This window comes from Cydia pomonella, chromosome 25 (assembly GCF_033807575.1).
Source record: "Cydia pomonella isolate Wapato2018A chromosome 25, ilCydPomo1, whole genome shotgun sequence".
NCBI classification, from domain to species: Eukaryota; Metazoa; Arthropoda; class Insecta; order Lepidoptera; family Tortricidae; genus Cydia; species Cydia pomonella.
In genome coordinates this window covers 4,447,642-4,591,820 of record NC_084727.1, presented here as the reverse complement: position 1 = coordinate 4,591,820, position 144,179 = coordinate 4,447,642, and the positions used below count along the sequence as shown (strand labels likewise).

The 144,179-nt window shown below is 41.0% G+C and overlaps 5 protein-coding genes and 1 long non-coding RNA gene across 6 annotated transcripts in view; 3 read left to right on the top strand and 3 right to left on the bottom strand.

The window, feature by feature from the left end:
- The first annotated feature begins 32,078 nt into the window (after positions 1–32,078).
- LOC133531286 (putative HTLV-1-related endogenous sequence) lies at positions 32,079–32,849 on the top strand. Its single transcript, XM_061869418.1, has one exon. The coding sequence runs from the start codon at positions 32,079–32,081 to the stop codon at positions 32,847–32,849; it is 771 nt and encodes a 256-aa protein (XP_061725402.1).
- An 8,134-nt stretch (positions 32,850–40,983) lies between these two features.
- On the bottom strand, positions 40,984–61,532 carry LOC133531268 (uncharacterized). The gene is made up of 4 exons (XR_009801514.1): positions 61,356–61,532; positions 60,458–60,590; positions 50,864–50,938; positions 40,984–43,090 (listed from the first exon to the last, which is right to left on the bottom strand). It is a non-coding gene; the product is annotated as an uncharacterized LOC133531268 (long non-coding RNA).
- An 18-nt stretch (positions 61,533–61,550) lies between these two features.
- Positions 61,551–97,591, top strand: LOC133531285 (uncharacterized). The gene is made up of 14 exons (XM_061869417.1): positions 61,551–62,148; positions 62,983–63,162; positions 65,236–65,351; positions 67,608–67,726; positions 69,562–69,728; positions 78,958–79,194; positions 83,351–83,470; positions 84,681–84,839; positions 84,999–85,292; positions 85,452–85,745; positions 86,488–86,598; positions 86,744–86,863; positions 88,746–88,868; positions 93,437–97,591. Exons 1-14 carry the CDS (start codon positions 61,933–61,935, stop codon positions 93,518–93,520), a joined length of 2,340 nt encoding a protein of 779 aa, XP_061725401.1. The 5' UTR covers positions 61,551–61,932; the 3' UTR covers positions 93,521–97,591.
- Positions 97,592–101,479: 3,888 nt separating this feature from the next.
- Positions 101,480–113,184, bottom strand: LOC133531262 (E3 ubiquitin-protein ligase rnf8-A-like). Its single transcript, XM_061869393.1, has 10 exons — positions 112,940–113,184; positions 111,044–111,604; positions 109,396–109,587; positions 108,934–109,095; positions 107,994–108,163; positions 106,839–106,951; positions 106,255–106,291; positions 104,400–104,683; positions 103,822–103,928; positions 101,480–103,034 (listed from the first exon to the last, which is right to left on the bottom strand). Exons 1-10 carry the CDS (start codon positions 113,027–113,029, stop codon positions 102,546–102,548), a joined length of 2,205 nt encoding a protein of 734 aa, XP_061725377.1. The 5' UTR covers positions 113,030–113,184; the 3' UTR covers positions 101,480–102,545.
- Positions 113,185–116,104: 2,920 nt separating this feature from the next.
- On the bottom strand, positions 116,105–138,004 carry LOC133531261 (ATP synthase subunit beta, mitochondrial-like). The gene is made up of 15 exons (XM_061869392.1): positions 137,821–138,004; positions 135,061–135,233; positions 130,904–131,047; positions 129,023–129,869; positions 128,629–128,706; positions 127,729–127,911; positions 127,180–127,317; positions 126,389–126,486; positions 125,265–125,363; positions 121,519–121,677; positions 120,200–120,322; positions 119,738–119,950; positions 118,906–119,025; positions 118,022–118,093; positions 116,105–116,930 (listed from the first exon to the last, which is right to left on the bottom strand). The coding sequence occupies exons 1-15, from the start codon at positions 137,870–137,872 to the stop codon at positions 116,826–116,828; spliced, it is 2,604 nt and encodes an 867-aa protein (XP_061725376.1). The 5' UTR covers positions 137,873–138,004; the 3' UTR covers positions 116,105–116,825.
- A 5,939-nt stretch (positions 138,005–143,943) lies between these two features.
- The window catches only part of LOC133531267 (hepatic leukemia factor-like), a 21,079-nt gene continuing 20,843 nt past the window's right edge, over positions 143,944–144,179 (top strand). Inside the window, exon 1 of the mRNA XM_061869397.1 lies at positions 143,944–144,179. This exon is cut by the window's right edge and continues 210 nt beyond it. The gene's annotated coding sequence lies outside the window, so the exon portion shown is untranslated.

Genomic DNA, 144,179 nt, shown 5'->3' with positions numbered 1-144,179 from the left:
CGGCAGGTCCGGCTGGTTACCTTGATCGGGGACTTGCTGCGCGGCGGATTCCAGCTCACGTTGGCTTTGTTCCAACCACTTTTCCACTTCACCCTGTTTGTCAGCGTGCAGATCATCATGTGGACTGTAGTTATCTTGTTCCTCATCCGTCAGGTTAGCTAAATCAGCTTCAAGTTTCTTGTCGATGAGGGCCATTTGGATACGCGCTTTTTCTTGAGCCGCTTCTAGTTCCAGCTGTTTTCGTCGAGCCAGCACAGACGATGATGACGACTTGGGCTTTGCCCCCGTTAGCGAAGCGGGCGTATGTTGCACCGGGCGATGCTCCGATTTTACGCTGCTACCCGATAATTGAACCGCGGGGACAATAATCTTCGTTTCGTCATTGTTCTGAGTATTATTTTCCTTAGTTGGCTGAGAAGGTACTTGTAGCTGAAGTTGTCTATCCTCTTCTGCTTTTCTCTCGCGTTCTTTGCGCGTTGTACTGCGAGTATTCACCATCTTCGCAGGCGGAGTACGGAACATAAATCCGGTCGAAGTGACCACTGTTGACGCTGTAGGTGTTTCACAATACAAACTCGAAATACGGATTACGAAAAACAGTTTAATTTCTAAAGTTACAGACACCACGTGAATTTTATATGAGAGCGATATGTACGTGTGTCGCGCGCGGATAGACAAGCCGACTGACGCGTGGTCAAAAAACAAATCCGTTGGAACCTTGTCGCTGCGTCACACGTATATATATATGTACCTTCAAATTTCAGCTTAAAACTAACATTGTACAGATTATGAGAGTACCACCATATTAAAACAAATTAAAATAAAGAGAAAAACCCATTTTGAACACGTCGCTAACACCCTATATACACCTAATAGCCTACCTTGATGCTAAATTTCAAGTTTCTAGGTCATCTGGAAGTGGGTTAGGTTTTTGATCTATACCAAAGTATGTTTCTTTTTAAATTGAATTTTTAATAATTTTCTGTGTTCAGATTTTCCCCTTATGTACACCTAATAGCCTACCTTGTTGCCAAATATCAAGTTTCTAGATCATCTGGAAGTGGGTTAGATTTTTGACCTGTATCAGTATATGATTTTTTTTAATACAATTTTTAATAATTTTCTCCCCCTATATACACCTAATAGCCTACCTTGATGCCAAATTTCAAGTTTCTAGGTCATCTGGAAGTGGGTTAGATTTTTGACCTATATCAATATATGATTTTTTTTTTTTCAATCGAATTTTAAATAAATTTCTATTTTCAGATTTTTTTCCTTATGTACACCTAATAGCCTACCATGTTGCCAAATATCAAGTTTGTAGGTCATCTAGAAGTGGGTTAGGTTATTGACCTATATCAATATATGATTTATTTTCAATCGAATTTTAAATAATTTTCTATTTTTAGATATTTTCCCCTATGTACACCGAATAGCCTACCTTGTTGCCAAATATCAAGTTTCTAGGTCATCTGGAAGTGGGTTAAATTTTTGACCTATATCAATTTATGATTTTTTTTCAATGGTATTTTCAATAAATTTCTATTTTCAGATTTTTTCCCTTATGTACACCTAATAGCCTACCGTGTTGCCAAATATCAAGTTTCTAGGTCATCTGGTCATCAAATTTCATGTGTGTAGGTTAAATAGGTTTCAAGTTGTGAAGGGGTCAAAAGTAGCTTGAAATGGTTCGTGTAATATTACACACGGTTGCGTATACACACAACCGTGGAACACCTGGGAACCTATATATATATATTTAGCTGTGGTTCTTAGCTATGTTTGATAAAAATCGATCCAGCAGTTTGAAGAGTATCAGCACTTTTCCAAAATGATTATATGATAAATTGATAAACCTAGACTGCTGTTATTTAGTTTTCTTCTTCTGGCGTTGTCCTGGATTGTTGCCTGAGTTTTGAACGATTTCTATTTATTAAATCTGAAAGAGGTTTAACTTAGGAAAGGGTACAACCAAACAAAAAAATAACATATAGTCTGAATTGTATATTTTTATAACTGAAACAAGTAACAGTTACGTGCAACACTTAAGGAATACAAATTACAAGTACCTAATACTTAAGACTAACCTAAAAAAATTAGCGGGGCGGAGCGTGCGGCGTGCATGTTAAACAAATGCAAACATAATATAGGAGCGGCCGCAGTGCACGCTGCTCAAATTACTTGTGAGCGCGACGCCACGCTGCACGCCCCGCCGAACGCTCCGCTTTGAACGTCCACTTAGACCGTACACTAAAAAAACATTTCCAACAAAATCTGCTGGGTTTTGTGTTTTGTGGCTGTGAATGGGAGGCCTCCTTTTTGGGCGTCCCGAAACACCGACATGTTTTTTTTATTTTGGTAGCGCGGGCTAACGCAACGCACGGGCGCTGCTAGGCAGTGTAGGGTGTGTCATAAACCTATCTGTCTTGAACTAATGTGGAGTGTAGTGTGCTGTCAGCTACTCGGTGCGAGTGTTCCAGACCCTGTCGAAGGCCTTCGCCACGTCCAGGAAAATCGCTCCGGTCTTATGCTCGACGATCCTGTGGACCTGGTGTACACAGGAGTGTTTGGATCGGGATCCAAACTGCAATGTTAGGCCCCGGCGGCGGAGCCGGGTCCGATTATGAGCGTCAATTGTCGTGTCGTTGTTGATGTCAATTCTTGTCCAACTGTGCTAGTCTCGGTTATGTAATCTGTCGTGTCGTTAAAACGTCTTTAGGGCGTCGGACTTCTTTGCCCTTTTTTTGTTTGCGTTAGCCCGCGCCCGTCGGCTGGCTTACGGCCATGTTGGATGGGGCGGAACCTGCGTTGTCCGTCTGGGAGTGGGCGGGTCTATGTGCGGTTGCCATTACATTTCCGTCTTCTACGGGAGGTTGGGTCAAGTTGGTCGATGGGGAGAAATAGGTGGGTCGGGTTTTGGGTAGGTGGTGTAGTTAATTGATTGTATGACTGGTGGGTTGGGGTGGTGGGGGGCGCTATCAAAGTAGTGACGGTAGGCATTTCGAAGGAACTGATAGACGGCGGGAAGTCGGCTTTGGGGGATTCGCACTCGAGTCACAGCGTTCGGACGTATTCGTAACTCGCTAATTCAATATTTATTTGTGGAAATAAATTATTGAATATCGCGGCCCGGCTTTTTGCCGGAGGGGATCGCGTTTCATCAGAACCATCGTCGTCGGTGTGCCCTCACCGCATCTCTCGAACCCGGTCCCGCTAAAACGGACGCCCCGGGCTAGGGAATGCGGGGACTGGCTTAGCCGGCGGCGACTAGCGTCGCGCGACCCCGAGGAGCCACCTCCGGATGGAGGGAAAGGAGAAGAAACATGTGGGTAGGCCGAGATCTTGCTCTCGCGGCCTACCCACCTCAAGATCAAGATCGACATCGAGGCGGGGGGCGCCATCGCCCCCGCCAGGGGAGGAAGTGGGTAGCTGGGAGGACGGTTTTCTCCCGCTACCCCCCGGTTTCACCCCTGGTTCCATCGCACATACGTCGGAAATCCCGATTTAGGCGGCCAAAAGTCAACTTTCTAAAAGTAGGCTTATCGCAAAACTAATTGGCTCTCGAAAAACACCACACTATCACGGATTTAATCCCACCCCATTACTACCCCTATCAGTTTCGCAGGTCATATACGAGGCTCTCGAAACTCGGTCATCACACTCGTTGCACACGCAGTTCATAGCACTCTTATCAGAAGCAAACATTTCTAAGTCATTATTTATTTTTGTGGAGTTTTTTTGTGAGTGAAAGTGATGGATATCAAAAATACAGGTAAGGTTCTTTAAGGTGGTTCGACTAGGTTACCCAAAGCTTAAACCTCACTAGATGGCGCCACAATTGCAAATTTTGAGTTTTAATTTTTTTGTGGAGTAGTCTTGGTATTTCTATACTGTAAATTATGTTTAGCGCACTCTTTAAATAAATATTGAACTATTACAACAAACATTGAACACTTCATTGTACAAAAACTACCCCTTAATGTCGACAGAATGTTTCTTGACTCTATTTCTAAGTATCACTCACACATTCAAACAGTCGTACTGGGATCCTTGTAGTAGACAATTTGGCACAGCGTGAGTAGGCTTCAATAGCGTTGCGGTATGTACGTGGAAATACATGCAAGAGGATGTGGGTTCGAGACTCATTAAATTTTTTTTTGTTATCAGTATTATCAAGTACCTATTATTAATAAATTATTTTATGAGAAATATGAGCGTTTTCCATAAAAATATTAAAAATCTGATTCTCACACATCATGATATTTTTGGGTTCTTCCAACTCAGAATCACTAGCATAATCAATCCTCGTGCTAAAAAAACCCGAAACTTTGTATTGAAATTTTAGTTTTACATTGAAATTTCTTTCACACTAAAATGTGACGTAATGGTATGGATATTTTAGGATATCTTTTTTTAATGCTAGGGTGGAGAAGATTCTAAGTAGAATGAACCTAAGAAAGTCCAAATTTGTAAGTCAGATTTTCCGGTATTTTTTTCAAAAAAAAACTCTGTTTTGTTCTAAAATTAAAGCAATCCCTTACTGCCCAGCCTTTAAAAAAGTAGGTACTATTTTACAGTAGAATTAAAACATTTTTTTTACGATACATTTAATTAAATTACAGTGAGTTACAAAATTGCATGGCCTTCTATTTATAACCATTATAAAAAGAAATGAGATATTTACCATGTTTATTTATATTATTGATTTCCCGATATTTTGACACAACTAGAAGTTTCACACAATGCCTAGAGATAGAAAATTATTTATTTATTTTATTTATTGTCAATTTCATTCAACGGATCACATCATATCCAATATATGTGTTTATGTATTTCATTGCTTTCTACCTAGTTGGTTATTAAATTCTGTTACTGCAATATTCTTTATCTACATAAAATATACCAACGAAATATTAATAAAGTATATATTAAAATGAAGTACACAAAATCAGGAATTACGTACGACAATATCATTCAAAATCGCCTCCTCTGGCTTTGACACAGGCCCTCAAACGACGAGGCCAGTCATCAATAGCGGCACGCACGATTGTCATGTCTAATTCCGTCACTGTCTTAACTATGGCCCGCTTGAGGGAGTTAAGATTTGTGTGGGGTTTAGCACAGGCTTTCTCCTCAATAACCTGCTATATGGCATAATCCAGGGGGTTAAGGTCCGGGCTGGAGGACGGCCAGTCTTCGTGGGCAATAAAGTCAATTTTGTTTCTTCGAAACCAGGCTTGAGTTGTTTTTGCCTTATGTGCAGGAGCTGAGTCCTGTTCAAAGATCCATGGCTGGTTTTGAAATAGGGTGTGGCTTAAGGGCTTCACTATTGGTTCGAGAACGGTTTCCAGTTTCCGGTTTTCACACCTTTTTCACAGAAATGAATCTGTGTTAGCCCTGAGTATGACACACCCAAAATCATGTTTGGCGGGTGCCCACATTTGTGCAACGCAATAGGGTTGTTTCCATCTACAAATCTTAGGGCATAATTGTATCCCAAAAGATTATTTTGGATTATAAGAACATGTTAAACTACTTTTAGGGGACCTGTAATGACCATATTTTTTAAATATTGAATTTAAAATATCTTTTGGCACACGTCACGTGACCAAACTCGAAACGTCATTGAAGATTCTGATGACGTCACAACTCTCGGATTGACACTGTTGACAGTTAGGCGATTAACAACAAATGACAAATATCAGTTGACAGTTCGTATCTTCTACGTGTGTATGTAGTTATGTGTCAAACCATAAACTGTGACGTCACACAATTTTTAAAGAGCGTTTTGGGCGCGAAAGCATCTGTCAAAATATATTTTGTTAATTTAACATATTTAAAGCCGTTTTTAGTATAAAAGCTGAATTTTAAGGCAACTTTTAGTTAATATAGAAAGTAATACAAGCGTTTCAAAAAATTAGAATACGATTCTCTTTTAGGCCCCAATTCATTATAGATACGACGAGATAAGCGTTATGTGTGGTATATAATTATAGCTCACAAATCCACCACATTATGTCATTTTTTATTTTTTCGGTAGCATTTGTTTTAACGGAAATAAAGAGGTTGCAAATCGAGTAACAGAACTTCAGAACAGATATCATTTGATATTTACCAGTCGCTTTTCGGTGAAGGAAAACATCGTGAGGAAACTGGACTAATCCCAACAAGGCTTAGTTTTACCCTCTGGGTTGGAAGGTCAGATGGCAGTGGCTTTCGTAAAAACTAGTGCCTACGCCAAATCTTGGGATTAGTTGTCAAAGCGGACCCCAAGCTCCATTGAGCCGTGGCAATATGCTGGGACAACGCTAGGAAGAAAGAAAGAAATCGAGTAACAGAACTTAGTAACCAACTAGGTATAATAGTTATGATGTAAATGTCCATATCATGTTGTAGTCATATATGTATTAGCCAACTAATTATTCAAGATCAATACACTTAGCTCCCTTAGGTATTCGCCTAAGTACAATCTCGGGCAAAATTGAGTTTTATAAAAGTGAACTAGTTTCTAGGTCATATTTTCTATGAATTGGTCATTTTTGTAGACTCCAATTACAGTTACACTTTTCCTGCTTTTTCGCGGACCAGAATATCGATGATTTTTGTAACTTGATTTAGATTTTTTCAATCCAAAAACACATAAAATCACAATTCAGAACATGCGGCAGCGTTGTTTTCTATCAAGTACCTCAAGCACCAGGGCGGCTACCGGGAAAATCGAAATTCGTCAATTTCGGGCATTTTTCTCTGTTACTCTAATTACGTCTTAGTGAGAGTAAAAGTGAAAGATCCCCGCAATTTGCGAATTTAGGTTTTCGCGGTAGGCCCCCAGGTCCTGTCAAGTTTCAGCAGTGTTGCCAGGTGAGCGGAAGAGAATTATCGTACTTGAGTGTCAATATTATTGTACCGTTGAAAAAAATATCGTACGCCAATCAAAAAGGCAGCCCCTAAAAATGTCTTGCAAAATAAGCTTAAACTTCCAATTAATAATAAAAAAAAGATAATTTTCGTCTAAATTGCGCAAAAAATCTGTTTATGTTTGTGTATTTTTGGGATAGACTCAAACGGTATACAGGAAATAGTGACATTTTAAACTTTAAACTTACACCAAGGAGCCGAACACCCAAAAGATACTAATTTTAGCCTATTTCTGAGAGAAAGTGTCATAATTTTGCTTCAAATTACTAGACTTTTAAGGTGGCATCATCCAAGGGCTGAAATTATAGTACTTTAGTGTACGATAATGCTCTTTGGAACATTACGTCATACCGGGGCCCAAATTATCGTACATGTACGACAATTATCGTACGCCTGGTCACACTGAGTGTCAGTGTCGACAGAGTCAGCTAAAAACGCGCCAAACATCGCAACGTCGCGCCGATGCATGGAGTGGCAACGCCGCAATGTGTTTGTACACGACATTTGTCACACACACATGAGTAAATTTATAAAAATATAACGTTGATTATTGCATGATTTCTGTATGAAACAAAGTTTTTTTTATTAATTTAGCGCAAATGAATATTCGAAAGTAGGTAGATGCGCAACTATTTATGTAATAATATTGTGTAATTAATTAATAAATAGCGATTGTTTTTTGTATGAAAATCGAACCACCTTAATCTATTTTGAATTATAAATATTTATTTAATGATACATATATAACCCACTAAACATTACCCTTTTCGTAATTAAAATTTTGAGTATTTTTTGTATTCAATAGTGAATATACTATACTTCCGAGCTCGTCCGAGTATTTTTTTTAATGGCATTCTATAAAAAAAGTCTTTATTTATATATCCTGAAAAAATTGGGGAGCACTTTTGAGCACTTTTTAAAATATCGAGTTTCAAAAAAAAATCACGATATAACAAATTATTACGTTGTTTTTTTCAATACTGTTAAAATGGCTTTTCTGTTGTTATAGGTTCAGCAAATACCTCGGGTGTAAAAGTTGTGACTCGAAAATATCTGTTTGACAAGATGAATGAACCAAAATTCCAGTCAATAACAGAAAAATTTGACTTCTTGGAAAATTATCTCCTTATATGCTCAAGTGACGCAGACAAAGAAAAACAGGCTATGAAGCATAGATTTTCACATTTTAAATCAGAATTTAAAAAGAAATGGACTAAATCACGTCGTATAGTGGAAAAATTTCTGACAACTAATGGATCTTGGTTGGAGGGAACATTTGAAATATCGATTAAAACTCATTGCAGGCGCGGTCGGCCGTCCAAATCGTTCAGTGAATCTAGTGAAAGAACAAAACACAGGAAAACTGATAACTTGCTCCACTGTAAATAAAGAAGTTATAGATCTAAAGTTAATAAAGCGGATTCGAATGAAACAGATCGCCTTACTCGGCAACAAGCACTGACTTAGCAGTACGAGAAAGAAAATTCGCGTTAAATCATTTCTGCAAGAAACTATGCAGCTATTGATTTCTGCTGAGCCACATATAGCGAGAGCTGCCGCAGCGCAGAGCGAGGAATGCTTCCAAAGCAATAAAGATGATTTTTCTTTAAGATACGATGATGATTAATATTGTTTTGTATGAACCTTTGTATACACATAAACGTAATAGTATTAGATGCGAACCTATGTGTACTTCTATGACTTTCTGTAATGTGTTACTTGTATACCTAAATATATATAGTAGATATTATATTATTTACATATAATGGAAGATAATAAAATATATCAATACCCAACTTAACATTGTATTATTCATAAATATATAAAATATTTAAGCTAAGAGGAGCCCTACAATGTGAAAAAAACTGAAATAACTGAAAAATGGCCATAATATAAATAATAATATAATATTAATTATATAAAACTACATTTTCTTACATCAAAATCGTGTTTAAAATGCAAAAATGTAATAAAATATTTTTGGCCGCCTAAATCGTCATTTTCGACCTATGTGCATCGCAGGCAGCGAAGATTGCGATTCCGCTGAGGACACCGCCGGCGACGCCCCCGCCTCCCGCACCGAGCCACAGATGCCCATACCCGCACCCGCGGGTACACTGGATGAAGTGGACTTGGCAGCAATAGGACTGCTGCCCACCCCCACGACGCGGCCGTTCTCGCCCGTGTCGCCCGCCGAAGCCGAGAGGTCCCCGATGGAGCTGCTGCAATCAGACATGATTGTGGTGGCCCATATGATGGGGACGAACATGGCGTCGGCGAGTCTGAAGGCGTGGATGGCCGCCTATGTCCGTATCTCCTCCCACATGATGGGGATACCTACAGAGCTGCAGCCCGAGGACTCCTCCTTCCTGGAGTTCCTTCGAGCGCACCCGGCCCTATTGTGGCCCCAGAAGAGGCCACGAGAGAGCCCCCAAGAGACACAAACAACAAAGAGGCCATGCTTCAAAGCAACCCCAACAAGAGACCCCAGGCTGCGCCGCCGTTCCAGGTCAGCGGACGGAGGGCCAGCCCAATCAACAGCCCCAGCCTAGGCTAGATGCGGGCTCAAGGGGGTGGTGCTCAGGAACCTGGACGCCGCCCCGACCGCCACCACATCGCAGGCAGGGACCGCCCTGAAAACACCAGCGATCACAGAAGCACCAGGCCCTCCACAGAAGGCCCCAACTGCACCCGCAGCCCCATCGCACACCCCCGCTGCCCTCCCGCAAGAGGGACCGAAGCCCCAATGCCCGGACCCCGGCAGGAGACAGACCCAGAAGCCGGACCCCACACCACCGGGGCCCCAACAAGAACCCGGACGGAAAACACAGGACGCGGGAGATCAGGGGCAGAAGGGCCCGCTCGCTCTAGCAGAACCCGAACTGCCTCCGCCAATCCCCGCACCGACAGCACCACAGGACACATCGACACCTACGATCTCATATGCTGCCACGGCATCCAAGCCCACCCATCAGGAACCCAAGGATGCCAAGACAGCAAGCCAACCCGCGCCGCCTCAGGTCCCGAAGAAGACAAAGTACCCCAGCATCGTGGCGCCGGTGCTGCCAAACTGGACCAAGGTGGTCGCGCAGATAGCTCAAGAGCTGGGACGAGCAGTAAACGCCAAGTCGGTGGGACGAGGCGTTCGATTCGAGCTCACGGAAGAGAAAGAATACCGAACAGTGTTCCGCCACCTGTCAGCCCTAGGGGACCAGGTGGAATGGCACCATTACAACCCAGATTCGGAGAAGAAAATGAAGGTGGCGCTCCGGGGCCTGCCCTCCGACACTCCGATTGAAGAAATAAAAGAAGCATTTCAAAAGCTTGGCTTCCCGGTTGAGTACGCCAAGCAAATCAACGCGAGGGGGGGCAAGCCTGGCTGCGTGTACTTCATACAGCTGGAGGGCCCCCCGCGAGACTACACTGCTATATACAGGATCAGCGAGCTCCTGTATATCAACTCCATTAAGACAGAAGCATGTAGGGGCAAAGTCTGGACCCCCGCAGTGCCACAACTGCCAAGTGTTCAGGCACCACTCAAAGGGGTGTCACCGCCCCCAGAAATGTGTCCGTTGCGCAGGCCCCCACCCGGCGAAGAAATGCCGAAGGCCTAAGGAGGAGCCCTGCACGTACGCCAACTGCGCAGGGCCTCACCCGGCCAATTACAGAAGATGCCCAGTCTATGTGCGAGAGGCCCGCAACTGGAGGGCGGGCACGAACGCACATACGACATCAACGAGGAAAGCGGGCCCGGTGACCAAGGCCACTGTCTCCAAACCGACGGTGGAAGAGTCGGCGCCAGCCTCCTTGATGGCGCCGGCCAACGCCCCCACTCCAAGGGGCGCAACAGGAGGAGACAAGCCTGTGGCCACCTCTAAAAAGGCCAAAAAGAAGAAAAAGAAGACGAAGACCAAGACTGCACCCAGCACTCATGGCCCCCTCCCAGCCTCAGCACCATCGCAGGCAACGGGGGGTGAAGGTCTGGCAGCCATGATTGCTGCCCTCTTAAAAGCAGCTGCAACCCAGGGCCCAGAGGCGGTCCAACGGGCGCTAAAGAAGACACTACCCCAGCCCAACGTTCAACCGTAAGCTGCGGGTGGTGTTCTGGAATGCGCAATCGCTGGCCAGCAAGGAAGCCCTGCTCCGCCACTTCCTCCGCGAGCAGAATATAGGCATATTGCTGGTCTGCGAAACGTTCCTAAAGAAGGACCTGAAGATGGGGGGCTACGTTGTGTACCAGCGGAACGAGACAAACCAGCAGGGACACCCGTTCCGAGGAGTAGCCGTGATAGTCCGTCGCACGCAACATCATCCATCAGCCTGTCGACTTCGTGCCCTATGGCTCCTTCACGGCGCTCGGAGTTGACATCAGAGTGGGAGATGGAGACCTCCGGCTCGACTCCCTCTATAGACCTCTATCAAGCAGTATAGCGAGACTCAGAGCGGACGTGCGTGCACTATTCCGGTCCCCAGGGCCGACCATCGTGGCAGGAGACTGGAATGCCAAGCACACGGCCTGGAACTCAACCAGAATTGACGCAGCCGGCAGGACACTGTATGCAGAAGCCCTCGACGCAAACCTAGATGTCATAGGCCCGGACGAACCCACACACTACGCAGACCGACGGCCAGGGGACCTGTGACATCATAGACTTCATAGTGCACAAGGAGGCAAATATGAACTTGCACATGGAGGTGATGCCGGACCTGCCCTCGGATCACCGCCCAGTGCTGCTGACCCTTGAAGCCGTCCCATACTCAGTCCCAAGGAGGAAAGCGAGGAAGAAAACCAATTGGGAGGTCTTCGCAACTCCTACTCCATGAACTTACCTCAGATCACCGACCGGTCGTGGTAGCACTGGGACCAGACCCTAATTTCACCGGCCCTCCAAAAACCATTACAGACTGGGTTAAAGTAAATAAAGAACTAGATAATGAGAACTGCCCCTTGTACAACATAGGAAAAGAGGGATTATCTAGCACACTACATATCGACGCCGCAATCGACTCTCTCACCAGCGGCCTCAATAACATCATTATGGACTGCTCCAGTCAAGTACCTTCTGACGATGATCACCGCTGGCGTCTTCCCGAGCATCTAGTTGAGTTGGTGAGGGAGAAAAACGCAGCAGTCAGAGCATATGACGCTTACCCCTCCCCAGATAACAAAAACAGGCTCAATAAACTAATCAAAAATCTAAAACGTAAGATTTCCTTTTGGCGCAACAACTGATGGTCCAACACCTTAAAAGAAATAGCTCCTAGCCACCAAGCTTTCTGGAAAATCACAAGAGCACTAAAAACCGACAACCTAACATCTATGCCACCTTTAAACAGAGGTAATGGCCTACCACCTGCTTTTGAAGACCTCGAAAAAGCCGAATGCCTAGCAGACAGTCTGGAGGCCCAATGTTCCCCAAGCCTACAACCCACCGATACAGAAAATGAAAAAATGGTTACCGAATATGTCACAGAATAGCAATCCGACCCATTAGATTCAACTCCTCTTCTTCCCATAACACTCACAGAACTTAAAGATCAAATCAAGAAACTCAAACTCAAAAAAGCCCCTGGTTCAGATGGCCTCCCAAATAGAATTACCAAATCCCTCCCAGACCAAATCCTTTCAGTATTGCTGTTAATATTCAACACCTCGCTGTTACTCTGCCACTTCCCAGCATGCTGGAAAGAGGCGGATGTCATCGGCATTCCAAAACCTGGTAAACCTCGTTTCGACCCAACAAGCTATCGTCCCATCAGCCTGCAGCAGGGATTGGACCCTAGGCAAAACTATACGAAAGACTCATCTGAGCCCCGCCTTCAAAAACATCTATCGGAACATAGGGTGATTATCCCTGAGCAATTTGGTTTCAGGGCAGAACACTCTTGTGCAAACCAAATCCATAGACTTGTGGAATATATTGTTCTGGATGACCGGCTGGGGCCGCAGTCACAGCCCCCGCTACACCCAAGGCCGGCCCGACGCCCCCGGCCACGGAGACACCCGCGAGCTACGCCACCATAACGGCAGCCCCTACCACGGACACCACTATTATCAGCACCGCCGGAGCCCTCCCGGCTCCGCCTGCGCAGGAGACTGCCAAAGAAAAGGAAAAGAAGCAAAGATACCCGGCGATTATCGTCGACGTCATCCCGAACTGGCCCCGGGTACTCGCCGACATCGCCGCCAAGTTGGGCCGATCACCACAAACGGCCCCTTGCCGCGGCGGGGTCCGGTACAACCCGGAGGGACCGGATGAATATAGAACCATTGTCAACCACCTGGAGGAGTTGGAGAAAAAGGGCGTCCACCTAGAGTGGAATCAATATCAACTCTACGCTGATCGGCGGATGAAAGTGGCCCTGAGGGGGCTACCGACAGACACGCCGGTCGAGGAAATCAAGAGGGCCTTTATTGCTCTCGGCCACCCCGTGGAGTACGTGCGCCAAATTAACGCAAGAGGGGGCAGATCTGGGTGCACCTACTTCGTGGAGCTACCTGGACCAGCATCGGAGCACTCGAACATATACTCCATAAAAGAGTTGCTCCACCTAGAAACAGCCCGAGTGGAGGCATGGCGCGGCAGAAAGGGGCCCGTGCAGTGCCACCGCTGCCAGGGCTTCGGCTATCACTCCAAAGGATGCCACCGCCCGGAGAGATGCGTGCGATGTGCGCAAGATCACCCTGCAAGCAAATACAAGCGCTCGCGCGATGACCCCGCGACTTGCTCGAACTGCACCGGCCCGCACCCCGCAAACCACCGTCGATGCCCAGTATACCTCAGAGAGCTGAGGAAGTACAGAAGAGGGAGAGCCGGCACAACGGCACTTACCGTGCCCACGCGCCGTGGCCCTGATACCCGAGCTTCCACTGCGGCCAACATAGTCGCAGAAACAGCGGGGAGCTCGTTAATGGCTCCCGCCAACGCACCAACCCACAAAGGTGCCACACCCGCTGTAGACGCCACAAATAAGAAGAAAAAGAAAAAGAAAAAGAAGAAGAAGAAGGCAGCGGCCCGCTGCACCCGCACCCACCCCCACTGACACCAATAAGCCCACGCCGAAGATACCCACCACAACCACCCCAACGCCGGACCTAACTGCCATGGTGGCGCAGTTACTCCAGGTCACCCAGGCGCTGGCAGCATCAGGCCGTCCTCTTCAACCCTGAGGTGTTGAGGATCGTCTACTGGAACGCCAAATCGCTGACCGGCAAACCACTTCCTCGTGGAGCAGGACGTACACGTCATGCTGATCAGCGAAACGTTCCAGAAAGCGCCCATGATGAGCGGCTACGCGGTATACCAGGAGGACAGGGTCAACCAATTTGAACCAATTGGGCGCCGCGTACCGAGGACTCGCCATCTTAATAAGAAGAGATGTCATTCACCAGCCCGTCGACACCAAGTCCCTCGACTCCCTGGACGCTCTGGGGGTCGACCTACAGGTGTCCGGGCACGACCTGCGCCTCTACGCGATATACAGGCCAGCCGGGCAGACGCACCCTAACCTTAGACGGGATGTAGAAGAGCTGCTGAACGCCCCCTGCCCCACCATCTTGGCAGGGGATTGGAACGCGAAACACCCGTCATGGAGAGCTACCAGAACAAATGACGCCGGCCGCGTCCTGTACCGGCTGGGAATCGACGGCAACATTGATATCGCTGGCCCCGACGAGCCGACCCACTACACAGGACGGAGGGTCCAGCGATAAAATTGACTTTGCAATATACACCGGGGTGAACGAGACAATGACCCAAGAAGCGATGCCGGACCTGCCATCCGACCACCGCCCCGTCCTGCTCACCCTGACGTCCGCACCAACCCTAGTCCTGCGGAGGGCGAAGAGGCGCTATGATTGGGAGACCTTCACAGCGGCCCTGGAGGAACAACCGCCCATGGCGCCACTCGCCACGCCGCAAGACGTAGAGGAAGCCGCCAAGACAATAACAAGCTCCATCACTGACGCTCTAAACGCCTGCGCTCACACCATCGCGCCCAGCCAGAGGCAGAGTCCCCTGCCGGCCGCGATCAAGGCACTCATCGAGCGCAAGCGTCAGCTACGCAGACTCTGGCAGAGAACGAGATGTCCTACAACAAAATCCCAACCTGACGGAGAGGGTACGCACAGCCCTTTGTGCCCACGCCGCCAGAAGTTAGGATGACCACATCGCGTCCATAGGCGATGAGGTGCCCTCTATTCATCGCTTATGTCGACAGCTGGGACATACCAAGAAGAGCACCCAACCGTTGTTCGATGAATGCAATCGCCCCGTCTACAAGGCCGCAGACAGCAGAAATGTTCGCGGAGCATCTGTAGGCACAGTTCCGCCCGAATCCCACTCAAGACGCGACCCACACCCACACAGTTGAGCACTACGTTCTGGAGCAGCTATAGCGACGGCCGGACCCAGCCGAGGACCCAGTCGTGTTTAGCCCCGGCCAAGTTCAGAAAATACTGTCAAGATGCAATCCGAAGAAAGCCCCGGGCCCGGACTCGATCCCGAACATGGCGCTTCGCCACCTACCGCGGCGCACCATTGCGGGGGTGGCGCGCATGTTGAACGGGATCATGCGCACGGGGCACTTCCCAGAAATATGGAAACTTGGCCGGGTCATCATGAGTCCGAAGTCCGAGGGCGACAAGAAGAAACATGTGGGTAGATCTGGATCTCGCGGTCAACCCTCAACATCGAGATCGACATCAAGGAGGCGGCAACCATCACCGCTGCCGCCGAGGGAGGGGGAGAGTAGTTGGGGATCAGGTTTTCTCCCGCTACCCCCCGGATACGACCTCGGTTCCATCGAAGGCAGCGAGATCAACTTCAGCGACGAGAACACCGCCGGCGACGCCCCCGCCTCCCGCCCCGCCTCACCCGCACCCGCAGGGCACGCGGAGCAAGAAGAAGAAGATCCCCAGCCGGAAGAAGCCGACAAACTACTCCCACAATCTTTAGAGCGCCAAAGAGGCCACGAGAGAGCCCCGAAGACCAAAAGCAGGAAACCAAGAAGAGGCCCTGCATAAAGGAAACTCCTCCCCCGAGAGATCCCAGGCTGCGCCGCCGCCGCCGCTCCCGTTCGGCGGAAAGCAACACCGCCATGCATCAAGCTCCAGGCTCCAGCCAGCCTCACTACACCACCCCCAGGAGGGCCCCGTCGCAGACATCCACGTTGGCGCACTGCGGCCTCAAGGGAGTGGTCATGAGGAGACTAGATGTTACCTCTTATCGCCCCTCACAGCTAGAGGGGCCATCTGCCCCCGCACCCCCGGCGGCCCCACCAGCAGCACCCCCCTCCGAGGCGGACCAATACAATCCCACAGAGCTGAGGCCCCCCTTGCAGGAGGCCACCTACCATGCCCCCCCCGCCCCAGAGGAAGATGAAGAACAAACTACGACACAAGGACTCTTACAACGAGAAGAGCCCCGAAAACAGGGCACAGCCGACACAACTCCGGCGCCCAAGCAGAAAATCAAGCCCCCGGCAGCGGAGGCCATCAAGGAGGCACCCCCGACGGAGCCCTCCAAACACCAGAGGCCCACCCAAAGGAGGGCCCCCCCCACCGGCTCCCCCAGAAAAGGAGCCACAAGCTACACAAGGGTCCCAGCCAACACGGGAGCCCACTCAGGCGCAGGTCCCCCCGCCCAAACAGCCACAAGCACAGGGGAAATCATATGCAGCCAAAGCAGCAGCGCCCTCACAGGACGGGAGTGCGCCCGTGAAAACGAAGCAACAGTAGCCACCCCAGCCGGGGAAGGAGAGGTACCCCGACATAGTGGTACCAGTGTTCCCGAACTGGCTGAAGGAAGTTGCAGCCATAAAAGAGAAGCTGGGAAGAGCGGCATCCAGTAAACCTTCGGGGAGAGGGATTATCTTCGAGCCAGCTTCTGCAGAGGAGTACAGGGTGATCTACGATCACCTGGAGAGCCTGGGCACGACCGTGGAGTGGCACGTCTACCAGCTAAGAAGAGATCGTCAAATGAAGGTGGCACTGCGCGGGCTGCCTTCAGACACCCCATTTGAAGAGATCAAAGCTGCGTGCATTGAGCACTATTCGCCAATAAACTGTCCTCAGTTTGGCGAAAAAATATGTATACCTGCCACTTAAGTTTTCTCTTGAAATAAATAATTAAATAATAATATACACAAGGGTTTTTTACCGACTAGTTTTGCCGTTTTTTAAACCTAATTAATTTTGCATAATATATTTATTATTTTAGTTATCACTTTTTCAAAACCACTAATATTTACTGAGCTATATCTAATATTTACCACGAATAATTAAAAATGGGACAATATTCACCACAATTATGAATAAGGACTGAAAATTAGCGATAAAGTTAGTAACCCTCAAAAATTCTATACATTTGACATTTTGAAACACTAGCGCCCCTAGCGACGAAATTAAACGTTATCTTTTATAGCAGTTACTTTACGATAGCAAAGAGAATATGAAATGGAGGTGGATTTTCAAAGAAAATTTTGTATCCACAGTAAATTTACTGCCATCTCTCTACACATGTCTGGAACTTTTAGAAAGCCATTTGACTTTGATCCTTATTCTTTCACTGATATGTGTTAAATACTAAAAAGTGGCGCCATCTTACCGGGCATAGGGCGGCCATATAATCAGGGGCGGCACGGCATCGGCAGTCTATATGATGGTTGCTGAGAAAAGGGCGCATACAAGACTGTAAATACGTTAGTCCGCCACTGTAGTCATTTCGATAACCTAGTCATTTTGACAATGTAGTCATTTCAGTAATCTAGACATTGTGTTTTTTTATACTGTAGACATTTTGACACTGAATATATTGAATTTGTCATTTTCAATAATTGGACTTCCTGCCCGCGTAGCAAACGTGCATATCATTCACGCTCCATGGCGAACGAAACGCAACTGTCACAGTCGCACTAATATGGAAGAGTGATAGAGAGAGATGACTACGTTACGCTACGGAGCGTTAACGGTTGTAACGTTGGCTACGCGGCCTGGTACCATGGATATTTTGATATTCTAGAGACAGATGGACCTAAAAAAAGGGAATGAGAAAAAGCTCGTTTCAGAATAGGTGATATGAAAATGTGAATGATTTGTGACGTTTCCGTGACGTGTGTGCAGCTGCAGACTGTTGAAGCGTAGGTGAATACAGTTACGTGCTGCGCCGACTTGCCGAGACGCTCGAGCATGCTAGCGCGAGCTGCCTATCGCTGCACAGGCAGGCTCCGGCCGCCCGCCAATTGCGACTTGAATACAACTGAAACAATACAATAAATGGTAGAAGATCCCTCAGGCAGAAATATTTTTGTATGCTAACGACACCGCCACGCCATCGTCTTCACTGGTACTTCATGGGAAGATATTGACATTTGGCTTAAAAACAATATTCTTACATTAAATACCACTAAAACGGTGTATTCCCATCCGTGGCCGGCGGGGACAAATGGAAATGGAAGTGCTGAGATGAGGCCATTTCGTAGCAATTTATACTATGTTTTTGTTATATTATGTAATTTGTCTTGTTTGTGTTTATTACGAATAATATAATTCTATTCTATTATAATCCTTCCCATCTGTGACCACCTCGGTTTCTTCCGTCTTTTTTATTATACAAATGTCGATTTTGATACTTGTTATAATTATATTGAACAGTTAAAATTCCAATTGGCTACGTGATTTTTTTTTCGTAAATAATGTCAATCGATCTTGATTTTCTTGAGGATCAAATGTCGATATATGGACTCATGACATTTAAGCAACACAAAGGTCAGATGTGAGAGTTAAAGTCTTACGCTCGCACTCGACGATTGAAACGCCTCTAACAAAATGATATTGTAATGTGACGTCACATTACATTAGTCTGCCCTACATGTATGGAAGATCGAGAAAATTGCTATTTTAACCCCGAAATATTGCGTTTATGTATATAGTTGTTTTTAAATTTATTTTACAATAACTGTAAGGAATCTGAAACTGTAAAGTACCTTTTTCTTTATAAAAGTATAAAAAAGTAAGTAAGTAAAATAAGTTTATTTTAAATTCTGTACTATCTCATGCATTTATTAATTAATAATTACCTACCGATGTTTTGAAGTCCCTGTACGCGTGACACACAAGAAGATGCCTAACACCGTCCCTGTTTCGATCTGTAATTTACTATGTATTCTTTGGAACTAAAGGTCTGTTTGTTATCACTTAAGCTCATATATATTAATATGTGACTGTTTGTTTCCTAAATAAATTAAAAAAAAAAATTAAGACTGGAGAGCTTTGTATTTTTCATTATATCCATGTCTTTTTAAATTCCACTTTTTTATAATGGATGGCTTTTTTTCTACCCATTTAGCTAATTTTTGTTATAATAATCAACATGTGTCAAGTACCCAATTCGTGAAATACATAATTTGTCAGGGGGCGGGCACAGATGACAGATGGGAATACACCCACTAAACTAAATTCTGTAACTATGTACCTGTAAGTAAGTAAGTAAGAATTTCTGTATTTCTTTATTTTTCTGTAAGTCATGTAAGAATTCTGTAATTATGTACCTATACAGCAACACACAACCTGGTAATGGCTTTATCATTAAAATACATAGCTGCTGTAAAAATGTACTGTGGTGCCAAGAGCTATCCCGGATCCACAAGGCCACAGTAGAGATCCTTATACACAATATAGGTTAATCAAAAGACTTTCGCTTTTACACGAGATAATTCAAAAGGGTCTAGCAAGCTAAGCTAAGAAGATTGGCCCCCGCAAGGGATTTGGTTGTAATTTGAGGTGCAGTAGTGTGGCAGGTCCTAAGAACACTGTATGCGTAATATCAGCCTTCGATCTTCTTTTGTTTCAGACTTATCCACGAAAATGTCAAAAAATCAAGGTAATTTTTAAACTGTTATTGCAGCTAAACCAAGCAAGCGAGAGCAACCAAATAAATTCAGAATTAAGGAGCATAAAATGGGGTTCATAATGCATATTTTTACAGACATTCATTTCCTTGAACTTAGATGAAAAAAATAATGTAATTAATTTGTGCTCCAATTTTTTGCCACTTTTCGCGGAGACACAACTAGGTATCAAAAAAATTACGTGATAAGCCACATTTGTTAACTACGTATCCATTTAAAATCATTTTGAAAAATCATGGTGCGTCTTAAACAAATCGTCAAATTACAACCAAATCCCTTGCGGGGGCCAATCATCTTAGCTTAGCTTGCTAGACCCTTTGTACGGAACCCTCGGTGCGCGTGTAAAACGAATTCGCACTTGACCGGTTGTTTTAAGGTGTAATTACTTCATTCTATTTGTCTGTGCAAATCGTGTGACCTGTTCAAAATTTGTACGGAACCCTCGGTGCGCGTGTAAAACGAATTCGCACTTGACCGGTTGTTTTAAGGTGCAATTACTTCATTCTATTTGTCTGTGCAAATCGTGTGACCTGTTGGTAATCTTGTAAAGGAAGAAATAATCTGTAGGTATACTAGACTTGGTATATATGTAAATGAAAAAAAAAAACAGGTTTTACAAAAAAATTTTTATTAGAAATACACAACTGGTTTTACATAACATACTGAATATTCACATAGACCTTAAAAGTTCACTATAATTAGTCTTAAATTAATTAATATCTAAAGTCATACAAAAAAGTTTAACAATATTTATAAACGTAAATCATCACACAGTATTCTTTTTAAGTGCTCAGTACCCCTAGTGTAAACTTATTCGATAGCGAAACGTGACGAACGCGTTTGCATAGTCTTATTTAGTATAGGATTTAAAAACAGCGCGCCAAGCGGGATGGTTTGGAACTCAAAATCCCATATAAAATGAGAGTTAACGCCAACGCGTACGTCACGTCTCGCTATCGAATAAATTTACACTAGGGGTACAGTTCTATAGATAGAGAGTTCACTTTTACAATTCAATTCATTTATTTGCCTCATAATACGTCTTACAAGATGTTACAGTAATTTGTAGTTATTGTACCAGTATCAGTCAAATTTTCGACATGCAAATATTAAACTATACACATTTTTACATTATACAAATATTACATTACGAGTTATGTCAACATACAATGTTACATCAAAAACTGAAATAATTACAATGTCATAGTCATAGAAAGAAATATAATAACAATTGATGTTTTGTTTAATAAGTTACATGTCAAATGTAGTGGTAGTGTAGTGGTACAGAGAGTTCGTTCATACTTTTGAGAGCTTGCAGGATTTAACAATCGGAGTCGCCTTTAAAAGTTTACCCCTCTGTCGAAAATCTAGGCCAATGGTCATATGTATTGTATGGAGTGAAGTTTATCGGACGTGACTATTTGTACGTTAAGTAAAAATAGCCATACATTTGACGTGCCCCTCCCCCGCAAAAATCCGCATATTTCGTTGGAATTTTTTAAACGCGGTATTTGTCGCATGAAGGTATCAAGAGTTTGATTCCTTCATGGATCGGACTCACTGTCAAACAGTACGGACGCTTCATTAGTAATCGCGAATTCAGAAATTATTTTATTAAAAATTGTAGGTACACGACGGATAAATAATTAGCATAGGTTTAAATAGCTATATATAGAAATGTACACGACGGATAGATAATTAATATAGGTTTAAATAGCTATATATAGAACATGTAAATAGAGATATCTTAAGTTAAGTTTTATGTACGAAATAAAGAGTTTATCGTTTTGTTTTTTATTGAACAGAATAGGGCAAGATTTGGGCCGCAAGACCCACGACGCAGATCTTTCCCTTATATGAGAAATATAGGAATCCTATTAGAATAATCATAGGATAAGTTAAGTAGATTCCTATTAGAATAAGGTTAATTAAATAAGTAAGAAACGTGTAAATAGTTTGAAAAGTTTAATAAAATCACCTGAGGGGGCGGGGCCAGAGAGGTGCTGCGGGGGACGAGGCGTTTAAATATAGGCCTAATAAAAGGCGTGCGCGTCGCCGTACCGAGCTTCCTCCAAAACTGAAGCACCAGCCGCCACACCAGCCACAGCGGCAGGCGGACAGGACTTGGCAGCAATGATAACTGCCCTACTGCAAGCAGCAGCAGCCCAGGGACCACAAGCGGTCACCAAAGCACTACAGAGCGCACTACCCTCGGTTAACGTTCAACCGTAAACTAAGGATAGTTTACTGGAATGCGCAATCGCTGACCAGCAAGGAAGCCCTGCTCCGTCACTTCCTCCGGGAGCAGGATGTGGACATACTGCTGGTCAGCGAAACATTCGCCAAGAGAGACCTGAGACCAGATGGGGGGCTATGTGGTCTACCAGCGGAACGAAACAAACCAGCAGGGATACCCGTTCCGCGGAGATCCATCATCCACCAGCCTGTCGACTTCGTGCCCTACGACTCCTTCACGGCGCTCGGCGTCGACATCCGGGTGGCAGATGGCGACCTCTGGCTGTACGCGATTTACCGACCACCAGCAAACCGCACGACGAACCTGAAGGCAGACCTGCGTGCCTTGTTCCAGCACCCGACGCCGACCATCCTGGCGGGTGACTGGAACACAAAGCACGTGGCCTGGAACGCCTCCAGGATAGACCAGCCTGGAAGAGTGATCTACAGCGCAGCAGTGGACTACAATTTCGACATATCAAGACCTGAAGAGCCCACACACTATGACGATGCAGGTCCTGCGACATCATCGACTTTGTAGTCCACAAGGAAGTGACATCGGCCATGGCCCAGGAGGTTCTCCCCGACCTCCCATCAGACCACAGGCCGATCCTATTATCCTTGGATACGTCACCAAGCTCCGCCCCGAAGAGGAGGACGAGGCGGAAGACGGACTGGGAGGCCTTCTCGGCGTTCCTGGAGAACCCTCTCATAGGACCAGTTTCGACGGCCGAGGAGGTAGAAGCAGCAGCGACAGCCATCACCAATAGCATCCAGGCGGCACTAGAAACATCTTCACGCATCATCCCCGCGGGTGAGAGGTACAAACCCCTCCCAACACACCCGCTGCCCAACCCTGAAGACGGAGCTCAACCGGCTCGTGGAGCGCGTCAAGGAAGAGCTCAAGAACCATAGAGCGCAGGAGTGGCACGCCCACATACCCAGCATTGACGGCACACTGCCCTTAATCCACCGTCTCTGCTGGCAGCTTGGGCAAACCGCAGAGTCAATCAGGCCATTATTTGATGAAGGAGGGGCCCTTCACTACAAAGCCGAGGAGCGCGCGGAACTGTTCGCAGACAGCCTGGAGCGACAGTTCCAACCAAACCCCTCTCTTAACGAGGACCACACAGTGGAGGTGGAGCAACATTTGGAGAGATACTTCCAGCAGCAGCCGAACGAGGAAGAGGAGAAGGTCTTCTTCTCGCCCGGCCAAGTAAAGAAGACACTACAAAGAAGCAACCCCATGAAAGCCCCGGGCGCCCGCTGCCCAGAAGGACCCGCCGGAAAAGAAGGGGACTGCAGCCGCAGCCCCCTCGCACACCCCCACTGCCTCCCTACCAGAGGGGCCGAAGCCACAGCGCCCGGTCCCCGGCAGGATACACACCCAGAAGTCGGGCCCCACGTAGCGCTCTGCCTTCGAAAGGCGGCACCAGCAGCCGAGACCGAAACTACCGGAGCCCCAATCGGAGCACCAAATACACCCAGGCCCCTCATCAGAGGAACCAGCCCCAAGTCCGCCCCAGATTCCATCCCAAGCGGACCCGCCAACCCCAGCAGACAAACCTAGTCAAGAGCCCCATACCAGCCAGGGGCCGACGCAACAAACAGCAGATCCGCACCCTTCCTACGCCGCTAAGGTTGCCTCGGTAGACACAGCCAAGGCAACCAAAAAGCAGAAGAAGCCACAGCCAACACAGCAAACTCAGCCGCGCAAAACCAAGTACCCGCACATCGGGCGTCATCGTGGCGTCGGTGCTCCCTCAGGTACAAGGTCACCCAGTATATCGCCAAGGAGTTGGGAAAGACAGCGAACTCCAAGACGCAGAGAAGAGGAGTTCGCTTCGAGCCCGACTCCGAGGAAGACTACAGATGTGTCTACAACCATCTAAAAAAAATTAGAAAACTCCGAAGTCCCCCTAGAGTGGCACGTCTATCAACTAGATGGGGATAAGCGCATGAAGGTGGCGCTGCGCGGGATCCCCTCCGACACCCCTCTAGAGGAGATAAAGAAAGCGTGCGAGGAGCTCGGTTACCCAGTCGAGCACGCCAAGCAAATCAACGCAAGAGGAGGGAAACTGGGCTGTGTACTTTATCCAGCTGGCCGGCCCCCCAAAAGATTACACGAATTTCTACCGGGTTACAGAGCTCCTATTCATGAACTCGGTGCAAATAGAGGCAATCAGAAATGATGGCCAGATGTGGGCTCAAGGGGGCGGTGCTAAGAAGTCTAAACGTCTCCCCGACCTCCACACCGCATGCGGGGTCCCCCCGCCCCCGCTAGCGAGCACAGAATCAACGGGCCTTGCCCAGAAGGACCCGCCGCAGAAGAAAGAGACTGCAGCCGCAGTCCCCTTGCACACCTCCATTGCCTCCCTGCCAGAGGGGCCGAAGCCTCAGCGCCCGGACACTAGCAGGAGGCAAACACAGAAGCCGGGCCCCACACCATCGGGGCCCCAGCACGAACACAAGCTGTGGAGAAACAGGGGCAGAAGGGCCTGCCTGAACGTGCAGAGCCCGTCCTGCCCCCGACGACTACCACAACGGAGACACCAACGGCCACGACTTCATATGCTGCCACGGCATCCAAGCCCGCACAACAGAAGCCTAAGGATACCAAGGCAACAAAGCAACCTGCACCACCCCAGGCCCCAAATATCCCAGCATCGTGGCGCCGGTGCTGCCCAATTGGACCAGGGTGGTAGAACAAATAGGCACAGAACTGGGACGAGCAGTTAACGCCAAGCCGGTGGGGCCAGGCATGCGGTTCGAGCCCAAAGAAGAGACAGAGTACTGCACAGTGGCACCATTACGAACTGGATTCGGAGAGTTCTGACACCCCGATCAAAGAGGCATGCAAGGAGCTCGGCTTCCCGGTAGAGCATGCCAAGCAGATTAACGCAAGGGGGGGGGGGGGAGGGGCAAACCAAGCTGCGTGTACTTCCTACAGCTGGAGGGCCCTCGCGAGACCACACCGTCATCTACAGGGTCAGCGAGCTCCTGTACATGAACTCAAGTCAAGATGGAAGCTTGGAGGAAATGACGGCTAATAGACCTCCCCACTGATCGGTGGGGAGCGACCCGCCACAGCCGAAAGGCGGAAGCGGCCACCCATAACTCTCCCTTCCAGGGAGGTATCGAATGACATCCATCCATTTCCTTCAGGTACGCGACCACGCAGCGGAGAGCTGGGAGTCATATCGCCTCCATAGACGGTGATGTCCACCGTCTATGCCGCCAACTCAAGATCCCGAACGCGGCGCTAAGTCACCTGCCACTGCGCGCTATAGTTGCGGTGACTCGCCTGTTCAATGGGGTCATGCGCTCGGGACACTACCCGACAGCCTGGAAACTTGGTAGGGTGATCATGCTACCCAAACCAGGCAAGGACAGAGGAAGACCGGAGGGAAGAGGACGCGTTTGAAAAATAAATCAAAATTTAAAAATTATAAATCATATACGATCAAGTCGCCTTGCCGCCCTCAGTCCGGCCTCGAGATGACCGGGGACGCCTGGATGGCAATATTCGAGAAACTGGACAGCTGCACTCTCGGTCCTCTCGAGGCGTACTCTGGGGTGCGCCAACAGAAGAGACAGCGGGACAGCCCGCCGGCACAGGAGAACGCGTACCCGCACAAAACCCGCCGACAGATACCAACCCCCCCGCCGCCGCGGGCCGGGTGGGTAGTTCGGAAAGCGGGTTTTTGCAACTACCGACGCCAAAAACACACCAACCCGAGCCTGAAAACGACGAAGAACTCGCCGATGTCACCGACGCCCTTGCTCCAGACTCTGCCGACGGCTCCCCAAAGAAGTTTCAGACGGATAAAGCAAACTTCGGACGCACCTTCTTTTCGCTCCCGCGGGAAGCCCTAGACCGACTTTCCCCTCGCGAGCAACTGTATCGTGACCGTATCCTGGTTGCCCACCTGGGGCATTTCGGTTACATATCTCCCTGCATGGAGGCGTGGATGGCGGCCTATATCAGGCTGCAGGGGCACACCTTAGGAGAAGAAGAGGAGCTGCTCCCTGAAGACATCCCGTTCCTGCGCTTCCTCGAGGATCATCCGGCAGTCCTTCAACCATCGGCAGTGAAAAGGAAGCCGGAGTGCAGCCCGCCCGCCAAGCAGGTCCCAAAAAGAGCCTGCCTTAACATCTCGCCGCCAACGGACCCGCGTCTCCGACCACGACCATTAGCCGCCCAGCAGCCTGAACCAGGCCCTTCTAAGGGCCCCCATAGCGACCCCGCACGCTCCGAAGTCTCCAAGCTTGGACACACAGACCCTGCGCCAATACCCGCGGGACCCAGCACCTCTAACAGCTACGCAACCGCCGCAGCCCTCCCCTCGGGCCCTGCAACTGCGAGCTCCGAAACCGTCGGCAGCTAGGCTGCTAAAAAAAAATATAGATACCACTGAAAAAATACAGCACCCAAAAAAAACAATAATAGCACTAAAAAGAGCAATAGTGTCACGCAGCCTTGCAACGACGATGACGAGGGTAAAAAAAAAGCAAAGTACCCCGCCATCGTCGCTGAAACTCTACCGAATTGGCCAACGGTTTTGGAGAACATCGCATCGGAGCTCGGAGAGTCGCCTTTCTCCACGCCGAAGGGGGAAGGCGTTCTATTCGAGCCTCGCACCGAGGCGGAATATCGCCTCGTGATACGACATCTCACTAAATTGGAGGACGAGGCGGTAGCAGCAATACAAGAAGCGAAAAAAAAAGGGGAGACCACGGACGTCATCAAGCCGCTTTTCAACATTTACGGGCTGGATGACAAGAAGCGGCTGAAGGTGGCCGTCAGGGGCCTCCCCGAGAAGACTTCAATCACAAACCTCATGGACGCCTTGGAGAAGCTCGGACACCCGGTAGAATATGCAAAGCAGATCAACGCGAGAGCGGGCCACCCGGGCTGCATATACTTTGTGCAGCTGGCGGGGACCGCTCGTGACCACACGGGCATCTACGGGGTGACGGAGCTTCTCCACATGAAGAAAGTCAAGGTGGAAGCGTGGCGCGGAAAGAAGGGGCCCGTGCAATGCCATCGCTGCCAAGGCTTCCGACACTCATCACACGGATGCCACCGGGAACTCGCCTGCGTCCGCTGCGCAGAACCACACTGGGCCAGCCAATGCACGAGACCCCGTGAAGAGAAGGCCACCTGCAAGAACTGTACCTGCGAAAACAGCCAAGCAGTGTTCAAGCTGGAAATGACGAACAATGGAGCCGGGAGATCTGCCATCTCGGTCTCAGTCCCTAACCGCCCAGGCCCCACAACCAACGCTACGGTCCCAAAGCCCACGGTGGAAGAGTCGGCGCCAGCAACCCTGATGGCGCCGGCCAACCCCCCCGCCCAAAGGGGGTAGCCAGACCGCGGCAGGTGAAGGAGTCCGGCCCGAACACCAACAACGCCGCCAAAAATAACAAAAAGAAGAAGAAAACGGCCACCACCTCAACAACCGCAGCTCCAGCCCCCGCTGCTCAAAATCCAGCCTCAGCTCCAGCCACTAACATCGCGCCCCCCGCCACGCAAGACCTTGCAGCTCTCGTAGCGCAGCTCGCTGCAGTGGCCCAAGCGCTCACCGCCGCCCTACACCCGCAGCCTAAAATTCAATAGGTTGCGTGTTGTATACTGGAACGCGCAGGGGCTACGCTCAAAGATAGGGCAGCTCCGGCAGTTCCTCATGGCGCAGGATGTCGACGTGATGTTGATATCCGAGACACTCCTGCGCGCCAACTCCAGATTGAAGATCCCCGGATACATCATCTACCGAAAGGAGGAGCTGCAGCAAAACGGCACAGCATACCGGGGCCTCGCTGTAATGTGGCAAATATCCACTTTTAGTGTTTAACAGTAACTTGATAGTTTACTGCGACATAATGCGTATTGCTTGCCATGCACTAACCAACGTATGTATAAAATAGGTTGCTTATCGAATAAAGCAGGTTTATATACCGGTCACCCGACTTATCACTACCCTCTCTACGGGCCCCTCCATAAGGACATCCTTTTTATATTTCATGGCGACCCTGCCAAACTCGTACCAGTGAAGAATCTTCTACGCAGTCAGAACCAATCATCATCATCATCAAGAACAAATCAATCAAGCAAAACCCAAGAAGACCAAGCTTGTAACACCTCTCGCGCATGTAACACCTCTGGAGTTGCAGGCGTCCATAGGCTGCGGTGACTGCTAACCATCAGGCGGGCCGTATGCTTGTTTGCCACCGTCGTGGTATAAAAGTCGTCGGCAAGCGGCGCCGCTCCGCCGCTCCCGGCCGCGACCGCAGCGCAGCGTCGTCGGACCCGGCGAACAAGAACCCGCCAATGGACACCACTCAGCTCACTTCATACGCTAATTTCAAGGTAAAGTACATAACAATCCTGAAAAAACTATAAAGGACCCGGCGAACAAGAACCCGCCAATGGACACCACTTCATACGCTAATTTCAAGGTAAAGTACATAACAATCCTGAAAAAACTATAAAGGACCCGGCGAACAAGAACCCGCCAATGGACACCACTTCATACGCTAATTTCAAGGTAAAGTACATAACAATCCTGAAAAAACTATAAAGGACCCGGCGAACAAGAACCCGCCAATGGACACCACTTCATACGCTAATTTCAAGGTAAAGTACATAACAATCCTGAAAAAACTATAAAGGACCCGGCGAAAAAGAACCCGCCAATGGACACCACTTCATACGCTAATTTCAAGGTAAAGTACATAACAATCCTGAAAAAACTATAAAGGACCCGGCGAACAAGAACCCGCCAATGGACACCACTCAGTTCACTTCATACGCTAATTTCAAGGTAAAGTACATAACAATCCTGAAAAAACTATAAAGGACCCGGCGAACAAGAACCCGCCAATGGACACCACTTCATACGCTAATTTCAAGGTAAAGTACATAACAATCCTGAAAAAACTATAAAGGACCCGGCGAACAAGAACCCGCCAATGGACACCACTCAGCTCACTTCATACGCTAATTTCAAGGTAAAGTACATAACAATCCTGAAAAAACTATAAAGGACCCGGCGAACAAGAACCCGCCAATGGACACCACTTCATACGCTAATTTCAAGGTAAAGTACATAACAATCCTGAAAAAACTATAAAGGACCCGGCGAACAAGAACCCGCCAATGGACACCACTTCATACGCTAATTTCAAGGTAAAGTACATAACAATCCTGAAAAAACTATAAAGGACCCGGCGAACAAGAACCCGCCAATGGACACCACTTCATACGCTAATTTCAAGGTAAAGTACATAACAATCCTGAAAAAACTATAAAGGACCCGGCGAACAAGAACCCGCCAATGGACACCACTTCATACGCTAATTTCAAGGTAAAGTACATAACAATCCTGAAAAAACTATAAAGGACCCGGCGAACAAGAACCCGCCAATGGACACCACTTCATACGCTAATTTCAAGGTAAAGTACATAACAATCCTGAAAAAACTATAAAGGACCCGGCGAAAAAGAACCCGCCAATGGACACCACTTCATACGCTAATTTCAAGGTAAAGTACATAACAATCCTGAAAAAACTATAAAGGACCCGGCGAACAAGAACCCGCCAATGGACACCACTTCATACGCTAATTTCAAGGTAAAGTACATAACAATCCTGAAAAAACTATAAACTATATTGTCGCATATAGCTCGTAAGTTAATCAGTGTATAAATTTTAGTTTTACGTTCTGTTTTTTACATTTTATTTTTATAAATTATTTTCGTGTCTCATTTGTCTTTACGTGTAATTTACCTACTGTGTTAGATATATAAGCTTTTACAAATGCCTAGGTTAAGTATAAAATGTCCTAATACCTAAATATGTAATAGCGTAAGCTGATTGGCTAATAAACGAATAGTACACTCTGCATCTAACACCGACGTGACAAATGGGCGTGGCCCGCCTATAAATTAACGCTAGGTCAGGGATCACACACAGAGCTGCAAGCTGGGAAGCACACATTGACAGCATAACTGATCGTGATCACGTTCCGTCCATCCACAGGTTATGCAGACAACTCAGCACGGCGCCCGAACCAATTCGGCCCCTACTGGACGACACGGACGGGTACCTGAAGTACGCGGCCAAGGACAGAGCGGAAATACTCGCTCGCAGCCTTGAGCAACAATTCAGGCCCAATCCCGACACCGACCCGCAGCACACAGCGGACATCGTTCAGCACGTACGAGATTATCTCAGCGTGCCTGTTCAGACACACGATGATCCACTGTACTTCTCTCCTTCACAGGTCCAGGCGTCCATCAAACGCCACTGCAACCCGAGGAAGGCGCCGGGCCCCGACGAGATCCAAACATGGCGCTCCGCCACCTGCCGCTAAACACCTTAGCGGCGGTGGCGCGCCTGTTCAACGGGATCCTGCGATCGGGGCACTTCCCCGACATCTGGAAGACCGGGCGGGTCATCGTCCTTCCCAAGCCAGGGAAGGACAGAAAAGACCCGAAGAACTACCGGCCAATCACGTTGCTATGCAACCTCTCCAAGGTGTTTGAGAGGATGCTGCTCCGGCACCTCTCACCACACATCACTCCCAGGCCGGAGCAATTTGGCTCAGGTCTCAACACTCCACGACGCTGCAGCTCACCCGTGTCCTACACCACATGGGCACGGCGCTCAACAAGAAGGAGTACACAGTCGCGGTTCTCCTAGACATGGAGAAAGCTTTTGACCGAGTCTGGCACGATGGTCTAATCATCTGGCATCGTGAGAGTCATCGCATCCTTCCTGGCAGACCGCCGCTTCCACGTACAAGTGGAAAGCGCGGTGTCACAGGAACGCCGCATCCAGGCTGGCGTCCTGCAGGGGAGCTGCCTGTCGCCCGCATGCTATGCGTGCTATACCGACGACATTCCTGTCGTTGGGCAAGCGCAGCTAGCCCTCTTCGCAGAAGACGCCGCCTACTTTGCGACATCTTTTAAGATGCCGCACGCTGTCACCAAGATACAGCCGACGCTTGACGCCCTTCCTGACTGGCTCTCCAAATGGAGGCTATCAGTCAATGTGGGCAAAACGCAAGCGCTCATCACAGGGCAAGCCACCGCCCTGCCCAATCCCCCTTCTCTTTTAGGTCAGCCGCTCACATGGTCGCCCGCAGTGAAATACCTGGGGGTGACCATAGACAGGAGGCTCAACATGGACCGGCACGCCGCAGACACAGTTCGAAGAGCGAAAGTCGCTCGCATGTGTCTGCGCCCGGTCTTCTGCAGTAAGCTTCCTGTACGGACCAAGCTTGGTCTGTACAAAGCTTACGTACGATCAAGACTTACCTATGCTTCACCTGCCTGGTACTCTTTCTGTTCCAGGTCAAACAAGGAGAAGATGAGGCGCCAGGAGACCCTCACACTGAGGACCATCCTCAAGTGCCCGCGGTACGTCAGCAACGCAGCCCTCACCGAGACACTGAAGTGGCGCGGCCTGGAGGAGTTCGTCGAGCGTCTCGCGCGGGTCATGTTTGACCGCGCGGACAACGCCGGCCTGGACCATCTTCGGGACATCGCGCCGCATCACAACACCAGACCTCCGGAGAGGTGGGCTCGGGACTTGCCCCGAGCCCTTCTACACCAGCAGTAGCTAACTAGCACTGCTCACCACACCACACTCGGATCCAGCACGCCACACACGCCAGCTAAGCTGCCGGTCGCCTTCTCCGCGGCTCCATAACCTGGCCCCGCTCAAACGGTATCACCAGGTTAGGGGCCGTGGGGTTGGATAACGATCGGTAGCGAAGAGCTGGCCTACACCAGCTACCCACACCGTCCCCAAAACGACGGCCATAAGACCACCCCACCAGTCGGTGGGGAAGCGACCCGCGACAGCCGCCGCAGCCGTGAGGCGGTAGCGGCCCCTCATACCCCCCTGACGGGGGGTATCGACAGATTACTCACTCACATCACACACAGCACACAGATCACAGAAACAGACACAGATTCGATTGTGGTGGCCCATATGATGGGGACGAACATGGCGTCGGCGAGCCTGAAGGCATGGATGGCCGCATTCGTCCGTATCTCCTCCCACATGATGGGGATACCCACAGAGCTGCAGCCCGAGAACGCCTCCTTCCTGGAGTTTCTTCGAGAGCACCCGGCTCTATTGAGGCCCCCGAAGAGGCCACGAGAGAGCCCCCAAGAAACGCAAGCTACAAAGAGGCCGTGCTTCAAATCAACACCAACCAGAGACCCCAGGCTGCGCCGCCGTTCCAAGTCAGCGGACGGAGGGCCAGCCCAACCAACAGCCCCAGCCCACGCCCAACCTCCCACGGCCGCCGCCCCCTGGAGGCCCCTGTCACCGTCAGATCCGATGGCTAGATGTGGGCTCAAGGGGGTGGTGCTCAGGAACTTGGACATCGCCCCGACCGCCACCACATCGCAGGCACCGCAGGACCGCCCTGGAAACACCAGCGAGTACAGAAACACCGGGCCCTCCGCCAAAGGCCCCAACCAAAAAGAAAGGGACAGCACCCGCAGCCCCCGCTCACACCCCTGCTGCCCTCCCGCAAGAGGGACCGAAGCCTCAACGCCCGGACCCCGGCAGGAGACAGACACAGAAGCCGGGCCCCACACCACCGGGGCCCCAACAAGAACCCGGACGAGACGTACAGGTCACGGGAGAACAGAGGCAGAAGGGCCCGCTCGCTCCAGTAGAGCCCGAACAGCCTCCGCCAACCCCCGCACCGACAGCCCCACAGGATACACGGACACCAATGACCTCATATGCTGCCACGGCATCTAAGCCCACCCATCAGAAACCCAAGGATGCCATGTCAGCAAGCCAACCCGCGCCGCCCCAGGTCCCGAAGAAGCCCAAGTACCCCAGCATCGTGGCGCCGGTGCTGCCAAACTGGACCAAGGTGGTTGCGGAAATAGCGCAAGAGCTGGGACGAGCAGTGAACGCCAAGTCGGTGGGACGAGGCGTTCGTTTCGATCCCACGGGAGAGGAAGAGTACCAGATAGTGTTCCGCCACCTGACTGCCCTAGGGGACCAGGTGGAATGGCACCACTATAACACAGACTCGGAAAAGAAAATGAAGGTGGCGCTCCGGGGCCTGCCCTCCGACACTCCGATCGACGAAATCAAAGAAGCATTCCAAAAGCTTGGCTTCCCGGTGGACCACGCCAAGCAGATCAACGCGAGGGGGGGCAAGCCTGGCTGTGTCTACTTCATACAGCTGGAGGGCCCCCCGCGAGACTACACTGCCATATACAGGGTCAGCGAGCTCCTGTACATAAACTCGATCAAGACAGAAGCATGGAGAGGCAAGTGTGGACCCCCGCAGTGCCACAACTGCCAGGGGTCCAGACACCACTCAAAGGGATGCCATCGTCCCCAGAAATGTGTCCGATGCGCGGGCCCCCACCCCGCGAAGAAATGTCCAAGGCCCAAAGATGAGCCCTGCACGTGCGCCAACTGTACAGGGCCCCATCCGGCCAACCACAGAAGATGCCCAGTGTATGTGCGAGAGGCCCGCAACTGGAGGGCGAGCACGAACGCACATACAACAGCAACGAAGAAAGCGGGCCCGGTGACCAAGGCCACTGTCCCCAAATCGACGGTGGAAGAGTCGGCGCCAGCCTCCTTGATGGCGCCGGCCAACGCCCCCACCTCAAGGGGCGCAGCAGGAGACAAGCCTGAGGCCACCACCAAAAAGGCAAAGAAGAAGAAGAAGAAGACGAAGACCAAGACTGCACCTAGCACTCATGCCCCCCCCCCCCAGCCTCAACACCATCGCAGGCAACGGGGGGGGTGAAGGTCTGGCAGCCATGAATGCTGCCCTCCTAAAAGCAGCAGCAACCCAGGGCCCAGAGGCGGTCCAACGGGCGCTAAAGAAGACACTACCCCAGCCTAACGTTCAACCGTAAGCTGCGGGTAGTGTTCTGGAACGCGCAATCGCTGGCCAGCAAGGAAGACCTGCTCCGCCACTTCCTCCGCGAGCAGAATATTGACATATTGCTGGTCAGCGAAACTTACCTAAAGAAGGACCTGAAGATGGGGGGCTACGTTGTGTACCAGCGGAACGAGATAAACCAGCAGGGACACCCGTTCCGTGGAGTAGCCGTGTTGGTCCATCGCAGCATTATCCACCAGCCCGTCGACTTCGTGCCCTACGACTCCTTCACGGCGCTCGGAGTTGACATCAGAGTGGGAAATGGAGACCTCCGGCTCTACTCCCTCTATAGATCCCCATCAAACAGCATATCGAGACTCAGAGCGGACGTACGTGCACTATTCCGGTCTCCAGGGCCGACCATCGTGGCAGGAGACTGGAACGCAAAGCACACGTCCTGGAACTCAACTAGAATCGACGCAGCCGGCAGGACACTGTACACAGAAGCCCTCGACGCAAATCTAGATGTCACAGGCCCGGAAGAACCCACACATTACGCAGACGGCCAGGGGACATGTGACATCATAGATTTCATGGTACACAAGGAGGTAAACATGAACTTGCACATGGAGGTGATGCCGGACCTGCCCTCAGATCACCGCCCAGTGCTGCTGACCCTTGAAGCCGTCCCATATTCAGTCCCAAGGAGGAAAGAGAGGAAGAAAACCAACTGGGAGGTCTTCGCGAGTACCCTGACAAACCCTCAGATAGGCCCAGTTTCCACGGCTGGGGAAGTCGATGTAGCAGCCATCACCAACAACATCCAGCTGGCGCTAGACACATCATCGCGCACCATCCCCGCTGGAGAGAGGTGCAGACCCCTCCCAGCGGCGATTACGGCACTAATAAAGCAGAAACGACAGCTGAGACGTAGATGGCAGCACACGCGCTGCCCGACAATGAAAACAGAGCTCAACGACCTGGTGGAGCGGGTCAAGTCGGAGCTCAGGAACCACGCGGCAGCAGATTGGGAGGCCCACATTGCCGGCATAGGCGAAGATGTGCCCTCCATACATCGCCTGTGCAGGCAGTTGGGGCAAACCAAAGACGCAGTCAGGCCATTAGTGGACGAGCAGGGACGCCCACATTACAAGGCCGAAGAACGAGCTGAGATGTTCGCGGATCACCTCCAGCGAGTGTTTCAGCCCAACCCCACAGAAGACACAACCCATGAAGAGGAAGTGAAGGAGCACCTGACAAGGTACTTCGAGCAGCAGCCGAGCGCGGAAGAGGACCCGGTCTTCTTCACACCCGGCCAAGTTAGACGTGCATTAAAGAGGACAAACCCGAAGAAGGCCCCAGGCGCAGACATGATCCCGAACACGGCGCTACGCCACTTGCCACAGCACACCATAGTGGCAGTGACTCGGCTGTACAATGGGATCATGCGCTCGGGCCACTTCCCAGAGACCTGGAAACTTGGCCGGGTCATAATGCTACCAAAACCAGGGAAGGACAGGAGAAGGCCGGAAAGCTACCGGCCCATCACACTGCTCAGTACCTTGTCAAAAGTCTTCGAGAGGCTCCTGCTCGAGAGACTTCGACCACATATAGTGCCGAGACCAGAGCAGTTCGGATTCCGGTCCGAACACTCAACTACACTTCAACTCACAAGAGTCCTCTCCTTCATGGTGGTTTGTTGGTGGATACCTAACGGTGACAATCCAAACCACGAACGGGGCACTATAGCCCAGTCCCAACATAGTGCTAACTGTATTGTCTTGTGCTTACCCTGTGTTAATTTACAGGTCAACCCGCCGACGCCATGTTCATACAGAGGACGCCTCCCAAGGCGGCAAAGGCCACAACGGAGGAGAATGCAGCCACAGCGACGACTTCGTCACGGGTGATAAAGCTTCCGGACACTGGCCTGCTCCTGCTCGCCGATACCGAGGACGAACCGGATAGTAAAGGGCCAAAGCGTTTGCCGGCGCGTGGAAGTTACACGGGGTCAACCATGTCAAACAGTGACTCGGAAGAGCACATTGACGTCGTAGACTCCGTGGAAAGTCCTAGCGAAGGCACAAACGCGGAGGACCAATGCGATTCTGGGACACCCGAGGACGGGGAGCCGGAGCAGACAGCAGTCGATGAGAGTCTAGCACGTGGCGATTTTTCGTGTCTCGACTTGTCCCGTGGTGACTCATCGCCACTAGACTTGTCGCGGCCTGACCAATCGCCACGTGGTAGTAAATCACCACGTGCCGAAAGTCCGTCCCAACCGGCCGGCAACCTCACCACGCAGGCCGCAACGTCGCCGCAAGTCGCCCTGCCGCCCTCAGCCCGGCCTCGAGATGACGGGGGCTCCGCTCAAACGGTATCACCAGGATAGGGGCCGTGGGGTTGGATAACGATCGGTAGCGAAGAGCTGGCATACACCAGCGACACACACCGTCCCCAAAATGACGGCCAACTGACCACCCCACCAGTCGGTGGGGAAGCGACCCGCGACAGCCGCCGCAGCCGAGAGGCGGTAGCGGCCCCTCATATCACTCAAGCAAGCGCTAGGTCAGGCCACATTCATTCTTTTAGGTCAGCCGCTCACATGGTCGCCCTCAGTGAAATACCTGGAGGTGACCATAGACAGGAGGCTCAACATGGATCGGCGCACCACAGACACAGTTCGAAGAGCGAAAATCGCTCGCATGTGCCTGCGCCCGGTCTTCTGCAGTAAGCTTCCTGTACGGACCAAGCTTGGTCTGTACAAAGCTTACGTACGCTCAAGACTAACATATGCTTCACCTGCCTGGTATCCTTTCTGTTCCAGGTCAAACAAGGAGAAGATGAGGCGCCAGGAGACCCTCACACTGCGGACCATCCTCAAGTGCCCGCGGTACGTCAGCAACGCAGCCCTCACCGAGACACTGAAGTGGCGCGGCCTGGAGGAGTTCGTCGAGCATCTCGAACGAAAGAAGAAAGAAACAAGAACGCGCTGAGCCTAGAAGTACGCTTCGGCTCAAACCTTTACCCCTATCCATACCATACCCCACCATACCGGCTTGCCGGTCGGACCGTGCTGTGTTGTAGGTTTTTCCTCCACTCACGTGTCCTGGCAACTTTCGTTGCATGTGTCACACGGTGATACCAACACACTGCTTTCGAACGCTCTAGGCCTTGCACTTAGCCATTGCGGGAGATTCAGTGGACCGAGGGATCCACGCTTAGGGGCACTGACGTTGCGCTCTGTGATGTCAGCGCATAGGCGTTAGGCAGGTAAATTGTATATAGTTAGGGACCCCGCGTGTGAACAGGAAGAAAGAAGAGGATGTCGGACACAGGAAGATCTCTACGTCCGCGCACACGTCCGGGCGCGTCTGCCCCCGCGCCAACCCCGACCCCGTCGCCAGGTGAGACTACCTCCGGCGGGACAAATACGTGGAGCAAAGGCACCAGCGACAACCAGAAAACTAGTGGAGATAGGGAATCAGTGCGTAACTCGGAAAACGAATTAGAAGATACGGTTATACCCCGCAGTAGGTCGAGTACGCTAGTCAACAAAGACGCCGTAGTCGCACCGCCGCCGCCGCGCGCGCCGTCCGTTCGCGCATCGAACGTAGACCGCGAATCGGTAATTAGGGATCGCGATAGTCAGATATCCGTGTTAATGGCCGAGCTGGAGGTCCATAAAGCCGCTCTAGCCGTCGCCCAGACGAAGTCCGAAACTGCCAAAGTACGGCTGCAGATTGCGCAAATGGAGGCGCAGTCTGACGGCGGCAGTGTCGTAGCTGACGACTCTGAGCGACAAACTAGAAACTGGGTAGGACGACATGCTAGACCACAACACGAGATCGCGAACGACGATAAATTCCCTCTACCGAAAGGGACCGCGCCGCCCGCCGCCGTCGACCCGCCTAGCCGACCACAACCGCGATTTTACGAGGTACCGCATAGTAATTACGCGCCGATCTTTCATAAACCGCCCGAGTTACCCGCGTTTTCAGGCGATATAACCGAATGGATCGCTTTTAGAGCGGAGTTTCAAGACTCCGCCCCCATGTTTAGTGCCGTCAACAACGTGAGTCGGATTAGACGCGCACTCAAAGGGGAGGCTTGGACAGCCGTAAAATCAATCATGTATACAGTTCAGGACCCGTACGAAATTATGGAGGCACTAGAACGGCAATTCGGCGTCCCGAAAGAGATAGTGCTCACCGAGTTGCATAACGTAAAGCGTATGCAGCGATTGGCCGAGGACAACGGCAATATACCTTCTTTCGCTGCGCATATCGCTAACGCCGTCGCTACCATCAAATCGTTACGGCAAGATAAATACTTACACGCGCCTGAACTGGTAAATAAAATCGTGGATAAATTAAATCTGATAGTGCGTTACGAATGGGCAAAGTATAGGCAATCTTAGTCGCGTTGTCGGAGTTCTTGAGCGAGACTAGTGTTGCGTCCAAACGCGTAAACCGAAATAGGCCGTCAGCTAAGTCGCGAGTGAACACGGTTTCTTTTGGGCACGAACCTAGTGACACTCTCGCTAGGTCTCGCGCACCCGCGTTCTCACGCGACAGCAGCACTGACTCGGAGTCAGATATCCGCGAAACTTATACACGCGAAACAAATAGTAAAACGCGTAATCAATACCCAACTATCGCTCAGGTAAAACACCGCGATAATAACAATAAAAAAAACCCGCGAAACCCGCGTCAACCGGAGCTAGACCAAAACAGATATCGTCCGTCTATGTCCCGCGCAGTACGTGCGCCATATGTAAGAGCGGCAGCGAGCACAAAATTAGTGCGTGCTCAAAGTTTTTAGCCGCGACGATATCTGAGCGTTGGGACCTAGCAAAGGGTGCAAAAGTGTGTTATAGATGTTTGGATGCTGCTCACCGTAAGCCGTATAGATGTAAGTACGTCGCGTGTGGCGTGAGCCAATGCGAGGCCGGACATAATAAATTATTACACGGACTAAACGCGGCCGCGCCCGCGAACGGTAATAATACTCCGGCTAGTACTTCGGCGGGAGCAGTAAACACATTTAGATTCGCGCAAACGTACCTCAAAGTCATGCCTGAGGTAGAGGTGTCGGGGCCCTTAGGCACCGTGCAAACCCTCGCGCTATTAGACGAAGGCGCGGCTATGACTTTGATGCTTCACGAAACCGTCTCACCTTCCCGTCGCAAGCCTACGCATTAAAACGGCTATACAGTCTCGAAAGAAAGTTAGACCGAGACCCGAAGCTTAAAGCCGAATATGCGAAGCATATAAATAATTTGCTCGAAATAGGTTACGCGGAGAAAAGTACTCTGTTAGTAGCTACAACAGTAATTTGTTAATCTTTACAGGCGAAGTTCTTGAAGCAATGGAGAGTGGACACTGTGTAGATGTCGTGTATACCGATTTCGCCAAGGCCTTTGATAAAATTTGTCACAGCACATTGTTATATAAGCTTTGGCGACTCGGTATACACGGAGATCTTTTTCGATGGATTAAATCCTATGTCGAATTTAGAACTCAGGCCGTCGTATTGTCCGGTTATACATCACAGTATAAGGTCGTCACTTCAGGAGTCCCACAGGGATCTCATTTGGGGCCTCTTCTTTTTGTGTTATATATTAATGATATAACCGACTACATTAAGCACTCTAAAGTTTTACTCTACGCGGATGATGCTAAAATTTTTAAAATTATTAAAGATGTTTCTGATTGTGATCTACTACAAGAGGATTTATCTAACTTGGAGAGATACTGTACTGATAATAATATATTTCTGAACAATAAAAAGTGTAGTATTATAACTTTTTCTCGGAAAAAGAAAAATATTGGTCATAATTACACAATTTCCGATAAAGTATTAAATAGGGTAACGCAAATTCGAGATCTAGGTGTAATAATGGATTCTAAGTTATCATTTATTCCTCACATTGAGAATGTAGTTACTAAATCGTTTAAGCAATTAGGTTTTATCCTACGAGTCGGTAAACCATTTAAAAATTCTTTTAGTTATATAACTCTCTATAACAGCTATGTAAGAAGTCGTCTTGAATTCGCGTGTGCTGTTTGGAAGCCATTTCATGCTGTCCATATTAATAGAATCGAAAGGCTCCAAAAGAAGTTTGTAAAAACGTTAGATTTTAGGACTGGACAAAACTACGTTGATTACCACTCCTCATTGCAGTACCATAAAATTCAGTCTCTTCAAGACCGCCGCGACTGCGTAGACTCGGTTTTACTTTATAAAATCTTAAACTCTAGATTGGAGATTCCCTCACTACTTCAACAAATAAATATTAAAGTCCCTCGTGCGCGTCAGCGTAAATGTCGCAAAAAGGAATTATTTGCTGTCCCATTTAGCAGAACTTGTTATGCACGAAATATGTTTATAAGGCGTGCTTGTAGACTTTATAATGAATGCGTAAATCTCTCTAATATTGATGTTTTTCATTGTAATATAGTATCTTTAAAGAAAGCATTTGTTTGTGAAAAAAATAATTAGGTATTTATTTTATTTTATATAATTAAATATAATACCTGTATCAAATATATACCTATATAGTGAATGGCACAATAGTGTATGGCGTATATAATTGTAGTACTTAACTCTGCAGGTATTTAAGTAAGCTTAGAATTTATTATAATTGTTCAGTAACTATATATACATATATAAAACTCAGATGCTATGTAGCAAAAAAAAAACTGTTTAAAATCTAGCACTCTTATATTTAATTAAGGAAACCGTAGGTCTAGCTTTAAAATGCAATAGTTAATAATACCGCATATTGTAAACGACCGTTTGTTTCTTAATAAAAGAAAAAAAAAAAAAAAAAATGGACTCGCCCCCCCCCCCCCCCCCTCGACGCGCCGCGAACGTGGTATCTAGCGCATTTTCCCACTTTTCATCCGCAACGCGGTAAAATAAGGTTAGTTTGGGACGCGGCTGCCACAGCCTACGGACGATCGCTAAATAGCGCGCTGTTGGCCGGCCCCGACTTACTAGAATCGCTCTTTGGCGTATTAGTACGCTTCCGCGAGGGCAAAATCGCGGTCATAGCCGACGTCAAAGAGATGTTTTTACAAATTGAGATAAGGGAGCAAGATCGCGATGCGTTACGTTTCGTTTGGAGGGGGGAGGACCGTACCTCTCCACCGCAAGAATACAGAATGAAGCGACTAATTGGATCGGCAGCGTCACCGACAACCGCTCTGTACGTCAAAAACGAAAATGCAAAAACGCACAGCAAAGTATTCCCGATCGCCGCTGAAAAAACGATAAAAAATACGTATATGGACATGTTAATTGCCCTAGACATGTGCGAGGAGGACGCGAGACGCGTTTTAAACGATATTTACGAGCTAAATATGCGCGCGTCACTAGAGCTCCGCGGATTCGCATCGAATAATCCTGCGGTAATATCTGACGTAGTTAACAGTAAAGAGGAGACGTCTCTGTTAGGCGCGAACGAGAACGAGCGTACATTAGGGTTGAAATGGAATCACAAGCGTGACACCCTAGGCTTTAACGTGAATTTTCGTAACACGCCCGAGGACGTACTCAACGGTCAGAAATTACCTACAAAGCGACAGGTTACAAGCAGCGCGATGTCGCTATTCGACCCTATCGGTTACGTGAGCCCCATATCCATCTTAGGCAAGGCGTTAATGCACAATAGTCATTTACGATACAAGTGCAGAAAATAGGAAATTCGCAACGAGTGGTGATAAATTAAAACACTACCGAAGGGAGTGTTTTAAATCGGGACGAGTTGCGAATGGGGTTGGCAACTGTCAAAGGTTTGCATAGATGGCGCCATCATAGCTTGCCCCTGTCTCTAGTTTTGTTCTATGAGATTTGGCTTAAATTACTGGAATCTAGGTCACAAAATAAAAAAAAAAAAAAAAAGAATTTGACACAATTCTAGGGATTGACAGGGCAAGCTATGATGGCGCCATCTGTTTAATACTTCGACCGGCCAACCCCATTACCTATTCGCATGTGTATCCTACAATGTTTTACAGTACATATGACTCTTTAAAGTTTCGACATACGCACGGAAAGTGCTCATTCCCGCACGCGTGTGGGGACTTGTAGAAATCTGTATATATACAGATGAATTTAAAGCCAAGTTATCAAATGTTATCATGCCAAACAGTTTTTTCGTTTTTAGAAATAAAAACAGCGTCACGTATCCGACACTTTCCTGAATGCCCCCAGACGTACATATACGTATATATAGACGTAATTATTCTTTACATGGCTCTTATACACAAGTCATGATAAATAATAGCATGTGTGATCCGTTTATGATGCCTTAAACGACAATAAATTACATAAATGGGTCGAAAAACTGCTTCTACCTAAATAACAAAAATCCTCATATGCCTGTCCAGGTACAGTCGAGTTCATAAATATGTATACGTTTCTTAACCTAAGAATAAGGTGAAAAAATGTATACATATTCATGACTGTACCTATGATAATAGTGAGTATTACTGCAATGTTCTGCCGCCAGAGTGCAGCATTGGCATCTTTCGTAAATCATAAAATAACTTATACATAATGTGCCTTAAACTCTTTTTTGTCAAGTTTTCACAGATAATATAATATGACACTGTTGCATCAAGGCGGATTGTTTACAAAGGGCCTTCCGGGAAAGGCGAAAATTAGTTATCTGCCTCTTCATCGCTCGAATATGTAAGAGTGATAGAGAGGTTAGATAACGAAATTTCGATTTTCTTGTTTCGCGGTATACCCTCAGATTGTGATGGATTATGGTAATGGCGCCCCCTACGCAGAGTTTCGCGTAATATTCCCTATTTAACAGTTTTACATATAACATGTGTGTAGTGTAGTCATGATTATGAATATGTTTATGCTTATACAAATAATCTAGATGTGAATAGCTGATATCACGTTACGTGCTGTTGATGTCTAGTTAGCGAGGTATTTCGTAAAAACTCCGCATTTGTACTATTTCCCGGCGCGTCCGGTGATGCTGCTGTACCTGGCACAGTAGTCCACACCAGGCTCGGCTCGTGGAGTGACGTCACGTTGGCCGAGTGGAGGCGCCCAAGATTCACGGAACAAGCCCTCGCGAGCTGCTGGCAACAGGACACCGAAGAGGATCCGGCGTCCTTGTCAGCTGCAAACAGGTGTTTTATCGCTGAACCGCTCGCCAGCTGCGGACTGTGTGACGGGAAATTACCGTTCTTTCACAGAATGTAGCTCTTCAAGTGGCACATGTCGTTTTTGAGTCGGTGGAATTTAGATTTTATTTCAATTAATTAAATCTTATACCTTAAACGAGCAATTCTTCTATATATATATTATATTTCTGTGATCTCGGAAACGGCTCTAACGATTTCACTGAAATTTGGTATATGGGGTTTTTTGGGGGGTATACAATCGATCTAGATTAGTCTTATGTTTGGGAAAACGCGTGTTTTCGAGTTTTCATGCATTTTTCTTAACGCACGCCGCAGAATATGGTCGCTAATTTCGTGTTGCCGGCCACTGTCCGTATGGTCCAGCGGGTTAAGACGCGGACGGCTACAAACGAGTGTTACGGGTTCGAATCTCGCCCGGTGACTAACTTTTGTTTTTTTTTTTATATGTTCATGTTTATATATTGGGACCGTGCGAAGTGCATGGTGGGGGTAAGTAAAGCGATCCCAGCGCATAAGGTGGTAAAAATTTGAATTAACTGCGGATAGCGTTTTTAACATTTCGTACAATTATATGGCTCGAAATGAAACTTTGATTTACGATTACTCCTTAAATATTAATTTAAATTGTATGGTATAAGGAACCATTGTAACATGCTTAGTATAACTAACGTATTTATTTTGATAATTGTTAATAATGTATCCATGTAAATAGCTTTGCAAATGCCACATATTACGTGACCTTTTTCTAGAAGTTACGAATATGTATAGTAAGTTATCCTTAAAGATAGACATTTAACATCGCGGACTTTTTTGTAGACCTATGAATGAGAAACAACCCCACCATACATTGTGTTGTTATAGCTCAAACGGATTAGGCAGCGTTTTCGATGAAACCTCCTAGCCAGCGTGATTTTTTCCGACAACATCGTTATATTTCAAACAATTTACACAAAACCTTAACAAGTTATATACTTAAGCCTTCCTCAAGAATCACTCTATTGATAGATGAAAGTCGTATGAAAATCCGTTCAGTAGTTTTTAGTTTTGAAGTAGTTTTGTAAGATGTAGTGAATTGACGTTTTCCCCTAGACTTGCGGACGCTAAGCTGCGTGACAGTCGTGCACGCTCCCAATAATTTTTAATTTTTATTGTTTTAGACAAGTTGAATTTAGTAAAAAATGAGCTATGTAATATGAGAAATTGACAATAGATGGCGTTACTCTGTGACAAGTGCTGTAAGGTTGAAATCGATTGTAAATAATAATTATCAGTTCACATTTTATTTTTTAAGTTTATGTAGATTATCGTGAGAGTCAGAATGGCGGGTGTACCTAAATAAAATCAAATGAAAAGCATACCATATTTTTGTACCTAATTTGTACTATTTAGTACCTCGTTTAAAAAAAATTGTACCTCACGGTACGTAAAGTTATGATCAAAAAACAGGTCACCCGCCATCATGACAGTCAGAATGGCGGGTGTACTTTATTACGCTATGTTCCCGTGGTTATTGATAAATTCTATAAAAGCCAAATTTTTGTACCTTTTTTGTACCTTCATATTCAATTATAATATGAGTCATTTTATTTGTGCTTTCCAAGTTTTACTCATTTTATATTTTGCTTGCTATTACAATGTTGCAGGCGTTATAATTTTTCAAGTTATCGATTTAATTTTTAAGAAAAAACGCTAAGGTACAATTATTTTTATTACGCCAGGATTTAGTACCTTTAATGTTTAATCTGTTAAGTTCAAATAACTCAGAAAATCATGTCTTAAGGTGGTTCGACTAGGTTACCCAAAGCTTAAACCTCACTAGATGGCGCAACAATTGCAAATTTTGAGTTTTAATTTTTTTGTGGAGTAGTCTTGGTATTTCTATACTGTAAATTATGTTTAGCGCACTCTTTAAATAAATATTGAACTATTACAACAAACATTGAACACTTCATTGTACAAAAACTACCCCTTAATGTCGACAGAATGTTTCTTGACTCTATTTCTAAGTATCACTCACACATTCAAACAGTCTTACTGGGATCCTTGTAGTAGACAATTTGGCACAACGTGAGTAGGCTTCATAGATATAAGAAGTAAGGAGATTTATAACGAAGCATAATTTCAACGAGTCTCGCTGTCTCCAACTGTCCCCCACTACATCATTAAAGGCGTGGCCAGACAACCAACTCACGCGCTGTGATTGGCCAAACCGCGCGGTGTAGGAGCCTCGAGCGGCGGCACTAGAGTGAGGACAATTCGATAGAGCTATCGATATTTTACATGTTCTGAACATGACCTTAGAGTTTTGACATTTTTGTTTTAAGTAATAATTGCCATAGACTTAATTTATATTCCTTTAAATTTTTGACCTTATTTACGAGCTAAGAATTTTAAGGTCTGTGTAAGGTATATTAGTTGATCCATAAGTTCTCTCACAAAGGTTTTTACTGATAAAATGTAATACAAAGCTTTTAATTTTTAAAAAAACATGTACCATGATGCGAAAGCTTGTTTATGCTTAACTAATCAAATTGGTTTAAATTTTAGTCATTATTTGATGTAATGTTTGTTTAAATTGTTTACTTTGGGATTGTCGTTAGACGCGAGCGCTTCATTAAAAAAATAGTTTCAGTTTATTATAGCATATTTCGTCACCAATTGAAAGCAATTCCAGCATGTTACATAGAGTTATGAAGAACTGCGAAAGCAAGTTGTAGTAAATTATATTGTAAGTATAATGCACCATTAAATAAGCTTTTAAATCATATGTACGAATAATAAGGAAAGAGTAATCATAATTATCAGTAAAAATCTTTCTGATAGAACTTTTGGATCGACTAAGTATACAATATACTATTATTTTAAACATATTTATATTCTATCGTTATATAAATGAGGCGAAGTGTAACTGAAAACATTTTTCTTGAAAATGATCCGAACAAATAACACTTTTCTCGCTCGTAAACCAGTTAGGGTCCTCTACCTGTAGCATCTATCCATTTTTCTTTAATACTGGGATTTTTTGGGAAACTGAAAAAATTGCAATCATGAACATATTTGATTATACCTAGTGCAGTTATTCGAATCGTTGCTAAGAACCTGAATAAAATATACTTATAGGTATAAACTATAATGTTATAAATAAATTGTACGAGCACGAGCACCACTCTATTTCGCGGCGTCAATGAAGGGAGCGGTTGGCGGTCGTGCCAAGAAACAATAATGCCCCTGTGAATATCGTTAGCGGTTTAATGCATTGCGCCGTTGCTAATGACACTACAAACAGTTTTCCATGCCAAAGCGTCAATGTAGAATGCATAGACAAATTGCCACGCGTTTGTATGACAACATGGTCTGACTCAGAAAAATCATATGTCACTGGATTTATTTGTTAAAATGTGTGGTTTTATTGACTAATACGTGAAAAAAAAATTACTCACACGTGGTATGTAACTCCATGATCCTTATAGTTTTTGGATGCACTCCTATTTCGACACCGGCATTTCAATAAAATTGACGCGCACATTGTTCAATGACAGCTAATTTGCTACTGTCTTATGGCGGGCCGGTATGGCCACGATGTGGCCATGTCGCGGCGACACGCGCCACGCCTCCGTCAGCCATCTAGTACTTTCTATGATCTGAGGTAGGCTTCAATAGCGTTGCGGTATGTACGTGGAAATACATGCAAGAGGATGTGGTTTCGAGACTCATTAATTTTTTTTTGTTATCAGTATTACCTACCTACCTACCTATACCTATTATTAATAAATTATTTTATGAGAAATATGAGCGTTTTCCATAAAAATATTAAAAATCTGATTCTCACACATCATGATATTTTTGGGTTCTTCCAACTCAGAATCACTAGCATAATCAATCCTCGTGCTAAAAAAACCCGAAAATTTGTATTGAAATTTTAGTTTTACATTGAAATTTCTTTCACACTAAAATGTGACGTAATGGTATGGATATTTTAGAATATCTTTTTTTAATGCTAGGGGCTAGGGTGGAGAAGATTCTAAGTAGAATGAACCTAAGAAAGTCCAAATTTGTAAGTCAGATATTCCGGTATTTTTTTCAAAAAAAAAACGCTGTTTTGTTCTAAAATTAAAGCAATCCCTTACTGCCCAGCCTTTAAAAAAGTAGGTACTATTTTACAGCAGAATTAAAACATTTTTTTTACGATACATTTAATTAAATTACAGTGAGTTACAAAATTGCATGGCCTTCTATTTATGACCATTATAAAAAGAAATGAGATATTTACCATGTTTGTTTATATTATTGATTTCCCGATATTTTGACACAACTAGAAGTTTCACACAATGCCTAGAGATAGAAAATTATTTATTTATTTTATTTATTGTCAATTTCATTCAACGGATCACATCATATCCAATTTATGTGTTTATGTATTTCATTGTTTTCGACCTAGTTGGTTATTAAATTCTGTTACTGCAATAATCTTTATCTACATAAAATATTCCAACGAAAGTTTAATAAAGTATATATTAAAATGAAGTACACAAAATCAGGAATTACACATGACAATATCATTCAAAATCGCCTCCTCTGGCTTTGACACAGGCCCTCAAACGACGAGGCCAGTCATCAATAGCGGCACGCACGATTGTCATGTCTAATTTCGTCACTGTCTTAACTATGGCCCGCTTGAGGGAGTTAAGATTTGTGTGGGGTTTAGCACAGGCTTTCTCCTCAATAACCTGCTATATGGCATAATCCAGGGGGTTAAGGTCCGGGCTGGAGGTCGGCCAGTCTTCGTGGGCAATAAAGTCAATTTTGTTCCTTCGAAACCAGGCTTGAGTTGTTTTTGCCTTATGTGCAGGAGCTGAGTCCTGTTCAAAGATCCATGGCTGGTTTTGAAATAGGGTGTGGCATAAGGGCTTCACTATTGGTTCGAGAACGGTTTCCAGTTTCCGGTTTTCACACCTTTTTCACAGAAATGAATCTGTGTTAGCCCTGAGTATGACACACCCAAAATCATGTTTGGCGGGTGCCCACATTTGTGCAACGCAATAGGGTTGTTTCCATCTACAAATCTTAGGGCATAATTGTATCCCAAAAAAATTTTTTTTGGGATACAATTATGCCCTAAGATTTGGATTATAAGAACATGTTAAACTACTTTTAGGGGACCTGTAATGACCATATTTTTGCAAATATTGAATTTAAAATATCTTTTGGCACACGTCACGTGACCAAACTCGAAACGTCATTGAAGATTCTGATGACGTCACAACTCTCGAATTGACACTGTTGACAGTTAGGCGATTAACAACAAATGACAAATATCAGTTGACAGTTCGTATCTTCTACGTGTGTATGTAGTTATGTGTCAAACCATAAACTGTGACGTCACACAATTTTCAAAGAGCGTTTTAGGCGCGAAAGCATCTGTCAAAATATATTTTGTTAATTTAACATATTTAAAGCCGTTTTTAGTATAAAAGCTGAATTTTAAGGCAACTTTTAGTTAATATAGAAAGTAATACAAGCGTTTCAAAAAATTGGAATACGATTCTCTTTTAGGTCCCAATTCATTATATATACGACGAGATAAGCGTTATGTGTGGTATATAATTATAGCTCACAAATCCACCACATTATGTCATTTTTTTATTTTTTCGGTAGCATTTGTTTTAACGGAAATAAAGAGGTTGCAAATCGAGTAACAGAACTTCAGAACAGATATCATTTGATATTTACCAGTCGCTTTTCGGTGAAGGAAAACATCGTGAGGAAACTGGACTAATCCCAACAAGGCTTAGTTTTACCCTCTGGGTTGGAAGGTCAGATGGCAGTGGCTTTCGTAAAAACTAGTGCCTACGCCAAATCTTGGGATTAGTTGTCAAAGCGGACCCCAAGCTCCATTGAGCCGTGGCAATATGCTGGGACAACGCTAGGAAGAAAGAAAGAAATCGAGTAACAGAACTTAGTAACCAACCAGGTATAATAGTTATGATGTAAATGTCCATATCATGTTGGAGTCATATATGTATTAGCCAACTAATTATTCAAGATCAATACACTTAGCTCCCTTAGGTATTCGCCTAAGTACAATCTCGGGCAAAATTGAGTTTTATAAAAGTGAACTAGTTTTTAGGTCATATTTTCTATGAATTGGTCATTTTTGTAGACTCCAATTACAGTTACACTTTTCCTGGTTTTTTGCGGACCAGAATATCGATGATTTTTGTAGCTTGATTTAGACGTTGCTATCATTTTCAATCCAAAAACACATAAAATCACAATTCAGAACATGCGGCAGCGTTGTTTTCTATCAAGTACCTCAAGCACCAGGGCGGCTACCGGGAAAATCGAAATTCGTCAATTTCGGGCATTTTTCTCTGTCACTCTAAGTACGTCTTAGTGAGAGTAAAAGAGAAAGATCCCCGCAATTTGCGAATTTAGGTTTTCGCGGTAGGCCCCCAGGTACTGTCAAGTTTCAGCAGTGTTGCCAGGTGAGCGGAAGAGAATTATCGTACTTGAGTGTCAATATTATTGTACCGTTGAAAAAAATATCGTACGCCAATCAAAAAGGCAGCCCCTAAAAATGTCTTGCAAAATAAGCTTAAACTTCCAATTAATAATAAAAAAAAGACAATTTTCGTCTAAATTGCGCAAAAAATCTGTTTATGTTTGTGTATTTTTGGGATAGACTCAAACGGTATACAGGAAATTGTGACATTTTAAACTTTAAACTTACACCAAGGAGCCGAACACCCAAAAGATACTAATTTTAGCCTATTTCTGAGAGAAAGTGTCATATTTTGCTTCAAATTAATGAATGACATGATTTACTGAGTTATTTGAACTTAACAGATTAAACATTAAAGGTACTAAATCCTGGCGTAATAAAAATAATTGTACCTTAGCGTTTTTTCTTAAAAATGAAATCGATAATTTGAAAAATTATAACGCCTGCAAAATTGTAATAGCAAGCAAAATATAAAATGAGTAAAACTTGGAAACCAAAAATAAAATGACTCTTATTATAATTGAATATGAAGGTACAAAAAAGGTATAAAAATTTGGCTTTTATAGAATTTATCAATAACCACGGGAACATAGCGTAATAAAGTACACCCGCCATTCTGACTGTCAGGATGGCGGGTGACCTGTTTTTTGGTGATAACTTTAAGTACCGTGAGGTACAATTTTTTTAAAGGAGGTACTAAATAGTACAAATTAGGTACAAAAATATGGTATGGTTTTCATTTAATTTTATTTAGGTACACCCGCCATTCTGACTCTCACAGATTATCACCTATACACCAACATATTACAATAAATAGTTATAACACTTATAACCGAGCAAAGCTCGGTCGCCCAGGTACTTTGAAATTTAAATGACATAATCTGTCGGAAGTCGACGGCCTACCACTACAAGGGGTAGTCTATTTTGGGTTTTTGGAATTTAAGCAGAGCTAAGCACTGGTGAATCATGATACTCCCGTGTCCGATTGTGGTATTTGTTTGGTTCTATTTATTATATCACACATTCTTTTTATATCATACGATCTCGGTTTGGATTGCATTTCCCATCTATCCAGTTATACCGGTTAGGCTGCGTTGCGAGGAATGTGTGTTAAGAAACAATAGAATATTGTCCACTAGAGCTGTGGTGAGCGAGGGATTCTGTTTATTACTACGTTATATTATAAGGTTATAAAATATGTTGTAAAAGTAGGATTTTATACATGTTGTGTGAAGAAGGTACTTACTTAACATGTCTCTATGCATTTCCATGTTGAAATAGTCAGCTAGCAACTCTAGTCTCACCACCATAGGATCTTCATCTGAAATCACACCAATGAAAATGTTTAAATACTCGTATCACACACACACATGGATTAGAACATGTAAAAAGTAAAAAAATTGAATAAACGGGTTATTCCCACTAGTTACCACCAAGTTGTTACCAGTGGTAACTACTGGGAATTTTTTTCCCACCTTTTACCACTGGTAGAAGGTGGGATTTTATTTCCCAGCAGTTACCACCAAAATTTGGTTAGCGTTCAATAGTAATAAAAACAGTATAAATAGCGAGTGATTAAATCAATAGTTTATTAAAAGTCCAATTCATTATTAATTTAATTATAAGTCGAGTTTAAGAATAGTGTTTTAGTAAACTGCCTTAAAAGTGATCAAAAATATTAAAACTGGTGCAAGTGTAAAAATATATATATATTTAGAGAAATTAACGTTTGGGTAAAATTATAATAGAGTTTATTACTCCAAAAGAATATTACAGTTCACTTACATAGAGAAATACAAGCAATCATCATTTACATTATTTACATAGTGCACGAATAGCAAAATAGTACATTACGATACAAGTGCGAAAAATAGGAAATTCGAAACGAGTGGCGATAAATTAAAACACGACCGAAGGGAGTGTTTTAAATCGACACGAGTTGCGAATTACCTATTCGCACATGTATCGTACAACGTTTTACAGTACATATGGCCCTTTAAATGTTCGACACAGTAACATAATATGCTACTTCTCGCACTAGTGCTATAAAGTAGCCCCATATGTACTGTAATAGTACATTACGATACAAGTGCGAAAAATAGGAAATTCGAAACGAGTGGCGATAAATTAAAACACGACCGAAGGGAGTGTTTTAAATCGACACGAGTTGCGAATTACCTATTCGCACATGTATCGTACAACGTTTTACAGTACATATGGCCCTTTAAATGTTCGACACAGTAACGTAATATGCTACTTCTCGCACTAGTGCTATAAAGTAGCCCCATATGTACTGTAAAATATATTCTAAAACAATACAACTTATTTATTTCTGTAAAAAAAAACTGGGTGAATTGGCAACTGGCAAGTACAGTACAGTGAAATAGTCATCGCGCGAGCGCGGGCGGACCGGGCTGTTGGCCAGACCAGCGTAACGTGACCGAGACATTGATAAAGAGAGCGCGCCAGAGACACGCGTTTATACTGGTTGGTCTGAGCGGTCAACACGTCCGCCGAACTCGCCCAGCAGTTGGCGATAACAGTCCTACAACATGCATGGAGTTATATCACGTGTTAACTTTTAATCGCTACGCGCCGATAGCAATTCAATCAATGTTGTTTGTTAAAAAAAAAAAAAAAAAATATTTTATTATGTTTTATTTGGAATCAATGAATTATATCAATAAGATAATGTTTTTTTTCCTTTTTGCCATCTACCTCGAGAGCATGAGAGCAATTTATCTTATTCATTGTAAATTGAATTAATTGTGACGTTATCTATGAAACCTGAATCTTTAGTCAGGGGCGCTTACGCTACACTGCGTAGCGCTTTTCATTAATTATTGATTAAAGCACTTTCTATTTATACTGTTTTTATTACTATGGAACGCTAACCAAATTTTGGTGGTAACTAGTGGGAATTTTTTTCCCAGTAGTTACCAGTGGTATAAGGTAGGAAAAAAATCCCAGTAGATACCACTGGTAACAACTTGGTGGTAACTAGTGGGAATAACCCGAATAAACTGATATGATATGTGACCGAAACCAGCAAAATGTCCCACTTTGTTGCTTGCCATAAGGACGATATATGCTTGTATCTTTATACAAATAACCTATCAAGGCGAACTTATGGCAAGTGACACAGTGGGCGATTTGCCAGCTTCAGTCATATAATTATGTACCTAAATACCAATACCAATCAATAGTCTATATATTGGACAATTAATCCATTAAGTTTCATGACTTTCATGAGCATTGTATTCTTTCTCTTGAAAATTAGACATGTGTAAGTAATGCGCGTAACATCACAAATGAGATATCACTCAAACGCGTAATATTGCATTACGCATCACTCCGAGAAACCAAGCATTACTTCAAACATCACTCGAGCACATGACTGGCCGAAGCGCGCGTAAACTCGTAAAGCATCAATATAGATTGACGCGCCGGTAGTCTGTACGAAAGGTCCGTTCAAGTCTATATACAATCCGCGTAATGTATAATGAGCAATGAGACGTGATGGTGTGATGTGTGATGTTTGGTTGCCATGCTATCATTACTTTGCTATCCCGCTCGCACCCGCACTCACTGCTCGCTCGCTCTCATTCCGCAATGCTTTCGGAACACTTCGGATCGGTCCGCTCGGCCGGTCGGTAGCAGTCGCATTTGAGTTATTGCAAATTTCATTAAATTGATACGATAACGGATTTTTGCACCTGCAATCGATTTAAAACTGTAATGCGTTAACATAGAGCTTACAATGTTTTTAGTATTTTACCTATAAGGATGCGGCTAAATGATAATTCGCTTGCGAGTTTGAATTTGACGAACAAAAACGTATTTACTGTTTATTATTGTTGTGAAATGTTTGGTTTGGTTGACTTTCGCGGCAAACTAAATTAAGCACGAGTGAAGTTCCTTATTTATCTTTAATTTAATACTGAGCTAGTGTTTACAGTACATTCTCGTATCAGTATCATATCATAATTTTATTGATATACCCAAATAAAAATACTACTACGTGACTCTCGATGGCGTTATCTCATTAATTAACAGATATTTTCTTTTATTTTTTATCTATGATGCATATTTTACGACTATAAAAATAAAAACATTAACAAAAACGATCTATCACATGGCGGTGACAAAACGCAATGCGTAATAGATCGACGCGCCGATATGATACGCCCTAGAGTCCTAACACTCGCTGCGTAATGTAGTTAGTACTGTGATGAGTGTGATGTTGCCATCACGCGCGCGCCCGCGCGCTGTATTCGTTCGGGTAAATGTTTCGTTTCGAGTGATAAGTGATGTGATATCTCAGTGTAACATTACGTTTTCGAAAAAGTGATGTGATATAGCATTACTTTTTGAAGCACTGTTTCGCGCATGTCTATTGAAAATATGGTTATCTAGAAGAACACAGTCGCGAAACTGTATGTAATTTTTATGTACTGTTTCCGTATGGCCGAGGCACGTCTACACTGGCCGGTTTGTGCGTGAGGAAATTGCCTCTCACATACGTGCTCGCTCGCTCTGTGTGGACCCGCCTATTAATAAACATCAAAAACTTATAAAAGAAACATGTTTTTATTTAATACGACAAATTTTGTCCAGATTTCATTCCGCATATGTTATGGTGTCCATGGTCATTTGTCATCAAATTATGTAAGTCACCGACAAACATTATAATCGTATTCAGAATTATATTAGTAAGCTAGCTGTACAGTAACAGCTTTGATATAAGGTCCAATTTACAAAAGGTTTATCAACATTTTTTTGTTATTCTGTGTTATGAGACAAGAGAAAACTGTAGCCCAAAAATGTGTGGTTAAATCCAATCCTATATCAAAGCCTTTGGCACTAAAAATATCCAGTTGTGTAATAAGAAATTTTAGATAAATTGAATCTTTTTTTTACCCCCTTATACATAACAATTAGTCAAATTTTGTTAAATGATGCCACAAATGTATGTTAAATGACATTTGGCGGGTTCACACAGAGCGATCATACGCGCGAGGCAATTACCTCGTGCACCAACGGCCAGTGTAGACGTCCCTCGGCCGGGACAAGGACAAACAATTTTAAGGGCTACTTGGAATTGACACGAGTTTATGAATAACGCCGTTAAGAGCAATTCCTAGCTGAGCAACTTTTCAAATCTCGAATTTTTGAAGCTATGTTTCTGTCGCGCTGCGGTGGGCGGGAGCCGGAGCTATCTAAGTGTGAGTGCGCGCACACAGACGCGAGACTCGTGCGCTCGCTCATTGCGCGCCGTTCCGTCGACATCGCCCGCGAGCCAGACGGAATTTATTCTGCGCTGCCCGACGCAAGTTGTTTTTGTTGTTACCACGTAATATTGTTTAAATTTTTATATTATACTGTATCTATTACACCCTAATACCAAACACCCTATCACCTGTACTAAATGTATTTTACACCTATGATGACGAAATAATAAATGATTGATTGATATTAATTACCATATAGGTAAAAACTGCAAAAAAGAATGATGTCTCAGCTTCGGTTGTCGTCGTACAGTCAAGTGCAAAAATATGTATCGAAAGAATCGTCTCATAAATATGGTACTACGCTCTTATTACACTGGAATAAGATGCTATGGGACATATTTTTGAGTAAGATGTGTACACCCATATTTTTACACTTGACTGTACCTATCCGTATCAGTAAGTTGGGAGTGATCACGGTGTGTTGTGAAATTTTGTAAGTAGGTATAAATATACCTATGGTTAAACTACAATCTATTTAACTTGTAGTACGATGGGGCTAAACTTGGGCCGCCTTATTGAAGAACGTATATATCGCAATGACAATCTGGGTAAAGTATGTTGGGATAATGCCGGACAATTTTGGGACGATTTTTTTTTTTTTAAATTTAATTTATTTGAATCAAAAGAAGATTACAAAAAGCCTTAAACTACTAATCTGCCAAACTGCAGTACAGTTTGTTGGCAGGAAAAGAAAAACTAAATCTACCCTCCATCAACTAGTATTGTAAATATTAATAACTATAGCCGCTTTTGCATACGTATGTATATTGAAACCTTGAAATATTGAAATTGAGAGAACTCGTGAAAAAATGATTTTTCGAGATCTCAACACGTGACAGATTCTTGAAGTACGTAGCGAATCGTTAAATAATAACCGTAGATTCGGCCTGAATTTTGGTAATCTTCAATATAGAACGGTTTTAGTTTTGTACCTGTGTAAAGATGAGACATACTTTTTTTTAGGGTAACGAGTGTTTTGCCATCAAGGGAGAACATTGGATGGTGAAAAAAAGTTGCTTCTAATGGAAAGAGAATAAGGTATCACAAAGAAATAGGTCCGGTGTCTACCCTTTTGTATCCGATCTTAACCCGGATACAAAAATTGGTAAAATTGTGGCTCTCAAACTTTGATACCTATGTCATAAGGCAATTTGATAAGTAAACAATGTGCTAAGAAACCTCTTATTGTAAGGTTTACCCGAAGTATTAAAAAAAACCACTAAAATATCTATATACGTTGCGTAGTTTTGACAATTTAAGATTTTGTGAACTGTACAGGTTTAGGGAAAGTGTAAATGTATTGTTTATTGAATGGAATGTACTGGAAGATATTAAGAACTTAAGTAGGAGGGACAAAAATCAAAATAAAAAATAATCGTGCCCAGTCATTTTTAATGAAGGTCGCCAAAAAAATAAGAATCAAACTTAGAAATCAAAAAGACTAAGTAGTTCTTTAAAAAGGTCAAGGTCACTGAGAGCCCATCTTGAAGTATGGAAAATAATTAAAATTGCGATTTCCTTGGTTTAATTTTGCAATTATATATAGTTGATAAACCATCTTTTTTTTTTTGATAAAATTTAAGGATCGTATGTAAAGAGTAAAGTAAATATATAGGAAAAGAGAGCCCTCTTGAAGCATTTTAAGGAAACTAATTTCGAAGCCCTATCTCTATTTTGTATCCGAAACTAGCAATGTATGTATGCGTGCACATCTACTTATGCATCCTTATGTATGTGTAAATACTTTATTGCGAAAAATTGCTCATTTGCTATCTATTTTACTCGATTTTGTTATAAATTTCAACATGTATCATCATCCCTATACAATATAAATACTCTTTATTGCACACCTCAATAAAAGAAAACAATACAAAAGAAAACATACACATAAGCTCAGGTAAACAACATGCGGTCTTATCGCTAAAAGGCAACCTTTGGGTTGCGGAAATTAAAAAAAATTACATTGTCAGTAACCGTCGCGCTGGTAGTGGTACTGGATAAAAATAATGGTACGAAAGTGTGATCAAGAAAACAATAAATGTGATAATTAAGGTCAGTAGGTAAATTGAAGAAAATTTAAAGTTTGATAATCACTGCTGTTTTTTAAATAGGTAAAGATCTGATTGTTTCTGGTCCGATCTTTACCTGGAAGGGTCAAGATCGGATATCGGTCTACAGCAGTGCTAGGTCTGTTAACACAATTACAAAAACAAACACAGTTTCATCACAATACGAAAAATAAATTACAGAGCGAAGATCGGATAGAAGGAAGAATTCGCGAAATTTACCTTGCTCTCTGTGATTGCACATAGCACAAGCCCGACTCCCTGAGCGACGCGGGGACACTGACAGTCGAGGCGCAATGAAATGGCGTCTTACACAATTTTGCCAACATTAAAAAATAAAGCCAAATTAGGGGGAAATGAATGTCCTACGTTCTTCACCCGCATCCGGTATTTACCCAACATACCTTAATCGTTGAACCGCCGCATTTCAAAATGGCCCTTATTTTGATATCGACTAGCCGTAATGTAATACGGCGGATTATACAATACGACTGCGATACTTATATATAAATCCCCTCGTCAATGTAATTTCATTAAATTTGCTATCTAGTGGCAAACATCAAAGTAGTTATCTTTTACTTGTGACGCACAAGTGTGAGCAATGTAAAATACTATATTTCTAAAAAAAAATTGCCTACTACGTAATAAAAGAAAATGTGATTATTAAATTATAATACGAAAGGTGGTCAAATCGCAAAATGCTGTCGTTTTATTTAAAATAATGAAATAATTAGACCAGTTCCGAAAGTACCGAGAAATCCCGGTTCTTTAAAACAGTACCGGTTCTGCAATCCCTAATAAGGATGTTATGCCCATCACTATTCCTTCTGTGTACGTATATTTAGAAACTGTCTCCGCCTCCAATTCGTGCGATAAGGACAACTGCAGCTCGGACCGAAATTCACTCGCAAAAAAACTCAAAAATCGAGGTTTCGCTCTCGACTGTTTCCTCCTCCAAAACGCAACTAATCATTATGAAATTTTGGAAATTGCAAGAGGAAGAAATAATCTATGCCGCTATGTTTTGATTTTTTGGATATTTTTTGTCATATTTGTATACTGTGCCTTTTTTTACAGCCAATTCAATTTAGCCGTTTTTGCGATTTTCGAGGCGCTGTATCTTTCTTCAAAATAAAATAATCCAAAAAAGCAAAACATAGCGGCACAGATATTGATGATATTGATCTTATTTGAAAAAATCACTGCTCTAGGTTAAAAATCCAGGGAGGAATCAGTCGAGAGCGTTTGTATGGAAAAATCGCAACTAGGAATTCCTCTTAATAACAGTCAATAGCCTTATGTAGCTTGTTCTTAACGGGTGATAACAAAAAATGAGAATGATTTTCTGTAGACTTATAAACAAAACTGTCTACATAAACAAATAATCGGACAGACAGACGGACATGACGAATCTATAAGGGTTCCGTTTTTTGCCATTTGGCTACGGAACCCTAAAAATGCTGTTAATAAAGTTGTTGCTAGTTCTTTTGAGATTCTTGAATTTCATATTTTTTATTTCTTCAAACATTTGTTTTTATTAGACTGGAGTCGAAACAAGAAACTCTGCGAAAACGTGTTGTATGTACATTTTATAAATTATAACTTAAACTTGGGAAATCTTTGGGGTCATTTTAGTACAGAAAATGTACCAGTTTCTACTATATATATAATTCTTGTTCTTGCATCCTTGACTATAAATCGCAAAAGTTACCACTTGGCCAGCCAGCCTTCGCTGGCCAGCCACTACCACACAAAAGTGGTAGTGGCTGGCCAGCGAAGATAATAACCAAGGAAAGCCTGAATTGACTCCAAAGCACTTTTAATTATATGAATTCCATGAGCCAACGAGATGTTGTCGCCAGATTTTTTAAGAGTTACCAACCGTATATTTGTCGATCATTAAAAAATATAGGTCTGGAATGCTACTAGAAGATAAGAGCCCCGGAATACACTGATCAGTAAAAATCGACCATAATGGTCTCAGTGTCGCTAGATGACTCGAAATTGCAAAGGGAAAACATTCATTTTGGATGATGAAAAGAATTAATTTCCTTTTGGCAAAACTGATATACCTGGAAATGGTTGATACTATACTAGCAATAATTCTACAATCCAAAGAAATATCAAATACATGTATTATGGACAAGTTTGAGCAGCCATACATTACAATTCTAGGACTCCGATAACATACCATTTGTATGTAAGTCCGTAATCCCTCAAACCTTCCACAATGTCGGCTGATTGATAGTTTTTTTGGCCCAACCAAACAAAACTGTGCCCAACTAATAAAAATAACTAATTGTAAGACTTGTGTTCCGAAAATGTACAAAAACGGTGAAAAAGCCGACCATTGGCCCTATTCTAACATCCATTAATGTTATTGTAAATAATTATCATGTATATATTGCCTAATAATAACAAAGTATCGTAAAAAGTTATATGAGTATTTTTTCACAGCTCTGAAATAATTCTCATTTTTTTGTTATCACCCGTTATAAACTCTTTAGACCAGGGATCGGAAACCGGTATTTTTTGTATGGGAACGAAAACGGTATTTTTTCGTTCTTTGTTAATTATTTCATTTCTAATTGGGCAATCTCATAATACGAAGTCGTTATCTAAAAACACAACCGAGTCCTATATTTGAGTATAAAATAAACCGAAATATATGTTTATTTCAAAGTTTTTCCAAAAAACCGGTTCCGATCCCTGCTTTAGACATAAGTTTCTAAATAATTTCATTATTTTCTATTCATAGCTAAGTAGCTAGTAGTGGAGAAGACTCCAAAATATAACAAAACTAAGGGCCTGTTTCACATTTAAAAATAATTTAAGGTCATTTTTGCTAGCATATTTTTATTCAGTTGAAGGTTTTTCCAATACAATAATGAATCTATTTAATTCTGACATGTGCATTGTAAATTATGAAATGATTCAAGTTATAATTTTTTTTAGTTTCAAAAAGTATTTCTTTTTGTATGGATTGACATGTTATCAAATATTTAGAGTTTGTTCGGAAAGACAAGAGTCACGAAATGTATTGAGCCCCATACATTTGTAGTTTTATTACAAATTAAGAATTTTTAACATTTTATTTTGTATTTAAGATTATTTTATTTGTACTTTTCACTTGTAATTTAACTTTTTTAATTTAATAATTGAAAATTTATATATTTGCTGAGATGTCCCCTCATTCCTTAATTTAATTTAATTACAAGTATGTAAATAGGCGGGCAAAACGCACACATGCACAGAGCGCACAAAACGGCCAGTGTAGTGCCTCAGCCATTTGTGCGCGAGGAAATTGGCATTGAAGTCATCATTGGCGTTTCACAATCTTCAAATAAGCTTAACTGGTAGAAAAGTACTATTTTTTGCAGGTAGTTTCAACTGGCAGTTAATTTATTTGTTAATTAGCTATCCCATACTTGGAATTTCCAAGTATGGGATAGCTAATGTATGAAAGAGAAAAATGCAGCTTACCTACAGGTTTGTAGGCTTAATCCATAGGCATCTTCAGCTTCTCCTAGCTGCCCTGCACTTACACCTTGAAGACTCTTGCAGATTAGCCCGTCACCTCACAGATACCCGGAGTACACTCTCTGCCTTCAGTTGACTGTAATTAATGCACAGGATTATATTTGAAAGCAACCAGAGAAAATAATATAACAATATAAGCATGAAGCCTTTGCCAACAAGCATACTAAGGGACATTTTACAAACATTGTAGATACAACCAATATATTTTTTGTACTATTGTTTCTTATATTGAGTAAAGACTTATTTAATCAAATGAGCATGAATTTGGGCAGTGAAATTTATCTGCATGGGCACCATACTTCATGCGGTTTCAAAACTATGGTTCACGGGACAGGAATCACGGGCCAGGTCCGGCCCATAAACCCTTCCAATGTGGGCTGTTAAGCTGTGCGCAGTCACAGATGGAGCAATAACGTATATTAATATACTGTAAGATACCGACACAAGTTGTGCCGTTCTCGCGTACGATTTCCGTTTACTATGAGAAGTATTCTCGTTCAAAAAAATTTCTACATACAAAACGGAGAACGTTCTTTTGAACGGCACAATTCTAGGACAGCACAGCCTAAAGTTGTTGAACAATTAAGCAATCAGTCCTCTAAAACTTATTCTAAATAAAACCCGCCATCACGTGTCACGCCATTGTCATGCGCATGCGATTATTAACTTAAAACGCTATTTTACGCGGTTAAGCCACTTGTTAACATACTTATATTCATGGCTTACTCAAGTATCTTCTAAAGCAGGTATAAGAAAAGCGGCACCAACATTTATGTGCACACGTGGTCCAGGTGTACCTAGAAACCGCTTTGACAAAGAAAATACAGTAATATTTACTTACGTTTTTACAAATTCATCTCCTTAGAGCCGAGATAGTAGGTGTGCAGTGTCTTTAAATCCCTATTGCTTGTTTAGGGCGCGACGCAGGCAGAAGCGGCACGTGTTCAGTGCAGTGCCTCCATGTCTGTGCTGTGTCTGCCATGACACCATCGCGTTTGTAGCCGCCTAGCAAAGAGCGTATAATCACTACGTGAAATAAACTTATTAAAAACAGAGTGCAACCATTCGCCAACAGATGTCGTTTTTATCAAATTTCTCTTTTACATTATTTGAGTTGACCGAGTCGAGTTCAAGTGTTTAGGGCTTTAACTTTTTATGAAAGTAGTGTTGGCTTTTTTCTGAGTTTTCTGTTATGGAAATAGCTGTACATGGTGGAATATTCTTTCATACAAAAATATAATCAGGTACAGTTGTACAGTGAATATTGTGGAATCATTTTTGTGGCATCAAATTGGTTATATCTTAAATAGCTCTCGGAAAATAATTAAAAAATAACCCAACTGTCATGATTGTCATGAATGTCATTATCTCGCTTACAGTTTACAGAGGTTATGGAATATTACTGATATTATCGAGACATGTTATGGAGACCACTCAATAAAATAGTACAATTTCAGTCGTTGCTTGTTCGTCCTTCACAAATTCGTAGTTTTAGCGTGTCTAAGTCAAAATGTCAGTGGAAAAATTCTGTGTTTGGTGCCCTTAAAGCTGGCCCAATGTCGTCCTATAGATTAAGACTTATTTTACGCGAATTAACCGTAACGAGGCTGTGGAATGCCTGCTTCAGAACACAGGTAACAACCTCACTTACCCCAGTGTACAAACTGTTTTCTTCAAAAATCGTACTGGACTTAATTTGGATTCCTCCTAAATGTGTGTACTTGGACTGTTATGTGATCAAATATTTTCGTACTATATTTATGTAGACGACTGAAGGTGTGAGATCTTCATTACTGTGTTAATTTGGTTGGGGCGCTGCAGTAGACTTGTAATTTATATCAGTTTAAAATTGTTGCAAACACCAAATTTTACTTATCATAATAAGATCTTACTACTTGGTTTAATAACATCGCAAAATCGTTATTAGGTATTTGTGATTTGTTAGCAACGTTAACGCAATGTATGTATGTATCTATAAACTCCTTATTGTACAAAACACAGAACATAAATATGACACAGGATAGGCAGTACAAAGGCACAAAGCAAAGGTGATATTACTTCTTACTTATCTGAGTGTAATTAGATCTTATTATTCCATTAAAATCTAGTGTCCTGTGGTACTAATACTAGTACAAATTGCCTCCAAAATATACATATCATATAACACAACATGTAACAGAACAGAGTTTCTTTTGTTTTGTTTCTATCTAATCAAATTATATTTCTTATACCATTGATGATGTAATCAATATTACTTTTTTCTTGTACAATTAACTGTTTACTTACTAACATACTTAATTCAAATTTGACTGCTAATTTTTCTTATATATGGACAAAAGACAAGTGCAGGACATTGATGTGCACATATCAGCTATATGCTGCCTGTGCATTCATTAATAAATATGTTGAGCTGCTATAAGATTCTACAATTTACAACAAAAAAAAACTATTCTATTTTACATTTTCAGCTAGTAAGCTCTGTAGTGAGGCGATGCCGCCGTGACCATGTACGGGTGTGGGTGTGTCTGCGGCAGACACTTCTCCGTCCGCACCGCACCCTGGCCTTTACCGTGGCTGCCTACAACCAGGATGATGATGATGAAGATGGGACACCCTGCAGCCAGGACATCAGTGATGAGGACCTTGAGGTACAGTGACTAATTGTTATTTTTTTTGTTTTTACAGCGATTATATATTTTTTGTCATAGTTTCACTAAACAGAGACATACTAGAGTCAGGTCAAGGTAACTCAGCAGTGTTTTTGATAGCGCAAAGTGTGCAAGTGTTATTTTGTACATTAAACTTATCAGGAATTAGGTCTTACAATTTCTTGTAAGGACAGAAGGAAACGAGGCGATCTTATTGAGACATTTTTGGACCCGGGTACGTCCTTAAACTACGTCCAAAAGAGAGGTATGGGCATTGTGAATGTCATCTCGCTTTGTGTGGTAGGGCACAGCCAGTGGATGTCATTCCAGATCTAGAGCAGCGCCTAACTGGAGAAGTACCTCCACCTTACAGAAAACAGCAGCCAAATAACACTAGACCCTACTCATAGTGTTGTGTTCCTGCCGGTGAGTAAGGTTGCCAGAGCTCAATTAGGGGGGGCGGGTTTAGGGTCGGCAACGCGCATGTAACTCCTCTGGAGTTGCAGGCGTACATAGGCTACGGATACTGCTTACCATCAGGCGGGCCGTATGCCTGTTTGCCACCGATGTAGTATAAAAAAAAAAAAGACATACAAAATCTTGCCTGGACACTACAATGTATAATATATTAAAGACCTATACATATCAAGCTAGAATGTCAGGTTGAGAGGACACTCTAAAAAACAAATCAAACCTTCATGTGCTAGTAACCCTAGGAAACACTTCTTGCCAAATCGTATAGTAAATGTGTGGAACTCTCTACCAGAAACTGTTGTTAGTGCACCGTCGGGGAACTCTTGAAAAAGTAGACTAGATACACATCTTAGAACTTTATAAAAGTGCAAAATAAACACAAGTGCTGCAATATACACACGCATCAGCTCCAAGAGCTGCTAGTGTATAAAAAAAAAGTAATAATAATAAGACTCCTATGAAATTACTAGTGATGCGCCGAATATAGACTTCACCGAATACGAATATTCGGCCGAACATTCGGTTCAGATCTTACCGAACCGAATATTCGGCCAAATTATTCGGTAAAACTAAACAGGTTTATGCAGGTCCGCGCGCGGCTCGCTGAGCGCGATTTCGATCCCTCGAAACGAGACTCACGCAGATTTCTGGAGCTGCTTCGAGGAAGTTGCATCAGTAAAACCAACTTTATCCCAAACCATCGAAACAACTAAAAGTCCTATTGCTGCAGAATTGGACAAATATCTCCAGGAGAATTTACTTCAGCGGGACAGAAGTCCTTATGAATGGTGGGTAAAAAATAAAGCAAAATATCCACTAATGGCGCACCTCGCTAAAAAATGGTTGGCAGCTCCTGGCTCTTCGGTTTACAGCGAAAGATTATTCTCTGAAGCGGGTAATATTTATGCGAAGAAACGAAACCGCCTTCTACCTGATCGAGCAGAAAGTTTAGTATTTCTGCATCATAATTTACCGCTATTAAATTTTAACTATTGAACTTTTTATTTCTAGTAAAATAATATGTCTAATTGTGTATGCTTCCTTGGCATTGTCAATGTCAACATTTGCAATTGTGTTTGACGGCGAATTAGTGACAGACGTTGATATCGTGATGGTGATTTTTGATTATGTGATTAAACTGAATAATAAAGCTTACAAGTAAAGTTTTTTTGTTTTATTATAACCCTAATAATATCAATAAATATATAACTTAACGTTTATAAGCTACAAATAGTATGAATGATTTATTTATTATCAGATAAAATATCATTTGTTTATTCGGTAAATATTCGGCAGTTTTACCGAATAATTCGGCCGAATACCGAACATTGAAAATCATGCCGAATATGCCGAATACCGAATATTTACCGAATATTCGGCGCACCTCTAGAAATTACAATGCTTAAAATAACACTTTCACACAGTTCTACCAAAAACCCTGCAGAGATAGCTTAGCCTGAGTCTATACAATAATCTTTAATAGAACTAAATATTTAATTAGAAGGCTTCATTTAAAAATCTTACTCTAGAGCAGACGTTTGCTGTGACTGAAAATGGACAGAAAATTATCATCACATTTATGAATATTGTCATTTGCAGGCACTGGTCCATGACTTTGAGACGGTGGACGAGCTGTCCCGAACAACTCTCTTCTGCCACGGCTGCCGGCGGCGGCTCGTCATCGACAAGAAACAGCCAGGCGTACTGTACTGCACGTAAGTCTTTTAAGCTTTTTTATTACCTTGCCTTGTTAATATGTGTATATATTATAGTTCGTTTTTTTGGCATTAGAAATAAGTTTTTGGCAAAAATTTCGTTTTTGGTACAAGCTTTTATCGCTGACTGTACTTTTCTTTCGACAGGCTACTAATACTAGCAAAATCTAAAAACCCCAAACACAATTAGGTTGCGTTGTTTTATCACAGAGTTCCTATGTCCACCTCTTGTCTCCATCGTCAGATCAGCTCGATGGTACGATAATATTGCATTGTCACCCGGCTTACATATGAATGCAAATTTTAGCTCAATCGGAAACCGGGAAGTGGATCAAATTTAACTTGCAAGATTTGATTACAAACAGACAACGGTCAGATGAAAGTAAATACAAGCTTGTAAAAAGGCAAACAATCTCGACGTGTCTTTTTATTGAAAATCAATGAAAACGCTTTTAAAAAAATAGTTTATGTTATGAAAGCAAAATAATGAAAAAGATCGTATATGATTATTACATATTTGTTGTGACATATTTTTCAAAAATGATTTTTAATAGGGAGCGTGCATGTACTGTAGGAGGCAGCACAGGAGCCGTCAGATTTTTGGCGCGAGGCGTAAATGTGATGTTTTTTTGTTCCGATGTAGCCCACAAGATGGCAGAACTATGCACAAGAAAACACGTGACGTATACATGTGCATGTTTATGGTTCCGATTCAGGCCACAAGATGGCAGACCCTCCAACGCGCACGGTCCCTATAAGAAGACACGTCAAAATCACTTGCCTTCTTTCTAATCCCAAAAAAAACGTACTATATTATGTGTCATATCTTAGAATAGTACATTACGATACAAGTGCGAAAAATAGAAAATTCGAAACGAGTGGCGATAAATTAAAACACGACCGAAGGGAGTGTTTTAAATCGACACGAGTTGCGAATTACCTATTCGCACATGTATCGTACAACGTTTTACAGTACATATGGCCCTTTAAATGTTCGACACAGTAACGTAATATGCTACTTTTCGCACTAGTGCTATAAAGTAGCACCATATGTACTGTAAACTAAATTTGACCTAATACTTCCCAATTTAAAATTTTCCACATGAAACATTGCTAAGTAATTGTGTTTGGGGTGTTTAGAATTGTCTTGATGAGAATGCCTTTTGGCGCAGACATTAGCTGAGCCACTATCCCTTTCAATTAGTTTGTAAGCATTATTGTGTACTTTTATTATGTACCTATGTTTAAACTGATTGAATAAACGTCTCTATTATTATTAAGTATTATTAATTATTTGCCAGTGGAAAGAAGAAATCTCTCTTGATCCAACCGACAAGAGTATCTCAAGATGTTGTACTTCGCTGAGACTGTTCGCCGAAACAACTATTGGTACAATAATAGCGATCCCTGTAAACAGGACGGTGTCGGCGCGGGGCACTGCCTTAAACTGGGCTAAAAAAAACGACTGATAGTCCCAAAACTGTTTCTTTAGCCACAAAGATTCTGTGTCTTGAAAATTAGGCGCGAAACTCACAGTTTAGAAATCGCAGAAGCAGGAATGTATTTCAGTATTAACCAACCCCGAAATCGCAAAAAAATTTACTCTCCTATAGAAAATGTCTAGGTCAGACAGCCAAAATGTATGAAACAGGCAATTTTTTTGCAATTACGGGGTTGGTTCCATAGTAAAAGTTGCTCAGTATGGCATATATAATTCACCCCGCAAATTATTGTAGATGACTAAATAAACACCCCATATAACATTGTAGACGATAATTCGGAAACCTCTGTAACCTGTCAACGGACGATTTTTCTCCCGTTCAAATAAACGAAATCCTATGAATGAATGAATGATCGTTTATTTGCGTTAAACAAGCGTATATATACAAGGTGTTCAATGTTTAATTACAGCACGATTCTTATTTGCCATGACTGGCGTACAAATATTGCTACTTACTAACTAGCTAAACTAACTATGTACAAAATGTAAAACCTAAACTTACACACTACAATTATTCATGCAATTCTATACATAACAAAATTTCAAATACATTTTTTATAAATTATAACATTAATGAAAAATTTAAATTGAATTATAATTTACAATTGATAATATATTCATCTACAGAATAGTAACAATTCTCAATTAAATGATCAAACAATGTTCTTTTAAATGTATGTAGGTGCAATTTTTTAAATTCTTCAGAAAGGATATAAAAAATCTACGCTATAATAAATATGATAATATTATTTCAGCTGTTCTAACACACAGCCCCCGCCCCCATCCGAGGACGGCTGGGTGCCTTATATGGAGGCAGATGACGTCATCATCTGGCGGAAAGAGTACAAGCCAGGGGGACTCTTTGCTTATAAAGGTACCGTCCGTACATTCGTATGATGTATGATGATGTATGATGTTCGCCATCCCTCCTACGCGGACGCGCGCGCTCGCCTCCTCTCCTCTACACTACGCGTTGAAATTGATAAACGACATACTGGACAGAGACAAGCAGCTTGACATTTTCTTCTCCTCAGAGACAAAATTTTTAAGTGCGTCATCTCGTTACTTAGAAAGTATTGTAACCCCTAGCTCTGTTGTAAAATATGTGACATAATGTTAAAAATCGTTTGTTATTATGGTCAGTTTATATTATGATGTATTGTTTATTTTGTTAGTGTGAATTTAATTTTTACTGTGAAATAATTATGATTGGTCGAAATTTCGTTTGGATGATTTGTACTGTAATATTTGTTAATATAAAAATTAAGTTATTAATGTGACATACATAATGATGACAATTTAATGTAATTTCATAATGACATAATAATATAATATTTATTATTTATTTATTTATTATTTATTTTTAGATTTAGGTTTTAAGTTTTATAGTGTATTCTACAAATTGTATAGTCATGTTACAATAAATATATTTAATTAAATATTTGACTGAATATAATATTAGAGTGTATAATCACACGAAAATACAATTACATATTAATAATAACACTATTAGCACGTAAGGTGTATCTGTAAGTGCTGGTATGTATGTATAACAACAACAATAAACAACAATATAAACAATTCGTCAACTTTGGTCCGTCTGTTAGCCTGTCTGTCTATCTGTTCGTCCTTATGTCACAGCTATTTTACTCGAAAACATGTGTATTTTGTGTATAAAATACAAATACAAATGCATTTATTTCATTACTTCAATACTAAAAAAAAGTATTTTAGGTGAGCAATATAGATAGGTGTATCTAAAAGTAATGAAAAAAACTCAGACAAAAATGTCAAAATGAAAGTGTGGCACATCATTCGATAGGAAAATAATCGCTTCGAAAGTCCAAAGAAATGTATCCCACAGTCAGCCACAGTAGTGACATCTACTGCACTTTAAAATGGTTCCTATATTCTTCAGAGTATTCTAACTTCTAGGTTTTACAATAATTCTTGAAGGTATTTTACTTTAAGATAACTACATTCTTTCTTTTGTATGTATATAAACTCGCCTTGTACCAATAAAGCTACACTATAGTGGAAGCGCGGTGTCTCTTGACACAAGTATCTCGAAACTTAAAAAGAGACACCAACCTGCGTATTGTAAACTTTTTGTTGTTACTAATTTTTTTTTTATAAACAACTTTTAATCATGCTCCTATGTTATTGTTATCTTACCTATAAGTGCCTTGATTACATTAATTGAGACAGTGGCTGTGATTAGGTAACACGCTAGATAAGATTATCACCATACAATGTTAGCGTGTCAAGGGAGCGCGTGTCGAAAATTCGCACGTCTAGAGTCCGTCTAAACTAATTCTGCACCGACTTTTACGTACACAAGGAATTGCCAATACAAAATTGTAATTTTCATATGTCTCTCCTCACATTTACTAACACATGTAATAATGACATGACTTATCCTTAATCATTATTTGTAAATTTAATACTATAGAAGGTAGAGGCAAGGAGCAAAATCTCCATATACCAGAAAGTATCCGACAAATTGCCAATGTATTGCACTCAAGGGTCCCGAGATACAGGCTCAGCCTAGTTTGGGGTCCGCCAGTATACCAATAAAAAAAAAAAGAAAAAAAAAGAAAAAAAAAGAAAAAAAAAAAAAAACGATAAATAGGTGGCGCTACAATACCAAATTTAAAATACTTGAGAAAAAAATCGTTTATATCATAAATACCGTTTTTACCCTTACAGTATACGGGCGTTACAAAGACCTGACCGCCAGCGATTTCGCGATGATCCAAGTGGACGGCGCGTACCGCCGCTCGTGGGACGACGCCGTCGCGGCGCTGTCCATAGTGGAGCCGGAAGCCAACGGGGTCAGGTCCCAGACGGTGCTACATTGGGAAGTTCTCTGGCCAGTGAGTAATAGTAGATTGTTAACCAAGGGTGGAAAGTGAACCATATCAGCCGAGATAATAGTTCGAGGGTGAGATGGTTACTTTTACCCGAGTTAAACACTCTACTTTTCATTTCGACTATGATGAGGAAAGTCAAACAAAAAAAATGTAGGTTTATTATAGATATATTTCTTTAGAACTAATTATTAACAGATACATACTTACAGCGATAGGTAAACGACATGACAATAATGAAATTAAATTCGTTAAAGTTTATCGCAAACGATTTTTGATACAATCCCGATAAATTGGGTACGAATTCAGTCTATAAAACCCAACCCACCCAGAGACAGAAAGAGATAGCAATAGGTGTCTGTACCACCATGAATGAGTGAAATAGTAGAATGATTTGAATAGCTTTTTTCAAGAGACAGAATGAGATAGCAATAGGTGTCTGTACCGCCTTAAATGAATGGAGGTACAGACACGGGGTCTATTTTATATGGCACAAGCTTGCTCATCATAACTTTAAAAAAAAAATACTTTCCACCCTAGTGTGGGAAAAGCTATTTTCCACCCGGCTATCTGCTCATGAAAATCACACTTTCCGAACAGGAGAGATGAAAATGTTGTTTTTCGACTCGTCGACTGTAATGGTTGAATTACGATTTCGCATAACAAACTGGTATTGGGTATTTTTCATCCCAACTCAACTATAATATTCATTTAGGAACGGTTTAGTCAACTATAATGAAATTAACCAATCACAGCTCGCCGCGGTCAAGAGGACGAAACAATAAGATAGCTCAAATTAATTATTTATTTTAGGTTGTCTAGTAGAAATAATTGCTTCATAAGCCATAAACGCACATGTGACACCCCTAATATAGCAACATTCATAGACTACGGAAACAGCTTAGCCTTGTTTGTTAGTCATAATAGGCTACGGTGGCCAAAATCAAGAAAAAAACTGTCTAGAAATTGAATTTAGCAAGGAGCAAGTACCAGGGCCTCATGAGTTACGAGAAGGTGTTGTTGACCACCCCGCCGGGTCCCGGCGGCCGGGGCGCGCACGAGTATGAAGGTATCGCGGCTGCTCGCGTATCTTAAATAGCTGCATACTTTTGGTTTATTTACCTATATAATCCTTCTGGCCTCGCTCCAGGCATAGAGAAATATAAGTAAAGAAAGAGTGGTAAGTCTATACATTAATTTTCTTACAAAAACGCAAGTTATTTCGTAGTCGACATCTAGCGTCTCAAGTAGCGGAATTTATCAGTACTGCTAATTAACAATAGGTGTCGCGACGAACGAAAACTCTAATGCTCAACAATTTTCAGCTAATATTATACCCGGATTAACCGGAATTCTATTTTCAACTCCTTCTGCTTGTAATATTGGTTGTAAATTGTTTTGGCAATACTTTATTCGTCAGTCGCGACACTTGTGACATCTGGTGTCAAGTAGCGGTACTGATAAATTCACCACTTGACGCTAGATGTCGACTACCAAAATAATTCGCGTTTTGGTAAGAAAACTGATCTATGGAGTTACCACTCTTTCTTTACTTATATTTGTCTATGCTACAGGTCAGCCGTTCGTAGTTCACTCAGTGAGTAATAATGCTTCTAAAGTCGTTCGTTTTTAAATGAATACTTAGCCAGCCAGGGCCGGATTTAGGGGAGGGCAACCGGGGCTACTGCCCCGGGCCTCCACAAAAGAGGGGCCCCCCACAATAGAGAATTCGGTAAAATTAACATTTTATTTGGAAAAAATTTGGGGCCATGGGGCCTCCACTCCTTTATTGCCCGAGGCCTCCAGACCTCTAAATCCGGCATTGTAGCCAGCAAGTGCCTGCGTTCCCCACGCAGTGGCGCAGTCCATAGTGGCGCCCGAAGCCAAACGGCCGAAAAGCGGACATTCGTATTTATATCCGAAAAACTTGTAAAACTGCTTAGGTTTAAATAGAAGTGCTTAAAATATGTATACATGTTTCTTTATTTATGAACTATTTTATTTACCAAACTTTAGAATCAAAACAAAATAAAATTTTGCTAATAAAAAAACGCAGTTTTTCACGTGTCACCTACTACCGGCGGCTTAATTTCCACTTGATAATTTGAAAACATTTGACTGCGATCACATACCTATACAAGTTTTAGAAATAGGGTATATCTTAAATATCAACATCAAACATTTATTCAGCAAATAGGCCACGGGGGCACTTTTACATGTAATTTTTTTACAAGAATTTAAATGAACAAAAATCACAGAAAAACAATTACAAATATGGAATCAATTTTTTTTTTTTTTTTGTTTTAATCTATTTATTGACAATAACAATATACATAATGGATATATACAGATGATTACTATAACTAGCTTATATCTAAAATAGGCCCTTGAGGCATTGTACCAAGGATGCTGGCGGCATTTCCTCGTTGTATCGCAATACTGATACGTTGTGCGAGGAAGCCGCCAGCTCTTCGGTCACCAGTTACGTCAACCAGACGTTTCGCGATTTCTCCAAAAAACTTGTGCGCGCTGGGACCCCATGGACCTAGAGTTTCAACGCCAAATTAGATAAAAAATACTTTGTTAGAGACGTATCCAGTCTTTAAAATTTAGAGACTTATATATTTAATATCGAATTACACAAAAAAGACACTAAAAAGGTTAGGTTAAAGCAGAAAGAATTTAAAGTTAGTTTATTTTAGATACATAAAACCTATATTCACATTAGGGATTGCAAACCGGATTGATTTTCAATCCGGCCGGATCCGGCCGGATTTTGGCCATAATCCGGCCGGATCCGGCCGGATCCGGCCGGACCGGATCCGGTTTGGTATAGGGATATTAAAGTTAATTAAATTACTTATTTTTCGAATTTTTTGCGTAATACGTATTCCTAAATCTATAATTTGAAGCTAATCAATAACTTCTTAACAATAAAATAGAACTTGGTAGTAAAAAGTGTCATAATATCAATATCACTTTAAAAACAAAATTTGAAATTGGTAATTTATCATATTTAACCATTCACAAGTGCTCAAATTTTCGTTTACAATTATATATTTGATTAGTTTCCAAAGCCTGATGATAGGATGTCGGGTGGAGCTCCTTGAAAGGACAAGTTTTCGTAACTGTTCTTTGATTGAATTCTTTTTATTGACATCCATTCTAGCATAGAGAAATAAGAAGTACATAGCGTGCTCAGTCTATACATCAGTTTTGGTACCAAAACGCTTATTATATTCGTAGTCGACATCTACCTAATATTATAACCAGAGTAACCGTAACTATATTTTCAACTCCTACGCTTACTCTGGTTATAATATTAGATGAAAATCGTTGAGCATTAGACTTTTTGTTTGTCGTGATATTGTCGAGTAGCAGTACTGAGAGTTCCGCTACTTGACGCTAAATGTAGACTACGAAAATAATAGTATTTTTGGTAACAAAACCGTTGTATGGAGTGAGCACTCTTGGTCTTCTTAATTCTCTTTGATTCTAGTAACAAAAGAAGATATTTTACTTTTTAACCGACTTCAAAAAAAGGAGGAGGTTCTCAATTCGTCGGAATACTTTTTTTTTTTTTTTATGTATGTTCACCGATTACTCAAAGACGCCTGGACCGATTTGCAAAATTCTTTTTTTGTTTCATAGGGTATACTTCCCAGGTGGTCCCATAGTCATCAGGTCAGGATCTGATGATGGTATCCTTGAGAAATTGGTGGTATTCTTAAAATTTTATAGGCAATTTTAACGTTTTTCATATACTTCGTAAAGCTATTTAGGTATTTGCGCCTGGTAGTCATCATCTCGTTGCAGAGCTGATGATGGAAGATACAATTCCTTAACGGTAAAGAGATAGGGGGTAGATGGCTTCCGTTGTTGCAACAATACGTTTACTTTAATGATGATGATTACACGGGAAACCTTGTCAATACTAGCAAACCGCTTTCTTGGCCTAATGGATAGGTACCTGTCTACCTTTAGTCAGTAATGAGATTTCTCAACCGTTGCATTTCTGCTAATGCCCGTTCATCGTGGGGTTTAGTTAACAGTTTAGTGGGTTCTAAATCAGATAGAGCTATTCCTTCCAGTTTTTACTCTGCTGAGAGCTACATATACTTATATTTTATAGCAAAATTATTTTTTCCTAAATCTATAACAGCTTTATCGAAGGTTATACCCTGTAGTTTATGTACTGTTACAGCCCAGCATAAAATAATAGGCAACATTCAACTTCTTCAACTTCAACATTTATTCAGCAAATAGGCCACAAGGGCACTTTTACACGTCAACATGGAATTTACATACAAGCAAAAACAAGCACATCAACAATTAGGGTTACCCTCATGTGGCAGAACAATATTGGTCAGAAACACACTTGGCATAACATGTTTCGCAGAAACACTTTCGGTCAAATGATAATTTTGCATAAAGGTATAGTTGGAATTATTAATACCACGCATACGACACATTTTGCAGCACATTGTTTCGTAGAACATTACTTTGGCCGACTTTGGTTTAGCATCATTTTAGATACCATAATAATCCTATAGCATACTATTACAATTGCATAATTATTTTCTGCTAAGTAGGCATAATAGGATTGATAGGTATCTTGCGTCCCCAACACACCCGACTCGCTATCAAAAAGGTAATACAGTCCCAGAGTCACCGTTAGGTACGACGACGAGCGTAGCGAGGAGGAGTGTTAGGTATATTGCGTCCCTAACACACCCGACTCGCTATCAAAAAAGAAATGCAGCCCCAGACTCACCGTTAGGTACGACGACGAGCGAAGCGAGGAGGAGTGTTAGGTATCCTGCGCTCTCAACACACCCGACTCGCTATCAAAAAATAAATACAGTCCCAGAGTCACCGTTAGGTACGACGACGAGCGAAGCGAGGAGGAGTGTTAGGTATCTTGCGTTCCCAACACACCCGACTCGCTATCAAAAAGAAATAGGGAGAATTATAAATAAAACAATAATAATAATAAAAACCGCAGGGCAGCTTGTGGCGAGCTGTTGGGGAGTAACGACCCCACGGACCCGAGTACTCCCGAGAGTCGGTCAGGGTCTCCGTCTCCGGCGTGTCTTCGTCGGTCGGAGTGGACCCCAAGGGGACCCGCAGGACTCTCAGCTTTGGCTTGCCTTCATTGGCCGTCCAGAGAGGAGTCGTTAGAGCTAAATGCTTCAGGGGTGGAAGTGAAAACTTGCATAAGACGCGAGTTGGCACAGTGGCTGTTATCAGCCACTGGGTAGAAAGCGGCGTACACCTCTCGACACCCCTGAGCCGCTCACACCGGTGTTGCTCCTGGTCGTCTTCAGGACGGCATTATCAGGGGCCCATCTAGTGGGCGGCGAGTCACCGCCTGCCTCGATAAATAAAATAAAATAAATAAAAAAGCCTTTATTTCTTACAGAGTTAAATTTACACTAATATTATATTTAATTACAAAGAGTAGTTGTTGTTAGTAGGTAAGAATCGTGAAAAAAGTTTGTTAGAATTTTTAAGAATTATAAAAATATGATAGCATTATTATTATTTGTTTCGTTTTCCTGTGAGTTATTCTGCAAGAACCCCTCTGCAGGTAAAGGCCTCCTCCAAGGTGAACCAATCGTCTCTGGATTTTGCAGTTTGCATCCAGTTTGGACCCGCTGTACGTTTGATTTCGTCCTCCCACCGATTTCGGGGTCTCCCTTGCTTTCTTTTGCCTGGTGGTCCCCTCCACGCGGTGACAATTTTTGTCCATCTCTGGTCTTGAAGGCGCGCGACGTGTCCAGCCCACTTCCATTTCAGTGCTAGAGCATATGTCAAGCCATCTGTTGCTTTGGTGATGTTTCTGATTTTAGTGTGGCGTATTCTGTCTATTCTTTTTATATTTAACATACTGCGCTCCATTCCGCGCTGGCACGTAGTAATTTTATTTTGTAAATCCTTGTTAAACTTCCATGTCTGACAAGCATAGGTCAGGCATGGTATGAGGCAAGTATTCATTACCTTGGTCTTTAGATTGATTGGCAGATTGCTCTTAAATATTTCTTTTAAGCTCCAGTACTTATTCCAAGTTAGCTGTGCTCTGCGTTCCACCTCTTGGTAATTGCTTGAGATATCGAAGCTAATTTGTTTGCCGAGATAAATATATTTTTCAGTATATTCAAGTGGTTCGTCGTCGACATATATTGGTAACTTGGTGCTGTTGGACATTAACATAGTTTTGGAGAGGTTCATTTCCAAACCAGCGACTTTGCTAGCACAATTTAGAGACTCTACCATATACTGTAGTTCATTTGCTTTTTCTGATATAAGGACCAGATCGTCGGCGAAGCGTAGGTGGCTTAGGTACTTATTTTTGACTCTTATACCGTGTTTTTTCCAGTCAAGTTTGTTTATTATTGACTCTAGTACAGCTATAAAAAGTGTAGGAGATAGAGGGTCCCCCTGTCTTACACCTCTTTTGATAGGGAACCAGGGACCGGCTGTTTCTAGTTTAACTCTACTCTTGCTATTTTTGTATATGCTCTTGATGACTCGTATATAGTAATTTTCCACATTCTGCGTTGTTAGTGTTTCCCAAATGTAATTATGTGACACTGAATCGAAAGCTTTCTTATAATCGATATATGCTAAGTAGAGCGGCCTTCTTTTCTCCTGGTATTTCTCTATAAGAAGTTCCAGTGTGTGGATATGATCGATTGTAGAGAAGCCCCTTCTAAATCCTGCCTCGATAACTAGTGAAAACATTGTTATGGCAGGTGTCCGGACGTCTTTGCAATAACCCAGTCTCATTGTCCTCCCAAACTTCAATCCATAGACCGTTATACTGTTCACTTTACTACAATAGTCCCAATGCCTGTTGCGACCGGTTCATTGGTGTCTATTGTTGCGCCCGTGAACGGGTTCCAGCAGGCGTTCTACATGACATTAAAGCTCTCCAAGAGGCCTCTACGTGTTGGATCTATATCCCCATGCAAGCCTATCAAAAGACCGGGATTTATAGGCCCGTGAAATCCAAGGAGATACAATAATAATAATAATGGATTTATGATAAATAAAGAATAACAATTGTAATCTTTTTATTTTAATTTCAAATTAGCACCTAGCGCCTTCAATAAACCAATTTAGGCGGCATGACAACTTTATGCCGCCTAAATATTATGCAAAAAAAGTATCTGCGAAAGTACTATTCGTTTAGAAGACAGTTATGCTCATAAACATTATGGCAATATAAGATTCGATATTATAAAAATCTGCGAATTGATTTATGCCAAAGCATACTCTGCGTAAGGTGTTTCTGCCAAATGTTAATTCTGCCAAAAGACGCAATAGCTACACAAAATTACTAGCTTAGATTAACTTAGAGATGTAAAGGTCTCTAAGTGTCAGAATCATTAAAAATATAGGTATACACAATCAAATTAAATACAAAATAAAATTAAAAATTTAGAGATGTATAAGGTCTCCAAGTGTCTAAAACTAAAACTAAGTTAAACAATATAATTCAGCAATATTTGAAACGGTCATTTTGTTCCAGTTTGCCTCAGCAGGAATTTTTCGTTTTTAATATGATTTGAACAACGAGTACAGGTCACGATATTACCTAAAGCGATTAAAACAGCAGGAAGTAAATTGTCTAGATTTGTAGTTACTAGTCTCGTACGCTGCTGAGGATATATCATTTTATTGCAAATGGTGCACACCACATCATGATGGCTATATATATTTACATCACTAAAAAGCAAAAAATAAATAATTTTTAATTAAAAAAAAAAACCGCCTTCAAAAAATATCCAATAAAGAAAATAGTAACTATATACACAGTAAGATAAAACACTAAAAAGGTTAGAAATAATAAAGCTTTTTCTGTATTATAAATCCAAAGTTCGTTAAAGAACCCCTTTACAAAATATATTATTTACTTACAAATCAATAATAATAAACAATATTTGGAGTCGGTGCCAGCAACGATATAATGGGATTAAGATTTTGTTAACATACCTACATTATCTACTAATTTCTAAGTTATTGAATTGAAAACGACATTTAAGTTTCACTAGTTATTTTTATATGGTTGCTGGCACCGACTCCAAATATTGTTTATTATTATTGATTTGTAAGTAAATAATATATTTTGTAAAGGGGTTCTTTAACGAACTTTGGATTTATAATACAGAAAAAGCTTTATTATTTCTAACCTTTTTAGTGTTTTATCTTACTGTGTATATAGTTACTATTTTCTTTATTGGATATTTTTTGAAGGCGGTTTTTTTTTTTAATTAAAAATTATTTATAACCAATTATGATATTAAATGCGCTCTAGTATAAATGCGCGAGTATTATCTTGTTCTAATTTTTTGTCCGAGAAAGTAGTATGACTTAAAAAATTGTCCTTTTTTTAATTTATAGAAAAGTATATTGGTCAAATTATAGGGAACAAAACACGATACGACGATCACATGCGAAAAATAATAGAATGTAGGATTGAAAACCATCGCGGAAAGGGACTCCCTAAGAAAAGTTACATAGATCAAATAAAGCATTGGCTAGACGTAGAGTAGCATGTATCAGGAGATGAAGGAAATTGCATAAGATTGGATGAAATTGTAAAGACAATAAATTCTCTCTTAAATTTGAATAGAAAAGAATCTATATTTTATCATATATATACATATATCGGAGAAAACTAAAAATTATCAATATTATCATATATTCATTCACACATATTGATGAGCCCAACTGTAGTCGGTTGAGTACCGCAGACTTAATCCTGCTCATTTGTTTACTTTTAATCTCCTATCCCAACATTATGACAACATTAACCTTCTCTTTAGCATAAATAACAAATGCCTTCCATGGCATTTCCATCCTTAAATTTTTCCTTCTATTACAGTATTTATGTAATCGTCATATCGTGCCACCAACATGAAAGAAGAAGAAATCCTCTTCTGTTCCCAGTCATCGTCATAATAAATATATTTTTATCTTACTAAATTTAAACTTTTTCATTAATTTTTTGTTCTGTAAACTTCATACCTCGCATCCAGCGCCTTTTCCTCATCTGAAACGCACAGCGCGTGCTGTATTTAGGCGTTTTTTTTTTTTACCGGATCCGGTCCGGATCCGGTGATTTTTACCGGATCCGGTAGCTCCTGAAAAGTGCCGGATCCGGCCGGATTACCGGATCCGCCGGACCGGATTGCAATCCCTAATTCACATAAACATTTCTCTACCCCAGAGACTATTCGCCAACCGCGATTACGTGTACCTCCGGCGCCATAAAGAATTCAACGTGAAAAGCAAATGTCTCGCCCATAAAGACGCCATCTTCACCACGCCCGAGCTGGAGCCCTGCGCGCCGCCGCCGCCGCCCGAGCGGCCCAGCGTGCACACGCGCGCTAAGCTTAAAGCGCAGGAGATGGAGCGAAGCGAGAGGAAGTTAGGAAGGGAAAGCAGAGAAGAGAAGGTGAATAAGGTCAGTAGATATACAGCTTTCAAAGGCTTTTGATTCCGAAATCAGTCACTATTCAAAGTCATCAGTGATGAAGATAAGTCATCAGCAGGGCCCGTACATTTCATGCCGCTGACGCAAAAATAACGTAATTTCACATACAGGCTTTTTTACAACACTACAATTTAGATATAGGTAAAAAACTTAACTAAGTCACCTGTTGTATGTAGTTGTGACGTGTTCGAATAGACATTTGTTTTGTTTGTGTGTGTCTTTTAAACATGTATTGTCTATTCGAACACGCAACAACTACATACAACAGGTGACTTACTTAAGTTTTTTACCTATAACTTACCTATTAGGCGGGTCCACACAGAGCGAGCGTACGCGCGAGGCAATTTCCGAGGTTGCCAAATTAAATGATTAATCTTTATGAAAATACTAATTGGAATCAACTCTATGTAGCGTGACGTCATTTTTCCGTCAACGACATGAAATGTACGGGCCCTGGTCATCAGTGACTCATGAGTTAGAGTTTGACCAGCGAGTCGCTGCACAAGCGTTTTTAGAGAATTCTATATATGGCAATAATTTTAGCTGTCAAAAGTGTCAGAAATATTGTCAAACGAGTTTACACATAACCTAGATTCTCATGTTAGTTCCTTCGTTACGGAAGTTTATATCGTATTATAATGGCTAAACCGATTAGAAGCAGTGTGAGGAGCATATTATTTACGATAATCAGTAACTATAATCAAGTTCGACACGACGAAAATGAGAGATTACTAGAAAAGAAGCGAATATTGGACGAAATCATTCAGGCGACCGGTAAGTCATTATCAAACAATGTTGATGCTTCTTGTAGCACATTTTAATTTACGAGATAGGAACATTTGTTTGTATTACTAAACTTATGATTTATTTATATTACAGCGGGCGTAGATGACGAAAATGTTAGAGAAACTATTGAAAAGCTAGCAAGAGAACTGAAGAATGTTATTGATAATAACGCATCAGAATCAAGTTATTTAGAGAAAGTGTCTACTATGACAGGTAATATAAATAATCTATATTTTCACATCTAGGTTTATTAATATTTTAGTGTTCTTTTGTTAAAATTCCTATTGTTAAAACTGTTTTTTTTTTTCAGGTGTAAGCATTCGTACACTACGCACAATTAAAAAAGAGGGCTCTATTAACCAAGGCCAATGGAATACGCCAGGGAAAAAACGACCCCGGCCACCAACTGTGTCAAATTTAGACAATTTTGATGTGTCAGCCATTCGTAATAAAATTAACGAGTTTTATTGCGTCAAAAAGCAGGTACCTACTCTAAGAGCCTTACATGCGGATTTGAAAGAATCTATAGGATTCTCAGGATGTTGTGAAACACTGAGGAAAATACTACACGAGAACGGATTTGAGTTTAAAAAAAATAAAGAAGAGCGCTCCATCCTCATGGAAAAGTTTGAAATATCTGGGTGGAGGCAAAGGTTTCTTAGAGCTATACATAAAAAACGGCAAGAAGGAAAAAAAATTGTGTATCTTGATGAGACATATGTCCATCAAAATTATAGACCAAAGAAGTCATGGCAAGGGCCTTCAACTTCCGGTTTAGTTGAAAAAATTTCCTCGGGTAAGCGGCATATTATAGTGCATGCTGGATCAGAGCAAGGATTTGTGCCAAATGCTTTGCTTGTTTTTAGCACAAAATCCAAAGCAGCTGACTATCATGATGACATGAACAGTTCAAATTTTTTAAAGTGGCTACGAGAAATGTTAATCCCAAATTTGTCTGAGCCCAGTATAATTGTTATGGACAATGCCAGTTACCATGTAACACAAATAAATAAGCCTCCAACCATGCACAGTTTAAAGGCTGACATTCAAAAATGGCTAAGGGAAAATAATATCCCATATGAAGAGTGTTTCAAAAAGGAAGAATTGATGTGCCTTGTCGAGGAAAATAAAATTGGTCCCATATATGCAGCAGAGGAGTTATTGAAGCAGCATGGGCATGAGGTCCTTAAATTGCCTCCATACCATTGCGATCTAAACGCTATTGAGTTGATATGGAGCCTCACAAATCGAAAAATAGCCAGCAGAAATGTGGGGCTACCGGGTTCAGATACGGAAAACTTGATCCGGGAATGTTTTACAATGATTACCCCGGAAGATTGGAAAAAATGTACAGACCATGTAATAAATGTGGAACGAAAATACAAGTCTAAGGACAACATTACAGACACTGAACTAGCTCCATTCATAATAGAAGTTCGGGAAAGTGACAATGACAGTGACAGTTCTCTGTCAGGCATTGAATTTCTTGAATCCGATTTTGATTATGAATCTTAAATAAATAGGCACCTTCTTTATAAACTAACAATATTAAAACTAGATTGAAACTAGATTGTGTTTTCTTTCACCTTACTACCTTCAGTTCAGCTCCATTATACAATATGTCACTTTTTTATTATTACTAATGGGAAGCATAAATATTTCCCTTGTGAAGGTTTACTTTAATAGCACAAGGGAAATATTTATGCTTAATAAATAATCGCCTGTAATTAACCCGAGTTCAAAACTTCAAAATAAAACACAAATGAAGTAATTTTTAATCCTATCAAAAATATAAATGTCATATGAGAACCAAGTTATATTAAGTTAAGTTATATTATGACATATGCCTTGGTTGTTGACTTCAACGACCAAAGAAATGAGATCTAAAGGGTGCCGTTTAATGGTCAGGCCTGAAATTTATTTGTAACAACAAAGTATCATTTTCTATAACTTATCGTTTTTTAGTATCTCTGATAATAATGATAACTATTCAATCATATTTTTAATTTTTAAGTGGGCTAAATTAGAGGCCAGGGTTTTAATTGCATTGCAACGATATCCTCAGTCTGTTTACTGTATTAAATTTACAGTCTGCTACGTTGCAGACTTCAGTCTGTCACTAATCAAAACAAAAATTAATTACGTATGAATTACCAAGTATCAAATTACTTTTTTTGCACTATGCTTCGTGTTACCAGTTAAAGATTTTTTGAATTTGCCGCTTTTTTTTTGTGCAGCCACTCGCTGGGCAAACTCTATCACACCGTTCCAGCTTTATCTTGGCTTCTGCCACGGTTCACTAAGGGGTTTCTCCAACATAATCCCAACAATTGGCGCGCTCACTAGGTTTTCCGAAAGGGGCTTTCATCTGATCAAACATAACGCGGATATTAGCTTTATTGAAATTATTGCAGTTTCATTATAATTTTTCATATTACTCACTTAAAAGCAGTTGGAAGATTTCTAAATTATGTATTAATTAAAAGTCATCAATTCAGAGGTCGGAGTTTCCACGGCAAATAAGACTACCAAACTAGCTGGTGTTGAAAACGAGTCTTTTATCAATAGACACAGAGTATTATTATTAAAAAAAAACATGCCGATAAATCTTCAATATTTTATAATAGTTCGTGACAGTTCATTTTAATTATGCAACAGATTATATATATTTTTATATGTCTTATTCCATCTGAACCTAGCAGAAAGAACAGCAATGTTATTTTAAAGTCCGTTAATTTTCTTTTCTTTTTTTTCGTAAAAAGTAATTCATAGCGTTGTTGTAACACGGACATTATATTCAAATCCACCAAACAATTTAAAGTCATGACATATCAATGGCATTTTTCCGAGATGGTACGGTCACGTCTGAAAATATCAATACAAAAAAGTGCCAAAAATATGTATACACGACTTTATTGCCCATATATTAAGGTGGTGTATACATATTTTTAGCACATTTTTCGTATCGATATTTTAAGACGTGACTGTACTTGCGTTTAGTAGCAAATCTATAAACTCATACTGAACACTAATCAATATGTAAACAGGCCCTTAGGCTAGTGTACATGCTCGTAGGAGCCTTATGAGATAAAAATAAATCAATATCCCCAAAAACAAGTTAATTAGAACACCAGTTTCTTTGAGAAAGTTACTTAAGTTAAGCTCAGGAATGCACCCTTGACATTAACGGACTTTTAAAAAAAAACACTGTGTATTGCACACGCATATTACTGTCCCTGTTTTAATGTACTAAATTACTTGCACTAAGCGTCCTTTGTTTATTACTAGTTCGCCGGCAATCGCATGTCCCGGCCTCTGTGGTAATGTACTATTGTCGCAGGTTTACGTGATCGTGGGACGTTCGTGCACTCACCCTGATGCACCGGAAACCAAGCACGCCATCAGGGTCCAAGAGTACTGGAGCCACATGGTGGTGCGGACCATCGACGGACCCGACAGTGTAAGTAAAAATTCTACTTACATGAATAACTATTAAATAGGCGGGTCCACGCAGAATGAGCCGCCTCGAGAGGAAATTGCCGCGCGAAGCAGCTCGGTCAGTGGAGACGTGCTTCGCCCGAGGCAATGCAGTCGAGGCATGTCTACACAGATAACAAAACAAATAACAAAAATTAATAGAATTTTATGCAACAGTTGTATAAGAAGGGTCAAAAAAGGCGAGTGGAGTGAGTTACAATGTGAGCCGGAGCCGAAGGCGTAGGCGAACATTGTAAAGGAATACGCCACGAGCATTTTTTGACCTACTTATACAACGTTGCATACAATACTTTTCCTACGAGTCAACAAAAATAAATCTTAATTTAGGTAAACAAAGCAAAAGTGTATAGCCAAGACGACGAGCATACCTTGTTACGCGCCCGGCCCGCCCCGGGCCGCGGCCGGCCGGTCAGCGACACCTCGTACTCATGAGGCCCTGGTACTTGCTACTTGCTAAATTAAATTTTAGGACAGTTTTTTCTCAATTTTGGCCATCGTAGCCTACGGAGACTAACAAGCAACGCTAAGCGGTCTTCGTAGTCTATGGGTGTTGCTCTATTACGGGTGTCACATGCGTGTTTCTGACTTATGAAGTAATTATTTTACTATGCAACCAAATGAATATTTTACGATATGCTCGTGGCGTATCCCTACGCCTTCGGCTCCGGCTCACAATTGTAACTCACGCCACTCGCCTTTTTTGACCCTTCTTATACAACTGTTGCATAAAATACTATAAAAGGTGTCCTCTTGTCTCCATCATCAGATCAGCTCGATGGTACCATAATATTGCATTGTCATCCAATTTACATATGTATACAAATTTTCAGCTCAATCCGAAACCGGGAAGTGGATCAAATTTAACTTGCAAGATTTGATTACAAACAGACAACGGTCAGGTGAAAGTAAATAAAAGCTTGTAAAAAACATTGTGTTTTCACATTTTGTTCGGTTTCATAAGTAATACTTAACTATTTTTTAAAAGCGTTCTTCAATAAATTACATGTTAACATTGTTTGCTTTTTTTCTAATAAAACGAGGTATAATATCGTGCGCTTAAGTCACATTCATTTATTCAATAATGTTTTTGCGATAAGTACTCTGTGTGATCATTTAGTTATACTCTCCTAGCGATACTTATAACAATAATACAAACGTCAATACGTATACAGGCGGGCATGGAGTTCGTGCTCACGTACTACGATGAGCCGTCCGTGGGCGGGCTGCCGGCCGGGGTCTCCGCCTGGGCCACCGGCCGCGCGGCGCCCTCATACCTCGCGAGGATGCACCGCGCCGCGCTGCACTACCGCAAGTGGCGGGCCATGCACACGGTATGTAGCAGCAGCTGACATGGACGAGCCGTCAGTGGCCGGGCTGCCGGCCGGGGTCTCCGCCTGGGCCACCGGCCGCGCGGCGCCCTCGTACCTCGCGAGGATGCACCGCGCCGCGCTGCACTACCGCAAGTGGCGGGCCATGCACACGGTATGTAGCAGCAGCTGACATGGACGAGCCGTCAGTGGCCGGGCTGCCGGCCGGGGTCTCCGCCTGGGCCACCGGCCGCGCGGCGCCCGCATACCTCGCGAGGATGCACCGCGCCGCGCTGCACTACCGCAAGTGGCGGGCCATGCACACGGTATGTAGCAGCAGCTGACATGGACGAGCCGTCAGTGGCCGGGCTGCCGGCCGGGGTCTCCGCCTGGGCCACCGGCCGCGCGGCGCCCTCATACCTCGCGAGGATGCACCGCGCCGCGCTGCACTACCGCAAGTGGCGGGCCATGCACACGGTATGTAGCAGCAGCTGACATGGACGAGCCGTCAGTGGCCGGGCTGCCGGCCGGGGTCTCCGCCTGGGCCACCGGCCGCGCGGCGCCCTCATACCTCGCGAGGATGCACCGCGCCGCGCTGCACTACCGCAAGTGGCGGGCCATGCACACGGTATGTAGCAGCAGCTGACATGGACGAGCCGTCAGTGGCCGGGCTGCCGGCCGGGGTCTCCGCCTGGGCCACCGGCCGCGCGGCGCCCTCATACCTCGCGAGGATGCACCGCGCCGCGCTGCACTACCGCAAGTGGCGGGCCATGCACACGGTATGTAGCAGCAGCTGACATGGACGAGCCGTCAGTGGCCGGGCTGCCGGCCGGGGTCTCCGCCTGGGCCACCGGCCGCGCGGCGCCCTCATACCTCGCGAGGATGCACCGCGCCGCGCTGCACTACCGCAAGTGGCGGGCCATGCACACGGTATGTAGCAGCAGCTGACATGGACGAGCCGTCAGTGGCTGGGCTGCCGGCCGGGGTCTCCGCCTGGGCCACCGGGCGACCAGCTCCTTCATACCTGACGCATGCACCGCCGCACTGCCTCAAGTGGCGGGCCATGCACACAGTAAGCAGATGAAGGCGCTTATACCACTAAGAATGCGATGCACTATTACTATATCTGTCTCTTGCTTACTATATGTGCTCGTCGCATATAGCGGCAATCGTGTACGGTACTATTACCTGCTATATCTGTTCCGCTCTAGAGGGCCAGTCATACCGTATGTATATATATATATATGACTGAGGCCTTCGTATCTACACTCCGTTCCGTGTAATATTAAACTCTAGAAGACCACAGATTCAGCGATTATGAACCTTTTCTGTAAATAAAAATTGCAATATGACGTGAACGAATACGAAAGTGAATTGTAAAAGACAGTAGTCACAACTGTAATCGAGTGCTGTTAGCCTCTGCCTCTTTACGTGTTTCATACGGAAACTTTATTTATTTATTGCAAACTACAATTACATATAATATTCAAGTATTTACATTTTATGATTTGAAATTGGCTAAAAATTATTGTTGGACCAATTAAGAACAAATATTTTCTTTCCGGTATTTCTGCCAACTGTAGAGATATTTGACCCCCCCCTCAAATAAATTTGTATGTAGGGGTACAATCAGCAATAATTTTTTTAGCTATAACTTTCCATAATATGCCAGGATCCGCCGGACTTCGAGCCGTTCGACGCGGAGCAGTCCACCCCTCGCCCCGTGGGCCACAAGCCGCGCGCGCCGCACACACCGCGCGTCATCAACGAACTGGACATGGAGGTTAGTACTGTACTGTAATATCACAGGAATGACCTCGAGCCATTCGAAGCGGAACAATCCACACCTCCCGAACATATTGTAGAAAATTTTATTTACTTTACTTACTAATTCAGTAGAGTTATTAAGTTGCATTTTGTCTGGACAGTCCTCGCAGCACGGCCCGGATCTGGACGAGGTGTACGAGCCGCGAGACAAGGGCACGCAGACAGACGCACACACACAGGACAGCAAGCGCGACGTGGGCGTCGACCCTATCAAACATGAGGTACAATCCTTTAACATAGTATGAAACAGGTTTAACATTTTGGGCCTCCCCCCACAAGCGTCTCCCGAGCGTCGGCGTACCCAACTCTATGTGTTAGGAACAGAACGAAGAAGGCCCTTTATTTTAACTGATCTTCTTGTCTTCTTACTCACTAATTCAAGTCAATCTGTGTCCACTCACAACAAAATAATATGCATAAGGCCCCGAAGTCGGAATGGTTTGATATTTTAACTTTAAAAGGTACTAAAACTAACTTTAACTTTACTACTTTAAATTACTTTAACTAAAAAAGGTACTAAAACTAACTTTAACTTTACTACTTTAAATTACTTTAACTAAAAAAGGTACTAAAACTAACTTTAACTTTACTACTTTAAATTACTTTAACTCAAAAAGGTACTAAAACTAACTTTAGCTTTACTACTTTAACTAGAAAAAGTATTTGCGTAAATGTAATTTAAATAAATATATATTTACTATAAATTCATGCATGTGGTGTTTATCTATAAGTAATTGTTATGCTTAGCGTTAATAGTCAAAACGTTTGTATTTATAACTAACAAAGTGTAAACAATTGTTGGTGAACCAATAAAGAATAAATAAAAAAAAAAAAAAATTGCAGGCACGCTGTATCGGTCATGATTGGTTCTTGTCAAGTAGTATTTCTTCAATCTAGAAAATGACTGAATGACGTTCCGAATGGTGGATATCCAGTAGAATGAAAGAACGTAAATTTGACGTATAACGTTGCTAGATGAAATGATATATTCCTAAACACTATGGCTGCTGCTCGACGTAACATTAGCGTAACTGCGCAGCGACGTCATTTTCGATGGCGCCGCTTAGACGCCGACGCTCAAAAGACGCTAGTGTGGGGTATCTCTCTGACCGCCTAAGTCGTCAACTGACGCGCGCCCAATATGCGTCTTCGTGCGTTTCGATAAGATTCAAGTCTTCACGTTTCGATAAGATTCAAAATATTATGTCGGTTATGGTTACCAGGTCTAAAGTATTTTTCATCATACTCGTATATGATATACTACTGATTTGTAAACGATATTGAAAAATTATCAAGCAACTTTGGCTAGCTGTGTCTCAAGAGTGTAAATGAAAAAAAAAAGAAAAAAAATGTAAGTCAAAACCTATGAGAACTATGTAGAGATTATGGAATAATTTTGTTGCAAATTTAATCTGCTTAAAACTCTTTTTAGTGATTTTTGCCGTGATTAGTTAGTATAAAAACCGGGCAAGTGCGAGTTGGACTCGCGCACGAAGGGTTCCGTACCATTATTTATAAAAACGGCTAAAAATTATGTTTCTTGTATAGGAGCCCCCCTTAAATATTTATTTTATTCTGTTTTTAGTATTTGTTGTTACGAGTATAGCGGCAACAGAAATACATCATCTGTGAAAATTTCAACTGTCTAGCTATCACGGTTCATGAGATACAGCCTGGTGACAGACGGACGGACGGACAGCGAAGTCTCAGTAATAGGGTCCCGTTTGACCCTTTGGGTACGGAACCCTAAAAATGATAAACTCAAAAAAAGATTTTTAAAAATTCTACGTACCTATTTCAACCATATTAAGTCACCCGGACCCGAAGGGCTTTCACGGTCAAAAACTTAGATTTGACCAAACTTATTTAAATTTTGATTTTACATATAATGCAACGTGCGTATTTATCAACTGGCATTACATTTATATTACACATATATACTGAGTCATGGGTGTTTTCTATGTATTTAAGTATTTATAAATATTTATATATTATATATATCGTTGTCTAAGTACCCTCAACACAAGCCTTATTGAGCTTACTGTGGGACTTAGTCAATTTGTGTAATAACGTCCTATAATATTTATTTATTTATTTTTTCAGACAACCTCCGATGTTGGTGACAAAGTGTTTGTAAACGTCAAAACGAAAGACGTCACCGCGCAGGAACAGGCGAAAACGAGCGACAAAGTCAAAGTTACTGAAAAACTCAAGTCCAGTGATAAGGTAAGTTTTGTATTGTTATGTTTGTGTGTGTTAATTGTTTTTCCCCCAATGTATAACAAAATGAATAACTGGTATAGTTATTTTAACGAATCATTGTTCAAGTTAAGTTTATCATTGTTTAAGAACTGTTTAAAATCAACGAGCAAACGCAAACGTGTATTGAAGATAGGGGCTTTGTTTGAAATATATTATTTAGTAGTAGAGGTCCAACGCGAAAGGATTTTTGGAAACACATCGTCGTGTGTAGGAAGTGATCCTGCCTACGAAGCAATAGGTCCCGGGTTCGAATCCTGGCACTGGTAATTATTTGTGTATTTACCACAGATATTTGTTCCCGAGTTGTGGATGTTTTCTATGTATATAAAGTATTTATCTATATCTATTATATAGTACACAAGTTTTATAGAGCTTACTGTGGTACTAGGTAATTTTGTGTAAAATTGACCCAAATGTAGTATTTTTATTAAAGTATTTTCACGTAAATTCGGAAACCGATTAATCCCGAAAATCATTCAAATTATAGTGTTAAAATTACCCGACCACGGCTAATTTTATTTATTTATACCCTAAATGGGTTAATATAGCGTTTAAAGTTCTCAACGACTTGTACGCGGAGGCTATGCCAATACGAATAAGTTTTTTGACATAATATTTGTATGTAAAAGGTTGAAGAACCCAAAGTAACGGAAAAAGTCGTATCGGAGGAGTCGAGTAAAGAGTCAGAGTAACAAGAGGCTGCCGAGAGCGAACCGACGAAGGAGGTACGGACATTTCTAACCTCGAACATATTTCAAGTCTGTTTCGTAGCTCTGGCTAACAGATGTACAAACTTGAATTTAACACTTTTCAGGCATACGATTTATCTTGAATTTTTGGGCCCATTTACATTTATTGTTTTTTTTTAGAATTTGATAAAATTTGATGGATTCATACATGAAGTCTCCTATTCCGTACAATATAAGGCTCAAAATTATTTTCGTTGTCTTGTTTCTGACCACTCTGTCACGCCTGTATCTATGTCTTCTATCAAATAAATAAAAAAAGACGAGTGCTATTGTATGTCTTTCTAGCTGTAGATTATATTAGAAAAATTAAAAACAAAATTTCATCTCATACACAAAGCTCCACTCCGTCACATTGTTTGGGGACAAAAAAAACAACGAAAAGAAATTGGACCCATAAGCACAGAATAAATCATAGTACTACCGTACAGAAAGGAAACTTCCTACAAAGCCGAAGTTTGACAGCGACTCAGCGACGAATCATGTTGTCCCTTTCTAATGTATGGAACTATCGGCTATTTAGGGTTGTCAAAATTCACGTAATGATCTTATCTGTGGTTGTGCACGCACAGGGACGTCAAGTTGTGCCAACCCTAATAATTGCTCGGAGCAATGAGCCGAACGGAGCCGAGAAAGCCCGGACGCTCTAGTTTCCTCCCCCTGCCATAAGCCCGATTTTAATGGATGTCCTACAAAATCTTCCTCTGAGTTACGAGAACGTATTGCATTTTCGTAACTCACGGATAATTACTTTTTTGCCCCAAATTTAGTTTTCGTATTTATTCCACCCAGAATGAGGATCTCTTCAAAGTTACCAAATTTTATCAAAATCTAATTCAAAAATAAAATAAAAATTGGCTCTTTTAGTAAAATCGTCTAGACTAGATTTAAGCAGTCTGAAAAGCGGTTAAATTCAGCTTTCCGAGGCTTCGTTTTATGAACTGAGTCAGGCTTCCAGCTTAAGCTTATTCTAGTTTTCGGGAAGTTCGCACGCGGCCTACCGCAAGAGATGTGTGAGTATACGTAGCGAGGGATGATTGTTGTAGTGTTTTCAAACGGGAAGGGTAGGGTGACATTTTTTTTACGACGAAACTATTAGAATTTATTTAAAAACTGATTATGTAATTAAAAATACATTTTCTGTCCTCCGGGCGGAAAGCGTCAACTTTGCTCCCGCTGCGCTAAATGAAGTTGCCGCTTTCCGCCTCCGTCGAGCAGAAAATTAGTATGCGCACCACGGGAGGAAACGTAGGACATTCCATACCGCATGTTTGCCAATTCGAGTTCATGGAACAATATTACACGCGGCACACAATTTCCTACGTCCTCCCTTAGGACACAAATAACTATTCTTAGACTAGGAGCTGAAATGGTTAAACTTATCATTTTCTCTTATTAAATATAAAGTAAATGAGTCTTTTTCAAATTCTGCAGTGACATATGTCGTTTCGGTTTTCAATTATGTAGTAAACAAGAATCGTTTGGGCCATCAATGATTACAATCCAACTCACCATATTTTGTACGAGGGGCTGAAATAATTGAAAATCAAAGATTCATTTATGAAAATAGATAAGATACATAGATACCTTCCAATTTTCCTCATTTTTATGGTGAAAAGAGGGTTACATTATTATTTTTTATCTAAGTTGTACATATAATTTACCCCCAAAATAATATTATTTTGCAATTCATGTTGACCCGTAAAACAATAATGCCAACGTTATAAACAAAATGTTTATGTCAACATGTATGTATATGCTCTTACGGACCATTTCCTCTATACTTGCCTCAGAACTAAGTGGCGAGTACGGTTGTAAATCATCTCTTTCGCACTTGGGTCAAAATTCTTTTCGTCGTCTTGTTTTGTCTCCAAAAAATGTGACGGAGTGGAGATATTTGTATTAAATGAAATTTTGTTTTAAAATTTCTCATATAAAATATAATCTTCAGCTAGAAATACATACAATAGCACTGGACTTTTATTTGATAGAAGACATAGATACGAGTGTGACAGAGTGGTCAGAAACAACAAAACGAAAAGAATTTTAACCCACTTGCATGGCCTTATGGCTCCTCTACACGATGGCCCAGCGTAGGCCAGTCCTAGGGACGCATTTATGCGTCAGATGGAGCAAGTGATATTGCTATCTCATTTCACCGCATAGCTGCGTCCCTTAGACTGGCCTACGCTGGGCCATCGTGTTCGGAGCCCTTATGGAGTGGAACTCGCATCAGTACCGAGACTCGCAGTAGTATCCTAAGATCGGTCACCTTTCTCGTTTGTAGGGTTAGCAAAAATGTTAAAGTGCAATTTATAAAAAAAAACCATAGATATGTTTGACCGTTTATAAATTAAGACACATATCATATATCCTGGAGGTTGTTTCAGGAGATTCGGAAATTTCCTTGCGTTCATGACTTCCCTATATTCTAACTGCTAACATGACATAACAAGGTGGGCATGCTTTAGTCTTATTCTTTAGTAGCTTGAGTAGCTGGTTTAAATTATTACTACATTACTATTGAGGCCGGGAAACGAAGGGTTGCAGGCCAAGTAGTTATAGACGGCCGAGCGTAGCGAGGGGATTATTTGTACTTATTTTACTTGTACTTGTACCTTTCTATTTCCCATGGGTAGTTCATACTTAAGAAAACAGATTAGTAGGAAACTCGTTGTTTTTACAAGCTTTTATTTAATATTTGTTTGTAATCAAATCTTGCAAGTTAAATTTGATCCACTTCCCGGTTTCCGATTGAGCTGAAGATTTTCATACATATGTAAGTCGGGTGACAATGCAATATTATGGTACCATCGAGCTGATCTGATGATGGAGACAAGAGGTGGACATAGGAACTCTATGATAAAACAACGCAACCTAATTGTGTTTGGGGTTTTTAGAATTTGCTCGATGAGTATTAGTTGCCTGTGGAAAGAAAAGTACAGTCAGCGATAAAAGCTTGTACCAAAAATGATTTTTTTGCCAAAAACTTATTAGTATGTTTGCACTTATGTTGTTATTTCTACTAATATCACTGCATTTTACTCTCGTCTCATTATCCGGTAGATATTTAATTAAAAAATACTAATATAATGTGTCTTCGGTTACCACAACATAATAGTACATTACGATACAAGTGCGAAAAATAGGAAATTCGAAACGAGTGGCGATAAATTAAAACACGACCGAAGGGAGTGTTTTAAATCGACACGAGTTGCGAATTACCTATTCGCACATGTATCGTACAACGTTTTACAGTACATATGGCCCTTTAAATGTTCGACACAGTAACGTAATATGCTACTTCTCGCACTAGTGCAAGAAGTAATCTCGTGTCGATTTAAAACACTCCCTTCGGTCGTGTTTTAATTTATCGCCACTCGTTTCGAATTTCCTATTTTTCGCACTTGTATCGTAATGTACTATTACAGTATATATGGTGCTATTTTCCCGCACGCGTGCGGGAATGAGCACTTTCCGTGCATATGTCGAAACTTTAAAGAGCCATATGTACTGTAAAATGTTATACGATACACATGCGGATTGGTAATTCGCAACTTGTGTGGATTTTATCACCACTCGTTGCGAGTTTCCTACTTTCCGCACTTGTATCGTAAATAACTAATTTATAATCTAAAGTAATCAGGCATATCGCGTATGACAAATTATTCATGTATTTTTAGTTCATTATACGCGATATAATCCGTTAAGTTTTTACCTAATGTAGTTAATTAATTTCTTGCTGTTCCAATATTTTTTGTTGCTATATGTTTCTCTCTCCCACAGGAACAAACAGAGGAGTCAGAGGGAGAAGAAACATCGAAAAGCAGATGGTGGCGCTACCTGTACCCGTTCTATTACTTCGTCTGAGCGTCAATTATATCTATACAGTGCAATTTTATACACAGTTCAGGATTGTATGGTGGTATCCTGCCTTTAGCATATATTTAATGAATTTCTCCAGCCAAGTGTAAAATGAAAATAATATTTGAAAATATTATTGACTTAATGTGTTCAAAATGTGCACATAATGTAATATGTAATTTTTCAACCCGTTTATTAGGAAAAGGATAGATGAACTCTCGTATCGAGAATACATATTATAAAACAAAGACCCCGCCGCGTCTGTTTGTCCGTCTGTATGTTCGCGATAAACTCAAAAGCTACTGAACGGATTTTCACACGGTTTTCACCTATCAATAGAGTGATTCTTGAGGAAGGTTTGAACTTGGACTACCCGTGCGAAGCTGGGGCGGGTCCCTAGTTATTTTTATAAAGATTTTTGTTAAATACACGCTTGATACAAAGGATGAAATAATTGTCGATTGTATGATTTCCGAACAAATACAATACAATTTCAGTTGATTGTTGATTTCAAATAAAGAAATAATACGCACAAAGTTGTGCAGAATATTGTAAGCGCATTTTGCAAGATGAAATAGATGGCGCTGTATGGTCCTGTACATGTGGGAAATATGCGGTGACGTAAAACCACTCAAATATATTCCAGTACTACATGTAACTTCCACAATTCCACATACACACAAATGAAAAATCTAAGCCACTGAAATTTGAACCTATAGTGCAGGGAATACAGTTGATTTTATTTTGTTTGAAATAGAAGGAAACAAAACGAATGCAACTCTGTTCCAATTGAATATGATTTAAATTTCATCGAACTGAATAAGTCCTATAGGTAGGACATTGGGCCTTGCGAGGTGAAGTATAATTACCACATTCTGTTTGGTTTCTTTTGGGTTACTTCTTCACAGAACTAAGATTTAAAAATAATAGTTACACCTTAACAACGCGTGGACACGTGGTACGATACCGATCTGTCAATCTCAAAACTGACATTACTTCAACCAAAAAACGTCACTTTTCTCAGATCGGTATCGTACCGCTGTTATGGACAGTACAATCTATGTGTATGAAAAGTGTTCATCAAAAAACCTTAAATAGGTGGCGCTTTAAATACATCACAAACAAATTTTTGATTTTGATAAAAAACAACTAATCGCTGATGTGAAGTGCGCTTCACTCCGTCAATAACGTCTAAGTTCATATCATGTCCTTGTGCTACTCTAGCGCCACCGGAGAGATTTCGAATTATTATTTACAGCTGCCAGCTTTAGCAACAGTTCTCCTATATGAGATTGTCCTCCTTACCTCTAACATCCATAATCTCTGTGACTTAACATTATTCGAATCGGCCCGTAGGTCGAAAACGTTACCATACCTGTCACGTTCTAACAAGTATCGAAAGTGACAGGTGATAAAATGCGACCATGCCTACCTAATTCGAGATAGGTAATTTTTGACCATATTTGGTCGGTTTTAGGGTAAGTTTGTCAAGCGTTCAAATTTAATAATCGAAGTTCCACAAAACGTATTTCGGCGTTACCATTCGAAACTGCGGGTACATTATTTTGCACCATAAGCCGTGTTATTGTTTTATTCTGAAGATTAAACACAAATAGACTTGCGCTTAACTAAAGATAAACTGATAGAGAAAGTTTGAAGCTAAAATTTCGAACTAAAACTTACCTCAACATAGTCTATAGTTTACTCAATTTAAATAAGTAGATTTAAATGCTTAAGAGCTCATCTTACAAATATATTCTTCGTCGCAATTATTCATTGCATCGCCCTACGGCCACGTGAATACAAAATTCATAAACTCGGTATCAACATTATATTTTTTACTCAAAAACTGTTTTAGTTTCACGAAGTTATTATTTCAGAAAACAAAAGCATAATCAATTCTGATAAAATTATTAACAATAATAATCGAGAAATAAGTATTGCAGCTGCGTTCTTGTTATTATTTATATATATATTTATTATTCGTAAATCGCTCAATCCAAATATTTGGAATGGACGTCATTAGTTTGAGCTTGCTTTACATTAGTGTGGCTAGTAGAAAATGAAATAATACATGTGTGGCATAGAAAATGTATGTAGACTACGAAAATTATACACAACTAGCTTATGTCCGTTACTTCGTCTGCAAAGAAATTAAGTAAGTAATTTTTTTTTATCTAAACCGGGGCTGATGTGCCGTCGGAGTGTTTCTAAAATTGCGAAATTTCTACATGGGAAATAAATCGAAACTTTCTTATTAATGTATATACTACTACGCTGACGCAACGACCCAAAGTGAGTCCTGGGGCCCATTTCTCGAACGTTATTAGACTAACATTATTAGTCTACGAACTCTCAAGTCGTATGAGTTACCGTGGCAACACAATAATAATAGACTAATACGGTCAGCGGCGGTCGGGGATAAGTCGGCAGCGATTTTGATAGCCCAGACGGTGCAAGGGTTATTTTAAACGTCAAACTTCTATTGCACCGTCTGGGCTAGCAAAATCGCTACCAACTTATCTTGGTCTGACTCTAGATTTTTCCCATTTTCAAAATGAAACTTTCTGTCCTCTGAGAATTTCTTGAATTTCCCGAAATCATTTACAAATTTTTGGGAACTTCGCAATTTGCATAATTCAGCGGTATAAGTGTCAAGGTAACGGACAGACACTTTCGTGCCTGTTTATGGTATTCGTAGATATTTTTTGCATAATAAGAAAAATGTATATAATTTTCGTGGTTCTTCGGTTTTGTGTAAGACCTAGTGAGTATAAGTAGGTTTTAATGAATTCTAGTAAAATTTAAACCAAATTTTCTATAGCCATTCTTCGCCAAAGATTTTTAGTGACTATCTAAAATATTTAAAAAAAAATCGTTATAAGCATGATGACGGGCGAATAATGCCTATAGGCTTATAACTACGCTATTTTTGCTTATATTCGTGCAATAAAGTGGCATAATTGAAAAATCATTGAGCTCCACAGACGTTGCAACTGATTCCATGCAATTATCAGTGCCGTCTGTCAAATCTGTTATAACTAAATGAAAACCTAAATATATAAAATTGGTATGTTACACCAACAGATACAAAACTATGACCCTAAAACTTATAAAGTGCAATTACATTCACACTATCAGGCCTGATATCACGACCGATTACAGCCCGAGAACAATATTTCTCCGTTTCACGAAATATCTGCACACCGTTTACAATATTCGAAATGTAAAAAAATAGTTAATATGCAAAAATATCAAACATAGAACATTTTTGGCAATTGGAAACAAAGTTTTTTTTTTCATATATTTCAAATATTGTTAACGATGTGCTGATATTCCGTGAAACGGATAACGATTATTAGACCCGTTATCGGGAAGTGTGGATGTTATTGGCACTTAATATTTTTATAGGTAGTCACATTGTTTTTTTTTGTTTACACTTACAATAACTAAAGTATGTACAGTATGTAACAACAATAGTGGGGATTCGCTTAAGCATATTCGATATCGTGTTCTGATTAGAAAAAATTAGAAGAGACATATTTATGGCGCGAAAAAAAAAACATTTTTGTCTATGGGGCAGGTCGTCCAAGTCGGCCAACCTTCATACAAAGCTCAAACATTTTTGACGTCGTAACAAATTATCTTCTATTTTTTTCTTAATTTGAACGATACCGAATATGCCCTGAAACGGATCCCCACTACTTTTGTTACGTCCTATAGGTATAAATTAACTAGATTGAGTGAACCCGGTACCCGGGTAACATGCACACTTTTTACTACCTCAGTCAGAACCCTTAAGAATCAGGTACATTACATAGGTATTACCTATAAAGTTTACCTTTGCGCGTTGTAAACTAGCCGTGGCTGGCAAGAGGTTACGAGCAATTTGCTGCTGTCGACGTAGTCATGCAATACAATGCAAGTAGTAAAATTAGTTTAAATAATTAATAACTAAGCATCGGAGTTTTTATCGCACGGTAAAACGTAAGCGAGCTATGGAGTCGAAATTAGCAATAAAATTCAACCCATATTCATTAATTTATTTAATTTGTGATTTTAATTTTATAATCAAAGATAAGACCAGTTCATAAACGATTCTTTAATCAAAAATTTAAGACAAAATCCTTAAGTAACTTTTAAAATTATGAAGAATTGCCATTTTTTGTTTATTACGAAATTACAGAAAAAGAGGATGTATATTGAAGGAGGAAGCAATAATATATTTATAAATTAATAAATGCAAAAAATGGTGATTACTACTCAAAGATCATTTATAAATGCGTCAAGGTCTTGTCCTTGATGAATGAGTATGAGTACGAGTTGAATTTTATTGCTAGCGTCGACTCCATCTCCATACCTCCCTAACGTCTTACCGTGCGATAAAAACTCCGAACACAAATAACAGAAAATGTCGATATTATTGCCAAGACAAGCAAAGAAAAACAATTATCAAGTTGCACATGGGGCAACGCCATCTGGTAAGAATGCCGAGAATTAACATCAGACTAAATGTTGGATGGAGATGATAAGTCGTAATTATTAGCATGTATATGGTTATTGTTATTTATTTACCGTCGCGGAATTGTGTCATAATGAAACCTGAGAAATAAAATGCCTATGAACAGTAAAAGGAAAGCGTTTCATGCTTTGTCTTGAAATATTTGAGCGTTACTTGTTATGACATTATTTGCCCGGCTACTGTAGTCTTACATATAGAGAACAATAAGAAAAACGCACAAACATTAACAGAATAGACGTCCCACTGCTGGGCAACTCCCGTGCACAAGGTAGTGCCCACTCTTTATATTATTTTATAGTTTTATCCTAAGTAACAGGTAGCATTTTATATTGTATTTAATTTTGACCACTATAAACTATGAGCGAGCTATGGCAGATAATGAAAAAAAAAATCGCAAAATTAAATTACATTTTCAGCAAACAACTGTATTTCTTTACGAGTAAAAAGTATGATAAAAAAAAGCGAAACTAAACAATTAGTCTCTGGTCAAGCAGACACTAAAAAGGTGACAAAATTGAAATAAGTAGTCGTGGAAGCACATGAACTGAATTCTCATTGTACGTCGGCCAAAACCGATGTTTGACAGTGGAATCTAATTGTCCCTCTTTAACATGATACGCTCTCTTTCTCGCTCGCTAGCATGCTTTAATACTGCTCGAAGCAGGCGAATCGAAGGCCGAGCGTGCCCGTACCACAGAATAAATAATAGTACTACCGTATAGAAATATCACTTCCTACAAAAGTTTGACAGCGATTTAGGGACGAATCATGCGGTCCTTTTCTAATGTCTGGCACAATCCTTTTGGCTATTTAGGGTTGTCAAAATTCAAGTCATTATCTTATCTGTGGACAAAATGCACGCAAATGGACGTCAAGCCGTGCCAACCCTAATAATTTCTCGGAGTAATGCGGAGGCGAGAATGCCCGAAAGGAGGAGTGTCGCCCCACTACCCGTACAATAGAGTTACGATTTGCGCCTTTTTAGTGACTGATTTAGTTGACTATAATAAAAAGTCACCAGAGTTTAATATTAGTAATATTACATAGGGTTATTGCCATTACATTTAAACCTGTGTTGAGAGATCAAAGTTATTCTATCCCAGGTGTCTCAAGTAAACGAAATATTCAGTAATCACAAGCGTAGCGAGTGGTTCTAAAATAAAATTTTGAGCTTTGGTCTCGTGTGGCACAGTTAGTTACTTTTAACATTTAAGTGAAGTGTTATGTTTTATGTCACTCTTTACAAAAAAAATGGCAATTATAAATATATGTAATTTCCCTTTCACCGCCATACATTTCATGCCAAAGTATCACTTATAAATAACTTTAAGTTACTTTGACATTACCATGAATAAAATAACAACTAGATGTCTTTAGACGTTTTTGGCGTTGGAAGGGTTAAAATACAGCTGCTTGATGTATTGATTTGTGCAAAAGTTTGTATACTATTTACAATACAATTGACAAACGTTTTGATGTAAATAATAATTGTTATAAATTAAGTTTTATAGAGGCAACACAGTATGCATGTTATTTGGATTAGAACGTGGTTGTTAAGAACTTGAAATGCATTTCATCATAATTTACTAAGTGACTTATTGTAGGAACCCTTATTTTCATACAAAAGTGTGGGACAGCTTTGTCCCCTAGGTCACTGCTCTTAAACAAGTTATAGAATAATAAGAAAAAAATATTACAATTAAATTCGAATTTATTTTTTTATCACTTTTAGTCAAAGTACGTCAAATTTTGCTGAGGAAAAAAGTTGATTCAGCCGTGTATCTACATTCGATGAACTGTTTTGCATTAGGTACCTATTTATACATATTGTTTACGTTTGCATTACAAATGGCATATATTTGCGTTATACGTAATTAGTTTCGTGCTATTTAATTAACTTAAATACAAAATGAATTCGATTTCGGCTTGTCCCAAAACAAAAAATCACATAAGCTTATCTAAGTAATTATAATTGGGGTTTGTATATCTATTTATATATATTTCATATCATATAAATGACAAATAAAGTAACAAAATAAGTGGCATAACATTTGCGTTATAAAACTATCCACATGTTACACTAAGAAATAATTAGAGTTGTTTCACACGTACCATAACCACACTACAACAACAACCACAAAACGTGGTCGGGCGCATATTTGAAAATGAATAGTGCAAAATTCACACAATATAAACACAACAACAATTCACATTACGGCCAAATATGTGTGAATTGTACTATTCATTTGCAATACAAAATATGCGCCTGACCATGTGTTGTGGTCGTGGTTGTCGTGTGGTTGTGGTACGCGTGAAACAATCCTTATTGGTGTTGTCATTTTTCTTGTCTTTAGCTTTCAGTGTTTCGTGTTTAAAGCATTGAAATTCTTTGACGTCACACACAATTAAAAAGTCGGTTGTGGTTTAACCACATTTAAGTGCAATATATCCTTTAATTTTTAGAGGAAGCAAAGTTGTTACAAGACGGTCGTATCGTTTTGTAACAACTTTGCTTGCGCCTAATACTTTCAAAATATAATACTTTTATAAGCGTAAATAAGTTCTAATTTCGCGTCCATTTTCGCTAATAGACAAAACTGCAAGTTGATATTAAAAATAAGAAAATAAAATAAAATGACGATGTGCCTCTTAGGCACAATTAAGTACTTCAGTTCATCAGATACTCTAACTTCGGAAGTCACGAAATGCATTTCATGGCCCCTGTTAACCTTTGCCTTCGCAACAGTGGTACTTGACTTGACGCATATGTGCGTCAGGCACACCACCAAGTGAAGGTTAATAATATATTGTTACAAAAATTGCAAACAACTAAAATATATCGTATAAGATTTGTTAATAAATTTTTATTTTGAAAAACATATTTGTTTTCATTAAACGTACCTACACAAAATGTTCTTTTAGCGATAGAAAAAGGTAAACAATCCCGACGTGTCTATTTAATGAAAGAGTTAAAAATAGTAACAATTACTTATGAAAGTAAAATATTTTTTTCGATAGAAAGACACGTTACCTTTTACGTTTACCTTTATAGAGAAATATAAGTAAGGAAAGTGATAACTCCATACATCCGTTTTCTTACTGAGACAACTGCATCGTATTGAGTTTTCTGATTATAGTTCAATGTCTACCTATATTGAGAAAGTAATGTCTCTTGTACACCAGTTTTCAGACAATGCCTCCAACAATGACATGATTAATTTTTTAGCAATGAACCGAAAAGGCTGAATGCCGAGCTGCGAGGCAATCTCCGCGCTCAGGCGAGTAATACGCCGACGCGGCGCCGCCTCGGCCGAGGCACGTCTACACTGGCCGGCTTGTGCGCGAGGAGATTGCCTCGCGCGTACACTCGTTCTGTGTGGAGTGTGGACCCGCCTAATCAGTAACTAGTAATTTTACAATGAATAAGTAAAATAAAATTCCAATAACATATCAAAATCATTTAATAATTCAAACTCGCACAAAAATTATCACAATCGTCGCTTGACGCAACAAACATATACTTTAGTTAAGATTAGTTTTTATTTATAAGGTACCTATTGTTAACGTTTAGTTTTAGGTGCCAAACTTCTTCACTTTGTTACTTAGTTTATTATCATAAGACAAGCCAGTTTGTAACTGAATTCTGGGCTATAACCGCAAAAATCGAAGTCGTCAATTGCGTAATTTTTCTCTGTCACTCTAATTACGTCTTAGTGAGAGTAAAAGAGAAAGATCCTCGCGATTTGCGAATTTCGATTTTCTCGGTAGGCCCCCTGATACCTACTCGAATTGAAACTGGTTCACCACGATATAGACCATGCCGTGCATGCCCTGGTTATTTGGCGATTCTATAGAATAAATATTTTTATTTATTTATTTATTATACTGTCCCTCGTCGCCCTCGTACAATTAGGTTGATTTTTTATCAGAGTTCTTATGGCCACCTCCTGTCTTCATCGTCAGATCAGCTCGATGGTACCATAATATTGCATTGTCACCCGACTTACATATGTATGCAAATTTTCAGCTTCATCGGAAACCGGGAAGTGGGTCAAATTTATCTTGCAATATTTGACCCGTACAAACATACATAGTTACATTGCAAGTTAATTAAATGCTTGTTAAAAATAACATTGGAGGACCTTTGCAAAATTTTCATACAAACTTAGTCCTCATTTTCCTCACTGGATATTAACATTGTTGAAAATATTTTGACTCAATTTTGTGAATATCAACCACAGTTATGACCCTACGTTTAATTTTTAAAATAGTTTGTGACCCTTCTAAACAAAACACTATATTAAAACAACATATTAATAATAGGTTTAATGTGACTGATACATAAAGAAAGGCATTAAACTACGAGTGTGGATTTATGAAACGGGCTAAAAGCGAGTTTCATAGAAACATCACACAACTCATACGAGTATTCACATCATCACAAAAATGGTTCTAAAGAAATTCGGTATCCGGAGTCCGTGACATTGCCTCTTGTGTGTGATATCTTTATTAATAATAATCATCATCATCGCCGCCGCCATCATCCGTATACGAGTCTCCGTCGTACTCGGGCGCTGAATAATCGCCTTCATCATAATTCTCCGGAGCTGAATTATCACCTTCATCGTAATTTTCAGGACCCGAGTTCTCACCTTCATCGGAATTTTCAGGGCCCGAGTTCTCACCTTCAACGCAATTCTCTGGTTCTGTATTGTCACCATCATAATTCTCTGGTGCGGAGTTCTCGCCTTCATCGTAATCCTCTGGCGCTGAATTCTCACCTTCATCGTAATTATCTGGTGATGAATTATCTCCCTCATCATAATTCTCCGCCCCTGAATTCTCGCCTTCATCATAATTCTCCGGTGATGAATTATCTCCCTCATCATAATTCTCCGCCCCTGAATTCTCGCCTTCATCATAAATCTCTGTTTCTCCTTCATCGTAATTCTCCGACGCTGACTCTTGATCTTCATTGTATTCCGGATCATTCTCGTCCTGAAATTAAGTATGATCTTTAATCTTTATTGGAAGACAAAAATCGCCTTTTATACCTCGACGCAAAGAGGGGTGATATGATATATGTTTGACCGCTCTGTGCGTCTGTCTATGGCACCTTTGTTCTTAAACGGGTGAACCGATTTGGATACCACTAGAGTAAGGGGTGATCTATGATGGCGCCATCTATGCAGTAGTTTGACAGTTGCCAACCCCATTGAAAATGGATTAATACATTTTTTACCTGAAAGCAGGTTCTCTAGCTTTTTATCAAAACCGGGTCGGGTGTCAATAAGTTTTACCGGTAATAATTAAAATACTTCAAGATCAGTAAAAGATGACTTTGTTATGTTATGTCTGATAATGCTCTGAGGGTGAATATGTGGGTCATACCATAGATGTCGAGTAGCGGTACTCTCAGTACTGCTACTCAACAATAGATATCGCGGCAAACAAAAAGTCTAATGCTCAACGATTTACAGCTAATATTATACCCAGAGTAAGTGTAGAAGTTGAAAATAGAGTTCCGGTTACATATAATATTAGCGGAAAATCGTTGAGTTCGATCTATTGTCGAGTTCCGCTACTCGATACTAGATGTCGACTGCGTATATATTAAGCATTTTGGTACTAAAACTGATGTATGGAGTGAACACTATATTACTTCTTATTTCTCTATGGTCATACTGAACGAATTTTACTATAGACCCAACCTCGAAGTCGCGAAAAATAATCCGCTTTTCGTGTTTTTATGCGTTTAGGGGTTTGCTCCTTAGTAATAACGTACGTGATCTTCGTTGTCTGTCGGAGAATTCTCGCCTTCATCATAATTCTCGACATGTTGGCCGTCGTTCTCCGAGTTGCCCTCGTGCTCTTCTTCCTCGTTTTCCGGCGCTGAAGAATTTAAAAAAATGTTCAATTTTATGAAATAGGTACTATAATATCTAAGCGGTGGTGGCCTAGTGGATATGACGTTCGACTTTCAATCCGGAGGTCGCGGGTTCAAATCCTGGCTCGTACCAATGAGTTTTTCGGAACTTATGTACGAAATATCATTTGATATTTACCACCAGCTTTTCGGTGAAGGAAAACATCGTGAGGAAACCGGCATACATCTGCGAATTCAAAGGTGTATGTGAAGTCCCCAATCCGCATTGGGCTAGCGTGGGGACTATAGCCCGAGCCCTCTCGCGCATGAGAGGAGGCCTGTGCCCAGCAGCGGGACGTATATAGGCTGAATTATTATTATTATTATTAATATCTAACATTCATTTTGTTTTTATACAGGTATCGTACGGGGTGTTCAGATACACAACCTGATATCGTAACGGTAAGGCGTGTAAAAATAAACACGAGAATTCTCACCTTCATCGTAAATCTCCTCATTATCACGATCACTCTCTTCTGAGTATACTTCATAGTTCTCTTCATTCTCGTGTTCCGAATTCTCGTCATAATTCTCGGGCTCATCATACTCCGATTCTCCATTCTCGTCTCTCCCAGAGAACACATCAGAATCATCAAAGCCGGAACGCTCTGAATCTGTGTCCATAGGAACGAGCATGTCGAAATCGGGCTCAAGTGAAGATTCAGAGTCTCGTAAGAAATCACGGATAAAGTTCGCGTCGAAGAGGTAGTTTTGGTCTCCACTGAAAGTTGAAAAGGTAGTCAATAGGGGGTATTACTGCAATGTTCTGCCGCCAGAGTGCAGCACTAGCACATATTGTAAACCATAGAGTAACTTAGGGCTTGTGCACAACAAACACCCCCCCCCCCCCCCCCATATAACCTCACGTGTATTTTTATTTTAGTTTTTCATTCGACCTAATTTTAAGATAAATAGTATTGTATATAGTAAATCTTGTTTACACTTGCTATTTTGAAGTGCCAAGTGAAGATTTATATTTAACAAAACCGAGAACAAGTATGTGGTTGATATATTTTCTTAGTTTCGTTCATTATGAAAAAATACACGTGAGGTCTCTTTATATCCCCCTCCCCCAACGTGATCTGTCGTGATTTTTTCGTGACCCCCTCCCCCCCTATCGAACCTCGCGTGATTTGTGCACAAGCCCTTATACATACTATGCCTTAACCCCTTACTGCATTTAATAAAAAAAAAATGTTGAAATTTGAACTTTAATAGCTGTCAATAGAGTTGAATATCACATGCTCCATATATGGCTTCGCATGTGGTAAAGGGATGTGCTTTAACAAGTTTTCATCACACTTGCTCGAAAAAGTTCTTATTTCATGCAGGTATACTGAAGGATAAAGGCATATATTGTTCACGCGGGAGTTATAGGGAGCGTGCATGAACTGTAGGAGGCAGCACAGGAGCCGTCAGATTTTTGGCGCGAGGCGTAAATGTGATGTTTTTTGTTCCGATGTAGCCCACAAGATGGCAGAACCTACTATGCACAAGAAAACACGTGACGTGTACATGTGCATGTTTATGGTTCCGATTCAGGCCACAAGATGGCAGACCCTCCAACGCGCACGGTCCCTATAGATCGTAAAAAAGTAAGTATATATAAGTTTTACTTTTAAAATACTTAAGTTTTTTTATTGTTTATGTTTATAAAATATGTATATACGGCTATTAAAGCCTCTGAAAATATTTTTACAGAATTGTCAACCGCGGCTGAATGCCGTATAGGTCTGTGCCTTCAATGCCTAACCTGCCAATGAATGATGTTTGAAATGTCACCGTAATTAAGAATTATTTAGTTCAAAATGTAATTTTTACTTCGCAAGTGTGATGAAAAACATTGTGAGCACCGAGGGAAATAATATTGTAAACACGAGTATATAATGCGCTTCAACCTGCGGCTGTCGTGCATCTAACGACCTCGTTTGCAAAATTTCTCTTACACCTCACCCCTTCGTTGCACAATGTACTATTTGACTATGACATGAATACATCAAGGTGGTGTGGTGCCAGTGACGCCCTCTGCGCAGTTTTTCGTAATATTCCCTTTTAAGTAGGGGGGGGGGGGGGGGGGTACAACGTGGGAATTCATGTGACGAAGTCTTATGCTAAAATGGTAAGATGAAAATAAAAATGTAAGAAACTGAGCCGGAAAGCGGCAATTTCGTTTAGCGCGGCAGGCCGAATGTTGACGCTTTCGGCTAAAGGACAGAAAAGTATGATTTTCGGCCCCTATAGATCTGTATGGCCGCCTAGTAGTAACTAGAATCAAACTTAAAATTATCATACCGATTGGCGGTAGTTGTGGGCTCCTTGGCCTCCAGTTCTGCAAAAAAAAAAACTATATTTGAAAAAAAAAGCAACACAATATGAAATAAAAATTTTAGTCACACAATATACACAACACGTATGATTGAGTACTAACAAAGAGAATTTGAAATAGAGGTGTATTGTCAAAAAAAAACTTTGTAATCACGTAATTTTACTGCCATCTTTCGACACATGATTAAGACTTTTAGAACGCCATTTGACTTTGGAAGGATTAAAGTCAAAAGGCGTTCTAAAAGTTTTAATCACGTCTCGAAAGATGACAGTAAATTCACTGTTGCTACAAAGTTTTCTTTGACAATCCACCTCTATTTCAAATTCTCTTTAGTACTAAGAGGTACCTTACCTATAGAGCAACGAATCGTTTTAACTCTTGATCTTGCCACTTGCTTGCTTTTTTATATCACTTCGGTGGCAAAGAATCATACAGCCCGCCTAGTGAAAAGTGGTGATCGTAGTCTATGGACGATTGTAACTCCAGGGGTATCACAATCGCGTTGCTTTTCTCTGTGCAAAGTATTATGAGGTAGACTATTAGGACTCACCATCCCTGGCTTTGACCAGCTCCTGGCGTCTCTTCTTGTCGTCCGCGGACTCCGCCATCTTGTCGACCAGCGAGTCCAGCACTATACTCCTGCACTCCGAAGTTATGGCTGCTCTGAAAAAAAAACCGGCAAGTGCGAGTCGGACTCGCGCAGGAAGGATTCCGGACCATTATCTATAAAAACGGCAAAAAATCGTGTCTGTTGTATGCCAGCCCGCTTATATATTTATTTTATTCTGTTTTTATTTATTTATTTATTTATGTTCAGGAGAACCAACAGCTTTAAACTTACAATAGGACAACAAGATTAATACAGAGAGCCAATTACAGGAACTCACAAGTTAAGTAGTTAGTTAGTAAGTTTTTTAGTATTTGTTGTTATAGCGGCAACAGAAATATATCACCTGTGAAAATTTCAACTGTCTAACTATCACGGTTCATGAGATACAGCCTGGTGATAGACGGACAGCGAAAATAAAAATACAAAAACACATACAAAAACAATACAAATAAACAAAATAAAGTACTTTATAATCATAATTGAGAGCGCACTATTCGCCAACAAATTGTCTTCAGTCTAGTCATAAATATTTAAAAAAAATACATATAAATATATTTAAATAAACCGGCCAAGTGCGAGTCGGACTCGCACAGGGAGGGTTCCGTACCATTATCTATAAAAACGGTCACTCATCCAAGTACTGACCGCGCCCGACGTTGCTTAACTTCGGTGATTGGATGAGAACCTCGAGATTGAAGAGAAATATTTATTTTATTCTGTTTTTAGCATTTGTTGTTATAGCGGCAACAGAAATACATAATCTGTAGAAATTTCAACTGGCTAACTATTACGGTTCATGAGATACAGCCTGGTGACAGACGGACGGACGGACGGACTGACTGACTGACTGGGGAGTCTCAGTAATAGGGTCCCGTTTGACCCTTTAGGTACGGAACCCTAAAAAACCTAACCTAGGGTGCCGCCAGCAGCGGGGCAGGGCCCGAGCTGCCGCTGGTCAGGGCCGCAGGGAGAGGAACCGCCGCACTATCCGCGCCGTGGCCAGCATCACCGCCTTCTGCATCTGACCCTTGATCCAACCACCTAACGATATCATCATCATGTATTATGATTATCATTTCGGAGCCAGATTATTACCGGCAGATGGGGCACTCCTTCTTGTTGGCGGTCCACTTGCGGATACAGTAGCGGCAGAAACTATGGGAACAGCCCAGCGTGGTGGCGCGCACGAACAGCTCCGAGCAGATGCTGCACTGCAGCTCCGACTCCATGTCTAGCTTCGACTCGGAACTGGTGCTGGGGGAGACCTTGAAGGACATAAACATAAATTGTATATACGGATGTCAATCGCAAAGAAAGAATCAACGATGATTAAACCCTGGCCAACGTGGGACTCGAACCCACATCTTTAGTCAGTCGCGACACCTGAGACATCTAGTGTCAAGTAGCGGTACTGATAATTCCGCTATAGATGTCGACTACCAAAATAATAAGCGTTTTAGTATTCGTCGTTTTATTTTCTTAGGTAGCCTCCAATGCCGAGGTCGCGAGTTCAAATCCGGCTTGTACCAATAAGTTGTTCAGGACTCATTTACGGTATATCATTTGATATTTACAAGTCGCTTTGAATTCAATGAGAATATAGGAGGAAGTTGTTTAGAAGGAAGGAAGAAAGTAGCACCGGTAGCGGAGAAGACAAGGTATGGTGGTATGGGCATGTAATGACGAGGGATGAATGCCATATAGGCAGAAGAATGTTAGGATATTAATGTTGATGGACGGAGAGCGGATGGTAGACCCAAAACACGATGGATTGATTGTGTGAAAGAGGATATGAGAAAGGAAGGAGTGAGTGCTGAGGTGACGAAAGATAGAGGAGAATGGAAGAGAAGAACATGTTGTGCCGACCCCACATAACGTGGGATAAGGGCAGGTGAAGGATTTACCAGTCGCTTTTCAGTGAAGGAAAACATCGCAAGGAAATCAGACTAATCCCAATAAGGCCTAGTGTCCCCTCTGGGTTGGAAGGTCTCTTTTATAAAAAACTAGTACCAATGCCTTATACCTTATTACATACCTTTTTAAGCTCTTCCTTCTTCTGATTCAGCAGCTGCTCTGCTCTTCTCCTCTCTTTCTCGTGTAGCTCTCTCTCTTTCGCCAGCTTTTTGTTCAACTTGTCCAGCTCATTTTGTAATTCCTTCTCTCTGCGTAGCTTTTGTTTTTCTAATTCCTTTAGCTTCTGCAAAGTTGATATTTAGGGATAAATAACCATGTTTTTTCAGGTCATAGATGGTAGGATCATATAGATGTGCTATACGCGTGTGCCCGTGAGGGACAGAGCATACGTAATGCGACAAAATTAAAAACACGTTTTGACATTCCTGACAACATACCAAAAACAATCTACATAATTTAGTTAGAAAAAAGAAGTTTACACCCCTCTTAACAAACACATCCCTCGCTATTCATCCTCGTACATGTGTGGTGGAAACTGGAAACTCAACCTAAAGGGGTTCTATTTTTCTCCAGTAAGACTTACTTTCTCTTTCTCAAGCTTCAGCCGCCTAGTTTCCCTGCGCAGTTTCTTGAGCTCCCTCTTCTCTTTCATACGCGCCCTGTCCTGCTCTCGCTTGGCTTCTGATTGGTTGTTGGTTACTTGGTCCCCTTGTCCATTGTAGTTGTGTGGCCTGTCTTTGGAATGTTTGTTTTCATTTGATTCTGTTTGTTGTGCCTGAAATGAGAATATTTACATATGTTTCGTTTTAGAGCTAGATAAATAGAGAAGAAAATACCATAAAGTTTTATTATGTAGTTATGATTTTTTCTTTCTACGTATAAAAAGGACAATCTATTTTTATTTTTATTTCAATTAAGTATATTTCTTGGTAACACTAGCAATTTACTTATTAACCGACTTCAAGATTTCAAAAGGAGGAGGTTATCAATTCAGTCGAATGTTTTTTTTTAATGTTTGTTACTCCATAATTTTACATATAGATCTGAATCTATAACTGTTAGTATAGTTAATTTCTCATAAAACGATAAAACGCAAGAGGAGCGCCTCACTGATGCGTCGCCGGCGCTATTGCCGCTTAAGTCCTTTATGCCAACTTCCGCATTTTAAAAATATATACTAGATTAAAAAAAAAAAAGTATTTAATCTTCCTGTAAGAGTAGAAGAGAACATCCGGGCATTCGAAAACAAAATGCCAGAGTTAAAATGGAGGCCTTCACTGTCGCTTCGGTCAATAAATATACTAGTGCCTCTGTGAGCTGCATGTAGATCTCACTTTCGTAAGTACGGAAGGTGGAGGTAAGGAATACAATCTCCATGTACCAAAAAGTGTCCATCAAAAAATTAAATAGGTGGCGCTACAATACTTAGAATATAAAAAAAAACCAGCCAAGTGCGATTCGGACTCGCGCACGAAGGGTTCCATACTATTACGCAAAAAACTGCACAAAAAAATCACTACGGAGAGTTCCGCTACTCAATGCTAGATGTCGACTGCAAAAATATTAAGCATTTTGGTACCAAAACTGGTGTTTGGAGTGAGCACTATTACTTCTTATTTCTCTATGCCTACGTATAAGTTTAGTCGACATACTGTCACTGTGCAGTGTGCACATACATACTTACATACACATCATAGAGAAATAATAAATCTGCTACTTGACGCTACATGTCGACTACGAAAATAACCCGCGTTTTGGTAAGAAAACTGATGTACAGAGTTAGCACTCTATCCTTACTTATTTCTCTAATGATACATAAACAAAAACTTGAAAAAGAATGGTAACATACACCCAAGGCCAAAAGTATGGAAACAAGGTTGTTCTCTTTAATATCTTATGTTTATTTATAACCCATACCTTACACGCAACCCCAAAACATTGAAAATACTTGCTAAATATCAAAACATCCTAAAATATTGTTAAACAGATTTTAAAAAAAATTAAAAGCTACATAATTATACCATTTTAATTGCCTTAAGTACAAAATGTTTAAGTGGCAACTATCGTAGCCAGAATTTGACTTATAAACTTTTAAAATACTCTATTACTATTTTAACCATTTTGTTTTTTAATTGTCAATGAGTAGTATAAATTCCATCGCTTAAAACTGCATCCTTTTCTATTGTAACACAAGCTTGTTTCCATAGTTTTGGCCGGGACTGTAGACTTACCATCACAGAAGCTATCCTTTCCTCCATTTTCACTTTATTAAGTTCCAGCTGTGCATTTCTCCGCATCTTAAGCAAAGCCTTCTGATGCTTCACATTCTTCTTAGAGCCCTTCACTTTCTCAATACGAACAGCATAGTCATCGTATATCTCTTTCTCTCTTTTACTCTGCTCCAATAATATCTGCTCTTTCAATTTCATCTGCATATCATTTAGATTCTTATTTATATCACTTCGCATACTTCTTGTTGACTCAGATTTCTTTACATTATTACCATTTTGTACAATTTCATTATCAAGTTTGCGTTTCTTACACTTTGAGCTTTTGGTATTTGACATGAATTTGTAAACTAATTCATTTGACGATTCCAACTTAATAATGTCCTGATCGCAAAGTTTGTGCGTTTCGCCTTTACAGAGCTTATTACCATTAACTTTGATACTGGAGTAGCTACAGTTTTCTAACAGCCAGCCTCCTTCTACTTTCTTGAATAAGCAGTGGTCTTTTGAGAGGCATTTGTAGGGTATAACAACTGTGTTGTGCTGACCGCGGCCAAGTTTGAACTGAAAATTACAGAGATCACATTAATGATTATTATTTTACATTGCATCTGGAAAATCATGGTTTGCAAAAGTATGTTTTTAATAATATTCAAATAAAAGTTAGCAATGGATTGAACAATAAAAAAAGCAAAAAATATAAATTGTAAAATACTGAATACTGCTCATTATTTGCCTGTGTTGGCACTTCACTATGTCTCTAATTTCATATTAAACTAATACATTGTAAAATAAGACACTTATTTCCAGGAAGTTTTATTTATTTATCTATTTATTGTTCGGAGAACCAACAGCTATAAATTGTACAATAGTTATATATATAGATAACAAAGAGCCAATTTATTGATTGATGTATTTATTTGTTATAACAGAGGTAAATTGTATTGGTCTTAATGATAAAGCATAATACGAACGCAATGTTTTACCGCTAGGCATACAAATTTGTTGATATATAAACTTAATTAAACATGCACAGGTCTAAGATATTCATGCTTCATTAGTCAAATAAATCACAAAAATAATAAATCACTTCAGAAAGATAACTAACTATAACAATTACAAACAATAAATATTAAAGAATGTCAACCATTATATAGGTACCATTCCTAGCACACTTTTGTGCATCATGGCTGTTTTAATAATTCATTTTCATATTGAGATCATACAGGGAGCTTTTACGTGTGTTAACAATTTTATCAAAAAGGTTTGGATTACATTTCACAAAGAAAGACATTTCTAAGATATACAGACAGAGAAAAGTTAGGATATTTAGTGATCTAAAGTATGAAAACGTTACTATCAATGTTTCAAAGATTAAACAAAAATCGATTGTAAATTAAAATTAATAGGGATCATATTGTCATGTTCTTTTTTATGTCTATCTTCTTTCTGCAATTACAACTAATTGTGCAATTTGTCAACATTACATTTAATGTTTACAGTACATTATATACTATTTGTTTCTTATAATAATGATTGATGAATATTACATAAAAAACCGTTTTATTATAAGACAAAATACTCATAACGGGATTAAGAGCCTGTGCTATTTTTATTATTACAACAAACTGTAATTGTAACATACTCAATAAATCCCCCGGGATAATTATATTTACAGGAGCACAAGGAAACACAACCGTTAGGAGTATTCGTGTATTGCAAGAATGGGTCTTCAATCTACCTGCGCTGTCAGGCGTTTATCAAAGTATTTATTAACTACCTACATTACAGTAATGTATAGTGTTTTCTAGAAAATATAAACGCTACTCCAAAAGTAGGAGCTATTATTGATCTTTAAAGCTAATTACTGCTTACTAATTGCAATGTTTAAATACTTACGACGTTGGTTGTGATAGGAATTCTTTGGAATTTTTCTGAACCAGGTTTCAAAGGCGTAAAAGCACACAGTATCGGGAATTGCGCTTCCATTACTAAAACCCATAAATTCAGTGCGTGAACAAGGTTTAAATAGATAGAAACATATATTGTGATATTTTTTTACTATAGAAATAACAATGGGAAAACGACAAAAATGTTTGCAGGGTAATGGAAATTCCAAACCCAAACAGTGTCACAGTTCTCATTTCCGTCAGTCAACTGTCAATGTCAAAATTTAATGCACATCCATGTAATGTACAGCCGGACTCCTGCCACCATTTTGGTGGGAGAATATCAATTATTAACGCTCCAGAGTGTTGTGGAGATTTTCATTTTGAACGTGTTTGTACCTCCGATGTAGTAAAGGCGTTTAATTCGGTTAATGTCAAAAAAACGAATGACCTCTGGGGAGTCTCTGTCCATGCTGTCAAATCCTTAGTAGAAATTATAGCGCCTGACTTAGTAATTATATTTAACAACAGTGTTGATTGCGGCGAGTTTCCTGATTTAATGAAACATAGTAAAATAACTCCTTTATTTAAATCGGGTAGCAACTCTGACCCCACTAACTTTAGACCGATATCTGTGCTACCAACGTTCAGTAAGATTTTTGAAAAATTAATTCTTTCTCAATTAGTACGACATTTTAACGTCAATAATTTAATGCATAATAAGCAGTTTGGTTTTACACGGGGTCGCTCGACAACCGATGCTGGTGTTGAGCTAATTAAGCATATCTTCGATGCCTGGGAGGAGTCACGAGATGCTATAGGTATCTTCTGTGATTTGTCTAAGGCCTTCGACTGCGTTTGTCATGAAACATTAATCAGGAAACTACACTATTATGGAGTTAGAGGAGCGGCACTGGATTTACTTAAGTCCTACTTAAATGGTAGAATACAAAGGGTCGATGTGAATGGACAGCGATCACCGGGGTCATTGGTCTCTATGGGTGTACCACAGGGGTCAATATTGGGACCTTTCCTGTTCCTTATCTACATAAATGACTTGCCATTCCTTGTAAAGACCCACCATGATATAGTATTGTTTGCAGACGACACTTCACTTATTTTCAAAGTCAAACGACAGCAACAAGCTTACAATGATGTAAACGATGCTATTTCTAAAGTAGTAAATTGGTTCAATGTTAATAATTTATTGTTAAATGAGAATAAGACTAAATGTATTAAGTTTGTCACTAGTAATGTAAGGCATGTACAAACAAGTGTCATTGTGAAGGATGAGGAATTGGAATTAGTTGATAGTACAGTTTTTCTTGGTATAACTTTAGATTCTAAACTCCAGTGGGGTCCCCATATTGCTACTCTTTCGAATAGACTGAGTTCTGCAGCTTTTGCAGTAAGCAAAATCCGTCAGTTAACTGATGTCAAAACAGCTCGATTAGTATATTTTAGTTACTTCCATAGCATTATGTCATATGGTATTTTACTGTGGGGTGGTGCTTCAGAGATAAATACCATTTTTGTTCTGCAGAAGAGGGCTATTCGAGCAATATATAAAATGAACCATAGAGACTCACTGAGAGGTAAATTTAAGGAAATTGACATCATGACAGTGCACTGTCAATACATTTATGAGAATATTCTGTATGTGCATAAAAATATTGCCGATTTTAAGAAAAATTGTGACATTCATAATATTAATACTAGAAATAAACATAAGCTCGCCGTGCCCTTCACTCGGCTCCATAAAATTAAAAAATCATTCATGGGTAATTGTGTGAGATTTTATAATAAACTTCCAAACCGTATTACTGAGTTACCAATTAATAAATTTAAGAATCATGTAAAGCGTAAACTTATTTCTAAAGCTTATTATACCACACAAGACTACATGAATGATAAAACAACGTGGGATTAATTGTGATTCGAAATTATTAATTATTTATTATATTTGAATAATGATGATGAAATGGATATTCCAATGCATGTATTTCCTTTGTTGTTTTTATTATATTTGTTTGACATTTAGAATTTATTCTAGAAACAATCTAGACTAGTATTTTTTATACATTTTTTTTTTTTGTATGACTGTATTTTGTGAAACTTTTAGTATTAAATTTGATCTATGAATTATATTCATTAGTATTATATATGGAATAATATTTACAACATCAATAAATTGCTCTGATAATTAGATTAAGATAATTATATGTAATACTGTCTTACTATTCATAAGTGCTTGTTGCTAGGCCTACATGAATAAAGTATATTTGAATTGAATTGAATTGAATATTTTTGATAAATACGTTTCACACATCTTACTTAATTCAGTACCTGATGGCAAGGATACAGCAAACTGGAGAAGTGTCAACGTATAGCTATGTCCCTGTCGTCAGTTACTGAACTAAGAAACTGAATTATATATAGAGTTCGTCTAGAGGGCGTCGAGACAAGACAATTTTTCGCACAATCTATTTAAATTGAGCATTTAATTGTGTGATGTGGACGCAAAATCAAAATTAAAGGACATTTCGCCGATTCCTCTATGAAATTATGACGCTAGATGAGATTGCACAATCAAACACGGATTTAATGGATTAGATTTTCTTTTTTAAGTATTTTAGGTATTGTAGCGCCACCTATTTAAGGTTTTTTTGATGACACTTTTTGGCACATGGAGATTTCATTCTTTACCTCTACCTTCCGTACTTACGAAAGTGAGATCTACATGCAGCTCACAGAGGCACTAGTATATTTATTGACCGAAGCGACAGCGAAGGTCCCATTTTAACTCGGGCATTTTGTTTTCGAATGCCCGGATGTTCTCTTCTACTCTTATAGGAAGATTAAATAGTTTTTTTTTCAATCTAGTATATATTTTTAAAATGCGGAAGTTGGCATAAAGGACAAGCGGCAATAGCGTCTAAGGCGCATAAGACTTAGCAGTTCACTGTTATAACGACTCAACGAACTAAGTATTTTTTACGTTTACATATTCTAAGCTTAACGCGAGGTCTACAGCTCGCAGACGCAGACCCACTAGTGTTATGTTTGTTTATTAACGTATACCTACAGCGGAGAACACTACAACTTTGTTTTCATTACGGGAGTACCAAACTACCGATGTAATATGTTAATTTGCCAACGTAAATAAAACAGAAGATGAAATGTTAGAATAATTTAATAAGTAATAATATATTGAATAGAATTAACGCAACTTTCTGTCATAACAAAATAAAACCAGTTGTGCTAATTCTTAAGGAGCGTCCTGATCTGGCGAATACGCCTTTTTGCGACCATTATGTAGTAGTCAGACCAAGATAAGTTGGCAGCGATGTTGATAGCCTAGACAGGGCCAGCGTTGTTACACATCAAACAACTATGTAATTATGACGTTTACTTAACACTTGCACAGACTGGGCTACCAAAATTGCTGCCAACTTAGCTTGGTTCTGACTCTACTTTACTTTAAAGCCTCTACACCCGTTGCAACAAATGGCATGCGAGTTTAAATAATTGCCAGCTCAGTAGGCGGAATTAAATCAATCGATCGAACAATGGCCGCAATATATCGCAAATCGCATGCAATTATCGGTGACATTTGTAGAAGCCTTTATGGTTGCGTGTATAGTAAAAGCACTAATAAACGGTCGTATCAGACCGCAATTTTGACACGGTTCGAGGCTTGTTCGATCAAATCGAAGATGGTTCGCCGTACGTCCGTTAAGGACGCGGCTATGAGTGTTGGATTGGATCAAGGTCTCGCTTAGGTACGCCCGTCTATTAGCTCTATTCCTCGCCCTTTTCGCTCTTGCGGCGCATTCCACAGATGTGGACGGTCCTATAATCTTACAAACTATATAAATCGCGGCATCTGTCGGCCGCTAGACGTTCTTGGCGAGCTCCTGCGACTTGGCAATGACGTCCTCGATGGTGCCGACCATGTAAAATGCTGCTTCTGGAATGTGGTCCAGCTCTCCTCCCAGGATCTGTGATAAAATTTCACTCTTAAGCCTTCATTACATTACTATAGAAGCCGGGAAACGTAGGGTTGCAGGCTAAGTAGATATATACTACTGAGCGTAGCGAAGCCGGATAGAGATATGCGGCCGGCAACCCCGTTTTTTTTGTATACTACGTCGGTGGCAAACAAGCATACGGCCCGCCTGATGGTAAGCAGTATCCGTAGCCTATGTACGCCTGCAACTCCAGAGGAGTTACATGCGCGTTGCCGACGCTAACCCCCTCCCACCCCTCGTTGAGCTCTGGCAACCTCCGTTTCTCGCCGAAATATGTATAGTGCTTTTCTCAAACTTGCAATTAAAACAAAAAAATTGTAATCAATATGTTTTGTCGCGACCTACTCGGCTCGCCACCCTACCAGCTGTGTATAACGTTACGCGCGTAGGTCCGCGCGCCTGCGCGATGCGCCACCGCCGTTGCTTAGCAACGAATATGCACAACAGATCACTTTACTAAGCTAACTGAAAAATATTATTTGTTGATGTTTATGGGTATTATTTGTTGAAAAAACAAAAAAAGGTTGCTTTACAGTCCTAGGTGTGTAAGGCAGTATGAAATTCCTTTACATATCATCGTGTCTGGTTGTCTGGAAGAGATCGCTTTTTAGCGATAAAACCGCCTGTTGTTACCTGGTTCTATTTTCCTTTAAAAATCATTTGTAGTTTTACATGTATGTAAAATGTATAATTGTTGGTGCAATAAAGAATATTTACTTACTTACTTACTTCACTCATCTCACCTGATATGTAGTATTTCCGGACCTAAATTAACGTAAGTCATGTCATCATTTCATAGCAAGTTTGAGAAAACTATTTATTTAAAATCACGTATTCCATCAAAACACTATAAGGACAATGACAACATTCGACAAGTACAAAATACTTTGTCTCTAATTGCCAAAAACGTTAAATGATTGATATTATTGCCCTTGAACATTTTTCACAATTGAAATATTTTAACGATGTGCTAATATTTCGTGAAACGGAAAATAACTCTAGCCCGAGCCCGTTGCATCGTGTGGATCTAATTGGCCCTATTGCCAAAAATGAAAACTTACTCTCTGAAATCCCTTGATCGTCTCCTCTAGCTTCACCAGCTTGCCAATGTGCCCCGTGAATACCTCAGCCACCTGTAGGAGAAAATTGCTCAGATTTGGCTCAAAATATGTAGTCAAAATTGTATTCCTCTCGAAACACACTTAGTTTCCTCGAGGGTCAAAATAGACAAATGGAGAACATTCCCTTCTATATCGCCTTACGTTGACACCTTCAAGTTATGAATCATAGATCTAATATTTTTCTATAGATATGCAATACGCGTGCGCCCGTGAAAGACAGAACATACGCTATGTGACGAAATAAAAAACGCATCTTAAGATTCCTGACAACATACCAAACAACCGACACAATGAAGTCAGATTAATTGCAACTGTAGTCCTGCATACGAGTATGCCATTAGACAGACTTGGACGGGCTCGAGTAGGAACTAGGAACAGCTAGATCTTGTCGCCTTCTGACAGCTTATCCATACCGAATATAGCAACGATGTCCTGCAGTTTGTAGTCATATAGACGAGTAAACAGACACCTGGAAAAGTTGGTTCAAGAACTTCTGGGTACTATTACAGTACTATACACACTGTACTTCGTTTTCTAAGCATTAGAAAGAACTCTAACGAAGTCAGCGTGCAGTTTTTATCAGGCTTTTAACTTGTTAATGCCGATCATATTGCAATTATCTGATGTAGCGAAGTAGGTACTTATAATTTAATTTACTTCAAATTTACCGCAAAAAGTGCCCAATGTACAACTTCAAAGTTAAATTGCTGAAGTTCTTTCTAAAGCTAAAAAAACGAAGTGTAACCGTCTTCTGACAGCTTCTCCAGGTGAGGACGTATTTTAGCGCCAGCGCCTTATAGTTTTGTGTACAAGTGAATATTGACCTGGAAGGGCTGGGACAGGAACCGCTGGATCTTGCGCGCCCGCGCCACAGTCAGCTTGTCGTCTTCAGACAGCTCGTCCATGCCCAGGATAGCGATGATGTCCTGCAGCGACTTGTAGTCCTGTGAATAAGACGGACGCCTAAGAATTTCAGAAAAATGATAGATACCATGTATTACGATAGGTATCTTTCGAGCACCCGCCAAGTCGAGCAAAATAAACAAAGTAGGCACAGCCGTACCTTTTTTATTGAAGCCATTCAAGGCTTTTCGACTTTCGACTCCATGTAACTTCGATATGGATAAATAAGGATGCCTGTGCTTGCTAGGATTAACTATTTAACAGATTTGCGTGTTTTTCACTACAAAGGAAGAACAAAGTCAAATGAAACATCTATAAGAGCAAAAATAATTACCTCACCTTTCTCCAAAGATGTAAATAACAAAGTCAGATGGACACTACAGAAGTTTTCAAGAACAGGGCTCAAAAAAAATTGTTTTGTGGTTGTACTAAACTCTTATGACATTGAGCATTCGTGCTGCCGATAAAATCCGATGCTCATTCATTAAACGATAGTGATAATACCTATATCTACCTAGAGTCAGACCAAGCTAGGTTGGCAGCGATTTAGACAGCCCATTCGGTGCACGTGTTATTTTAAACGTCAGACTTCTATGAAATTCTGACGTTTACTTAACACATGCACTGTTTTAAGTCTATCAAAATCACTGCCAACTTATCTTGGTCTGACTCCATGTCTATGCTAGATCAGAATTTAGCACTGTATTTCTTAGATCTCAGCCTGTAGAGTTTGAGGTCTAAAACATTAAAGACCTGTAATATCTTCTGCACGCCGCGCGCAACTCCATAATGCTCAGCCCCGATGATATTCGGATCCATGACTCTGGAGGTGGAATCCAGCGGGTCCACGGCGGGGTACACGCCGAGCTCGGCGATGGCGCGCGACAGCACCGTCGTGGCATCTAGATGGGCGAAGGTGGTTGCTGGGGCGGGGTCGGTTAGGTCGTCCGCTGGCACGTACACAGCCTGAAATTATCGTTTTCTTTTATTATGTCATTAAAAATGCCAAATCATGTTTAACTGTGGCGGGAGATAACTAGCTTTAAAAAAAACGTAGAATATGCAAATCTGTTGTTGAAAATATATACCTTATTAGCTACTATGTATACGTAGTTATAAGTAGTACGTATACGAGATCCGCCAAAAAAACAAATACATTTAAGTACCAACGTTGAATTTTTTAGGATGGATCCAGTAATTTAAAAAAGTCAATACCTGCACGCTGGTGATAGATCCTGCCTTAGTTGTGGTGATACGCTCTTGCATGGTACCCATGTCGGTAGCTAGCGTCGGCTGGTAGCCCACAGCAGATGGAATACGGCCCAAAAGCGCCGATACCTAAAATTAGAAAAAAAAAAACAATAGGTACACCTGCACTTCATTTTCACTGCTTTGTTAGTCAATAGTAATACTGACTGAGTTATACTGCAGGTCCCAAAGATACCACAAAAGTATCGGGTATATTTGGTACCAAATAGCAGTGGTGGTGGCTTTTGTAACAGCTGTATCCTAGTGGATTTAAACGCACTAAGGCTGGAATAGATTGTTCTCAAAATGTATTTATGCAATATCATTTGATATTTAGCAGTTACTCTTCGGTAAAGGTACAGCTAGGTGTATCGCAACTAAGTGGCCCAATCCAACCGGTCTGGCCTAGTGGGTAGTGACCCTGCCTATAAAGCCGATGGTCCCGGGTTCAAATTCAAATACTGGTAAGGGCATTTATTCGTGTGATGAGCATGGATATACCCTCAACACAAGCCTTATTGAGCTTACTGTGGGACTTGGTCAATTTGTGTAACCATGTCTTATAAAAAAAAAAACTTTGCATATTAGTGTATGTCCGAGTAAAACGGAAGTTGTTGTTCGCAGCACGGCTTACTCGTCATTAATTATATTATTTAACACAGTGAGCGTGACGCATTACAACCGTATTGGCTCAGTTTCATTGGTCGATTACTCGGTCGATATAAAGCTTGCGGGGAGTCCCCGAAGGCGGTATAACAACTAGTGTAACACATAAGTCGATAGCTCGGTCGATATACAACACGCGGGTGACTCCCTGCAGGCGGTAAGGTGTATGGTGTATAACGACTAGTGAAACTCATAATGGCATGCATTTTGGAAATCTCCCGCATCCCGCATCGACCAATAAAACTGAGCTATACCTCGGCGCCGGCCTGAGTGAAACGGAATATGTTGTCGATGAACAGCAGCACGTCCTGTCCCTCTTTGTCGCGGAAGTGTTCGGCGAGGGTCAACCCGGTGAGGGCGACACGTTGCTACCGTACCTCGAAGCCGACCTGAGTGAAACGGAAGGTGTTGACGATCAGCAGCATGTCCTGTCCCGTCTTGTCACGGAAGTGTTCGGCTAGCGTCAGCCCAGTGACGGCGACTCGTCACAACCGTCCCTCAGAGTCGGCCTGAGTGAAACGGAAGATGTTCACGACGAACAGCAGCACGTGCTGTCCCTCCTTGTCGCGGAAGTGTTCAGCGAGCGTCAGCCCGGTGAGAACGACACGTGACTACCGTACCTCGGAGCCGGCCTGGGTGAAACGGAAGATGTTGTCGATGAACAGCAGCACGTCCTGTCCCTCTTTGTCACGGAAGTGTTCGGCGAGGGTCAACCCGGTGAGGGCGACACGCGCGCGTGCGCCGGGTGGCTCGTTCATCTGTCCGTATACCAGCGCCACCTGTTGATCACAAACTGAATACCTGTGGTAATTGCACAGGGTAATAGTATCCGAAGTATATAACGTTTCCGAACGCATATTTTAAACTTTTCCGCGCCACATCAATGAAGTAATAAAATGTCATCATAGCCATTTCAAAAATTTAAAGTAACTAGATATATTCAATTAAATGTGATAAATACTTTTAGATGTGCTAAATGAGAATAAATTTAAATGTATGTAATTAAATTGTATAAGTTATATCATTAAATATTAGTATTATTAACATAAGATGGACAGAATATAACATAGGTATAAGTATAGAAGTAAGACATTGTATTGTAATGCCCTCACAGGGTAGCATGTACTATACCTAAGAAATTATATTTAACACCATGTATCCTGATGCATTACTGTACATGTATACAATAAATAAATACAAATACAAATACAAAATTGCACGTAAATAACTCGTATAATAAATATCAAGTCGTGGCGTGTGGGGTACGAAATGGGGCCTTTATATCAAGTCAATGGCGGCGAAAAGGTTAAAAATAATATGTAATGTCAAATAGGCGACCACACCCTCTTGTTTTGTCTTGGTAACGATGACTCGTTGTAAGAATAGAATAAATAAATAAATACCAAGTGTTCCTTCAAAATTTAGTTTAAGTAAAAACCACCAAATACTACATAGCGCAGTCGGTAGGATCTTTTGGAATTTATTAAATATTAAGATATTCTTATAGCGAGTACTTATCATTACGAAGGCTAACTTAAACCTTCTCAACCAATACCTGATTTGAGAGCTAATAATAATATTATACTTTGAACCATAGACAATCTTTAAAGGGCTTATTAGATCCATCGTGTCGGACGACTAACGAGCGCAAGCGACGTCGGGCCTGGTGTCGAGCCCGATAACTCTTGCAAGAATCATTTGGCGTTTCACGAAATATCAGAATATCGTTCATAACATTTGAAATGTAAAAAAAGCGGCCAAGTGCGAGCCGGACTCGCGCATGAAGGGTTCCGTACAATTTAAGACGTATTATAAAAAAATCTTCTTACTAGATCTTGTTCAACATTTTACCACTTTGGACACACATTTTACCACTTTGGAAGTGTCTCTCGCGCAAACTATTCAGTTTAGAAAAAAATGATATTAGGAACCTAAATATCATTTTTGAAGACCTATCCATAGATACCCCACACGTATATGTTTGATGAAAAAATTTTTTTTTAATTTTATGACGTATTATAAAAAAACTACTCACTAGATCTCGTTCAAACCAATTTTCGGTGGAAGTTTGCATGGTAATGTATATCATATATTTTTTTAGATTTTTCATTCTGTTATTTTAGAAGTTACAGGGGGGGGACACACTTTTTTTCACTTTGGAAGGTTCTCTCGCGCAAACTATTCAGTTTAGAAAAAAATGATATTAGAAACCTTAATATCATTTTTGAAGACCTATCCATAGATACCCCACACGTATGGGTATGATGAAAAAATTTTTTTTTTTAATTTCATGACGTATTAAAGAAAAACTACTTACTAGATCTCGTTCAAACCAATTTTCGGTGGAAGTTTACATAGCAATGTATATCATATATTTTTTTAGATTTTTCATTCTGTTATTTTAGAAGTTACAGGGGGGGGGACACACATTTTACCACTTTGGAAGTGTCTCTCGCGCAAACTATTCATTTTAGAAAAAAATGATATTAGAAACCTCAATATCATTTTTGAAGACCTATCCATAGATACCCCACACGTATGGGTTTGATGAAAAAAGATTTTTTGAGTTTCAGTTCTAAGTATGGGGAACCCCCAAAATTTATTGTTTTTTTTCTATTTTTGTGTGAAAATCTTAATGCTGTTCATAGAATACATCCACTTACTAAGTTTGAACAGTACAGCTCTTATAGTTTCGGAAAAAAGTGGCTGTGACAGAATCGGACAGACAGACGGACATGACGAATCTATAAGGGTTCCGTTTTTTGCCATTTGGCTACGGAACCCTAAAAATAGTTCAAGTGCAAAAATACCATACTTTTAAGCACCGGCGGCAGGATGGGTGTAATAAGCCCAAGCAAGGAGTTATTGACAGGGAAGAGGTTTAAAATCTAAGAAAAATCTGGCTATAAATTTTATATCTAATTTATTTATATTTATTTTAAACTTTATTGCACAGTTACAGGAATAACGTACAATAGGCGGACTTAATTCCTTGAGGCATTCTCTACCAGTCAACCACAGTACACTTGCACAGTCTGTGCTGTCAATCGTTGTAGAGTTATCTTGATATAACTCATCATAATCGTTGTTGAGTTATCTTGATATAATCACTGCCATCTGACTGATCATCAGATAGTCGTCTCGTGCCGTCCAGCAACATCTACTCAAAGGTGCGTAGACAAGATGCCAATCATCGACGCTCCGTAGCTTTCTGTCGCACTAATATGGAAGAGTGATTGAAAGATGTGTTATACGCAAACACCGGATCGACGGGAGCAAATCTGAACTGACGTTTAATAGTGCGAGGACAAATTAAATTAATTTTATTACTTGATATCGATAAAAATGACGTACAACCGTTGTGTAATTTTAAGAATGTGAATTACACATAAATAAACATTATGAGCAATTAACCTTTTTAATATTTTATATAATTGTCATAATATACAATCCACATTTTTTCCTCATTTTCTGACTTTAATCTTCGTCGCCTGGGCGAGAATATCCATTTTAGCCAACTGAATGACCTTTCTAGGTTAACTGTGGTAATTGGTGCAAATTCAAATAATTTATAGTGTTGATAATATGTAACTCACGCCACTCGCCTTTTTTGACCCACTTGTACCTACAACGTTGCATAAAATACTATAAAGGATTTGGTATGAGAAAACTTTTTTCGTGACATATGAATTTTACATTTTTACATTGCAAAAGTAAGTCGTATCTCTATGGTCAGTTTTCCATGAAAATGAACGACGTTTTTTCTTGCGAGGCATTTTTAACCGACTTTAAAAAAAAAACAAAAAGATAGGCGTAATTAATCGGAATGCTAAATAATATTGTTGTACTGAATTAATTATTCAATCAAATTTCAATTTTCAATACTTGTCACAAGTGACTCGACACCGTCAATGTCAGATATCGGTTGTTTATACTTGTGACAAGTATAAATGAAAGAGGTTTGCACACAATTAAATGTATTCAAACTTAGCCATTAGTCATTTTGATAATAATGGATAAAACTGTTTTTTACGATGTCGATAAATTTAGTCGATTTTTAATTAATCACTAGCACTGGTGCACTTTTGCCCCCGTCAATCCGGTGTTTGTTATACGCTACGCTACGGAGCTTGAACGATTGGCATCTTGTCTACGAACCGAGATGTCAATTTGATTGTACAGTCAGCGTCAAATAGTTTGTAGCAGTCAAAGTGGCCAATTAGTTCGGTACACCATACTAAATATATGGTGTACCGAACTAATTGGCTACTTTGGTTGCTACTAAGTATTTGACGCTGACTGTACAAGACTGTAACATACCTAAGAGACACATTGCGATGTTGTATATGTTTTACACTTTCCATACCTTCGACGACTTGTAGTCATCCTTGATGACCCCGCCCACTTTCATCTCGTTGTAAAGGTCGTTGCCCTCTCGGGTGCGCTCCCCCACGCCGGCAAACACCTGCCGACACATGCCAACCAATAAACACCGCTGCAACGCATAAATAAATAGTAATAGTAGTAGTAGTAGGTATGTGATGACCGCGAGTTATCTTAAATGCTCCATCTATGTTCTTAACCGTTGGTTCCTGGAACAGAAGCACCTGAAGTGGTCCGCGATCTTTTATGAACAGAGTAAGCCTTATTGACTGTATTCGTCATAGGTCATGTCACTTCCAAAGTGAGGCAGGACCACTCGACAATACTTATGTTTTTTGTCAGGCAGCTAGTTGGTTAATAACCGGCCAAGAGCATGTCGGGCCACGCTCAGTGTAGGGTTCCGTAGTTACTCTTCCGTCACAATAAGCTAAACTGGAGCTTAAAGTATAGTAAATTGTTAACCAAGGGATGACACGGTACCTTTCACCCGAGTTAAACAAATAGGCAAATTTGCATAATCAGTACCTAATTAAAGTAAGTCTTTTTACTATGAAGGGAAAACTTTTTGCTATAACTCAAAAACAGCTAAACTGATCATATCCGCTATAGTTTTCATTTAATGTCTTTCTTAAGCTCTACTTCCACGATTTTTTTCATATTTTTTGGACCTATGGTTCAAAAGTTAGAGGGGGGGGACACATTTTTTTTTCTTTCGGAGCGATTATCTCCGAATATATTCACTTTATCAAAAAATGTTTCTTGAAAACCCCTATTAGTTTTGAAAGACCTTTCCAACGATACCCCACACTCTAGGGTTGAAGCGAAAAAAAAATTCACTCCCACTTTACGTGTAGGGGAGGTACCCTAAAAAAAAAATTTTTTTAGATTTTATTGTACGACTTTGTCGGCTTTATTGATTTATATATCCATGCCAAATTTCAGCTTTCTAGCACTAACGACCACGGAGCAAAGCCTCGGACAGACAGACAGACAGACAGACAGACAGATAGACAGACGGACATGGCGAAACTATAAGGGTTCCGTTTTATGCCATTTGGCTACGGAACCCTAAAAACCATTGATATAGACAGTAGAATATTTACTTACAGAGAAGCCACCATGCGCCTTGGCCACGTTATTGATCAGCTCCATGATGAGCACCGTCTTGCCAACGCCGGCGCCGCCGAAAAGACCGATTTTCCCACCTGCAAAACAAGAAGTACCCACAATTATTGCACGAATCGCGTGCGAAGACTTCGCGCCAGATATTTTATTTTTCGCACCTTGATTTTGCTGACGCTGTCTCAAAATTGTAACCCGAGAGCCACAGAACACAACACGCAAGCGTCGTGCATGCATGATCGACACTGGGGCAAATATTTCAAAAGTACCTAAAGATAGGCCCCGTTCATATAACGCCGAGCAAACATGGGCACCAATGAAATGTGACCAAACGTCGTTTGCGCACCAATTTTCTGGCCCATTTCGTAGTGCCCGAAAGGCCCGTCTTTACGAATTAAAATATATAAGTCGATGCGCTGATACCGGTCGTTAAACATTTGTTTTATAACCCTTACCTAACCCTGACGTAGGAATGTCGCGATGATTATTATGACGTTTCGTTAACGTTCATTGTGTACTGTGTTACGAACGAACACAAGTTCGTAACGTTCATTCACGAAAACGATTATTATACGTTAGTCGTTAAGGGTTGATCAATAATCATCTCGAAAAATCTCAAGCGTTCCTGACACATAGCAGCCCATCGCCACGCCAGCAAGTCACAAATCGATGATGAAAGCATGAGCATGAGTTGCGTTCTCGCGCGCGAGTCCATACTTGAAGTCGCGAGAACGCAACTCATGCTAGCCGTTCGTTTGATATAAAGACATGATTACCTTTGACGTAAGGCGCCAGTAGGTCCACCACCTTGATGCCGGTGGCGAGGATCTCCTGCTCAACCGACATCTCCACGAAGGGTGGAGCGTCCGCGTGTATGGGCGCAAAAACGTCAGTCTCTATGGGGCCTCGCTCATCTGAAACAGGTTTATAACAATTATTGAGACGTATTAAATTGTTTTTTTTTTGCAAGTAAGCAAAGTTGTATAACCCCTCGTTAATGTTGAGATTCGAGCGAGCGAAAAAATCCATACTTGTACCATGCGTGTAGAAAAAGTGGAATCTTAAAGCATCGACGACTAGATGCTGTCTCTTTACATAGCTCTCATTACATATATATGTCTATAAAGGGATTTAATAAATAGGCACACAATAGTTTCCACACCAAGCCTGAGAATGATGGGCACGCTACGTGAAGAGTGCCCCCCAGCCAGCCTAAGCCCGTCCAGAATCGCAAAATCTTCCTGGTATCTCCATAGGCTTTCTCAAATAACCGGCTTATCGAGAATTTGGACTCTCTTAGTAGCAAGAAGGGGTTAGTTACTTACCAATAGGTTCCCCAATGACATTAATGATTCGTCCAAGTGTGGGAGCGCCCACAGGTATGGTGATCGGCGCACCGGTGTCTATGATTTCCTGTCCCCGGACCAGACCCTCGGTACCGTCCATGGCGATGGTCCGGACCGCGTTGTCACCCAGGTGCTGAGACACTTCGAGGATGAGCCTCGGGGCTGGAGGTGACAAGTCAAATTGGTATGGTTACTCGTTACCACAGTCATATTTCAATGAGAATGTCTTCTAACAGGTTGTGCGTGTTGGAGGAACTACCAGACTACCACATCATGACCAGAATTGAAATGAAATAAGCTCCTCCTAACATTATCTCCTCTAAACATGTGCTGCCCGTTTACGCACGCACCCTTGTGCATTGTAGGGTCTGCCTTCTAGTGGTCTACATCAATAACTTAATCTTACCAATGAATATACTTCGCGTTCGCCTAAAGAACGGACGCTTGGCACGAGGAATACATTGACCTGCCTCTCTATCTCTCTATCACACGCACGTAATTAAATAGCTTCTCCTATCATAATGCCAACGGTCAATAACACTGTGCTAGCGGGACAGCAATAAAATTGTGCGTGTGCAATAGAGATAGGAACAGACGGGTCATTGGTACGAAATCCCTCTTGCTCAGCGTCCTTTCTTTACAATTCATGGACGATCCCCTATAGGAACTAAATCTAATCAAACACATAATTTGTTCACATAATTCTGGGGATTAACACATTCAGTGCCAGCGCAAGCTATGTGCTACAAGCGTAAAAAAACAGTATTGTAGCGAAAAGCGCCTGCGAACCGAGAACCCGGCTAGCGGGTCGCCGACAGTCAATGTGTTAATAAGTAGAGCAGGATAAAGGAAACTACAGAAGAGAGGATTCATACTAACTTCTTCCGGGTACTTCAAGAGCATTGAGAATCAGCGGGAGGCCCTTGTCGAATTGCACATCAACTACAGCGCCGATCACTGTAAACAGACAATTATTTTCTTCATTTGGAGTCTGGAGGCAGCGAAACAGTATATTAAAAATGCTCTAAATTTACTTGGTGATTTAATAAAGCTATATCTTTAGAACACTAAAACGGCGACAATATTCGTCAAATGAAAGAAATGTGAATCTCCGAAATCAGTCCATCTGTTTCAGAGCTACTGTGCCACATACAGACACAGGCATTGGCGTCAAACTTATAAAACCTCTCTTTTTGCGTCGGGAGGTCAAAAATTGTAACGTGCATCTTTGTAAAATGGGGCAGAGATCTTTCAAATAATATCTGACACATACCAGCTATAATCCTTCCAGTAGCCCCACCACCTGCAGCTTTCGGTGGCCCTTTGCTTGGAGCTGCCGCTTTCGCCTCTCCTCCCGAGGCTGCTTTGGGAGCCTCCTTCATCGCCGGAGGCGCTTTCTCTCCACTACAAGCCTCCTTCTTGCTCGGTCTGACTTCAGCAGGCATGATCACAGACGTCAGAGGCTCAGACCAGCTACAAGAAGGCGACAGGTCTCCAAATCCAGACGCCGTACGGCTAAAAGGATCTGCAATAGCTAAAGTAGGTTCCAGCTCTACGCGATCCTCTATTCTGCAGCTCTCGAAGGTCGACATGGATCGTTCCCAAGGTGTTTTCTGAGGAGGCGTTCGAGTGAAAGGGCTGCTGTCGCTAGGAGTTGCCATACTAGGAGTAGCAACCGGTGTCTCTGATGTAACTTGTTCGAGATCGCGCGGAAGAATCGGTCGTGTTGTAGGATAGTTTTTTGTATCTGTTGGAACTGCTGCTCGGTAACTGTGACCGGGAGCACCACCTAACGTCTCAACATTGACAGCCGGGCGGTTAGAAGCTGATGTTAAAGGAACACCTTCGAAATCTTGAGCAGTTATATTCGGATTTGAAGAGGCGAGGGGAATTTGTGGTACAGATTTTGGGTCAAAGTCAGCGTCTACCGCTGTCACGTTCATGGGGCTCATAGGGCCGAGCGTTAAGTCCTCGTTGTCGTAGTTGTGGAGGGGAATTTCACGGTCTATACGTTCTTCTCCGGCCATAGATACGAACTTCGTTGGATTATTGTGGATCTGTGGACTTTGTGGACTTCGTGGAGCTTGTGGACCCCGTGGACCTCGTGAACCCTGTGGACCCTGTAATGGTATCTTATCATTAGTAGTACTTTGCTCTAGGGAACCACCTATACCTATATTTATAATACTGAAGCCTTTTAGTCTTAATTAAGACTTAAGTGCCCAACATAAAAAAACCGGTCAAGCGCGAGTTCTTTTTACTCGCGCACCGAGGGTTCCGTACAAACTTTGAATTATCTCTTGTAACTATAAAGGTGAAAGACTTTTGATCAGAAGTACCTATACTAATTATAATTGAGTACAGCGTCATCTATCGGCAAATTGTCTAATTTGCGCGATGTAATGCATGCACATATGTTGGGTTTTCGACGATAATTCTCTATCATGTGAAGGGATATCAGAAATTGTTCTTATATTTGAAAAAAGGTGTCTTTAATGTTATCTCATAGAAATTTCAAATGTAATAAACACACGTAAAGTTGGTTAAAGTTAAAGTTAAATGATGATGAAAACAAAAATGTTTTTTGTTCATTAAAAAAAAAGTCATCAAGATAGAGGTCTGACTATATTTTTCCTGTAAATTTTATAGTAATGTTAATATGATGTAAAAAAATCTTAATTTTTCTTCGCTAAACTTCGAAGATAAGGACCCCCCCTTATCCCCAGACACATTGAAAGTATTTTTTTCACATTTTCCTTCATAAATCAATTCTTTTCCACTACTAAAAAATAATAAAAAATTGTTTTGGAATGGTCAATTTGAGCTCTTTCAAATGATACCCCACTTGACCTAGTCACTAGACTTTGAAATTTTGCCCCCTTTTCATATTGGGCATTTCCCATAGTTATTAAAAGTAAAATAAAAAAAAATACTTTCCATGTGTCTGGGTTAGCCTTGTTCATAACTATTCCAAATTTCAAATCGATAGCTTAAGTGGTTTTCGAGATATTTAGCGATCTGACAGACAGACAGACAGACGGACGGACGGACAGAGTCGCACCCTAAGAGTTCCTTTTGTACCTTTTTGGTACGGAACCCTAAAAAATGTTAAAGGGTTAAACTTTGGTATTCTTAAGATCTATACAACACTGACCTTTTCTACCTGCGGCGGTGGTGTCAGGTCCAGAGGACGAGTCAAGCCCAGGGGTGGTGGAGGTGGCTGATGGAGTGGACCCAGGTTATCGGCAGACGAAGCTGCGGCCGTCAAGGGGGTGATCGGAACGGCTTTTTGATATATCTAAACGAAGGGAAAAATGGAATAGAAGACATGTTACTAGTTGTCTAACCCTTAGAACGCCAGGAACCCTTAACCCTTTTCCAGGCTGCGCTAATCTAAAAGGTTTTTCCAAAACATCCATATTCATCCTAAAGAGGGCTACCGCGTTTGTGTAGGTTTACCACAGTTATGAATAAGGAGTGAAAATTCACGTTAAAAAAGCTTGTACCCCCCAAAAATACTATGCATTTGACATTTTGAAAGACCTCCGTCTACATCAGCGCCCCTAATAGCGGCGAAATTAAACGCGGTAGCCCTCATTACCTATACATTTAGGTGTGTACATATTTTTGGCACTTTCGTGTCGCTATTCAATACCTTCGCCTTACCCAGTAGACCATTACTTCGCCAAAAATATGACTCACACGCCAACATCATTTGTATCGGTACCAGGGATCGGAAACCGGTATTTTTTCTATGGGAACGAATACGGTATTTTTTCGTTCTTTGTTAATTATTTCATTTCTAATCGGGCAATCTAATAATACGAAGTCGTTATCTAAAAACACAACCGAGTCCTATATTTGGAGTATAAAATAAACCGAAAAGTTTTTCCAAAAAACCGGTTCCGGACTCTGATCGGTACTAAGCTACAATAAGAGGCGCTAACATAAGGTACAAGTAGATAAATACCTTATGGATAGTATAATCTTAAAGTAACTCAATACATAGGTATAACGTGGATAATGATGTGGATAAGAAAGAAAGCAAATACATTTATTTAACGCCACAACACATTACATTTGGAAAAAAGAACATACAGAGAAAGAAAAACATTGGACGCTAAAATAGGATCCCCACTCAGCATAACGCCGCGGCAACCCGTGGCCCTGGTTTTCAGTGGCATAAGCGTGGTTCACTTCACAGATAATCGCAGCTCTAGAAGTGGAAATGCCTCACCCAATGTTTTCTATCATAGTGTTCAATGGCGGGTCAGATGGAATTTATCCTAAGTACTTAAGGTAAAGTGGGGTAAGACAAACATAGTTTATTTCAAATATCATGTAGCATGTTATCATGTATAATGTATATTGATTTAAATCAACACGATTTTCATTCATAATTTTAAAACTAAATACCGTCGTCGTCGTTATCATGTACTTGGCGCAAAAAATTTGGTTACGCTCGAAAAACAGTTATTTTTAAACCGATTTTTATGAGAACAGTTCTTGTCAAATTAACCGATTTAGAACAAAAACCGGTTTCTTCCTATGTCGATGTCTATGTTTACCTGGCACACCACTAGGGCGACCGACCGTTGCGTCGCTCGTTGAATAAACCGTTTTTTAGATTACAATAAAGTTATTAAAACGTTCGCGTTATATAAAAGCTACAAGATGGGGCGGCATCATGGTTCCATTTTTATCACTTGTCACTATGCCCGTCACTTTCGCACTTACATACTTCTTAGAACGGGACACGTATGGTGACAAATGATAAAGAGCCGACTATCTTAGCCCTACTGGGATGGTTAGAGTAGCGCTACCTCGTTTTACGCATAATAGGCACAATGGTTGCCGATTTGCAGAAAATGCCCAGAAGAACTAAGTAGATAACTACTAAGATAACGACCGGTCTGACCTAGTGGGATAGTGACCCTACTGCCTATGAAGCCGATGGTCCTGGACTCGAATCCCGGTAAGGGCATTTATTTGTTTGATGAGCACAGATATTTGTTCCTGAGTTATGGATGTTTTCTATGTATAAAAATATATATTATATATTTATAAGTATATTATAAAATACCATTGTCAGAGTACCCAAAACACGAGCTTTCTTGGCTTACAGTGGGACTTAAGTCCATTTTATTAAGAATAATATTTATTTAATATTAATAATGTTTATAATGTTAATAATAATTCAATTCAATTCAATTTTTTTATTATTTCGGACCATGTCCATAGTGTTAGTATACATTCCCTTAATCCTATGTTAGTTAACTACTATACTAACTCATAATAAATTATACACTAAGCCTCTGGATCCCATATGTACTCCCTCCCAGTGTTTCCAGAAGGCGCAAGCAGGCGATTCTAACACTAGGCGCAAGAGGCTGTTGGAACTGTCCCGCACGCGACGCATCAGGGAGGCAGTCCTTTTGCGTATTATTGCACCAAAGCAATCAGTGCGCGCCTCCGCGAACATACCTGACGCGCTGCAAAAGCGAGGCAGTCCCAACAACATCCTGAACCCATTGTTGTACTGGACGCGCAGGGCATTGAGGTCCCTTTTAGTATAATTTGTCCACAGACTGCACGTGTAAAAGGTCTGGCAAAATGCTTTAAATAGCGTTATTTTGACATTCCCATTACATCGTGCAAACCTGCGAGGCAACATATTACAACGTACCGCCAATGCCCTGCGCTCCCTCTCTATGTCTACGTCGTCCTGGAGATTATCGGTCACCCAGTGTCCGAGATACTTAAAGCGCGTTACCCTTTTAAGAGCGATACCACACAAGCTGACAGGTGGTAGTACGTCAAAGGCCTTGTTACCTGCTTTAAAAACTAACAGCTCGCTCTTACTGGTATTGTACCTCAGACCATGAGCGACCGCATAATCTTCACACACCTTTAGGAGTTTCACTAGCGCACTGATTGATGGACACAGCAGCACCATATCATCTGCGTAGCTAATGTTGTTCACCGTGGTGCCACCTACCGAACATCCGATATTCGTGCTGCTGAGTCCAACAATCAGCTCATCCATGTACAGATTGAATAAGCGCGGTGAGGTAAGTCCACCCTGCCTCACCCCGCACTCCAATCTGTACACGTCCGAGTGCGCGCCCGCCCATCTCACCTGGTTGGTTTGATGCCCGTACTAATACCGAAACAGGTTAATCACCTCCCTCAGAGTGCTAGTTCTCTTTTCCATCTTATCCCATAATATATCATACGAAACTGTATCGAACGCCATCGATAGGTCCAAAAAGCAGGTAATGACGGGAGTTTTCCCTTCAACATAATACTTAACGGATAAATAATGTTTATTTATTAAGTGTTAGTCTTGCCCCGGAGATAGTCTTATCCCACCTTACCTTATAGCAACTACTTTCCACCCCTGGCAGGGATTTGTGGATTACCCTTTGAACGCTTTATGTCATAAACACAAACATGACTCAAACGCCAAGGTCCCGGGCGCAAGGGAGCTAATGTAAACCTTAATCGAAAGTGTGAAGGTTACTTTGACCGTTCGCCATAACAGCTATAGTTGTCCTTAGCGCTGTGGGTATGACTATTAACGACGACTTTAGGTGTTCTTGGCATTCAAAAGGTTAATACCTACTGTTTTCCCCTGCTGGATTTTTTACTTAGTAAACTGTTTACATATGTAAACTGTCATTCGATAGAGTGAAAGAAAAGCCATTAATAAAAATAAACGTATTTATTTCGTAAACCAAAATTTTTACAAATACCTTAAACAGAAGTATATAAAAAACATTACATAGGTACTTAAATGATTTATTGCCAAGCATAAAGCTTGCAGAAACCAACCAAAAGCAAATAACAACACATTTGGTTCACGAATAATTTCACTCTAGCGTATGACAACATCACAATTTGTACCTAATAAAACTCGCATTTTAACTAACTTCTTGCAATAGCGGCTACTTGGCAATAAATAATCTAAACAAGGCCACGAAAGTTACGTTATTTTTAAATAAAAAATCTAGTAAATGATTAAATTGTATCTCGCTTAAAAGACCTTTGAGTCTCAGTTTCATTGCAAGAAAATTCAGTTTTTCTAAAATTTTAAGCTTCGTTTACATGTTTACTTAAATCAGCTATTACAGTAAACAGAAGCTATGGATGTTTGAACTTCTTCCAAAGCAATTGAAACTGACTATATTTTGGCAGCATCGAAATATACTTCTGCAAAATAGGTTTAAGGCCTTTCAAGAGCTCGTAATACGTCAGATAATGCGCTAGGTCCGGCATGGGGACGAGTTTTTTGGTGCCTTTGGGGACTACCTTGTCGATGTTAGGGGGTTTCTGCTGGATCTTGGGGGAGGCGTAAGGCCGGGGGTTGGGGCGCTTGGGCTCATTGTCGGAACTGACGTCGCGGAGGTCGGGCAGCTCGCCCTCGTTGTCGCGCGGCGGGATGGTCACCTCGCGGCGCGGCGCTTGGAACGGGCGGTGCCGGGCTGTGGGAGGAAGATTACATTAGTACAAGAGTCGGACATCTTGGCTGGTCAACAAGGGAACAAGTCAAATAATTTTATGAAATATTTTTAGATATCTCTTATAATATGCAAATTATTGTTCCACTGTAGACAATCTATTAGTTAAAAGACAAGAAAACAAGAAGGACGAGGCAGGCACGTTGCTCTTTTGGGCGTTTCGAAGCTTTCATCAAAATCAATTTGGCTTAGATCTTGGTATAATAGTTTTCGAGTCATCAGGATATATTATTATGTGGCAGGGCGATTGCAACAATAAGGCAAATTAGTATAACAATAAGCCAAAGTAGTTGCATTTGTCCTATAGTTGCAGTCAGGGATCGGAACCGATTTTTTGCAAAAACATCGAAATAACCATATATTTCGGTTTATTTTATACTCAAAATGTAGGACTCAGTTGTGTTTTTAGATAACGACTTCGTATTATTAGATTGCCCGATTAGGAATGAAATAATTAACAAAGAACGAAAAAATACCGTTTTCGTTCCCACACAAAAGATACCGGTTTCCGATCCCTGGTTGCAGTTAACCTGGCTGGCTTTATGAAAATAACGTTAATTGTTATATTACTTATAACCCAAACTTTCCGTAAAATAAAAAATCTCAGGAGCACAAAGCACTGTCTTATTTCAGAGAGAATCATAGGGTAACTGTTTTACGCTAATACTAGTGTTGGTGAAGACCAGAGTCCTATGAGTCCTCTGCTTTGAAACTTGACTCAGTTTTTCAGACTCACATATTAAGTCTAAAGTCGAGTTCTTTTCAATTTGTAAGTGACCTGAGTCTTTTGTAAAGACTTGAGTTCTTTTCAGAGAACTCACAATTTTTTTGTTAGTGAAATTTCGAAATGCATTGTTAGGGTTCCGTAGCCAAATGGCAAAAAACGGAACCCTTATAGATTCGTCATGTCCGTCTGTCTGTCCGATTCTGTCACAGCCACTTTTTTCCGAAACTATAAAAGCTATACTGTTCAAACTTGGTAAGTAGATGTATTCTATGAACCGCATTATGATGTTCACACAAAAATAGAAAAAAAAACAATAAATTTTGGGGGTTCCCCATACTTAGAACTGAAACTCAAAAAATCTTTTTTCATCAAACTCATACGTGTGGGGTATCTATGGATAGGTCTTTAAAAATGATATTGAGGTTTCTAATATCATTTTTTTCTAAACTGAAAAGTTTGCGCGAGAGACACTTCCAAAGTGGTAAAAAGTGTGTCCCCCCCCCCATAACTTCTAAAATAACAGAATGAAAAATCTAAAAAAAAAATATGATATACATTGCCATGCAAACTTCCACCGAAAATTGGTTGGAACGAGATCTAGTAAGTAGTTTTTTTTTAATACGTCATAAAAATTAAAAAAAAAAAATTTTTTCATCAAACCCATACGTGTGGGGTATCTATGGATAGGTCTTCAAAAATGATATTTAGGTTTCTAATATCATTTTTTTCTAAACTGAATAGTTTGCGCGAGAGACACTTCCAAAGTGAAAAAATGTGTGTCCCCCCCCCTGTAACTTCTAAAATAACAGAATGAAAAATCTAAAAAAAATATATGATATACATTGCCATGCAAACTTCCACCGAAAATTGGTTCGAACGAGATCTAGTAAGTAGTTTTTTTTTAATACGTCATAAAAATTTAAAAAAAAAAAATTTTTCATCAAACCCATACGTGTGGGGTATCTATGGATAGGTCTTCAAAAATGATATTTAGGTTTTTAATATCATTTTTTTCTAAACTGAATAGTTTGCGCGAGAGACACTTCCAAAGTGAAAAAATGTGTGTCCCCCCCCCCCTGTAACTTCTAAAATAACAGAATGAAAAATCTAAAAAAAATATATGATATACATTACCATGCAAACTTCCACCGAAAATTGGTTTGAACGAGATCTAGTGAATAGTTTTTTTTTAATACGTCAATAAATTAAAAAAAAATTTTTTTCATCAAACCCATACGTGTGGGGTATCTATGGATAGGTCTTCAAAAATGATATTTAGGTTCCTAACATCATTTTTTTCTAAACTGAATAGTTTGCGCGAGAGACAGTTCCAAAGTGGTAAAATGTGTGTCCAAAGTGGTAAAATGTTGAACAAGATCTAGCAAGTATATTTTTTTTTAATACGTCTTAAATGGTACGGAACCCTTCATGCGCGAGTCCGACTCGCACTTGGCCGCTTTTTTTTAAGTTATATTCGTGGATAAGGTACACAAAAATCATACAATAACGCATAACTTATTTACTGTTAGGTATTTAAATAAAACCTATAAAATTGTCGACGAAGTCTATATGGCTTGAGTCCTTCTGAGTTGCTCTGAAAAAAGACTCAATAAAGGACTCGCCTCCAGACTTAGGAAAATATTTAAAGCGCCGAGTCTCGTAAAAACTAGTAGAGTTCTTCAAATCCAGACTCAAAAGACTGGAGTTCTTTGCAGCAATACTAATACTAGCACTCAAAAGAAAGGGATGAGTATAGTTTTTATACTGACAAATTGGGTTTGCCAGACTACAGGTACCACTTAGATAATAAATAAAAAAACTTACTATAATTTGTACAAAGATTAAATCCAAATTTCGACAGCCTCATGTTTAACATTACACAATTATTTATGGGTAATTAAATGTTTTTTTTACTGAATATTGTGAAAAAGGTAAACTGTTGGGTTTGTGTAATTTTCTTGGTGGATGACAAGTGTCATTTGGAAACAAATTGTTTTGAGTTTTGGAATATACGTGACAGTTGATATTTAATTGAATTTTATGGCATTTATGGCGCGTAATGGTAATATCAAAGAGGTTTTGTTTCCGAACTACTCCAACCCAAAGAATACAATAGGGAGCGTGCATGAACTATAGGAGGCAGCACTGTCTTAGTACCTAGCTACCCCTAATCTTAGTTGGGATTTTGATCCTTGAAGGCTTGTACAGTCAGCATCAAAAGTAGCGGATCAAATAACGCTTCATAAGTATCTACCATTCTGTAACAGCTTGACAAAAAGTGATGTCTTTAATATAGAACAACTAAGACTGTAAAAGATATATTTTTAAACGTGAATTTTAGAAAATTATCTACATTTGGAAAAGTTATACGGAATATCAGATACTTTTGGCGCGTTGTTTCATCCGCTACTTTTGATGCTGACTGTACTGACTTTATTACAAATGGCAGGCGATTTTAGTACTTGCCGCTTAGTATAGGAGCAACGAATTCAATAGACCGCTCAAATGCCGCAATTTATTGCAAATCGCAAGCGATTGTCTTTAATGCTTGAAGATCCTATGATTCGTATCGTAATAAAAAACCGGACGAGTGCGAGTCGGACTCGCCCACGAAGGGTTCCGTACTTTTTAATATTTGTTGTTATAGCGGCAACAGAAATACGTCATCTGTGAAAGTTTCAACTGTCCAGGCTGTATTATATAAACCGGGATAGCTAGATCCTGGATCATGTGATATAGCCAGGTGACAGACGGACAGATGGACGGACAGTGGTGTCGTAGTAATAGAGTCCCGTTTTACCCTTTGGGCACGGAACCCTAAAAATGCGGACCAACAGCATACAGAAATAAGGAAGCATAAACATACTCCATAATAGTTCATATCATTTCATTTACGGTGACGCGCAGACTTGTCAAATCTAACCTTTTTGTCTACGTCCATGATACGGAAGGTGGAGATAAGGAACGAAATCTCCATGTACCAAAAAGTGCCATCAAAAAACTTTAAATAGGTGGCGCTACAATACCTAGAGTACTTGAACAAAAAAATCAAATCATAGGCAGCGCAATTCACTCCGTCAATAACGCCTAGGTTCTTAGCTACTCTAGCGCTACTCTGGAGAGATTTGGAGCTATTATTTATAGCTGCCAGCTGGACACTTTTGCAACAGTTCTACCATAAGAGATGCCACTCCTCTTAATTCCACACTCCATAGTCCATGACCTTTAATAACATGACATTTCGAATCTAGGTATATCAGTTTTCTTACAAAAACCAAAGGTAAAACGTATGGAAGGTAGCAAGGAACAAAATCTCCATTTACCAAAAAGTGTCCGACCAAAAACCATAAATACTAACTTTATTACAAATGGCAGGCGATTTTAGTGGCGCTATAATACCTAGAAAACTTGAGAAAAAAATCTAATCATAGACAGCGCACTTCACTCCGTCAATAACGCCTAGGTTCTTAAGCTTAGCTCTACTCTGGTGAGATTTGGAACTATTATTTATAGCTGACAGCTGGACACTTTTGCAACAATTCTGCCTAAGGAGTTTCTGTTCCTTGCCTCTACCTTCCATAGTAAAACAGTTCAATCAAAACATCAATTGTCAAGTAGCAGTAGCAGCAGATAACTCCGCTACTTAACGCTAGATGTCGACTACGAAAATAATAAGCGTTTTAGTAAGAAAACTGGTGTATGGAGTGAGCACTCTATGCCAATTATTTATTTTTCTATGCCAGTAGTTACCCTTATCGACCCAATTACAAAACCCTGTAAGTATAATAGGTATAACACAAAGATTAGCTTGAGGTCACAAAGCGAGTTGCGCTCGTGATTGTGTTCCGTGGACAATACAAAGTTTATGGCGCGAGCACACACGTGGCGTTTCCCACGCCGGCACTTGGGCACTTATGGTGATTGCATGTTTATTTAAAATATATTTTTCTACTCGTCGACTGTAATGGTTGAATTAAGATTTCGTATACCAAACTATAATTGCGTACTTCATGTATGGGCTCCCATTCAACTATAAGATTCATTTCGATACGCTGTAGTCAACTATAAAATTTACTAATCACGTGCCGCCGCGCTCCCATAGAAAACACTAAACGGCGCGGGGCACGGGGCGGGATTCGCGCGTTTTTGTCTACTGAGATACTTAGCAATTTTCGTTAATTAAAAAAAAACTATCTTACAATAGTTACAATATTCACGACTTCTAAATGTCTATCTCTCCTCTCTCTCTCTCTCGCTCTCTCTAACTTCTAATTTTCGATGTTAGATTAGCCCCAATTTTGGTGTATTCCCAATTTCCCACTGTCCCCGCCCGCCGCAGAGAGGAACGCCGTTGTTGTAGAAACGGCAGTCCTCTTGAAGGCTGGGACAAATATGATTGATTTATATGAAGAGCCTATACCCATCTGTGCCCGGCGGGGACAAATGGGAACAAACCCCGATTTTGTTAATCGAACAGTAGGAACAACCGTGTGTCACTCACCGTGCGGTTAAATAGTGATCAGCCAGCAATTACCGCGAACAAGAACAGGGGAGCTGTGGACACAGACTTAGATTTAGAAGAGTTCACCTTAAATAGGTCATGGGGTCCCAGTGAGCACAAGTTTGTTGCAGAAATTGCGAAGCATCTGGTTTTGACGACCGGTCTGGCCTAGTGGGTAGTGACCCCTGCCTATGAAGCTGATGGTCCCGGGTTCAAATCCTGGTAAGAGCATATATTTGTGTGATGAACACGGATATTTGTTTCTAAGTCATGGGTGCTATCTATGTATTTAAGTATTTATAATTATATATTATATATATCGTTGTCTAGGTACCCTCAACACAAGCCTTATTGAGCTTACTGTGGGTCAATTTGTGTAATAATGTACTATAATATTTATTTATTATTTATCTGGTAACCGAAGAGCTGGTGGTTTCCTCGCACAATGTATCAGCATTGCGATACAAAGAGGAAAAAGCTTCAAGGCCTATTTTAGATTTAAGCTAGTTATAGTAGCACCACTGTATATATACATTATGTATACTGTTATTGTACATAAAATATGTTATTACAAGCTTTTATTTAACTTGCCCTGTTAGTAAGAATAGGACAAATTTTGCAAGTTAAATTTGACCCACTTCCCGGTTTCCGATGAATCTGAAAATTTCCATACATATGTAAGTCGGGTGACAATGCAATATTATGGTACCATCAAGCTGATCTGATGATGGAGACAGGAGTGAGCCATAGGAACTCTGTGATAATTTGATAAAATAACGCAACCTAATTGTGTTTGGGGTTTTTAGAATTGTCTCGATGAGTATTAGTTGCCTGTGGAAATAAAGTACAGTCAGCGATAAAAGCTTGTACCAAAAATGAAATTTTTGCCAAAAACTTATTTTCGTATGTATAGTTTCTATTTTCCTCCGTGAGCTTCTACGGATTATCGTCTTATCTATTGTTTAAAAACCGCAAAGGCGCGTGCCACTATGAAAAAATGGTCAAGCCGCATAGGTAGCGTTTATTGAATTACTACTCTATTGAGCACGGAATAAGATTCATTATGAACTAATACAGAATTCTAACAGAATAGCTGTCTGATCTCTATTGGTGCGTCTAAGGTAGGCGACTAAACGCTCTCAAACCAGCTTAACTTGTGACACTGCGATCCGAAACAAAGATACGTATTCGAAGACCTCGCTTGCACTGATAATGCGAGCGCACGGCTAGCTAGCGCCAAGGAAGCAATGTTATGTTTCTCGAGGAGCAGGTAAAAAACAGGGCCGGATTTTCACACAAATATATTTGGGTGGTTTTACGAAATAACGCTAACTCTTCAGACTTCTAACAAACTGACACTGTTTGTATGGTTTGCTTGAAAGAGTTAGCGTGATTTGACTCTAAACGATATGCATATTTTGTTTTATATTTATTTATTTTATGCATACACTATTATGTATATGTTACTTATTTTTTTGTTGACTCATAATATAAATTTGTATAAAGGTTTTACTAAATGTGTACTCTATTGTAAATAATATCTTTATATTAGTGTACATAATTATAACATATAGGTCTATTTTAACATTAGTAGTACGGGATTGTGAAATGGATATACATATTTATTACTATTTTACCATTGTTTTATTGTTTATTTAAAATAAGCCTGTTTAAAGTTTAAAATTAGCAAACAACTGTTTAAACAGTTGATTATAAAAATGAGTATATCTCGTTATTATTGTAATTACACAAACCCATTCTGTTAGATGTGTACCTACTATTTAAATAGTGTTATGTTTTATCTCTTTAAATTAAACAACGTAAAACCACCCAAATATATTTGTGTGAAAATCCGGCCCTGTTTTTTACCTGCTCCTCGAGAAACATAACATTGCTTCCTTGGCGCTAGCTAGCCGTGCGCTCGCATTATCAGTGCAAGCGAGGTCTTCGAATACGTATCTTTGTTTCGGATCGCAGTGTCACAAGTTAAGCTGGTTTGAGAGCGTTTAGTCGCCTACCTTAGACGCACCAATAGAGATCAGACAGCTATTCTGTTAGAATTCTGTATTAGTTCATAATGAATCTTATTCCGTGCTCAATAGAGTAGTAATTCAATAAACGCTACCTATGCGGCTTGACCATTTTTTCATAGTGGCACGCGCCTTTGCGGTTTTTAAACAATAGATAAGACGATAATCCGTAGAAGCTCACGGAGGAAAATAGAAACTATATCTACTTATAAGTTCTAATAAACTCAATAGGTCATTAATAATGTCACTCTCCATGATTGTTGAGCCATTGACGTCCTAGCTAAATTGTTTGTTATACTTACGCTGTGGAATGTCCAATTTAGCTAGAACCCTAAATGGCTCACCACGGGGCGTGACTGTTGGTACATCTGCGAAAAAGTTAAATAGTGCGTGCCCGATCTACAAGGGCGTCGCCATTTTAGGGTGATCCAATCCTAATGAAAAGTAGTAGGTACGTGTGACCAAAAAGAGTTGAAGGGAGTGATGGCCTATTTCCAACAGTTTTGTCTATTCTAAAAAATTTCAGTTTACCCCACGTACAGTTTGGTGTATCAATTTTGCGGTGTTGCGTAACCCACCCCGATATTAAGACACTGCACCACTTAGTGTTGTAGGTACTTGCGAGGGCGTCACCAGCTGATATCGCCGATGGCAGCTTTAGCTAACGGAAACGATTAGTTAACCTATCTACTTGAAAATAAAGCTTCTCATTATATTTCGATCAAATCATTTAATCTAAAATTTCAAGCGTCGCCACAGACGTCGCTGTGCTGTTACCCGCGCGCGGCGTCATTGCCACGCCGCCATATTGCCTTCGTTGGGTGTTTTATTGGACACACTTTGCTCAATAACCAATAACCCTATAACAAAAGTCAAGAATTTAACAATTAGGCCTTGAGGGTTCCTGTACACTTCAGGCTAGTAAATAAAAACCACTGTGTACTTAAACTTAAGGTCAATACGGATAAGACTGGCTGCAAGGTAAGTGTAGGCAACTGGCCTTCATACCTATATTACCTAGAACTGTTTAGTGCGCGTTCATGCCTACATTTGCCATTAAACGCAAGTAGCAAATTATGAACTCACAATAAACACTAAGTAATCAATCTAAACAGGCCCCAATGTGAAGGCCAGCCAAAGTTATGCCAATTATATCCACACTTTAGCACCATTTACATCCACACCTCCCGATTTCAGGGCCGAAATCAGGCCCGATTTCGAGCCTGTTAATGGTTTTCGTTTCACAGAATACCAGCACATATTATTTCTCGGACTAGGGAAAAATATTATTTCTCGGGCCCGAAATCGGGTCTGATTTCAGGCCTGATAAAGTGTGGATATTATTGGTACATAAATCTCAAACAATGAACATTTTTGGCAAGTAGACAAAGTAGTTTTTACATGTGAAATATTATCAGGCCCGACATGGGGACTGATTTCGGGCCCGTTATCGGGAAGTGTAGATGTAATTGGCCCATTACCCGGATTGACTTTACATATTTATTTAAGCCGCATGTTATACCTGCAAACACTCAGCAATCACAGCAACAAACACCTTAACAAAAAAGCAAATATTAGCAAAGTTCCCCCAACAAAAGACCCACAGAAACCGTTAATAACACTTCATTAACAATTCAAAAAGATCGTTACAT

Excerpts from the sequence above, each read along its gene's own strand:
- LOC133531285 (XM_061869417.1), top strand. The coding sequence starts at position 61,933 with ATGTTATGGAGACCACTCAATAAAATAGTACAATTTCAGTCGTTGCTT. Across the intron at positions 67,727-69,561 it reads GGGACTCTTTGCTTATAAAG|TATACGGGCGTTACAAAGAC; the intron begins GTACCGTCCGTA and ends TTACCCTTACAG. Across the intron at positions 86,599-86,743 it reads TCAACGAACTGGACATGGAG|TCCTCGCAGCACGGCCCGGA; the intron begins GTTAGTACTGTA and ends TTGTCTGGACAG.
- LOC133531261 (XM_061869392.1), bottom strand. The coding sequence starts at position 137,872 with ATGTTAAACATGAGGCTGTCGAAATTTGGATTTAATCTTTGTACAAAT. Across the intron at positions 125,364-126,388 it reads AGGCGCATGGTGGCTTCTCT|GTGTTTGCCGGCGTGGGGGA; the intron begins GTAAGTAAATAT and ends ATGTGTCGGCAG. Across the intron at positions 116,931-118,021 it reads CGATCAAGGGATTTCAGAGA|ATCCTGGGAGGAGAGCTGGA; the intron begins GTAAGTTTTCAT and ends ATTTTATCACAG.
- LOC133531286 (XM_061869418.1), top strand. The coding sequence starts at position 32,079 with ATGGCGTCGGCGAGCCTGAAGGCATGGATGGCCGCATTCGTCCGTATC.
- LOC133531262 (XM_061869393.1), bottom strand. The coding sequence starts at position 113,029 with ATGGAAGCGCAATTCCCGATACTGTGTGCTTTTACGCCTTTGAAACCT. Across the intron at positions 109,588-111,043 it reads AAAGGATAGCTTCTGTGATG|GCACAACAAACAGAATCAAA; the intron begins GTAAGTCTACAG and ends TTCTCATTTCAG. Across the intron at positions 106,952-107,993 it reads AAGGAGTGCCCCATCTGCCG|AGCAGCCATAACTTCGGAGT; the intron begins GTAATAATCTGG and ends TTTTTTTTTCAG.